The sequence below is a fragment of the Bos indicus x Bos taurus genome, chromosome 1 (assembly GCF_003369695.1).
Source record: "Bos indicus x Bos taurus breed Angus x Brahman F1 hybrid chromosome 1, Bos_hybrid_MaternalHap_v2.0, whole genome shotgun sequence".
NCBI classification, from domain to species: Eukaryota; Metazoa; Chordata; class Mammalia; order Artiodactyla; family Bovidae; genus Bos; species Bos indicus x Bos taurus.
Genome location: NC_040076.1, coordinates 6547338 through 6691516, shown reverse-complemented (window position 1 = coordinate 6691516; position 144179 = coordinate 6547338). Strand labels below are relative to the sequence as shown.

Below are 144179 nucleotides of genomic sequence, written 5' to 3'. Positions count from 1 at the left end.
TTATAGGCATAAGCTGAGGATCATTTTTCAACTGTGGGAAATGCAAATGTACGGTGGCTAGAACTCTTTGCTCCCAGTACAGGGGACCCAGGTTCCATCCCTAAATCCCGCAAGCTTCAACTATGAGTTCTCATGATGCTATGAATATTAAAGAGCCCACGTGCTGCAATTAAGACCCAGAGCAGCTCCCCACCCCGACTCCCACCCACCCCCCCCAAAAAAAAAACCACCTTGGTCTTATTCACTTTAAAATTTCAAATTTGGTGTAATGTTTATCCTCCCAGGAATGAATGATCATGTTTCCTTATGACTTAGAGAAAAAAATGAGGAAATACTCTTCTCCGCACATTTTTTTTTTTTAAATTCCTGCTGTTCCCTCTGGTATGGGCCAGCAGGAAGGGAGAGTGGAGGCTGGTCTCCCTACATGGGATGAGAGTAGGCTGCAGATTTCTTTTTGGTTAATTGCCACAGCACCTCTGGCCAACACTGACGGAGGAGCAATGTCTCCTGTGTAACCGGTTTCCATGTGTTACATCCCCCAAGAAGTGCCAAAGCCATCAGGAGGGCTTTGAGTCTCCACTCCTCCCCTCCGCCACCACCATTTACCTCCACTAGTGTTCTAGCCCAGACAGCCTCCACTTCGCAGGACATTAGAATCACATTAGGACATCAGACCTCCCCAGTGGCTCAGCTGGTAAAAAGTATATCTGCCGCTGCAGGAGACGCAAGAGATGAGTGTTCCATCCCTGGGTCAGGAAGATCCCCTGGAGAAGGAATTGGCAACCCACTCCAGTATTCTTGTTGGAGAAATCCCATGGACAGAGGAGCCTGGCAGGCTACAGTCCATGGGGTCACAAAGACACAACTGAGCTCACAGGCAGAATTGCATGGGGGACGTTGTCAAGATTTCAAGGCTCAGGCCTCATCTAATATCAACTAAATCAACCTTTCTTGAATGTGCATCAGGGGATCAATATTTTTTTAAACCACTGAGCCAGGCATCCACTTTTTAATAAAATTCTTTTTTCTTTTCTTTTTTTAAAAAAATTGTTGTTTGACTCAGGGAACTCAAAGGGAGGCTCTGTAAGAACGTAGAGGAATGGGAAAGGGTGGGTGGTGGGAGGGAGGTTCAAAAAGGAGGGACATATGTATACCTATGACTAATTCATGTTGATGTATGGCAGAAACCAAAGCATTATTTTAAAGCAATTATCTTTCAATTAAAAATAAATTAAAAAAATTTGAACTGTAGTTTCAATGTTGTTTTATAGCTGTATACCACATGACTCAGTTATACATATATAAACATCCTTTTTCATGTTCTTTTTCATTATGGTTTATCCCAGAGCATTGAATATAGTTCTCTGTGCCATATAGTAGGAACTTGTTGCCCATCCATTCTATATGTGTTTGTTCAGGCTGCCACTGTTTAAACTTGGCTGCACATTTGAATCACTTGCTATTAAAAAATAATGATATTCAACTTTTGCCTATAATTTATGAATATATAATATGCTGAGACTACGCTACGCTCTTTACTTCTATTATTTACTCTTCACAACAAACATGCAAAGAAGTTTCATTATCTACACCTTTCAGAACTGGACACTAATGGTCTAGGAATTTGAATAATTGGCCCATAGATATGGAGTTCATAAGTTGCAAAGTCAAGATTGCAGAATTTCTGTCTGACCACAAAACCTCTTGTCATTTTTCTGTACCACTGGCTCTGTTCAAGAATGCTAATATTCTTCCAATGGGTTATGGTGTTTTAAAAATACAGTTATGAATTCTTAGGGCTTCCCAGGTGGCGCTAGTGGTAAAGAACCTGCCTACCAATGCAGAAGATCTAAGAGATGCAAGTTCCGTCCTTGGCTTGGGAAGATTCCCTGGAGGAGAGCATGGCAACCTACTCCAATATTCTTGCCTGGAGAATCCCATGGACAGAGGAGCCTGGCGGGCTGCAGTCCATAGGGTCACAAAGAGTCAGACAACTGAGCATGTATGAATTCTTAATGAAAGTTTTAAAAACACCTTTTACCTAAATTGCAACATGAACAAAATGCAGAGTTTTGAAGATTTTTCAAAGGAAATAACTTTCATAAAAATATTTCATATTTCTTGGAGTTTATTTCTTTAAAGTTTTTCTTTAACCCTACTGCTGTCTTTGCAAAGTATGAAGGAAGAAAATATTCTTTTTTTCCCAGAGACTTTAGACTGAAGGACTTTAGAATGAGATGTAGCAGAAAAAAATGTAGACTTTGGAATTGGACTGAGACTTTACACTTGACTTTAATACTTCAAGTACTTTGGAGAAAGCTTCTAAATGATACCCTAAACTGTACAATGGAGATAATCCCATTTCCTTTGCAGGATATAAAAATTAAACCAGCAAGACACCATATGAAGAGTATCAATCTCAGAGCCTAGTGCATAGGAAATGTTCAGTAAATGTTGGTCCTTCCGCTGTGCTTCCTTTTGTGGCCACGCTTATCTCACTAACACAGATATTCCAGGGGGAATGAGGATGAAGCACAAAGGAAAGATGCTAAGAGTTAGTCCTGTTTTTAGACCTCTGATCAGGGAACTAAGATCCCACATGCTGCGCGGTGCGGCCAAAAAACAAACAAGAAGCAAAAACCACAATTAAATATTGTATAATACCACTTATATGTGGAATCTGGAAAAATAGTAGAGGTGAACTTATTTGCAAAGCAGAAATAGACTCACAGCTGTAGAAAACAAACTTACGGTTAGCAAGGGAGGAAGAGGGGGTGAGATGAATCGGGGGATTGGGATTGACACGTATAGACTACTACATATGAAAGAGACAACTAATGGGAACCTACGGTATAGAACGGGGAGCTCTGCTCAGTCCTCTGTGATGACCCAAATGGGAAGGAAACTTAAAAAGTGGGGGTACCTGTATATGTATCACTGATTCACTTTGCTGTACAGCAAGAAATTAACACAACATTGTAAAACAACTTCAGCAAAAATAACAACAATAATAGTTATAAAGAAGATATTATAAAAGATAAAAAAGAGCTAGTCCTGTTCTGACCATTTATACATAAAGTGATGCTGTGCAATGGTATTTACAAATGTGGAACATCTCAAACCAACTTAATTTACTAAGCATTTAAAATACAGTTCCAATCTAGAAGATGTTACTGATGAATTTATTTGCAGGGCAGCAATGGAGAAACAGACATAGAGAACAGACTTATGGACATGGTGAAAGGGGAGGGAAGGGAGGAAGAAGAGGGTGAAACGTATGGAGAGAGGTAACACAGAAACTTACATTGCCATATGTAAAATAGATACCAATGGGAATTTGCTGTATGACTCAGGGAACTCAAACAGGGGCTCTGTATCAACCTAGAGGGGTGGGATGGGGAGGGAGGTGGGAGGGAGATTCACGAGGGAGGGGACAAATGTATACCTATGGCTGATTCATGTTGATATTTGGCAGAAAACAACAAAATCCTGTAAAGCAATTATCCTTCAATTAAATTAAATAAATAAATTAAAAAAGATAAAATACAATTCCAAAAGTGTAGGAGGGAAGAGACATGAAGAGACATGGATGCTAGAGGCAAACCTAGGGCTTGTGACTGATTTCAGGAGTTCTGTTTTCTTCTGAAATGAGTCAATGGAAGGTGGAATTAAATTTATGTAATAGGAGTAGCTGGAATTTGGGTGCAGCCTCCTGGCACGTGTTTATCCTGCGCTTCAATTTCTGGAGGCTATGCCTACGTGATTTTGCCTGTTATAAACCTCAAATCATCTCTCTCTTTTTTAATTGAAGCAAATTGTGCAATCCTTTCTTGTTTGTTTTCGTTAGGGTTTCCTCTGCTTTATCCCTAGCAGGAAAAACTGATCCCTTGAGATTTCCCCTGGGATACGACTATTTGCAGCAACTACAGTTTGATGAATTCTTGATGATTTCCTCCGAATTTATCCTCTTTTTTTTTTTCCATTCTTGAATACAATCCCTTTGTTCTTGACTGCTTTTCTCTTAGATGCTTTTGAGTAATTAAATATATCCATGGCATGTATGTGCTACAAATATTGTTCATCATACATTTAGTATCTGTGGTTCATTATTTCTGTGTCCCCGTGTTATATCACAAAGTAATAATCTGCCACTTCTTGTTAAATCCAGCACAGTCAGTTCAGTTCAGACGGTTAAAATCTTTTGCTCCAATGACCAGATCGGCCTCTTAGCTGTTCTCGTTGGTCCTCACTTTCCAGTCTTTTAACACATATAAGCCAGAGCAATCTACTTTAGAAGAGAAAATGCTCTTATTTGCTTAGTATCTTTTAAGGGCATCTTCAGACTCGGGGAGCATGATCTGGCCTCTGCCTGGGCTTCCTGCCGCTCTCTTGCATCTTCACCTCTATTCTATGTCCTGGTTACCCCGTCCACTTAAGAATTACCTTTAGACATTTTATCTTTCTCTCTCACCTCCTGCTCTCTGCCCCTGTAATTCTCTCTGCCTTGGGAAGTTCACCTTTAGCCTGCAGCTTCTTTTTTTCCTGCTTGTTCAAAACCCCATGTCTCGCTGGGGACGTTATCTCATGTCCTCCAGAATGGGTTATGCAATTTTTCATCAGTCCCTTTGGCTGTGCCTGTCATGACACCATACTCCTTTCAAATTGTTTGACTGCCCCATCAAAGTAGAGTCCCTGCCTTAAGAGGTGCTTTCATGCTTAGTCGCTTCAGTTATGTCAGACTCTTCGTGACCCCATGGACTGTAGCCCGCCAGGCTCCTCTGTCCATGGGATTCTCCAGGCAAGACTATCAGAGTGGGGTGCCATTTCCTTCTTCAAGAGATCTTCTCTACCCAGGGATTGAACCTGAGTCTTCTGTGTTGCTGAGACACCGGGAAGCCAGCCTCATGAGGTAGGCACCAAATAAATATGTGCTACATGACTGAGTCAATGAATGAAGACAGTGCCTGGAAGCAGTGTGGACCAGTGGGTAAGGAAGAGGGTAAAGCCAGACTAGAGTCTGGCTCCTGGCTCCATCCTAACTAGGCGTGTGATCTCTAGCAAGTTAAGTCACCTAAGTTTCTTAGTGAGTGAAACAGGGATGAGAATAGGAAACATCTGGTCAGATTATTGTAACCATTAGATGTTAACAAGTGTAAACAGAATGGTAAGGGCCCAGGATGTTTTAAGTTAGTTTTATTTATTATTCCCTAGCTTTCTTCTCGGAGAAGGCAATGGCACCCCACTCCAGTTCTCTTGCCTGGAAAATCCCATGGACAGAGGAGCCTGGTAGGCTGCAGTCCATGGGGTCCCTAAGAGTTGGACACGACTGAGCGACTTCCCTTTCACTTTTCACTTTCATGCATTGGAGAAGGAAATGGCAACCCACTCCAGTGTTCTTGCCTGGAGAATCCCAGGGACGGTGGAGCCTGGTGGGCTGCTGTCTATGGGGTTGCACAGAGTCGGACACGACTGAAGCGACTTAGCAGAAGTAGCAGTAGCAGCAGCAGCTTTCTTTTGGCAACTTAGTAGCCAAAGTAGAAGACCCAGCTTCTCTGTGGTCTATTAGGAATTGTCTACTTAGCTCTGGAAGAGTTCATGAGAACTGATTTATAAAATGTTGGATTTCTGCAACATCAGTTCAGTTCAGTTCATTTCAGTCACTCAGTCGTGTCCGACTCTTTGTGACCCCATGAATCTCAGCATGCCAGGCCTCCCTGTCCATCACCAAATCCCATTCACTCAGACTCACGTCCATCAAGTCAGTGATGCCATCCAGCCATCTCATCCTCTGTCATCCCCTTCTCCTCCTGCCCCCAATCCCTCCCAGCATCGGAGTCTTTTCCAATGAGTCAACTCTTCGCATGAGGTGGCCAAAGTACTGGAGTTTCAGCTTTAGCATCATTCCTTCCAAAGAAATCCCAGGGCTGATCTCCTTCAGAATGGACTGGTTGGATCTCCTTGCAGTCCAAGGGACTCTCAAGAGTCTTCTCCAACACCACAGTTCAAAAGCATCAATTCTTCGGCGCTCAGCTTTCTTCACAGTCCAACTCTCACATCCGTAAATGACCACTGGAAAAACCATAGCCTGCTGCAAATGATTAACTGTAACCTATGATGTTGATGTTGTATATTATAATTTAATATTGTAATTATGGAGAAGGTATGTCATAAATTATGGAGAAGGTATGTCATATCTTTGCTTAAACCACAAGAATACTGGACTGGTTTGTCATCCCCTCCTCCAGGGGACTGCATTTTGTCAGAACTCTTCATTATGACCTGTCTTGGGTGGCCTGCATGGCATGGCTCATAACTTCATTGAGTTACTCAAGCCTTTTCAGCATGACAAGGCTGTGATCCATGAAGGGGAAGTTTTAACACATACTGGTTAAATATGCTGTAAGGAATTAGGATCTACCATAAGCCAAACTATAGTAATGCAGTCTTGATGGCAGAAAGAGTTATATATTAGGGGTCTTTCTCTACAAACTGTATTTGAGATACTGATCAAAACTTGGCTAGAGGAAGCTACAGAATTTTTCAGATGTGAAACACTGATGAAGTCTTAGAGGAAAACTGTCAGGGAGCTCATAAACTGGAGAGATATCATGTTTCACTGAAGTCAGTGGTGATGGTGTGACTAATATTTCTTGTTTCAGTGCATGGAGAAATGAGAGACAAAGGAGAGGGAGAGAGGCAGGGAAGGGAGGACAAAGGGAAGGAGAGAGGAAGAGAGACATGGAAAGAATATTTTCATCACAAAGTATAGAATCTAGCTACAAACCAGTGTTTTTAAGGTGATCAAAGGTTGGCTGAAACTGCTTGTTAAGTCTCTGAACACAAAGAAGCCGAGAAGACAGATAAGCTTTGGAAAACTAGTTCTCCAAATTAAGAGATTCAGCACAAATTTGAGTTGCTTAAACCAGGGTGGGGTTGAGGGGTGGGGGTGGAGAAAAGCAGAATTCAGTTCAGCAATGATTCAGAAATGTTAGAGGTTACTGAGATAACTATACCTAGGTAATAACATCCATGATATTGAATGGTTGAGTGTAATATTCTTTAAAATTTATATCTTGGTTATTTTGGAAAAAAACGTCAAGAAAATGAAAATAATATGCTATTACATTGTCTTGGGCTTAATTATGTCTGTCTTAGGAAACAGCTTTTTCAATGAGAAGGCCATGTTCAATAGAACACCAGCTCCATGAATGAACAAGTAAGAAATTCTGTACTTGCCTTGAGGCAGGGTCGGGCAGTGGTTAGATACACTGCAGTAGGATGTCCTGGGTTTGCATTTTACTGTAAGCCAATGAATTAAAAGGATGCTTCCAACTTCATTAATGATACATTTATAAAACTAAGCCCAAAAATATACTCAATTTTGTACATGTCATAATTGTGATGATCTCTAACAATAGAAACAGTGAGAGACTTTATTTTTTGGGGCTTCAAAATCACTACAGATGGTGACCACAGCCATGAAATTAAAAGACGCTTGTTCCTTGGAAGAAAAGCTATGACCAACCTAGACACCATACTAAAAAGCAGAGACATTACTTTACCAACAAAGGTCCGTCTAGTCAAAGCTGTGGTTTTTCCAGTGGTCATGTATGGATGTGAGAGTTGGACTGTGAAGAAAGCTGAGTGTCAAAGAATTGATGCTTTTGAACTGTGGTGTTGGAGAAGGCTCTTGAGATTCCCTTGGGCTGCAAGGAGATCCAACCAGTCAATCCTAAAGGAGATCAGTCCTGAATATTTATTGGAAGGACTGATGCTGAATCTGAAACTCCAATACTTTGGCCATCTGATACAAAGAGCTGACTCATTAGAAAAGAAACTGATGCTGGGAAAGATTGAGGGCAGCAGGAGAAGGGGACGACAGAGGAGGAGATGGTTGGATGGCATCAGTGGCTAGATGGACATGAGTTTGAGCAAGCTCTGGGAGTTGGTGATGACAGGGAAGCCTGGTGGGCTGCAGTCCATGGGTCACAAAGAGTTGGATATGGCTGAGTGATTGAACTGAGCTGAACTGCCTATTTAATAGAAATTTAAAGCATGTGTAGCTATTTAGGAATTGAGCAGGCATTTAAGCCAGATTGGTCCACACGTCGTAGCCACTCTCCCACTGATGTCTGCATTTCCAAAGGAGGCTATGCAGACTTTAGTATGGGGGTGCCATAGAAAACTATTCTTCTGTTCAACCTCTGGTTTCCAGTTTTGTATTTGGAGAACCTGGTTAATGAAATTCATGTTATATATAGTTATAGTTTTAGTGCTCAGTATGCAGTCTTGTCCGACTCTTTGAGACTCCATGGACTGTAGCCCACCAGGCTCCTCTGTCCATGGGCTTCCCCAGGCAAGGATACTGGAGTGGGTTGCCATTTCCATCTCCATGTCTCCTGCATCTCCTGCATTGGCAGTGCCACCTGGCAGGCATATATTCTGTACTTTGTCCCAAAGGCAAGTATATACTTTCATTAAAGTAAGTTTCATTAATCAAATTATGTCTTTCTTGGGATTTCATGATAATATCTGTTCATTAAATATTCTCACCACACAGTGTAATATACATCACATTCAAATACATTGGGCTTCCCTGACAGCGCAGACGGTAAAGAATCTGCTACCTGGTTTCAATCCCTGGGTTGAGAAGATCCTTGGAGGAGGGCATGGCAACCCCCTCCGGTATTCTTACCTGGAGAATCCCATGGACAGAGGAGCCTGGTGGACTACAGTCCATGGGGTCCCAAAGAGTCAGACACGACTCAGAGATCAAGCACAGCACATTCAAACAGACACAAAACTGTTAGCAACAACTATTTAAGAGGTAAATTGAATACATTTTAACAAGTCAAAAACTTATTGATGTAAATCCTAGACATTTTGGTTTGAAACAAAACTTAAAAGTCTAAAACAGTTTTCCAACAAAGTCTGAAACAATTCAAAAGTTAGGATTGCCTTAAGGAGCTCTGAGTTGGCAACAGCAACAAAACCCACCACGCCAACCCCAGACCCTCCTCTGAAGTTGTGTTTTACAATGGAAGAATAGGCATTGTTTGAAATTTCCCCAGGTAATTCTAATGGGCAGTCAGGGCTGAGACTCTAGTCTAAAGGGAAAGTAGAAGCTCATAATTGAACAGGACAATAAATATTTGCTGAAGTAAGTACACAGGGCTAAAAAACAAAATCAAAAGCCACATCTGTCAAGCATTCATTAGCATCCTCCTTTGATCTTGAATCCTCTTCAGATGCTATTTACTTCCTTCAGATACTTGTCTGTTAACAGCAGAGGCCACTCTGGTCTTATTAACTCACTTCTCAACCCCTCTCAAGTCAGCAACCATGATCTCCACCCTCCTGAACCTTAACTTACTGAGCCTCTGTCAATATATCATCAATACATTATACATAATAGCATAACCAAAGCATAATATATGATAATATCAATATATATTGCACACCTACCTGAAAACTTCCCAGGTGGCACAGTGTTAAGGAAGCAGCCTGCCAGGGCAAGGGACGCAGGAGACACACGTTCAGTCCCTAAGTCGGGAAGATCCCCTGGAGAAGGGAACGGCAACCCACTCCATTCTTGCCTGGGAAATCCCATAGACAGAGGAGCCCGAAGGGCTACAGTCCATGGGGTCTCAAAGAGTCAGATACGCCTGAGCAACTGAGCACATACTTGAAAACTGCTATGGGTCATAAGTTGTACTATTTTTTAAAAACAAAACTTTATACTCTATTCAGATTTCCTTACTTTTTTAAAAGAATTATTTGATTCTGGTTGTGCTGGGTCTTTGTTGCCGCGAGGGCTACTCTCTAGTTGGGTGTGTGGGTTTCTCACTTCAGTAGCTTCTCTTGCTGCAGAGCATGGGTTCTAGGGTTGTGGGCTCAGTAGTTGTGATGGGCTCTCGAGCACAGGCTCTATAGTGGTGGTGCACAGACTAAGTTGCTCCACAGCATGTGGGATCTTCCTGGGTCAAGCATCGAACCCGTGTCTCCTGCTTTAGCAGGTGAATTCTTTACCACTGAGCCACCAGGGAAGCCCAGCTGTGCCATTTTAATGATCGATAAGATTATAACACAGAATAAAGCTTTGGACACTATCTTATACTCCAGTTCTCGAGTTTTTTGGTTTTTGTTTTTTAGAGCAATACTTCTCTTTGAAATGTCAGTAGTGAAAGAGATGGTGGTGCTGCTTTGTTTGAGTGGTGGTGGTGATGGAAGGCTGATTGCTGTTTCTGCCCACCTTTCTGGCCACCTTCCCCTCAGAGATAGCTTTCTGAGAAGCACAGTTTAAAATCACTCATCTAGACCCCTTTCTGATAGAAAACAGGATATGCCTGCTGCCTTCAGGAAGCTGCTAGGTTTTGTAAATAAAAATACCTATCCGTGGTAGTTATATTATGTTTATTATGTGCCAGGCACTTTCTTAAGCATGTCGCAGGTAGCAACTTATTCAGTCCTCATGACAGTACTGTGAGAGTGGTTATTACTACTCCTGCTTTATGGATGAGGACATCTAAAGGAGACCTTATGTCACTTGCTGGTGTCACACAGCCAGGGATTGCAGATACAAGTCATGCTCTTAAACACCAATCCTCTGCCTGATGTATTCATGGTGTGTATCTGATAATCTATACAGCACATATGCCTTGTCTTTGTGCAAATGGATTTCCCAGGTTGCTCAAGTGGTAAAGAATCCGTCTGCCAGTGCAGGAGACATGAGTTTGATCCCTGGGTCAGGAAGATCTCCTGGAGAAGGAAATGGCAACCCATTCCAGTGTTCTTGCCCAGGAAATCCTGTGGACAGAGGAGCCTGGTGGGCTACAGTCCATGGGGTTGCAAAGAGTCGGACACAACTGAGCGACAGCACACATACACCGTGTGCAATACATTGTTTAACTAATAAATCTCTAGAAGTAATACCTTATCATGTTGTAGATGCTGGAGATACAGGAGTGAGGAATACTGAAAAGGTAACTGCCCTCAGGGACCCTCTGCAAATAAAAAGGAAATAAGATGATTTGGGTAGGGAATGACGCTACTAAACATGTACAGTAAAGGGACATCCCTGGTGGTCCAGGGGTTAAAAACCTGCCTTACAATGCAGGGGATGTGAGTTCCATCCCTGGTCGGGGAACTAAGATCCCGCAAGCCCGTGGAGCACCTAGTCCAGTGCACGGCCACTACTGAGTCCGCGCGTCACAACTAAGACAGTTTGTGCACTGCAGCAAAAGATCTTGCGTGATGCAACTAAGACCCAACATAGCCAAATAAACAAATAAATATTTATAAAAAAGAATGTACAGCAGGGTAAAACTAAGATCACTAGAACTCGCTGCTTCAGTGACTAGGACAGCAGCTGGGAGCATCAGTGTCATCTGAGAGTTGGCTGGAAAGACAGAAACTTGGCAAGCACCCAGACCTATCCCAGAACCAGAATCTGCGCGTCCACGCGACTACTCCCAGGTGGCTCGTGTGTGCAGTAAAGCTCGACAGCAGGTTTCTGTTACTTAGTGGCCACGATTCATTTCTCCCTCTTCCCTTTCTGATGTGTGCACACACTCTTATACACACACACAGACACACATATATAAAAGGATAATGTAGACTTTGCCTTTTGAAATATCATGTTATAAAATAAAAACATTCCTGCTTTATTTGCACTGTATTTTCAGAAACTTCATCCTTTAAAAGCAGTACTTTGTCATAGGTCTAATGATATAATTGGGGGTTACGTTGCTGATTCAACTTGAAATGACTCATAGCTCTGATTAAAAACATCATAAAAGAAAAGCTGTAAGTAAAATTTCTACAGGCCTCTTTAAAATATGCAATTTAATGCTCCAATTAAAATATACCATAACATTAATTATATAAAGAACTTCAATTTGCTGCAAAATATGTAGTGTATAGAAATGACTCCAATATAAATTTGCTCTAAATTAGTATGCCAATTATAAGCATTATTTAAGCATTTAATTAAACGACTGTTTGCATTTTGAAGGGAAGAGTCATAATTTTCCAGATCACTTTAAAAAAACACCCAATTTTATTTATGTTTATACAGTGTTATTTTTTTTTCCTGAGGAAAATTCCCTATAATAAATAATGTTCAGAGTCAAACCAATTACCTTAGGGTTATTAGAAACATTAGAGTTTCTAATGTTTAGAAATATAGAAGAATATAGAAGCATTGCTTCAGGAAAGATTTGTGGCTTGTTTCTTATCAAAATCATTTAGAAAATTGAAAACTACCCAACATCCCTCATCTTTGCATTGCCTACTCCCCAGTTTCCTCTGAGCTTTCATGTAAAAAAAGACAAAAACCATCGGGCAAAAAGTACCAAGGTACTATGTCATTTAAGAGCTAGCTAGACAGTCATCAGTGAGAGGAACCCCTTCAACCCAGTTTACCCAGGACTTTCCCTGACTGTCTAGCATGGACTATCCCAAATGCCAGGAACCCTCTCAGTCCCTGGAAAATTGAGATGATTGGTTGCTCAAAGTTATGACCAACCTAGACAGCACACAGAGTCGGACACGACTGATGCAACTTAGCAGCAGCAGCAGCAGCAGACAGCATATTAAGAAGCAGAGACATTACTTTGCCAACAAAGGTCCATCTAGTCAAAGCTATGATTTTTCCAGTAGTCCTGTGTGGATGTGAGAGTTGGACTATAAAGAAAGCTGAGTGCTGAAGAATTGATGCCTTTGAACTGTGGTGTTGGAGAAGACTCTTGAGATTCCCTTGGACTGCAAGGAGATCCAACCAGTCCATCCTAAAGGAGATCAGTCCTGGGTGTTCATTGGAAGGACTGATGCTGAAGCTGAAACTCTAATACTTTGGCCATCTGATGGCCATCTGATTAGTTTTACCCTGCTGTACATTCTTTTCCAATGATTAACTCATTGGAAAAGACCGTGATGCTGGGAAAGATTGAAGGCAGAAGGAGAAGGGAATGACAGAGGATGAGATGATTGGGTGGCATCATCAACTCAATGGACATGAGTTTGGGTAAACTCTGGGAGTTGGTGATGGACAGGGAGGCCTGGTGTGCTGCAGTCCACGGGGTCGCAAAGCCACTGAACTAAACTGAACTGAGGTCACTTAAAAATAAAACTAAAAATGAATTTCAACACTACAATTACAAAATTGTGAGCACAATATTGTATTTTATTTTGCTAATTTCAGTGAAAACCCCAAAAGAATTAAAATTCAATATCAAATAGTATAAATTATAATTTCATAGTATCAGATGAATAGAACAAATATTTTGGAAAAAAAATATAGAAATTGCCATCCCCTTCTTCCCTTTCTTAATACTGTGGTGTAGCCTGTTTGAGAGAAAGAGAAGAAAAAAAAAAGCAGAAAAATAAGCATAATATTAATTATTCACCAGACAACTGGGCTCCAAGCTAGAGGTAAATTAAGAAAATATTAGAGAGTCCAGTTTTATTTAGCTAGTTTGCCAAAAACTAAAAAAAAAATATAAACTCAGCTTTACTCATACGTAGTGGGCTTTCTTGGTGGCTCGGTGGTAAAGGACCCACCTGCCAATGCAGGAGACTTGGGTTTGATTCCTGGGTTAGGAAGATCCCCTGGAGAAGGGAATGGCAACCCACTCCAGTATTCTTGCCTGGCACATCCTATGGACAGAGGAGTCTGAAGGGCTACAGTCTATGGAGTCACAAGGAGTTGTACAAGACTAAGTATGACCATGAACAATATACAGATTAACACCACAGAAGTTCCTGGCTTAATTTTTGCCAGTAATTAATTAATTTTTTAAATTAAAGTAATTAAAAGATGTATTAAAATATGGCACACATAAAACAAACAATAGAGATTCACTGAGTTTTCCTGTAAAGATAAATGGCAGTTAGTATCATGCTATTTAGCAGACTTTTGACAAACACACACACTTAACTTGTCCCTTCAAAGTAAATATGACATTTCTACATTATGAAGGTGTTTTTTAAAAGAAATGTGTGATATGAAAAACAGTCTTTTGAAACAGTTTGAAAACATTTCCAATGTGAAATTATTTTATTCCCAAAATGGATATTGAGATCACACAAGAAAATCCAAGACACACCCAGCACTAAATAGTGCTTATTAAATGGAAGTACACGTACTTATGAATATGTTAGTAAGAACAGACTAACACAGAATAAATATATCACATAATTTTGTATTATCAATTGTGCTCAAAGATCAGTGATAAAAATATACTTTATATTGGAGCAAAATGGTTATATTTTTGGAGTGATGGCAAAAATTTACAACGAAATATCAAACTTCAAATGAAATTTGTACCATGTTCCCAGCCTTGATAAGAAGGGTTGGGAAGGAAGTGTAAGAGGGACTACTGCATGTCCAATTTCTTGTGACATCATGGGTACAATAAAAAAAAATGTTTGAGTGAGTTCTCTGGTGGTCCAGTGTTTAAGACTTCATGCTTGCTTCCATTGCAGGGGGCACCAGTTTGATCCCTGGTCAGTGCACTAAGATCCCACATGCCTCAAGGTGGCAAGACCAAAAAAATAAATAAAAAAAAAAGAAGTTTAAAATTAAAAAAAAAAATTTGAGTTTTACTGTTGCCCTGTAAGGAGTTATCATGACATTTATATATTAATAATATCTTAGAATTGCCTCTAATTGTTTTAGATATGATTTCTCTTCTCATTTAGATTGTATTCTTCTCCAAGACAGGGCCGTATTTCTCACTTGCTTTTAATGAAAATATCAAGGTCAGAGCAATTTCTAATTAAAAAAAAAGAAAGAAAGTCTTGACTAGCTGTTGAATGTTTTATGTGTTACTAGTGGGCATATATACAGATGTTATCACTTTGGAAAATAGACTGGCATTATCTATTAATGCTGAATTAATACACATATCAGGTAATCTGGCCATTTTACCTTCAGGAATATATCCAAGAGAAACTCTTGCCCATATATAATGAGCAAGGTAAGAATTCCCTGTAAGAATATTCCTGGCAGTATTGTTCACAATAGAGAAAGCCTGGAAACAGCCCCAGTGCTCAACAGGAGAGTGGATTAAAGAACTATTGTATAACCACACAATAGAATATTATACAGCATTTTTAACTAATAAAATGCTGCAACACTTACAACAGGATAAATACCACAAATGTAATATCAAGTGGAAAATACCAAGTGCCAAGAGATTATCTACAGCATGCTATCTTTTTTAAAAACAAAGGTGAAAACAAAATGAAGTATATATGTTTTAGAAATACATACAGATTAAAAGTTAAAAAATACTGTTGAATGTAACATAATTTTAAAACTGATTTTTTTCATGTAGTACTATATTAGCATTGGATTTTTTTGGTAAATTAATTTATGTATTTTAATTGCAGGCTAATTACTTTACAGTATTGTAGTGGTTTTTGCCATACACTGACATGAATCAGCCATGGGTGTACATGTGTTCCCTATCCTGAACCCCTCTCCCACCTCCCTCCCCATCCCGTCTCTCAGGGTCATCTCAGGGCACCGGTCTCATGCATCGAACATGGACTGGTGATCTATTTCACATATGGTAATATACATGTTTCAATCTCTCAAATCATCCCACCCTCACCTTCTCCCGAAGAGTCCAAAAGTCTGTTCTTTACATCTGTGGGAATGCAAACTAGTACAGCATTAGATTTTAATTAAAGTTCATGGTTGCCAGCCTCGAAGATGATACCTAATGACCCTCAACTCTTCATGTTCTTTTATAGTCTTCTCCCACTTTGATTAGGATGGTGTTGTGCAACCCACAGGATGTTGTGAAATAAGTGTGTGTGACTTCTGAGGCTAGATTATAAAAACAATGTGGCTTCTGTCCTGCTCTCTTGGATGGCTCACCTTTGGGGGAAGTAGCCCCCTAAATGCTATGTCATGAGACTATTCAAGCCATCCATGGAGAATTCCAGAATTGGAGTATGTGAAGCTTCTTGCCAAGAAATAGTAGTAGGTGAGTGAACCATCTTGGAAAGAATCCTAACCCCCATCCAAGCCTTTAAATGTGACTGTGACACTGGACAAAATCTGGACTACAGCTTCAAGAGAAATCATCTGCCAGAACCCCAACTAACTGCTCCCAAAGTCCTGACCTACAGAAACTGTGAGATAATAAATGTTTATTGCTATGATGAGCTGATGCGATTTACAGTAATTTGTTACACAACAATACATGCCTGATATGAAGTTAACTAGTTATTATTCTTTTAAGCCCTTGCTTCCAGTGTTGTTTTTTTTCATACCCAGCACCTGGTGTTCACATATTAATAATGAGTTGTTTCAAAATACCTCTTGCTTTGTTATGTTTATAAACATTATGTGCATAGTTTATAAACATTACTCAAATATTTAAATATGACAATGAGTTTAATTTCTATACAACAGATCAAGGAAACGAAAGGATTTAGATTAAATATCTGACTGTAACACAAGTACCTTTCCTTTAGCCATTTAAAACTTCTATTAAAAAGAACCAAAAGACTTCAACATTTTTGAGCTAGGATGGCTACAAATTATTGGATTTGTATTTTTAGTGAATACTCCTAAAGCATTTTCTATTTCTCATGTTTCAAACTGATTGCTTAATACCTCTAGATTATCTATGGTTCTGCCTTACCAGAAGTCTTGGTTTCTAGAAATTATTTATATAATGAATAAAAACTGGCATTTTTTGAGCACTCACCAGGGGTAAAGATTGTGCTAAGCCCTAAAGACTCATCTCTTCATTTAATTAGAAGAATGAGAAAAGCTAGACCTATAGAAAGGAAGACGCATTATCCAGAAGCCAGGATCAAATAGAAGATGTATATCAAATTACATTATTTATGTTTTCTTTATTTTTGATGGCTCCTTGAAGGGCATTTATACTGCTCCATCAAAATACATTTAATTTTATATTTCATTTTTCTTAATTGAAATACCTGGAAGCATTTTGTCACTTAGCAGGAAGTTCACTAAGTTTAAAATATATTTCACTATAACTAGTAATTTGTAGTTTACATTTTAAAAATTATCTTTACAATGCTATGTTTTCATATACTGTGAAAGTTCAAGTTTTGTTTTAGCATGGTAAAGAGTAAATTTCTTAAAGATTATTAATCAGCAGTGGATAGGGAAGCCTGGCGTGCTGCAGTCCATGGGGTCGCAAAGAGTCGGACATGACTGAGCAACTGAACTGAACTGAACTGAGTCAGCAAAGAAGAGATAAAGGACTGCCTTGAGGGTAATGCTATTTAGGGTGAGATAATAGTAGGTGAATCTGCCTGCAATGCAGGAGGCCTGAGTTGATTTCTGGGTCAGAAAGATCCCTGGAGGAGGAAATGGCAACCCACTCAAGTATTCTTTCCTGGAGAATCCCATGGACAGAGGAGCCTGGCAGGCTATATAGTCCATGGGGTCGCAAGAGCCGAACACAACTTAGCAACTACACCACCACCACCACCAATAGTAGGTGTAAAAGCACAGAGCTGATTGTCTCTATAGTAGCAATAAACTGAAAAATAAAATAAAAAATAATACCATTTATAATACCATCAAATATCATAACACAGGAAGAATAAATTTGACAAAATGTGTATGAGACATTTGATTTTTAGCTATTAATCCTGTATTCTGTGACCTCACTAAATTTATTACAAAATTTATTTATTTATGTATTTATTTTTGGCTGTGCTGTGTCTTCGTCGCTGCTCAGGTTTTTTCTAGTTGTGATGAGTGGAGGCTGCTCTCTAGTTGCGGTGTGTGGGCTTCTCATTGCAGTGGCTTCTCCTGTTGCGGAGCATGGGCTGTAGAGCGCGAGGGCTTCAGTAGTTGTGGCTCCCAGGCTCTAGAACACAGGCTCAACTGTTGTGGCACATGGGCTTAGTTGCTCCATGGCACGTGAGATCCTCCTGGACCAGGGATTGAACCTGTGTCTCCAGCATTGGCAGGCAGATTCTTTATCACTGAGCCACCAGGGAAGTCCTAAATTTATTCATTAATTTTGGTAAGCTAAATTTTTTTTCTTACCTTTCTCAATATAAAAAGAAAGTGAAATTGCTTAGTCGTGCCCAACTCTGTGTGACCCCACGGACTGTAGCCTGCCAGGCTCCTCTCTGTCCATGGGATTTTCCAGGCAAGAATACTGGAGTGGGTTGCCATTTCCTTTTCCAGGGGATCTTCTTCCTGACTCAGGGATCGAACTTGGGTGTCTTGCATTGCAGGGAAACTCTTTACTATCTGAGCCACCAGGGAAGGTCTTCTCTACATAAAAAGCATGTTAACTGTTAACATAACATTTTAAGTCTATCCATTTTTCATTCCTTTTGTTTATTTTTCTTGCTTTATCGAACTGGTATATTGTAAACTACAAACCATTGCAGAGAAATACTGAAATATATTTAAGTAAATATGAAATATGTCATGTTCATGTATTGCAAGATTCAAGATTAAGCTATCACTTATCCCCAGATGATCTATAGATGCTGCTGCTGCTGCTGCATCGCTTCAGTCGTGTCTGACTCTGTGCGACCCCATAGATGGCAGCTCCCTGGCTCCCGCGTCCCTGGGATTCTCCAGGCAAGAACACTGGAGTGGGTTGCCATTTCCTTCTCCAGTGCATGAAAGTGAAAAATGAAAGTGAAGTCACTCAGTCATGTCCGACTCTTAGCGACCCCATGGACTGCAGCCTACCAGGCTCCTCCGCCCATGGGATTTTCCAGGCGAGAGTACTGGAGTGGGGTGCCATTGCCTTCTCCTATTCAGAATAAAAATTCAGAATGCTTTAAACACTCTTCTTTTACATTCTAAAATTCTTATGTACTGTAAAGGACCAAGCATAGCCAAACAGTTCTGAAAAAGAAGAAAAGCATTGGAGAGTTTACATACCTGATTTTAAAGTGCACTTTAAAGCTACCATAATTGTCAAAGATAAGGTGTCCATAGGTGCGTGGATTTATCTCTGGGCTTTCTATTTTGTTCCACTGATCTATATTTCTGTCTTTGTGCCAGTACCATACTGTCTTGATGACTGTGGCTTTGTAGTAGAGCCTGAAGTCAGGCAGGTTGATACCTCCAGTTCCATTCTTCTTTCTCAAGATTGCTTTGGCTATTTGAGGTTTTTTTGTATTTCCATACAAATTGTGAAATTATTTGTTCTAGCTCTGTGAAAAATACCATTGGTAGCTTGATAGGGATTGCATTGAATCTATAGATTGCTTTGGGTAGTATACTCATTTTCACTATATTGATTCTCAGCCATTAAAAAGAGTACATTTGAATCAGTTCTAATGAGGTGGATGAAACTGGAGCCTATTATACAAAGTGAAGTAAGCCAGAAAGAAAAACACCAGTACAGTATATTAATGCATATATATGGAATTTTGAAAGATGGTAATGATAACCCTGTATGCGAGACAGCAAAAGAGACACAAATGTATAGAACAGTCTTTTGGACTTTGTGGGAGAGGGAGAGGGTGGGATGATTTGGGAGAATGGCATTGAAACATGTATAATATCATATAAGAAACAAATTGCCAGTCCAGGTTTGATGCAGGATACAGAATGCTTGGGGCTGGTGTGCTGGGATGACCCAGAGGGACGATACGGGGAGGGAGGTGGGAGGGGGTTCAGGATGGGGAACACATGTACACCTGTGGCAGATTCATGTTGATGTATGGCAAAACCAATACAATATTGTAAAGTAATTAGCCTCCAATTAAAATAAATAAAATTAAATTAAAAAGTAAAATAAAATAATGCTACCATTATTGAAATAGTATAATATCAGTGTAAGGATAGACCTAAAGAACTGAAGGAGAGAATAACCTAGAAATTGTTCCATTGTTATATGGTAATCAATTCTTGACAAAATGCCAAGCCAAATCAATGGGGGAAATAATTTCAATAATTGGTGTGGAAAATTTGGATATCTGTATGGGGGAAAAGGGTTTCCCTGGTGGCTCAGACAATAAAGAATCTGCCTGCAATGCAGGAGACTGAGATTCGATCCCTGGGTCAGGAAGATTCCCTGGAGAAAGGAATGGCAGCCCACGCCAGTATTCTTGCCTGGAGAATTCCATGGGCAGAGGAGCCCCCATGGGTTACAGTCCAAGGGGTTGCAAAGAGCTGGACACAACTGAGTGACTAACACACACACAGGGAAAAAATTAACCTTGATCTCTACCTCATGCCATCCACAAAAATCTATTTAAGATGGAAAATAGATCCCAATGTAAAAGCTAAGATGATAAAACTTCCAGAAGAGATAAAGGAGAAAACAACTTCATGATTTTGCGGTTGGCATAGATTTCCAAGATGAGAATCAAAAAACACTAATCATAAAAAGAAAAACTGATAGATTAGACTTCAGAGTAATACACCAATTAAAAACAAATTAAAAGGCAAACCACAGACAAGACTGGAATCAAATGTTCTCTCTGTTTAATAGATTGACAGTATTAAGTATTGGAGGGTATATGTGGCAAATGAAAGGTTCATACATTGCTGATGGAAGTATAAAATGTTGCAAAACTTTGAAAATGTTTGGCAAGTTTGGCAATTTCTTATAAAGTTTCAGATACACCTATCCTATCCCCAGCAATTCCATTTCTAGAGAATAAGGGAGCTAAAAATATATATCTACAAAAAAACCAAAAAACATGTACAGGAATATTTATAGGAGCTTTATCTACAGCCTCCCTGGTGGCTCAGATGGCAAAGAATCCGCCTGCAATGCGAGAGACCTGGGTTCAGTCCCTGGGTTGGGAAGATCCCCTTGAGAAGGGAACGGCTACCCACTCCAGTATACTGGCCTGGAGAATTCCATGGACAGAGGAACCTGGCAGGCTGCAGTCCATGGGATCGCAAAGAGTCGGACATGACTGAGCAATTTTCACTTCACTATCTACAACAGTCCAAAACTGAAGCAACCCAAAGGTCTTTCAACAGGTGAACAGATAAACAAATTGTGTTTCAGAAATACAAATGTACACTCAGCAATAAATTGAATGAGTTACTCACACACAATAACATCGTTGAATCTACTTTCTTATTCCTTTACATAAGGCTTAAGATCAGACAAAATTAAGCTGTGGTAACAGAAATCTTATCAGTGTTGCCTGGAAGAGGAGGGTAAGGTAAAAGAGCATGCAGGACTTTTTTGACATGCTGGAAATGTTCTAGACTGTTGGTATTACACATGTGCATACATTGTCAAAAATCATAGGACTGCACACTTAAAATCTGTGCCATGCATAAATTTTACCTTCTTAAAGTTGTTTGACCAAAACCAAACTCAATTAAGAGATTGAAAGGCAAGCCACAGGATGAAGGAAAAAAACAAAACAAAAAAAAACAGACAAAGACATATGCCCAGAATAACACACTTGAAAAAAAATCTTCTTAGGACTCCTTAAGAAAAATCCACACAATTCAATAGAAAATAACAAAAGACTAAAATGAAACTTTATAATAGGACTTTGAAGTGGTAAATATATTTATGAAATGGGATTAACATCATGAAAATGCAACTTAAAATCACAAAGAAATATTATTACAAGACTACCAGAATGGGCAAAACTTAAAAAATGGACAATGCCAAGTGTTTCGATGGATGTGAAGCAATTGAAACTCTTATGCATCACTAGTAGGAATGTGCATTAAACAACCACTTTGGAAAATTGTTAGGCAGTATCTACTAACACTGAACATTTGTATTCCCTTTGACCTAGCAGTTCTACTCTTAGTTGTACACTCAATACAAATGTGTTTATTCATTCACCAGAAAACTTTACAGTTGTTCATGGTAACTTTACTCATAATAGCCCCAAAGTAGAAACAACCCCCATGCCCACCAAGAGTAAAATTAATACATGGCAAATAGATGGGGAAACAATGGAAACAGTGACAGACTTTATTTTTGGGGGCTCCAAAATCACTGCAGATGGTGACTGCAGCCATGAAATTAAAAGACCCTTGCTCCTTGGAAGAAAAGCTTTGACCAACCTAGCCAGCATATTAAAAAGCAGAGACATTACTTTGCCAACAAAGGTCCATCTAGTCAAAGCTATAGTTTTACCAGTAGTCATGTATGGATGTGAGTTGGACTATAAAGAAAGCTGAGTGCCGAAGAATTGATGCTTTTGAACTGTGGGGTTGGAGAAGACTCTTGAGAGTCCCTTGGACTGCAAGGAGATCAAACCAGTCCATTCTCAAGGAAATCAGCCCTGAATATTCATCAGAAGGCCTGATGCTGAAGCTGAAACTCCAATACTTTGGCCACTTGATGTGAAGAACTGACTCATTTGAAAAGACCCTGATGCTGGGAAAGATTGAAGGCAGAGGAGAAGGGGATAACAGAGGATGAGATTGTTGGATGTCATCACCGACTCAGTGGACATGAGTTTGAGTGAACTCCGGGAGTTGGTGATGGACAGGGAGGCCTGGCATGCTGCAGTCCATGGGGTCGCAAAGAGTCAGACATGATTGAGTGATTGAACTGAACTGAAGAATGAAATACATACATTACAGCTATTTCTAATTACAGGGACAAATTTTGCAAAATAGCATACAGATAAAGAAGCCAGATACAAGATTGTATACCATACATTCTCGCCTATATGCGATTCAAAAAACAGGCAAAATTTATGGTGTTAGTTTAAGAAAGAGGTAATTATTGGGAGGTGACAACAAGGATTCATCTGGGGTCCTGGAAAAATTTGATATATTAATTTAGTTGTTGGTTATATACATGTATTCAGTTCGTCTGGTCTTTTCAAGTCTTGCTTTCAAGATTTGTTAAGTGAGACAAGAGCAGTCTTTGGCTTCCCTATTAGCTCAGTTGGTAAAGAATCTGGCTGCAGTGCAGGAGATCCTTGGGTTGGGAAGATGCCCTGGAGAAGGAAATGGCAACCCATTCTAATACCCTTGCCTGGAAAATCTCATGGACAGAGGAGCCTGGTGGGCTGCAGCCTATGGGGTCACAGAGAGTCGGGCACAACTGAGCAACTAACACTTACTTACTTACTTACTGAGGCAATAACTTCCTGAGTGCTCTACTCAAGGCCCCATGAATTATGAGATTTTCTCCTCCGGCCTGTAGAAAATTGAACTATTCTCAGTCCTGCATGAGGTTCACTATTTGTTCCTTTTGCTCCTTGTGGGTGGCTTTCCCCCATCCTCCAGCATTTTCCTCTCAGGCATGCCCCAACCATTACTAAGCTGAGGACTTGATGGTGACTCTATGTAGATCACTGGAGTTCTCTCTCTGTATAGCTCCCTGCCTTCAGCATTCTGCGCTATGAGTTACAGCTGCCTTGGTTTCTCCAGCCTACCTCCCTCCAGCTCCTTATCCACAACTCATGTTGACCATGAGGCTCCACCTACGCTGATGCTTTCTAGGTAGTAGTCTAGGCCTCATCTTGTGTGTTTCTCCTTTCTCAGCGAGCACTGTCCTATGTTGTCAGAATCCAACGTCTAAAAGCCATGGTTTCATACTGTTCTCAGGTTTCATGGTTGTTTCTGGTGGGAGGGTAATTCTTGTCTCTATTACTCCAACTCAGTCATAAGCAGAAATCCAGATGCCTTCTTTTGCAAATGTTTTTGTTTCCTTTCTGCTTTCCTTTGAAAGAATGTAGAGAGTAACTTGTCTCATCCTTTTCCCATTGGCAGTCTCATAAGCTTTACATATTTCTATTTAAGAATAAGCAGTAAACAGGCCACACCTATGTGACTTTCTTCCCTGGGGAACCAGAGGAGGTGTACCTTACATTTCTAGTATCTCGTATCATTGAATTCTATCTGTGTGACTGATACTACTTTTTGAAAGTATGTTGAGTTCTATGCTTCCTTTTTTGTTTTCAGTGCCTTTTCAGGTGCTCCCAATACTATCTGATTGAAATACTGAATTTACACTGATGGAGTAGCTAAGAGTGCAGATGCTGGCTTCAGTCAGGGTTGGATCTAAGTCCTGCCTCAATGATCCAATAACAGTAACATGCTTTGGTCTCTTAATACCTGGGCAAGCACCGGGTTGAGGGCTTTAACAGGAATTATTTCCCTTAATTCTCAAGACAGTGTTACCTAATACCAAAGTTGGTATTATAATTAGAAGTTGCAAAGTGGTGATCAGGAGTTGAAATGCCTGTGCTGAATCCTGGCATTATGCCTTACTAATTTTGTATTATTGGGGGAGGCATTTAACCTCATGGAGTTGCTCTGAGGAATATAAGAGAAAAAAATATATGAGGTGTTTAGCAAACTGTACACACAAGTGCTCAATAAAAGGTGACTAGTTGTATTATTTTTTTGTGAAATGCTGAAAATAAAAGGGATGTTACTTTATAATATTCAGTTATTATAAGTTATAAATTTAAGTTATAATTAATTAAACTTAATTTAAATTAAGTTATAAAGTTATAATTAATTAAACTTAAATTAAATTAAGTTATAAAGTTATAATTAAATATTATAACTTTATAATATTTTTTTGAAACTCAGTAAAGAGATCTCTTCAAGAAAATCAGAGATACCAAAGGAACATTTCATGCAAAGATGGGCTCAATAAAGGACAGAAACGGTATGGACCTAACAGAAGCAGAAGATATTAAGAAGAGATGGCAAGAATACACAGAAGAACTGTACAAAAGAGATCTTCATGACCAAGATAATCACGATGGTGTGATCACTGACCTAGAGCCAGACATCCTGGAATGTGAAGTCAAGTGGGCCTTAGAAAGCATCACTACAAACAAAGCTAGTGGAGGTGATAGAATTCCAGTTGAGCTATTCCAAATCCTGAAAGATGATGCTGTGAAAGTGCTGCACTCAATATGCCAGCAAATTTGGAAAACTCAGCAGTGGCCACAGGACTGGAAAAGGTCAGTTTTCATTCCAATCCCAAAGAAAGGCAATGCCAAAGAATGCTCAAACTACCACACAATTGCACTCATCTCACATGCTAGTAAAGTAATGCTCAAAATTCTTCAAGCCAGGCTTCAGCAATATGTGAACCGTGAACTTCCTGATGTTCAAGCTGGTTTTAGAAAAGGCAGAGGAACCAGAGACCAAATTGCTAACATCTGCTGGATCATGGAAAAAGCAAGAGAGTTCCAGAAAAGCATCTATTTCTGCTTTCTTAACTATGCCAAAGCCTTTGACTGTGTGGATCACAATAAACTGTGGAAAATTCTGAAAGAGATGGGAATACCAGACCACCTGATCTGCCTCTTAAGAAATCTGTATGCAGGTCAGGAAGTAACAGTTAGAACTGGACATGGAACAACAGACTGGTTCCAAATAGGAAAAGGAGTTCATCAAGGCTATATATTGTCACCCTGTTTATTTAACTTATATGCAGAATACATCATGAGAAATGCTGGGCTGGAAGAAGCACAAGCTGGAATCAAGATTGCCGGGAGGAATATCAATAACCTCAGATATGCAGATGACACCACCCTTATGGCAGAAAGTGAAGAGGAACTCAAAAGCCTCTTGATGAAAGTGAAAGTGGAGAGTGAAAAAGTTGGCTTAAAGCTCAACATTCAGAAAAATAAGATCATGGTATCCGGTCCCATCACTTCATGGGAAAGAGATGGGGAAACAGTGGAAACTGTCAGACTTTATTTTTCTGGGCTCCAAAATCACAGCAGATGGTGACTGCAGCCATGAAATTAAAAGACACTTACTCCTTGGAAGGAAAGTTATGACCACCCTAGATAGCATATTCAAAAGCAGAGACATTACTTTGCCAACAAAGGTTTGTCTAGTCAAGGCTATGGTTTTTCCTGTGGTCATGTATGGATGTGAGAGTTGGACTGTGAAGAAGGCTGAGTGCCAAAGAATTGATGCTTTTGAACTGTGGTGTTGGAGAAGACTCTTGAGAGTCCCTTGAACTGCAAGGAGATCCAACCAGTCCATTCTGAAGGAGATCAGCCCTGGATTTCTTTGGAAGGAATGATGCTAAAGCTGAAACTGCAATACTTTGGCTACCTCATGTGAAGAGTTGACTCATTGGAAAAGACTCTGATGCTGGGAGAGATTGGGGGCAGGAGGAGAAGGGGACAACAGAGGCTGAGATGGCTGGATGGCATCACTGACTCGATGGATGTGAGTCTGAGTGAACTCCGGGAGTTGGTGATGGACAGGGAGGCCTGGCATGCTGCAATTCATGGGGTCGAAAAGAGTCGGACACAACTGAGCAACTGATCTGATCTGATCTGAAAGTGGCCATGAGAATGTACTTCTTAGACCTTGAACTGCACAGCATTATCTGCAATGGCTCAAGGGCCTCATCTGTGAAGCTTTGAAATGCGAAGATACCTTTGTTCAAGACCATCCTTCCCATGGGCTGCTCCTGCCAGTGATAGAGTGTAGAAATACTAAGGTAAACCTATTTATGAAACCACCAGACTCCTACCAGTGTCAATTCAGGGATATCCTGATGGCTTCATTGAACCCTCATTAGACTGTACCACATTTCTAGAACACTTCCATGCGATTTTCTCTCCTGCTCTCCTTTGCTCAAGGTCAGACTTTTGAAGAGTTATGACTCTGCTAGTCTCTTCTGTTCATGGGGTTCTCAAGGGAAGAGTGGTTGCAAAATGCTGGTTGCAAAAGAGTGGTTCAGCAAAATGCTGAAGTTGTTTGCCATTGCCTTCTCCAGTGGACCATATTTTGTCAGAACTCTCCACCATGACCTGTCCATCTTGGGTGGCCTTACAAAGCATGGCTTATAGTTAATTGAGTTAGGCAAGGGTGTGATCCATCACAATCAGTTTGGTTAGTTTTCTGTGATTGCAGTTTTCGTTCTGTCTGCCCTCAGGTGGTTGAGGAAAAGAGGTCTGTGCAAGCTTCCTGATGGGAGGGAATGGCTGTGGGGAAACTGGGTCTTGTTTTCGTTGGCAAGGCCACACTCAATTCAGTTTAGGTCAGTCGCTCAGTTGTGTCAGACTCTTTGCCACCCCATGGACTGCAGCAAGCCCACTTGCTCAGTAAGGCCATTGGATTAAGTATTTAATCCAATTTTGTGCTGATAGATGGGGCTGTTTTCCCTCCTTATAGTTTGGATTGAGGTGAAAGGCAAAGGAGAAAAGGAAAGATACACCCACCTGAATGCAGAGTTCCAAAGAATAGCAAGGAGAGATAATAAAGCCTTTTTAAGTGAACAATGCAAAGAAGTAGAGGAAAACATTAGAATGGGGAAGACTGAGATCTCTTCAAGAAAATTAGAGATACCAAGGTAACATTGGTTGCAAAGAGTCAACACGACTGAGCGACTAAACTGACTGAAGGGAATACTTCATGCTAAGATAGACACAATAAAGGACAGAAAAGGTATGGACCTAACAGAAGCAGAAGATATTAAGAAGAGCTGGCAAGAATACACAGAAAAACTATGCAAAAAAGATCTTAATGACTCAGATAACCACAATGGTGTGGACCACTCACCTAGAGCCAGACATCCTGGAGCATGAAGTCAAGTGGACCTTAGGAAGCATCACTTCAAACAAGGCTAGTGAAGGTGATGGAATTCCAGCTGAGCTATTTCAAATCCCAAAAGATAATACTGTTCAAGTGCTGCACTCAATATGTCACCAAATTTGAAAAACTCAGCAGTGGCCATAGGAATGGAAAAGGTCAGTTTTCATTTCAATCCCCAAGAAGGGCAATATCAAAGAATGTTCAAGCTACCACACATGCTAGCAAAATAATGCTCAAAATCCTTCAAGCTAGGTTTCAGCAGTGAGTGAACTGAGAATTTCAAGATGTACAAACTGGATTTAGGAAAGGCAGAGGAACCAGAGATCAAATTGCCAACATCTGTTAGATCATTGAAAAAGCAAGAGAATTCCATAAAAACATCTACTTCTGCTTCACTGATGATGCTAAAGCCTTTGACTGTATGGATCACAACAAACGTGGAAAATTCTTAAAGTGATGGGAATACCAGGCCACCTGACTTGTCTCTTGAGAAATCTGTATGCAGGTCAAGAAGCAACAGTTAGAGCAGGACATGGAACAGATTGGTTCCAAACTGGGAAAGGAGTACGTCAAGACTGTATATTGTCACCCTGCTTATTTAACTTCTATGCAGAATATATCAAGTGAAATGCTGGGCTGGATGAAGCAGAAGCTGGAATCAAGATTGCCAGGAGAAATGTCAATAACTTCAGATATGCAGATGACACCACCCTTATGGCAGAAAGTGAAGAACTAAAGAGCCTCTTGATGAAGGTTAAAGGGGAGAATGAAACGCTGGCTTAAAACTTAACATTCAAAAAATGAAGATCATGGCATCTGGTTCCATCACTTAATGGCAAATAATGGGGAAACAAAGGAAACAGTGACAGACTTTATTTTCTTGGGCTCCAAAATCACTGGGGATGGTGACTGCAGCCATGAAATTAAAAGACCCTTGCTCCTTGGAAGAAAAGTTAGGACCAACCTAAACAGCATATTAAAAAGCAGAGATATTACTTTGCCCACAAAGGTCCATTTAGTCAAAAGAAAGTGAAAGTGAAGTTGCTCAGTTGTGTCTGACTCTTTGAGACCCCATGGACTATAGCCTACCAGATTCCTCCATCCATGGAATTTTCTAGGCAAGAGTACTGGAGTGGGTTGCATTTCCTCCTCCAGGGGATCTTCCCCACCCAGGGATTGAACCCGGGTCTCCCGCATTGCAGGCAGATTCTTTACTGTCTGAGCCAACAGGGAAGCCCTAAATAGTAGCACTTGTTTCCACTTGGTTTCAAACCAAGGACTTCTCACAAGTTAGGCAAGCATGATGACCACTACACAATGGAAACTCACAGAAGTTAAAGTGAAAGTCACTCAGTCGTGTCCAACTCTGTGACCCCATGGCCTATACAGTCCATGGAATTCTCCAGACCAGAATAATGGAGTGGGTAGCCTTTCCCTTCTCCAGGGGATCTATCTAACCCAGGGATTGAACCCAGGTCTCCCACATTGCATGGGGATTCTTTCCAGTAGTAACGTACGGATGTGAGAGCTGGACAATGAAAAGGCTGAGCTCCAAAGAATTGATGCCTTCAAACTGTGGTGCTGGAAAAGACTTGTAAGAGAGTCTTGGACAGCAAGGAGATCAAACCAATCAATCCTAAAGGAAATCAACCCTGAACATTTATTGGAAGGACTGATGCTGCAGCTGAAGGTTCAATACTTCGGCCACCTGATGTGAAGAACTGACTCATTGGAAAGGACCCTCATGCTGGGAAAGATTGAAGGGAGGAGGAGAAGGGGACAACAGAAGATGAGATGGTTGGATGGCATCACCAACTCAATGGACATGAGTTTAAGCAAGCTCTGGGAAATGATGAAGGACAGGGAACCCTGGAATGCTGCAGTCCATGGGGATGAAAAGAGTCAGACATGACTGAGCAAATGAACAAGTCTCTTCTGGATCTCTCCTTGCTCCTTTTCTCATAGGCATTCCTCCTGATTGAATATCTGCATGTTTAATCTCATCTTGGAGTCTGCTTTTTGGAGGGCCTGTATGGACTCACTTGAGTTCGTGTTTGATTTATCCTGGTAATTATTCTAATCACAACTTGCAGAGAGTTTTTCCTGACCCCAAATCTCAGGAAATGGTCTCTACTGTTCTCCTTAGAAGTTTCTCTCCATTCCTCCAATGGTTCCTTTGACTTCATTCATTAATTTCCCTCCATATTTTAACACTGAGATTCCCCTCCCCTCAAAATACATCTTTTTCTGATTTTTCTTCTTGCTAGTTATACTTAGTAGACCAGTCTCCATCCATTCCCTTTTCTCTCTCTCCTGGAAAGTTTTAATTGCCATCCTTTAGTAGACTGTTCAGTGGGGTCTGCTTCCTATACCTTTGTACCTTCTCAACTTAAAATAATTTTTTTTTGTAATTGAAGAATTTTATTTCTCAGCGTGTTTCTCTTCTACTGTCTCAAAGAGTTGAAAGGGTTTACACTTGGGAAAACAGGCACATTTATTTCTTCATCTTTACTATTTTTATCTAAAGACATACACACATATGTTAACATAATTGATTTCCACTTAAAGCTAACCAAAGCTTGTTTTCTAAAAAATACAGCAGACACATAATTGATAAAATAGAAAATTCCCATGGGAGGAAAATTATCTTAAAATAAGATAATTATTATGTGATTGAATACCCCAATTATGCTTTTCTTTGATAGCAGACAAATATATATATTTAAAAAAATTTTATTAAAGGATAATTGCTTTACAGAATTTTATTGTTTTCTGTCAAACCTCAACATGAATCAGCCATAGGTATACATATATCTGGAGAAGGCAATGGCAACCCACTCTAGTACTCTTGTCTGGAAAATCCCATGGACTGGTGGGCTGCAGTCCATGGGGTTGCTAAGAGTCGGATACGACTGAGCATCTTCACTTTTCACTTTTCACTTTCCTGCATTGGAGAAGGAAATGGCAACCCACTCCAGTGTTCTTGCCTGGAGAATCCCAGGGATAGGGGAGCCCCGTGGGCTGCCGTCTATGGGGTCACACAGAGTCTGACACGACTGACTCGACTTAGCAAGCAAGCAAGCAATACATATATCTCCTCCCTTTTGAACCTTCCTCCCATCTCCCTTCCCATCCCACCCCTCTAGGTTGATACAGAGCCCCTGTTTGAGTTTCCTGAGCCATGCAGCAAATTCCTGTTGGCTATCTATTTTGCATATGGTAATGTAAGTTTCCATGTTACACTTTTCCATACATCTCACCTTCTCCTCCCCTCTCCCCATGGCCATAAGTCTATTCTCTATGTCTGTTTCTCCATTGCTGCCCTGTAAATAAATTCTTCGGTACCATTTTTCTGGATTCTGTATATGTGCGTTAGAATATGATATTTATCTTTCTTTTTCTGACTCACTTCACTCTGTATAATAGGTTCTAGGTTCATCCACCTCATCAGAACTGACTCAAGTACATTCCTTTTTATGGCTGAGTAATATTCCATTATGTATATGTACCACAACTTTTTTATCCACTCATCTGTCGATGGACATCTAGGTTGCTTCCATGTTCTAGCTATTGTAAAAAGTGCTGCAATGAACAATGGGATATATGTGTCTTTTTCAACTTTGGTTTCCTCAGGGTTTATGCCTAGGAGTGGGATTGCTGGGTCATATGGTGATGAATTCCAGTTGAGCTATTCCAAATCCTGAAAGATGATGCTGTGAAAGTGCTGCACTCAATATGCCAGCAAATTTGGAAAACTCAGCAGTGGCCACAGGACTGGAAAAGGTCAGTTTTCATTCCAATCCCAAAGAAAGGCAATGCCAAAGAATGCTCAAACTACCGCACAATTGCACTCATCTCACACGCTAGTAAAGTAACGCTCAAAATTCTCCAAGCCAGGCTTCAGCAATACGTGAACCGTGAACTTCCTGATGTTCAAGCTGGTTTTAGAAAAGGCAGAGGAACCAGAGATCCAATTGCCAACATCTGCTGGATCATGGAAAAAGCAAGAGAGTTCCAGAAAAACATCTATTTCTGCTTTCTTGACTATGCCAAAGCCTTTGACTGTGTGGATCACAATAAACTGTGGAAAATTCTGAAAGAGATGGGAGTACCAGACCACCTGACCTGCCTCTTGAGAAATTTGTACGTAGGTCAGGAAGCAACAGTTAGAACTGGACATGGAATAACAGACTGGTTCCAAATAGGAAAAGGAGTTCGTCAAGGCTGTATATTGTCACCCTGCTTATTTAACTTATATGCAGAATACATCATGAGAAATGCTGGGCTGGAAGAAGCACAAGCTGGAATCAAGATTGCCGGGAGAAATATCAATCACCTCAGATATGCAGATGACACCATCCTTATGGCAGAAAGTGAAGAGAAACTCAAAAGCCTCTTGATGAAAGTGAAAGAGGGGAGTGAAAAAGTTGGCTTAAAGCTCAACATTCAGAAAACGAAGATCATGGCATCCGGTCCCATCACTTCATGGGAAATAGATGGGGAAACAGTGGAAACAGTGTCAGACTTTTTTTCTTTTGGGCTCCAAAATCACTGCACATGGTGACTGCAGCGATGAAATTAAAAGACGCTTACTCCTTGGAAGGAAAGTTATGACCAACCTGGATAGCATATTAAAAAGCAAAGACATTACTTTGCCAACAAAGATTGGTCTAGTCAAGGCTATGGTTTTTCCTGTGGTCATGTATGGATGTGAGAATTGGACTGTGAAGAAAGCTGAGCGCTGAAGAATTGATGCTTTTGAACTGTGGTGTTGGAGAAGACTCTTGAGAGTCCCTTGGACTGCAAGGAGATCCAACCAGTCCATTCTAAAGGAAATCAGTCCTGGGTGTTCATTGGAAGGAATGATGCTAAAGCAGTACTTCCAGTACTTTGGCCACCTCATGCGAAGACTTGACTCATTGGAAAAGACTCTGATGCTGGGAGGGATTGGGGGCAGGAGGAGAAGGGGACGACAGAGGATGAGTTGGCTGGATAGCATCACCGACTCAATGGACGTGAGTCTGAGTGAACTCCAGGAGTTGGTGATAGACAGGGAGGCCTTGTGTGCTGCAATTCATGCTATCGCAAAGAGTCGGACACGACTGAGTGACTGAAGTGATATGGCAATAAAATGGATAACCTGGAAGAAATGGACAGATCCTTAGAAAAGTTCAATCTTCCAAGACTGAACCAGGAAAAAATAGAAATTATTTCTAGAATAACCCAACTACAAGCACTGAAATTAAAGCTGTGACCAAAAATCTCCCAAAAATCAAACGTCTAGGACCAAATGGCTTCACTGGAGAATTCTATCAAACATTTAGAGAAGTGCTAATGCCTATCCTTCTAAAACTGTTGCAAAAAATTGCAGGGGAAGGAACACTTCCAAACTCATTTTACGAGGCCAACATCACCCTTATACCAAAACCAGAGAAAGGCAACACACAAATCAGGCCAATATCACTGGTAACCATAGATGCAAAAATCCTCAACAAAATTTTAGCAAACAGATTTCAGCAACACATCAAAAAGCTCATACATCATTATCAAGTTGGGTTTATTCCAGGCATTCAAGAATTCTTCAATACAAGCAAATAAATCAATGTTACACACCATGTTAACAAATTGAAAGATAAAAACCATAAGATAATCTCAATAGATGCAGAAAAAGCCTTTGACAAAATTCAGCACCCACTTATAATTAAAACTTCAAAATATGGACATAGAAGGAATCTACCTCAACATAGTAAAGGCTATATATGATAAGCCTACAACACAATTATTCTCAGTGGTGAAAAACTGAAAGCATTCCCCCTAAGACCATGGACAAGACAAGGGTGTCCACTTTCACCACTGTTATTCAGCATAATTCTGGAAGTCCTAGGTACAGCAATTAGAGAAGAAAAAGAAATAAAAGGCATCCAGATTGGAAAAGAAGAAGTAAAGCTCTCACTGTTTTCAGATGACATGATACTGTACATAGAGAACCCTAAAGATAGTATCATAAAATTATTAGAGCTAATCAGTGAATTTAGCAAAGTTGCAAGATACAAAATCAATACACAGAAATCACTTGCATTTCTATATACTAACAATGAAAAACCAGAAAGAGAAATTAAGGAATCAATCCCATTCATCACTGAAACAAAAAAATTAAATATCTAGGAATAAACTTACCTAAGGAGACAAAAGAACTGTACACATAAAATTATAAGACACTGATGAAAGAAATAAAAAATGACATAAACAGATGGAGAGATATTCAATGTTCCTGGGTAGGAAGAAGCAATATTGTGAAAATGACTATACTAGCAAATGCAATCTACAGATTCAATGCGATCCCTATCAAATTACCAATGGCATTTTTCACAGAACTAGAACAAAATGTTTCACACTTCATATGGAAACACAAAAGACCCCAAATAGCCAAAGCAGTCTTGAGAAAGAAGAATGGAGCTGGTGGAATCAACCTTCCTGACTTGAGATTATATTACAAAGTACAGTCATCAAGACAGTATGGTACTGACACAAAATCAGAAATATAGACCAATGGAACAAGACAGAAAGCCCAGAAATAAACCCATGCACCTATGGGTACCTTACTTTTGACATAGGAGGCAAGGATATACAATGGGGCAAAGACAGCCTCTTCAATAAATGGTGCTGGGAAACCTGGATAGCTACATGTAAAAGAATGAAAGTAGAACACCTCCTAACACCATACACAAAGACAAGCTCAAAATGGATTAAAAACCTAAATGTAATACCTGAAACTATAAAACTTAGAGGAAAACATAGGCAGAACACTCAATGACATAAATCAAAGCAAGATCCTCTATGACCCACCTCCTAGGGTAACGGAAATAAAAATAAAAGTAAACAAGTGGGGCTTGATTAAATTTAAAAGTTTTTACACAGCAAGGAAACTATAAGCAAGGTGAAAAGACAACCCTCAGAAGGGGAGAAAATAATAGCAAATTAAAAACTGACAAAGGATTGATTTCCAAAATATACAAGCAGCTCATAGAACTCAATACCAGACAAACAAACAACCCAATCAAAAAGTGGGGAAAAAACCTAAACAGACATTTCTCCAAAGAAGACATACAGATGGCTAACAAACACATGAAAAGATGCTCAATATCACTTATTATTAGAGAAATGCAAATCAAAACTACAATGAGGCATCACCTCACACCAGTCAGAATGGCCATCATCAAAAAGTCTACAAACAATAAATGCTGGAGAGGGTGTGGAGGAAAGGGAATGCTGTTGCACTGTTGGTGGGAGTGTAAATTGATACAGTCACTATGGAAGGCAGTATGGAGATTCCTTACAAAACTAGGAATGAAACCACCATCAGATCAGATCAGTCGCTCAGTCATGTCCGACTCTTTGCGACTCCATGAATCGCAGCACGCCAGGCCTCCCTGTCCATCACCAACTCCCGGAGTTCACTGAGACTCACGTCCATCGAGTCAGTGATGCCATCCAGCCATCTCATCCTCTGTCGTCCCCTCCTCCTCTTGCCCCCAATCCCTCCCAGCATCAGAGTCTTTTCCAATGAGTCAAGTCTTCGCATGAGGTGGCCAAAGTACTGCAGTTTCAGCTTTAGCATCATTCCTTCCAAAGAAATCCTAGGGCTGATCTCCTTCAGAATGGACTGGTTGGATCTCCTTGCAGTCCAAGGGACTCTCAAGAGTCTTCTCCAACACCACAGTTCAAGAGCATCAATTCTTCGGCACTCAGCCTTCTTCACAGTCCAACTCTCACATCCATACATGACCACAGGAAAAACCATAGCCTTGACTAGACGAACCTTTGTTGGCAAAGTAATGTCTCTACTTTTGAATATGCTACCTAGGTTGGTCATAACTTTCCTTCCAAGGAGTAAGCGTCTTTTAATTTCATGGCTGCAGTCACCATCTGCAGTGATTTTGGAGCCCAAAAAATAAAGTCTGACACTATTTCCACTGTTTCCCCATCTATTTCCCATGAAGTGATGGGACCGGATGCCATGCCATGATCTTTGTTTTCTGAATGTTGAGCTTTAAGCCAACTTTTTCACTCCCCTCTTTCACTTTCATCAAGAGGCTTTTGAGTTTCTCTTCACTTTCTGCCATAAGGATGGTGTCATCTGCATATCTGAGGTGATTGATATTTCTCCCGGCAATCTTGATTCCAGCTTGTGCTTCTTCCAGCCCAGCATTTCTCATGATGTATTCTGCATATAAGTTAAATAAGCAGGGTGACAATATACAGTGTAAAGTTAGGTTGTTTTCTTGTTTCTTGAGGTAGGATTGAATTGCTATAAACTTCCCTCTTAGAACTGCTTTTGCTGCATCCCATAGGTTTTGAGTTGTGCTTTCATTGTCATTTGTTTCTAGAGATTTTTTTATTTCCCTTTTGATTTCTACACTAACCTATTGGTTATTTTGAAATGTGTTTTTTAAACTCCACGTGTTTGTGTTTTGTCATAGTTTTTTTTTTTCTTGTAATTGATATCTAGTCTCATAGCATTGTGGTCAGAGAAGATGCTTGATACGGTTTCAATTTTCTTAAATTTGTTGAGGTTTGATTTGTGACCCAAGATGTGGTCTATCCTGGAGAATGTTCCATGTGCACTTGAGAAGAAGGTGTATTCTTCTGCATTTGGATGGAATGTCCTGAAGATATCAATGAGATCCATCTCATCTAATGCATAATTTAAGACTTGTGTTCCTTTATTAATTTTCTGTTTTGATGATCTGTCCATTGGTGTGCGTGGGGTGTTAAAGTCTCTTACTATTATTGTGTTACTGTCAATTTCTCCTTTTATGTCTGTTAGTGTTTGTCTTATGTATTGAGGTGCTCCTATGTTGGGGGCATAGATATTCACAATCGTTATGCCTTCCTCTTAGATTGATCCCTTGATCATTATGTAGTGTCCTTCCTTATCTTTTGTAATCTTCTTTAAAGTCTATTTTGTCTGATATGAAGATTGCTACTCCAGCTTTCTTTTGCTTCCCATTTGCATGGAATATATTTGTCCATCCTCTCACTTTCAGTTTATATGTGTCTTGAGGTCTGAAGTGGGTTTCTTGTAGACAACATATATATGGGTTTTGTTTTTCAGGCAAATAATAATTAAAATAATGGAATATACACATATACATATACACCCATGAGTAAAGTCAAAACAGTCCAACAAAAATAACATACAATAGATTCACCCAGCAAACAAAGGAAATCAAAAATTATATTTACAAGTTAAGAACAAAACTAACTAAAGCACAAACTGGAAAACAAAACTAAAGCAAGGTGCCAAGTGGGGAATAAAGCAATGAAAGCAAAACTAACAAATCTGCTGAGAGGAAATGAAAGAAAGAAAAGAAAGTAAGAATAGATATGTAAAGTTAAATAGAGGTAGATGAAGAAGATTTTTGTACATTAAAGATTAACTGCAAGGGGAAAAGAACAGTAGGAAAGGCAAACAAAGGAATAAATATAGAAAAAATATAAAAGGTTTAAAACAATTAAAAGTTAAAATTATGAAAAAGAGAAAAGAAGAAAAAAGTGAAAGAAAAAAGGAAAGCTTCACAGAATAGCAAAAGCCCAATGTAGATGCAGAGGTTTATAACAACAATAAAAAGTGTGACTAGCTATATACATACACCTATATACCCACAAGCTAAATCAAAACAGCCCAACAAAAATAGAGCACAATAGATTGGCCCAGTGAGCAAAGGAAACCAAAAAGTATATCTACCAGTATAAAACTAACTAAAGCACAAACTGGAAAACAAAATTAAAGCAAGGTGCCAATTGGGGAATAAAGCAATGAAAACAGAACTAACAAATACATTGAGAGGAAAGAAAAGAAAGAATAGATACGTAAAGTTAAATAGCGGTAGATGAAGAAGATTTATATATATTAAAGATTAACTGCAAGGGGGAAAGAACAGAAGGAAAGGCATACAAAGGAATAAATGTATAAAAAATAATAATAGAGTAAAAAAAATTAAAATTAAAAAAAGAGAAAAGAAAAAAAAGGCAAACTCCACAGAACTGCAGAAGTCCAATGTAGAGGCAGAAGTTTATAACAACAATAAAAAAATATGACTGAGACAAAAAAAAAGAAAAGGAAAAAAAAGCTCAAAAGCTTAATTATTTTTAAAGTGCCAATAAAATTGATAACTACAACAGAGGGTGGGGGGAAAAGGAAAAAAAAGAAAAGAAAAAAATCCAAAAGAATCTATAGAACAATCAAAACATAAGAATAATAAATGTTTTTCTTGAGTCGCTGCTGTCAGAGTCCTTTCCCTCACTGGGAGTCACAGTCCACCTCACCTCCCTAGGATGCCCTCCAACACTGTGCTGATCTCTGGGCCTGTTGTGTGGGCTGCTCAGATTCTAATCTGGTCCTACTCCTCTGTGTTCTTGCCTCCAATGTCCACTGCTATCTGAACTACTGTGTTTTCTTTTGTGGGAGCTCTCAATGACCTTTTATATATTCCATAGACACAGAGTCTGCCTCGTTGATCATGTGGATTTATTCTGCAGCTTATACAACTGGTGGGAGGGTTTTGGGTCTTCTTCCTTAGTCACAGCGCCCCTGGGTTTCAATTGTGGTTTTATTTCCACCTCTGCATGTGGGTCCTCCACTGAGGTTTGCTCCTGCAGCTGCCCTGGAGGACTTGGCTTTGCCCCTATGAGGGCCAGGTGTGGAGGTGGTGCAGCTGCTTGGGTCACAAGGGTTCTGGCAGCACCAGGTACTCAGGGGAGTTTGCAGCTAGGGCAGCAGGAAATATAGTGCTCTTGAAGGTTATGGCGAGCAGTATCAGCCAATATGCTCCAGCATTCTTGCCTGGAGAACCCCTCTCCCTGACAGAGCAGTCTGGCAGGCTACAGGCCACAGGGGTGCAAAGAGCCAGTCGGATACGACTGAAGCAACCCTGCACGCATAGATGCAAGACATTTTTTTGCCTGTAGCAGCTCTGCCCCAGTGAGAGCTGAGTGTGAAAGTGGTGCAGCTGCTTGGCTTTTGGGGACCCTGGCGGTGCCAAGTGCACAGGACATGGACTGCCTCCACCACAAGAGTTATGGCGCCATCAGAGTCTTTTTTCAAGCCTCTTGTTGCTGTCGATCAGAAGCCCTCTTTGGCCAGTCTTTCTCTGTAGCTCTGCCGGTTCAGGAGAGTTTCCTTGTCTGGGGTCCGTCTCTGTTTTTCGGCATGTCAGGCACACAAAGGGGCCCCCCTGCCTGGGGTCCTACTCTGTAGATGGGTGCATCAAGCACTTAAGGGAGCACCCTGGGTGGGGTCCTACTCTGTACTTCAGTGCATCAGGCATTTGTCGGGGCAGCCTCTCTATTGTTCAGCTACCAATGCTGGCGTGTGGGGAGAGAGTGGCTATGGTGATGATTCCACCCGCTACGGTGACTCAGCAGTATCGCCTTGCTTCCATGGCGGCCCGGCTTTCTTCCACAGGCATTTCCCACCACAATCTCCTCCCTCACATCCCTTCAATCCATCTCTCCGCAGTCAACAGCAGCCCTCACTCCACAGGAAGTAGGATTGCTCCACAATCCCTAAACTCCAGCTCCCAGCTGCTACACCTTCCAGGGGATCCGCGACTCTGTCCTGGATATGCATGGCTGTGGAAGGACTGATTCTCATCCCATTTAGGCTGCCACGGATCAGCTCTTTCACTCTCAGCCTTAAATGTTTCTCTTCTGACTCAGACAATTGCTCCCATGTGGGGATCGGACCCCTGGTTCAGTTCCCCCACCTGCCAAGGGTAGGTCCAGTCCTTCTAACACTCCTGTTTTTCCTTCTAGTTCCTTAGTCCTACTGAGTTTTGCATTGGTCTGTATATTCTCTTCCACTCGTCAGGTACTCCTGTCCGCTCTCAGCTGGTGTTCATTCACTTCTGTGTCTGAAGGTATATTCCTGATGTATCCATGGAGAGAGATGTACTCCATGTCCTCCTCCACCATCTTGCTCTCTCCTAGATATATTTTTTAAATTAACAAATGAAGTTTTTTGCTACAGCAGCAAGAAGGCCATCAGTTGAATTTTACAGTTCAGTAAAAGCTTTAGTATATGTGACCTCCTTGTTCTTTGTTGATTCATTCATATACTTATCCATTCAACAGTCATTATTTAGCTGCTGAGTGTATAGAGGTGTCGGGAAGTGCGGAGGTGAGACTGGGAGGGAGATCCTTGAAAGGGAAGTCAACTTTTGATTACAGTCTACTTTGGGGAATTTCCATTCAAATATCCTTAATGTGGTAGCTATGCATAATAGAGTTTTATCTTTTTATAAAAAACTCTACATTCTATATAAGTTTCTTTGTATTTAAATATTCATTCAGGGTAATACTGGAAATAAATTACTTCTCTGACCTTCAAATTCCTCATCATGAAATAGGGGTGGGCAAACAGATCCTGTGGGATTGTCATGAAGATTAAATGCAGTAACATATCAGTGTACTGTTTCCTAGCATTCAAAAACCATTGGTGTGTTCCTCTAACTAGGCAACTCAAAATCTAAGTTCTGATAGTGTTAAGAAGGAAGAAAATAGTACTAAAACTGAAAACGTTCAAAGATGGCAAGCAGGCACATAGAAGTCAGCACAGCTAAGTAGTAAGGCAAGATTTAAACTTGGAGCTTGCCCTAATTACCAAGCATTCATTACAGAATAAGACAGAAAGCTTCTTCACTTAGGTCCTAGGTCAGGTTTCCCAGAAGTAGACCTTGAAACAAGGATTCATGTTCAGTTCAGTTGCTCAGTCATGTCTGACTCATGTCTGGACACATGCCAGGCTTCCCTGTCCATCACCAAATCCCGGAGCTTGTTCACTCATGTCCATTGAGTCAGTGATGCCATCCAACCATCTCATCCTCTGTCATCCCCTTCTTCTCCTGCCTTCAATCTTTCCTAGCATCAGGGTTGTTTCCAAGTAGTCAGCTCTTCCCATCAGATGGCCACAGTCCTGGAGTTTCAGCTTCATTATCAGTCCTTCCAATGAATATTCAGGACTTATTTCCTTTAGGATGGACTGGTTTGATCTCCCTGCAGTCCAAGAGACTCTCAAGAGTCTTCTCCAACACCACAGTTCAAAAACACCAGTTCTTCAGCACTCAGCTTTCTTTATGGTCCAACTCTCACATCCATACAGGACTACTGGAAAAACCATAGCTTTGACTAGACAGACCTTTGTTGGCAAAGTAATGTCTCTGCTTTTTAATATGCTATCTAGGTTGGTCATAGCTTTTCTTTCAAGGAGCAAGTCTCTTTTAATTTCATGGCTGCAGGCACCATCTGCAGTGATTTTGGAGCCCCCCAAAATAAAGTCTGGCACTGTTTCCACTGTTCCCCATCTATTTGTCATGAAGTGATGGGACCAGATGCCTTGATCTTAGTTTTCTGAATGTTGAGTTTTAATCCAACTTTTTCACTCTCCTCTTTCACTTTCATCAAGATGCTCTTCACGTTCTGCCATAAGGGTGGTGTCATCTGCATATCTGAAGTTATTGATATTTCTCCCAGCAACCTTGATTCCATCTTGTGCTTCATCCAGCCCTGCATTTTGCATAATGTACTCAGCATGTAAGTTAAACAAGCAAGGTGACAATATACAGCCCTGATGTACTCTTTTACCCAGTTGGAACCAGTCTGTTGTTCTGTGTCCGGTTCTAACTGGTGCTTCCTGACCTGCATACACATTTCTCAGGAGGCAGGTCAGGTGGTCTGGTATTCCCATCTCTTGAAGAATTTTCCAGTTTGCTGTGATCCACAAAGTCAAAGTTTGGCACAGTTAATAAAGCAGAAGTAGATGTTTTTCTGGAACTCTCTTGCTTTTTTGATGGTCCAGTGGATGTTGGCAATTTGATCTCTGGTTCCTCTGCCTTTTCTAAATGCAGTTTGAACATCTGGGAGTTCACAGGTTCACATACTGTTGAAACCAGCTTGGAGAATTTTGAGCATTACTTTGCTAGTGTGTGAGATGAGTGCAACTGTGCAGTAGTTTGAGCGTTCTTTGGCATTGCCTGTCTTTGGGATTGGAATGAAAACTGACCTTTTCCAGTCCTGTGGCCACTGCTGAGTTTTCCATATTTGGTGGCATATTGAGTGCAGCACTTTCACAGCATCATCCTTTAGGATTTGAAATAGCTCAACTGGAATTCCACCACCTGCACTAGCTGTGTTCATAGTAACGCTTCCTAAGTTCCACTTGACTTCACATTCCAGGATGTCTGGCTCTAGGTGAGTGATCACATCACTATCGTGGTTATGTGGGTTGTGAAGATCTTTTTTGTGTAGTTCTGTGTATTCTTGCCATCTCTTCTTAATATCTTCTGCAGGTCTATACCATTTCTGTCCTTTATTGTGCTCCTCTTTGCATAAAATGTTCCCTTGGTATCTCTAATTTTCTTGAAGAGATCTCTAGTCTTTCCTATTCTATTGTTCCCCTCTATTTCTTTGCGTTGATCACTGAGGAAGGCTTTCTTACATGTCCTTGCTATTCTTTGGAACTCTGCATTCAAACAGGTATATCTTTCCTTTTCTCCTTTGCCTTTCACTTCTCTTCTTTTCTTAGCTATTTGTAAGGCCTCCTCAGACAACCATTTTGCCTTTTTGCATTTCTTTTTCTTTGGGGTGGTCTTGGTCACTGCCTCCTGTAGAATGTCATGAACCTCCATCCATAGTTCTTCCAGCACTCTGTCTATCAGATCCAATCCTTTGAATCTATTTGTCACTTCCACTGTGTAATCATAAGGGATTTGATTTAGGTCATACCTGAATGGTCTAATGGTTTTTCCCTACTTTCTTCAATTTAAGTCTAAATTTTGCAATAAGGAGTTCATGATCTGAGCCATAGTCAGCTCCCTGTCTTGTTTTTGCTGACTGCTATACAGCTTCTCCATCTTTGGCTGCAAAGAATATAATCAATCTGATTTTGGTATTGACCATCTGGTGATGTCCATGTGTAGAATCACCTCCTGTGTTATCGGCAGAGGGTGTTTGCTATGACCAGTGCATTCTCTTGGCAAAACTCTGTTCACTACCTATTTACTGAATAGGAAACATTAGTTCTCCAAAGCTGTGCCAGCTCCTGGCCATAATTCTGAATTGGTCTCTGTCAGTATCCTACTATTTTGCATTCACTGCCCCTCAATTGCTTTTCCTGACTGCATCACAGTTCTTTAAGTGGCATGGCTCCCAGGTATAGCTTCCAATTTTCTTCTACTTACTCCTACTTTCCTATCAAAATGCATTTCAACCCTATACACCATGAGTATTTTTATAAGTTTATTCTTTCTAGAGTTAATTGTGGTTGTCCTTGAAGGCAGCTTGATGTACTTGTCCTTTGAAGCAATTTTTATTTTAACAGAGAACTTCTGAATGTGCAAAACCTTTATCCTCCCCAAATTAATTTCCAAGGGATTTCAGACCCCAAATAGAGAAGTACAAAGGGCAAAACTTGATCTCTCTGGATCTGGTAACAGAAGTATGGATTTTGCCTATTAAAGATGATAAAAAAAAAAGTCTATGTTTATTTTTGCTTCCTTTCTATTGCACATCATGTGGTGCTTGCACATGGCTTTATGCTTGACTTCTCATTGCTAAGGATAAAGAATTAAACTATATTAGAGCTTGTTTTGGGAAACCCATGGGGCACATGTAGTTAATTAGAGATATGCCCTAGGTTTCCTTTCCTCATTTATCCTAAGGGATATAAAACATATCCCAATAGAGTTTCTTCTGGAAATCTTATTTAGCCAGGAGGCAATTTTTTTAATGTTCTCATCAGTTTAAATGGATGCTTTTAGAACTCTAAACTTAATATTAATTCTAAAGTCTCCTTTTACTTAGGAAAAAATTCTCAAATTATTAGTGTGAAAAGACATTTTGTTTGACTAAATGGATTCAACATCTCCCAATTCTTACAGCTTCATGGCATAGATGTGAATTTCTTTATTTTGGCTGCTATAAGTTGATATGCTTCTTTCAATTCGTGTAATCTAACTGCAATGCAGACTTTGATGGTTCAGTTATAAAATGCATATTAAAAGAGGAAGAGTTTCAATTATGAAGATAACTCCATACAATTCCTTATGCTTCCCAATGTTTTTGAGGAGCTAAAATCCATTGTTCTGAACAATTTTAACTTCCTTCTTACCCCTTTTTGGCAACCATCCCACGTTTTAGAAGAGCCATTTCCTGGAATTTTATCAGAGAACTTTTACTGACTTAACTGCATCTCTCTTTTCTTATTTGTGACCTAGTTATACCTAAGAGGATATGGCAATCCAGAAATCAATAATGATACTCTGCAATTTCATAATGAAATCAATTTTTTGTCCTTTTAGTACTCTCAACACAATCATACTACTCTTCACTGCTGTTTTTTTGCTAGTTAGGGGTCATATGTATAGTTTGCATATGATCATAACAACTTATTCATTCCCACATAACTTAGGATATGTGACTTCAGGGTTCTCAGGGTGTGCTTCAAACAGAATAATATGGGGGACCTGGCAAAGCCTGGAAATAAAAGTTATCCGTTAAGGCTGCCTTTGGCTTCATTGAATTGACACTCAACTCTACAAGCCTGACTGAATAGGGTTTTTGTTTTTGTTTTTTTTCTGGTATGATAAGAAGAGTGAACCCCACAACCAGGACTGGTCATGAGCAGCTGACTTGAGCTTTTTATTAGCTTCCTGGTCTGCTATCCTTAGAGTGTGGTTCTCATCTTCAGGGATGAAAGAAAAGAGCCCTACTTCCAGTCACGCAAGGCAGGGAGGGCACAAGGCAAAACTGCACGTTGGCTGATTTGGTCTTCTGTTATCAGAAAAGTAAGTGCTTTCCTGGAACTGCTACTGAGTGTATACACACTTATATCTGGTTGACCAAGACCTAGGTCACATGGCTATGGGAGTCTGGAGCGGTGTTTTCAAAGTGTTTTTAAGCACACATTCAATCAGAATTCCCTGGTGGCTCAGAGGGTAAAGTGTCTGCCTGCAATGAGGGAGATGTGGGTTCGATTCCTGGGTTGGGAAGATCCCCTGGAGAAGGAAATGGCAACCCACTCCAGTATTCTTGCCTGGAGAATCCCATGGATGGAGGATCCTGGTAGGTTACAGCCCATGGGGTTGCAAAGAGTCGGACAAGACTGAGCGACTTCATTTTCAATCAGTATAGAAAGAAGAAGGGGCGATGGATACTGAGTAGACAACTAGCCGTGCCTGCCAAACAGGGATCTAGGGAAAGAGAAGTGAATGGGTGGCATAGTGCCCCTGATCTAAAATTCACTAGCGATGAATACAAAGAGAGTTCCTGTGAAGTAGGGGACCTAGGACAGGTCACCCTGGGCTTTACCTTGTCACACTCAGTACTATTCTATACTTGTAGTCAGAATACTTGAACTCTACTCCTCTCAGTGACTCTGTCTTTTGAATACTCACTCACTCGAAGCTGTAGAGGCAGGAAGACAACCAGAAAGATGATTTATTAGTTTATGATGAGAATATTGCCAGCAAACATACCAACTGTTGATGCTCACTAATGAAATAATCTTTCCCCGTAGGCAGATGTATATGTGAAGCAAATCATTAGAATGAAATCAAATGGCGATGTAAATGGGGTGACCTTGGTGGCTAATCTAGTGGAACTAAGACACGGTAGCCCTCAGCTCCCATCCTCCCTGCAACCTGTATGTAACAGTACCTGGGAATAAAATACAGTTTTCCTCACCTTCTGAGAGAAAGTAGAGTGTTCCTATGAAAGCTTTCATAAGCTGAAATGGCATAAAGTTAAGACATAATTACCTTAGGATATATATTGCTAATGAATGCTCAAAATAAATTGAGATAAAACACAGATGCTCGGATACAATTCAGAGCTGTGGCAACTTAACACTGAGATGCTGAGTGCAGTTCTCAGGGGATGAGCTGGGTGGCGCCACTCTTGGCGAGCAGGATGTGCGCTGCCTCTATAAAATAGAAGTGTTAGTCGCTCAGTCGTGTCTGACTCTTTGCGACCTCATGGACTATACAGTCTGCCAGGTTCCTGTCCGTGGAATTCTCCAGGCAAGAACACTGGAGTGGGTAGCCATTCCCTTCTCCAGGGGATCTTCCGGACCCAGGGATCGAACCCGGAAATCCTGCATGGCAGGCAGAGTCTTTACTGTCTGAGGCACCAGGGCAGCCCTTCCTCTACGAAGGCTCACTGCAAAACCAAGTGTTAGTCACTCAGTCTTCGAGACCCCATGGACTGCAGCCTGCCAGGCTCCTCTGTACATGGCATTCTCCAGGCAAGAATACTGGAGTGGGTTGCCATGCCTCTCTCCCAGAAACAAAAGCTGAATGCTATTTTCACTTTTTTCCATAAAAATAAAAACCCTCTTCAGATTTCTTTTTGTTAGTAAAACTAAGTACTCATGCAGGTGTTCTGTAAAAATCAAAGTGGTATAAAGCGAACTTTTGAAAATCAGGAGATACCTGTTACCGCGCCCTCACCCTCACACCCCAGTGCCAGCATGTGTTGCCCGTGTTTGCGTCTCTGGCTCCCCTCTTCTCGGCTTCAGATTTTGATGAGTTCCTCTTTTTGATAGTTACATTCTTTCTTCATATGTGTTTAATATATTCACTCTGGTTATCCCCAAGACTGGACCTGGTGAATAAAGCTGGGGACTGGCAGGAAACAGACAGGAAATGGACAGCAGTGTGCCCTGAGGCTCAGAGAAGGCGATGGCACCCCACTCCAGCACTCTTGCCTGGGAAATCCCATGGGTGGAGGAGCCTGGTGGGCTGCAGTCCATGGGGCCGCTAAGAGTCGGACATGACTGAGTGACTTCACTTTCACTTTTCACTTTCATGCATTGGAGAAGGAAATGGCAACCCACTCCAGTGTTCTTGCCTGGAGAATCCCAGGGACGGGGGCGCCTGGTGGGTTGCTGTCTGTGGGGTAGCACAGAGTTGGACAGGACTGATGCGACTTAGCAGCAGCAGCAGCACCCTGAGGCAAGCCAAGGTGGAGGGTTAGCACCAGCCCTGGCATCATGTTGCTTTGGCAGTAGCTCCAGGTAAAGGCTGGGCTTCCCTGGTAGCTCTGGTAAAGAATCTGCCTGCCAGTGCAGGCGACAAGGGTTTGATTCCTGGGTCGGCAAGATATCCTGGAGTAGGAAACTGCAACCCACTCCAGTATTCTTGCCTGGGAAATCCCATGGACAGAGGAACCTGGTGGGCTACAGTCCATGGGGTCGCAAAGGGTCGGACACAACTGAGCCACTTTCACTTTCTTCACTTGATAGAGGCAGAGGGCATCCTGAGTGTCAAGAGTTGGACACGTCTTAGTGACTGAACAACAACAATATATGTACAGTATATATTTGTGAAGAACAATTTTTAGCATTAATTTCTGAGAGAATAAGGATTTCTCTACTTAATTCTATCAACACAGCAGACTGAAGGAATTTTGGGGCACAATTAATTTGTAATTGAGGAGAATCTCAAGGGTCATCTCAGATCAAGGAGACTGACACAGGTTTAAAATGAGTCTCTTCTACATATTTCCTGTTTTATTTATTTGAACTTTCCTCTCAGCCTTGACCACTCACCTTGTGAGTTTTCTCACAAATTTAAGTACATTTTCATGCTCTACTCCATTACCAGACAATTTCCTTAACCAAACCACTCCAAGACTTAGTGGCTTAAGACAGCAATCATTTTATTATCTTAGTTTTTATGAATTCATTGCACTCTATTAGGAGTTTTTTAGTTTTGTTTTTGGCTGGGGTTGGAGTCGTGTTTAAACTTGACTAGAACAGAACATCAAAGATGACTCACTCATGACACATTTGATACCAAATATTGGCTGGTTGAGAGACATGGACGGTAGCCTGCCTGGGAAAGACTGAGGGCAGGAGGAGAAGGGGGCAACGGAGGAGGAGATGGTTAGATAACATCACTGACTCATGAGTGATGAGTTTCAGAAAACTCCAGGAGACGGTGAAGGACAGGGAAGCCTGGTGTGCTGCAGTCCATGGGGTCACAAAGAGTCAAACACGACTGAGCAACTGAAAAACAACAAATTGCCTGGTTGTTCTGCTGGGGGCAGTTGACTAGAGAGGGTACACAAGTCCCATGCTGAGCTTGTCACAGCATGGTGACTTGTCTGAGAGGGAGGGTCCCAAGAAAGAGGAAGTGGGAGATGCCAATCCAAAGACTAAACCCAGAATTAACAGAGCATCATTTCTGCAGTGTTCTCCTGGCTCTGCAGTTATAGCATCAGTCCAGATTCAAATGGTTGGAAAACAAATTCCCCTCTTGATGGAGAGAGTGACAACAGAGTTTTTGCCATTTTTAATCCCCAACTGGTTTTTGGAGCCACAGGAATTTTTCCCTACTCAGACCCTACACTGAACCAATTAGGTTGTCATTAAATCTGGTATTCCAGTAGCACCTCTTTCACCAATTTGGCCCCTGTCACATTAAGTTCTTCTGCTCCAATATTGTCTTCTTTCTTTCTCTATTACTGCCTTTTAAAAAACTGAAGTATAGCTGATGTACAATATTATATGTTATATGTTACAGGTGTATAATATAGTGACTTAGAATTTTTAAAGTTATACTTCATTTATTGTCATCATAAAATAAATATGGCTGTGTTGTACAATATATCCTTATACTAATAGTTTATTTTTAAATTATTTTTGCCTTTTTTAAATCAGAAGTTGTGAACATCCCAAGTCAGAGACTACATTCCTTTCACCTTACTTACCATTTCAATATTAAATAAACACAAGGGTTTCCCAGATGGCGCTAGTAGTAGAGAACCCACCTGCCAATGCAGGAGACATAAAAGATGCAGGTTTGGTTCCTGGATTAGGAAGATCCCCTGGAGAAGAGGATGGCAACCCACTCCAGTATTCCTGCCTGGAGAATCCCATGGATGGAGGAGCCTGGCGGGCTACAGTCCATAGGGTGGCAAAGAGTCAGGGACTTAGCACACATGCATGCACAAACTCAGGCAGCCTGAAATGCCATCTGCCTTCTCCCTTTAGACTGTTGCATACAGTCTTCCCTCCTTAGCTTATGGGGGCCTATTCTTCAATGTAAATGTCACCTCCTGTCCAAATTCTAGGTTACAGTCAATCACTTCGCCCCTTGGACTCTGCACAATTTCACTCGTCATTTTCTCGTGTATTTTGGATATAACTCAAATGTCCCTCAGTCTCAGTCTGTGAGTACAAATGTAGTCACGAAAGTGACAATACCTGACTTTTGTTAACTTGGCAGCCTTTTTTGCACTGGGAGGTGCAGAGTTGTCTTCCTTCCTACCCCAGAATGAGCCTTCACCTCCTGGTGCTGCAAAAACACTGGAGTGGGTTGCCATTTCCTTCTCCAGTGCATAAGAGTGAAAAGTGAAAGTGAAGTCGCTCAGTCGTGTCCGACTCTCAGCGACCGCATGGACTGTAGCCCACCAGGCTCCTCCATCCATGGGATTTTCCAAGCAAGAGTACTGGAGTGGGGTGCCATTGCCTTCTCCGCCTGGCGCTGATGCTGTCCAACCATCAGTGACTTGTGTTTCAACAATCAAAAGCCGTTCGCAAAATCCCAAGATCCGGCCTCCAACCGATCGGCACAGTGAAAGGGACACTCGGGTCTCCCGTTAGATTGGTAAGTGTAGGCTTTTTGCCAGGTGGGCGTCTCTGCCCACAGTTAGTGCTTTGAACTGCAGAGATGCTTAAGTAGACTGGGAACTTAATTTTAAAGCCAACAACTGGATAAACACCAGAATAAACAGCAGAAGAGATGGATGTCTGACCTGGGACCGAGATGAGCTGGCTGACACCACTAGGACACTGAACCCGTTTCCAAGTTTCCTGGCAGCCACGGCGTAAAGGGGACACCTGCTAGCCGACGCTGTTGTTTTCACTGTCAGACACCAGGGCTGCCAGATGCTTTCTACAAAATCCTGGGTGCATTTGATGCGTCTTTATCAGAAAGCTCAAATACCTGCGAACCTGGGCCCCCTGCCACACCCAGGAGAAGGCAGAGGAGCGTGCTGCCAGAAGCTACCTCTGATGGGGTCTGGTCTGGGGAGAGGGACGTGGGCCGGCGCTCGTCTTCCCCTCCTGGTGTCCGCTGGCACTCGACTCCGGGTGTCCAGGCAACACTCCGAGCGAGCAGGCCATCAGGCTTTTCCTTTCCTCTTGAAGCAGGAAAGGAGGAGATGATGGTCCTCAGGTGTTTTTTTTTTTTTTTTCGTTCAGACAGCGGGCTGTGCCTGCAAAGGGGCGCCGTCCGCGGAGGTTGCAAAGACACCATCCCCTGCTAGACTACCCTGCCCTGCCCGGTACCCGCGTACGGTCCCTCCCTGCATTCCCGTCGGGTGGGCTTCTGGCAGCAGGGAGCGAGCTGCAGGCATCCGCAGAGTCGGGATTCCCGGCCGGCGTATAGGGCGGGCTTTTCGGGAGGGCGGGGTTTAGGCGCGCAGGAGCGGGAGGGGCGGGGCCTCTTGAGGTTGGCCTACGGGGCGGGGCCTCGTGAAATGGGTGGGCGGGGCTGCGGGACCGGGAAGGGGCGGGGCGGTGGCAGCCGCGGCTTAGGAGCGAAGGGAGGGGTGGGGCGCGGAGGGGGAGGCTGGCCGCCGGGAGGGAGTGAGTCACCTGATCGCTGCCCGCGCGGCCCGTCTGGCTCGCTCGCCGCCGTCAGTCGGGCCGCGCCGCGCCTCGGCTGTGGTGAGTGGCTCTCCCGTCCCGGGCGCCGTTCGCCGGGAGCGTTCGGCGCGGCGGTGGCGCGCGGTCGGGGCCGTCGGCGGTCTTCGGGCGGATCCAGGGGTGGCGGCGGAGGGGAGGACTAGGGGCGGCGGCTCACTGGGTCTGGGCGGCGGGCGCGGGGGGCCTCGGAGCAGGGCCCGCGCGGGGCGGCTCGGGCTCGGGCTCGGGTTCCTGGAAGGGGCCGCGTCCGCCGGAAGGGGCGAGCGGCCCCGCGCGCCGCCGCCAGCGCCGCTGTTTACGGGCCGGCTCTGTACTTTACCCGGCGCCGCGGGGCTGGGGGGGGCGGCCCTCCGCCGCCTCCCGGGCGCACCTCACCCCCGCCCTGATGCCGCGCGCGGTGTGCCCGGCTGTGACACCTCAGCAGCGCCCGCACGGCCGGCCTGGCTTCGTATTGTTCTCCCGCCCACCCTCGGCCGCTGCGGCCCGCGAGCTGTCGGCCTCCCGTCTGCCCAGGGGGAGAGCCGGGGGGTGTAGGTGGCGCGTGTGATCGCGGACTCAGAAAGGCCGAGTCGGTGGCTGGAGCACAACCACCACCTTGAGGAGCTGGCTGGGTTTCGCCAAGACTGGTTTGGGGGGAGCCCCCAGGGGATCCCAGGATCCCCTCCCCACCCACCCCACCCCCCACCCTCTTTGTTGGGAGTTTTGCTCAGCACGCTGTAATCAAAGGCTCCCACAGTCGGGTGAGAGTGGGAGTTGCTCGTAGAGACGCCAGCTTTGTGCGTGTTTCAGGCGAGTGCCGTCGCTCGCGCGTCTTTGCGCGGCAGTTTTGTGTCATTGAGTAGAATCGTGCAGAAAGGCTTTTGTGCAAAGTGAGCGTTGGGTTCGGGCTGATTCCGAGGTAGAGCGTAGTAGTCATTGTGGAAGAAATTGCGTGGGGGCGGGGGCGGGGGGAAACAAGCTGCGAGGTCACTCTCGGAGGAACAAAGGCTGTTTTGTAGGGACGCCTTGTCTTTTGGGCGAGAATTCTGTCAGTATCGGGTGTGGAGGGCTAGATCTTGGGTTCCTGTGTTTTGACACTCCTTGTAGCCAGGAGGGGTTTGCCTTTCCGGCTGCAGTTCCGAATGGTAAAGGGGGTGGAAACACCCGGGCGTGCGAGTGACGGAGCGCGGTTGAGCGCTTCACATGGTCAAGCAGAGAAGTGGGAAGAGGCCGGCTGGCTTCTTCCTGGTCTTGGGTAGTGGTGCAAGGGCTGCCTGGACTGGAAAAGGCTCCCTATTTCAGCCTTTGGAGTAAAGAAAGATGTTAGTCGTTCAGTCGTGTCTAACTCTCTTGTACCCCGTGGTCTGTAGCCCGCCAGACTCCTCTGTCCGTGGAATTCTCCAGGCAAGAATACTGGAGTGGGTTGCCATTCCCTTCTCCAGGGGAATCTTCCTCACCCAGGGATCGGACCTGGGTCTCCCACTTTACAGGCAGATTCTTTACCGTCTGAACCACTAGGGAAGCCTGGGGACGGGGCGGGGTGGGGGTGGGGGAGACACCTGGTGTCAGCCTGCTGTAGGACCGCCTTGGTTTAAGTGATAGCCTGGCATCGTGCGTGATTGTTGTTGTTTAACCTATAGCCGTGTCAAGTGCTTTACCATTGTTCCGTTTGTTGGTTGGCTCGCAAGGTAAATGACTCCTTAAAAAGAAAGTTGGGCTGCTGAGTCATTCGCCCCAGCCGGAGAGGTAATTAGGAACAGCTGGTGCCGGTACGCTCATCACATGCCTCCACTATAAAAGGCCAAGGAGCACTCCAGAAGGGTTGCCTCAGAGGCCTGAAGCTGGGGTTGTGTGTGAGTGGATGCAGGTAATCAGTGGGTGAGGTGCCAGCACTCTTAGGAAGCGGCCAACTAACGCTGAGGTGGTGTTTAAACACAGAGCAGCCTCGTGACCTACTGCCTAAGAAGTTTGTGCCAGTGAGAGCTAAAACAGAGGAAGAAATGTGCAGCTAGGAGTCACCTCCCAACAGTACTGTAACAGAAATATTCATTTCTCTTACTGCACTCAGGGTTTTTTTTGTTTCCCTGTGGTTTTGCTGTTGTGTGGTGTATACATCTCAGAAAACGCGCTTAATCTGTCCTTCATATTTAGGAGAACACCGAAGGAGCCTGCCTCTTGGTTTTTCATGGACCGTGGCTTTTCAGGCACACAGTAGTAGTTTCCGGTGGCGGAGAGGAGAACGTGGGTGGAATTAACAGGTCTCTTTGGGTCAAGTCTAGAAAGTGCTGACTGATGGAAGGCAAACCATATGGCTGTCTGTCTTATTGTCTGAGGAGTGATGACGCTGGTGTCTTTCCAAGTTGGATCATTACTTCTTGCTTTAAAAAACGCCCGAGACCCAAGCATACAGTCCCTGTTGTCTACAAAGTTTAGGGATGGGGAATGTGAACTGGGAGCAGCTGGCCCTTATCTGTGGTCACAAGAATGAATCTTTTTTCTTTTTGATGGGCTTTTATTTAAGATATTTTGTAGTGGAAAATGGTCCTTTACGTTTGCAACTAGAAGAGATTAGAAATCATGAATTTTTTAGGGATTTGGGCTTCTAAGGTGGGTGCCAGATGATTCATTTGGAAGAAAACAATAAGCCCTTGGTTTTTTTAAAACATCACTTCTATAAAATAAGAAAGACATTAATCTTCAAGGTACAGACTAACAGTAGTACATGCATGTTTTATAACGTAGATTTTTTGCATGCCCCCCCTCCCCTCCCCTGCAACCCCACCGTTGGGAACATAGTTTGTTAACCACTGCCAATAGTACTCTTTCAACAACAACTAGGGTTTATTTTTTTTTTTTAAACTTGTGATTTCCTCTTAAAAGCTATCATTCTTTCAGATGTTCTTAATTAATATAAATTATTTCACATGTGGTTTTTTTTAAAATCCTGTATATTAAAGATTTAGAAGCTTGAGGGTACATTTATTTCATCATTACACTGTTGATGTTGAGAATGGAAAGAACAAAAAATGCAGAGTTGCCCATTACCTATGATACCATGTATGTTGAATTTGGAGACAAGTCAGGAGGTTGGTTTGTTTCATGGATAGGATCTGAAGTGTAGTAATAAGTGAAAGAGTATAATGGGACCACCGGAAAAGAATCTGCACACTGCAGTATAATTTGTATGTAACATATTCTTTGAACAATTACTCTGTGCTGTTACACCTCAAAGTCTGCATTTTTAGGGGGCCAAGTTTACAAGGGGCCCCTTTAACAAGGATTAAGAAGACTACATATTGAGCAGATCACTTGGAAAGTGGCATTTCTCCCCTTAGGAGAATGTGATTTACTCAGAAAATCAGCCTTCTAGGCATGCTGGGGGATGGTGAGTATTTACCATTCAGTTAAAATCTTGTAGGCCATATGCCTTTTGCACTCCTGTACTGTGAGAAATGATGTTGAGAATAATGGTCACAAAACCCCTTAAAATGGCCAGTTGTCAGAGATTCTCATCACAATGCTTATCCTCTCCAAGACTTAGGTTTAAGGAATTATCTCTTCCTCCCAGCTTTCTGACCAATGTTCTGTTAATGGGAGAATCGTCCTAACCCTAAACTCGATTTCCTGAGGCTTCTACATAGGAGACATAAGAGACGCAGGTTTGATCCCTGGATTGGGAAGATTTCCTGGAGAGGGGAATCGCAACCCGCTCCAGTATTCTTGCCTAGAGAATCTGCATGAACAGAAGAGCTGTACAGTCCGTGGGTCACAAAGAGTTGGACATGACTTAGTACACGCATGCACTACTAAATGGTGTATTTTATGTGGTGGAATGGATGACTTATGAAACTATTTTAATTAAAAAAATATGCCAAATAAGGTAATCTGCCCAAGCCCAAGGTATGGGTAGTTTGAGCACTAATTGCCTGGATCCAGGCCCCTTGGAGAAAGCAAACGTTTCATGACTGCAGATAAAATAGAGCCGTACACCCACCGTGAAACCTGGGCTTCTGGCTGCCATAGTATTGACAGAACTGAAGTGGTGGGTCTGATCACTGTACAGTTGACAGAGAAGCAGTAAGCAGAGTTACTGACAGTGAGTCACCTAAAGCCAGACTGCTGAAGGTCAAGTTCTTGCTCTGTTACTTACCTGCCATGAAGCCTCAGACAGGTTACTTCATTTAGTCGTGTCTCCTTTTCTCATCTGTAAAATGGAATGATGATAATATAATCTGCGTCATAGAGGTGGTTGCAGATTAAGTACATTAATATGTGTTAAGTGGTTAGAACAGTGCTGGCTCCACATTAAACATCAATATGGTTGGTTGTGATCGTCTGTTCTTTAGTTCATTGAAATACTTGGTTACAGTCCTGTCTTGTCGCCTCCTTGAGCTGCTTTCAACCATTGATCAGAGGAGAGATTGAAGAGAAGCCCGTGGGTGTGCCACGCGTGGCTGTTACTGGGAAAACAGCTCAAGTGAACATCCTGACAAATCGCTAGCAGCATCTCAAACAGAGACCACTTCTGAGGGCAAGGAGCACAGGACATGGTTTTTTATTAAAGGGATCAGCCGATTAAACAGTCTCAGCCAAATGCTCTAGAGGCTGTTATTACAGTTAATTGGAATTGGCTTTTTAATAAATGAAAACACCTGCCATCCTGCATCTAATCTATTTATTCCTCCCCTTATGGTTGAGGACGCTGTGGTCTGGCAGGTTAGTAACCTGTCCGGTCTCTTCCTGCTTATTAACATCAAGACAGAACTGATTTATTAATATTGATTCTCCTTTACAGCTTGTATGTCGTGAACATTTGCAATGTAAATTTACCTGCCAGTTAGTTACATCTAGGTGGTGTACTTTTTAAAAAATGACGTCCCTGTATTAATATAGAGAGGTATCCATGATGAACAGTGGATGTATTTAGCACATAGCTTCTTGCATCTATTAGTAGTTCAGAAAGGTCATGTCAAAGGTTTTGAGCATCCTTTTGACTAGAATGTGTCAGTTTCTTACTGATAATGATATATGTCTTCTATTTGGTCTCCATGGAACATTTAATGTGGTTTGGCTGTGTGTGTTCAGTAAACTGTCAGATGCTGCATTGGTGGTATAATGTGGATTCATTTTAGTTCTGTGCTTTGGAAATTGGGAATTTTCGAAAGAGTGAAAGAAAAAAGTGTTTGCTAAACTCTTAAGTTACTTGAAATGTGTACCAAATTAAAACTCTTGATCATTGAGAATTCTGCTTTCTGTTTCCCTCATGGGTGTGAGGATTGAGGAAGCAGCTGGATTTAAATCATTCTTTTAGTTCATCTCCTAAGATAGAAAGAAAATTTATCTTGTGACTTCTTTGTCCTTGTAATTGACTTAGGATTAGATTGGGCAAAATATAATTTGGGTTGTCTGGCTACTATTCTCCTTTAATATGATCACTCCTCTAGAACCGATCCTTTGTGTTATTGAGGATCAGGGCCAGTTTAGAGAATATTAATAGCATCATAAAAATTGTCCCCAAGCAAATGTAAGGAACAAAGACAGAGCGGCTGCCAGGATCTTGGTTGTTAATGACTGTCCTAGAAGCACAGCGGGCATGCCATGGAGTCAGCGGGCTGCTGGCTCCTTTCTCAGTACTGACACTGTTTAGAGAATGTTACCTCCATGCAGCTGAAGCTCTGTGCAAGTCATGGCCTTTTAAAAAATAAACATAAGTCATTTTCTTCGGAGAAGGCAATGGCACCCCACTCCAGTACTCTTGCCTGGCAAATCCCATGGACGGAGGAGCCTGGTAGGCTGCAGTCCATGGGGTCCTAAGAGTCAGACACGACTGAGCGACTTCACTTTCACTTTTCACTTTCATGCATTGGAGAAGGAAACGGCAACCCACTCCAGTGTTCTTGCCTGGAGAATCCCAGGGACGGGGGAGCCTGGTGGGCTGCCGTCTATGGGGTCGCACAGAGTTGGACACGACTGAAGCGACTTAGCAGCAAGTCATTTTCTTAATGGCTTAGGAAACTTAGTAATCAAAGGATATTTTTGTAAGGAAATAACAGTCCCCCAGGTACTATCTGGTAAAGTCATTTTTACTTTGTCATTTCTTAGATTGGATCTTAGTCATCGTGGTCAGCTGCACTCCATTTCCCCATCCCCCATTAAAGTCAAATTACATTAAAAAGCACTTTATATGATGGGGTCATTTTTTCCATTTGTTTGTTGCCTGGACGTTGGCAGTATCCCACCTCTAAGGTTATAGACTAACCATGGTATGTGTATAGAGAATGTCTTGCCTTCTCCCTTCCTCTTCCCCAACACACACACTGATCTCTCTCTTTATTGACTGGTCAGCCTCTAGGATTCACAAGGGAGATGTTTTTGCCTAAGGAGGTGACCTCCTAGGACCCTGTTGGAATGATATGACCCATCCACTTCACTTCCTACTTGCTGCTATCTTCATATCCTTAATACCTTATTCTCCTCTAAAATGTGCCAGCGTCTTTTGGAATGTAGTTAAATCAGTGAGGAGACGTACTTGTCCTTCAGAGAGTTTGCTATAAAATGGGCAGCTATAAAAGATTTATTAGTCTTTCAATGAATTGATTAGGTTTCAATGATTAGGTTGTCTTTTTGGAGTAAGTGGGGTTTGGTAAGATCAGTAATTTCATTTGATCAGTAATTTCATCACTGATTTCATTAGCATTTTGCACTGAACTGTATTATAAACTGTGGTTGTCAGATCTTGGTCCAAGACACTTTTCATTTTCAAAGTATCTTGTTGTTCAGTCTCAGTTGTGTCCAGCTCTTTGTGACGCCATGGACTAGAGCACATCAGGCTTCCCTGTCCTTTACCATCTCCTGGAGCTTGCTCGTGTCCATTGAGTAGGTGATGCCATTCAACCATCTCATCCTCTGTCGTCCCCTTCTTCTTTTGCCTTCAGTCTTGCCCAGCATCAGGGTCTTTTCCAATGAGTTGGCTGTTCGCATCAGGTGGCCAAAGTATTGGAATTTCAGCTTTAGCATCAGTCCCTCCAATGAATATTCAGGATTGATTTCCTTTAGGATTGAGTGATTTGATCTCCTTGCAGTCCAAGGGACTCTCAAGAGTCTTCTCCAATATCACAGTTCAAAAGCATCAATTCTTCGGTGCTCAGCCTTCTTTATGGTCCAGCTCTCACATCCATACATGACTACTGAAAAATATCTAGTGTCTCTTTATTTACTGTTTTTCTGAGGAGTGTTCCCAGCATGGCCCAGGACTCTCCTCTGCTGCTGCTGCTGCTAAATCACTTCAGTCGTATCCGACTCTGTGTGACCCCATAGACGGCAGCCCACCAGGCTCCGCCGTCCCTGGGATTCTCCAGGCAAGGACACTGGAGTGGGTTGCCATTTCCTTCTCCAATGCATAAGAGTGAAAAGTGAAAGTGAAGTCGCTCAGTCGTGTCCAACCCTCAGTGACCCCATGGACTGCAGCCCACCAGGCTCCTCCATCCATAAGATTTTCCAGGCAAGAGTACCGGAGTGGGGTGCCACTGCCTTCTCTATATGCTACCACGTGTAATACAGATAGCTAGTGGGAAGCTGCCGTGTAACACAGGGAGCTCAGCTCGGTGCACTGTGGCCACCTAGAAGGGTGGACTGGTGGGGCTTGGGGGAGAGGGGAGGCTTAAGAGGTAAAGGATATATGTGTACATACAGCTGATTCACTTTGCTGTCCAGCAGAAATACACTCCAATTGTAAAGCAAATATACTCCAAAAAAAAAAAGTACCTGTCTGCCTGTAGGTTGGCAGCAGGGCTTCCTCCCTGGCGCAGGTTGGCAGCAGAGCTGACCAGTGGCAGAGTCACCCAGATCCTGGCACGCCTTCCCGCCATTGGTTCTGAGATACCAATGGTATCTCAGGGTGTGGAAACGCCCTCCCCTCTGCTACTGAGTTAACTCTGACCAGCCCTCTGATTCCTGGAGAGTAAAGAAGAATTGTGTCTTCAGGTTTCAAGGCACTTTGCTCTCTTGTTTTCCTGTGCATTTGTTGTTCTTCCCAGCTTAACACACACAAAGGCATATTCTGGTGCTTGTAGATTGTAGGGTTGCTACACTCATTTCAACATTCGGGATATGCCTGTCTGTTAGGCATTGGATTTCCATTTCATTTATGAAACACATATTTGTGCTTTATATGCCAGGAACTTTTCTAGATATTGGCAGTGTTTTCAGAGATTATAATTTGCAGGGCAAACCATTACTGTAGCGTGTGTTCATTGCCAAAATAGCAACATGTCAAATGTGCCTTAAAAATGTAGGGTAGAAGAAGCATAAGTTTTGGGAAATTTAAAAAGCCTAGGAATGTCAATGATGAGTGCATAGTTTAGGGGAGGAAACAGCTTGTTTTGATAGCTTTTTTGAGAAGAGTAGAGAAGAGAGAGCGGTTTTAGTAGGGGGAGGTTGGGTCAGAAAGATGTGTCTGTGTGTGTATGTTTTTAAAAGTAAGGTCAGTGAGAAAAAGTTGAAAATGCAGGATATATGTTTATTTTGCCCACGGCTAGTTCCTCTTAAGGTTGCAAGATGACTGCCACAAGTTCAAGTGTACACGTAAGTATGACTAAGTTTCTTGGAAGAAGCCTTTTTTTTTTCCTGTGATGTCTCTCTATCAGTGATAAAAGCCTTTCCCAAAGACCTCATAGTAGATGCCACCCCAGCCTCTCCTCTGTTGAGTCAGCATTGCATAAATTTATGTCTAAACAAGTCAGTGTCAAGGGAAGGGGACCACAGTGACTGGCTGAAACGGATTGTGATTCGTCTTAGGTTGGGACTAGGGTTTGTTACCCCCAGAAACGCACGCCCTCAGGTGGAGTAGACTTGTAGGCACAGTCAGGATTTGGTTAGAAAACGAGGGGGGCGAATGATAGCTGGATGGCCCGCAGGGTCGTGCTTGCCTGCTACTTATACCAACACTACAGGCAGACAGGTACTTTTTTTTTTTTTTATTGGAGTATATTTGCTTTACAATTGGAGTGTATTTCTGCTGGACAGCAAAGTGAATCAGCTGTATGTACACATATATCCTTTACCTCTTAAGCCTCCCCTCTCCCCCAAGCCCCACCAGTCCACCCTTCTAGGTGGCCACAGTGCACCGAGCTGAGCTCCCTGTGTTACACGGCAGCTTCCCACTAGCTATCTGTATTACACGTGGTAGCATATAGAGAAGGCAGTGGCACCCCACTCCGGTACTCTTGCCTGGAAAATCTTATGGATGGAGGAGCCTGGTGGGCTGCAGTCCATGGGGTCACTGAGGGTTGGACACGACTGAGCGACTTCACTTTCACTTTTCACTCTTATGCATTGGAGAAGGAAATGGCAACCCACTCCAGTGTCCTTGCCTGGAGAATCCCAGGGACGGCGGAGCCTGGTGGGCTGCCGTCTGTGGGGTCGCACAGAGTCGGACACGACTGAAGTGACTTAGCAGCAGCAGCATATAAATGTCATTGCTACTCTGTAGACACATACTTCTGAGTAGAGAGAGAATATGTGGTTGTCTTTGGATTTGGGGTTTTAGGTGATTTTTTTCCCCTCTTATTTCCTACTATGATCAAGTATTATTTTTACCATCAGATCACATAAATGTTTTATTTTTAAATGTTTAACTTTTAAAGTTGTGAAAATTTGCCCATTCTACCCCAAAAATTAGGTGTAGAAGGAATATATTTCTTTCGGTCCTCTGAACAGTTCTACAGTTCTCTGTGATCCTCCTCCTGCTTGCAGGGAAAGGAGAATACATAAGTGTGTCTTGTAGCTTCTGATTGTATCTAACCCAAGAGGAACCACTCTCTCTCGGCCTCTGTAGGGCACGCCCACCTGTGATGTCTGTGGCTGTCGTGAGTGGTGAGGCTAGTCCAGCTTGGGTAGTTGGTTCATTGCCTGAATCGGCCAGGACCCTTTGGAACCCACGTCCTTGAATCTGGTTACAAACAGATCCGTCAGTCCCTCTTTACACACTCATTCCTGTCGGAGGGAAAGCTGTCCTGTGGTTAGCTTGTTTGCCATACCTTTCAAACTTCAAAAATAATTCCCCTTCAGTTTTGCAGTGTTTCTGTTACACTCTGAACTGCTCCCAGCACTCTGATATATGTTCAGAGGACTTGGTTTCCTTCTTCTCAGTCCCGTTTTTGGTGCTTTGTTTGGGCTTCCCTGGTGGCTCAGATGGTAAAGAATCCGTCTGCAATGTGAGAGACCTGGGTTTGATCCTGGGTTAGGAAGATCCCCTGGAGAAGGAAATGGCAGCCCACTCCAGTACTCTTGCCTGGAGAATCCGCATGGACAGAGGAGCCTGGTGGGCTACAGTCTATGGGGTCGCAAAGAGACACGACTGAGCAACTAAGCACAGCGCACAGCACAGCCCTCCCCATAGGAAGGGCAAACAAGCAGCATAAGTAAAGAAACACTTAGTGTTGTGAATTCATCAAATAGAGAGTAACTATTAATAGGTTTTTTTTTTCCTAATCGAGAATAATGAATAGCTGTGATAGATGGTTAGGGGAGGCTTCTGAAATGGTATTACTTTTTTGGGTAGAATTTAGAAAGACAGTACTGCCGAAACACTTTCCATCTCAGATGAAAAACAATAGTATTTGCCTAGTCAGTTGTTCCTCAAATAATATTTGAACTGAGGAATATTTTAGCTTTTTTAAAAATAGGCCTCAAATTAATATTACTTAGCTGACTAAATCTTGGGATTATATGTTGGAAACTAGCTCTTTAAAGGCTAGATGGAAAGCCTACAGCTTGATGTTTTCCATTTTAGAGATGGTAATTTTGACTTCCAAGTTAACATCAATAATGAGAAACAGATTTTAAAATTTTAGTTGTAGCTATGTTTATTGAGATACCTAGCACTGTACTGCCTACCAGGGATTAGTGGATTAAGTTATCTTTAAATAAAGCGTTTCAATTTAGTACCTCTACTAAAATTAGAAAGTTTCGTATCTGTGATTCATATTGTAATTGCTCTACTGCAGCTGCAGTGGTGGTTGGTGGTGTTAGTTGCTAAGTTGTGTCGGACTCTTGTGACCCTGTGAACTGTAGCCTGCCAGGCTCCTCTGTCCATGGAATTTTCCAAGCAAGAGTGGGTAGCCATTCCCTTCTCCAAAGGATCTTCCCTACCCAGTGATTGAACCTGGGTCTCCTGCATTGCAGGCAGATTCTTTATGGACTGAGCCACCAGGGAAGACCTACTGTAACTGTTGCCTTATATAATTAACATTGTTACTTAATGTTTTTTTCTCTTAATCTGTTTTTTTTTTTGACTCAGGTTTATTAGGAGTCGGGATGAGAAGGTGTTTCTGGAGTGGTTGGGAATTTCAAGGGCCCCTTTTCCGTGGTTTGCTTGTGTTTTCAGTTGCTTTGCATACTATATTTGTCAAGTCTTAGACCTACAGAAGGTCATTCTGACCGAGGTCTAGTTTTAAGGTTTTCACTTCCTCTAGGCAATTAGAAATAATGTAAATCACGGCTATAATTTTTACAGCTTGAAAACAAATGCCGTGAATATTTCATTATGAGTGTAGGACAGGAACACTTATTATTCTGTATTGAAAGTAACTTTTGGTGAAATATCTCTAGCACTGTGTCCTTCTTTTAAATTTCTATGGATATTTCATTGGGTATAACTTGACTTTGGTTTAAGTTCAGCCTAGTTTAGTGTCAGATTCTTTTTAATGATCTATGAGATTTTTAATGATCTATGTAATTCAAGAAGTGTTGATCAGAAATTAATAAACCAAATATTGCATAATAAGGGGAAATGTCTACTCCCTAAATGTCCTTTTAATCTTTGTCTAACGTTCTCATTACACGCAGAGGACCCTTGAGGCATTTCCCTCTATTCTTTGTATTCTTCCTTCTCACTTTTACCCTTGTCCTCAACACAGCATCACTGTTTAGATCATGTAATATGAATTGAAATGTAATATTTCAATTACATTGAAGAAGACCTTTTTAACCTTAAGATACTACCGTCTCGGGACTTCAGTTTCCTCATCTGTAACGGAAGTGTGTTGTATTGGATGAATGTCATCTTTTAGTTGGGAATTCTTTGGGTCTATGAGATTATCCATTCTCTTGAGCAGACTTGTGTAATCTTAATACTTTGTTTTTATCTTGTTGAGATCACTAGTAGGCTTACTCATTCTTTCATTTTTAGAGGTTCCGGAATCTCTGTGTTTTGTAGCTTAACTTTTTGGGTTTGTAGAACCTTGGAAAATGTAGTTTTCTTTTGGTCACTTGCATAAAGTTGGGAATAATAATGATAAGTCTTATGCCAGGCACTGTGCTGTTAAAAGCAGCCAACCATTCAGTCCTTGACGTAAGTGTTGGTGTTGTTTTCCTTATGGGGAACCTGTAGGGTGAGGTTAAGATCTTAGAGATAACACTGTTGGAGATACCTGCATTACCTTAATTATATCCCACTACTTGTTCTTTCCAATATCATGCTGCTGGTGGTGCTAAAATTGATTTTCTTATGCATTTCATAATTCTTTGTATTTTGTGTGTAATACTTTATCTTTTTCAAAGACCTTTGGGACGCACAGAGGGCAGGGACTCCCCGCTTAAGTCACAAGGACGCACATTTGCCTGTATTCACAGAGCTAGACTGGACTTGATGGATCTTTTCTTCTTATTTTCCTGTAACAAGGTCTTTTCCCACATCAAAGCATCTTTTAAAATTTCTATGAAATTTAATTATTTTGTAATTACTGTGGAGATATCAATGGAGCCTGATTTAAAACAGTGTTTTAGAGTTACCCATGAATTTTCCGGTCAGTGATAAATCAGTATCTACTGATGACTGGAGAAAATATCCATTATAAAGGGGGAAAAAATAACTGACATTCCTTGGGAGCCCTAAAGACAACTGAAATGGAACTGCCTTTTTTTTCTGAAGGCACATATTTTTGTTTATAGTTTGTTGTCTGTTTGAACATTTTTCTGATTCTAAAGTAATATGTGTTTATAGTTAAGAATTTGAAGGCAGAAACAAGGAAAAATTACCTAAATGTAACCATTGTTAATATTTTGATGTATATCCTAGCTGGAGGTCGAGGAACCAAGGTTTGTGGACATGTTCAATGTGAGATGTCTGCTAGACACATACAGGTAGTAATTTGAGCATGCGGTTGGGTACGTGAGTACAGAGTTCGAGAATAGGTGAGATTAGACGAAATGTAAATATCAGAGTATACACCAAGTCCATCAGTGATCATGTCTGCTCTGTGGGTCTGGATGAATTCTCGTAGGGAGTGTTACAAAGAGAAGGAGCGATGGGAGGACCAAGTCCTGGTTCCCCAGCACTTAGAGCCCTGGAGGAGAGGGGGAATCCACCAGGTTGACAAGGGGGTGTTTGTGAGGCAGTAAATCAGAAGGCCGTGGTATTCAGGAAGCAAAGTGAAGAAAGGATTTCAGGGAGGGAATGATCAACCTGGTCAGTGTTGCTAAGATGCTATCTGAGAAGACTCAATATTTCCCATTTGGCGATGTGAAGGCCGCTGATCCTCACAGAGTAATTCCCAGGGAGTGGAGGGGAGAAGGCTTGATTTTAGTGGGCTCAAATGAAGAGAGAGAGGGAAGAGTTGGGAGACAGTGGGAATATAAATAGTTGTGTTTTTTTTTTTGAGTTTTACCATAAAGGCCTGCTCCCCAGGTGGTGCAGTGGTAAAGACTCCACCTGCTAATGCAGGAGATGCAAGAGACGCAGGTTTGATCTCTGGGTTGGGAAGATCCCCTGGAGAAGTAAATGACAACCCACTCGCATATGCTTACCAGAGAAATACCATAGACAGAGCAGCCTGGGGTGCTCTAGTCCGTGGAGTTGCAACGAGTCGGACACAAATGACCACAGCACAGCAGCACTATAAAGGAGAGCAGTAAATTTTACTGTGGTTCGAAGGATGTGTGGAGGGTCAAGAAATTTTAAGAGCCACTGCAGTATTTTTGTATAACAATGGAAATGTGTATTTTTCTTTTTCTCATAATTTTCCTTGGTGAGACTACAGAAGGTTGTCAATTTTATTGGTCTCCTTAAAGAAGCAGCTCGTGGTTTAGATCATCAGTGTTATCAAAAGCAGCTGCCAAATTTTGTTATGTGAGTGGTTTTCTTGGCAGAAATAAAACAGCTTTCAGAGAATCAGTGCTCTCAGTTCAGTCGCTCAGTCGTGTCCGACTCTTTGCGACCCATGGACTGCAGGACGCCAGGCTTCCCTGTCCATCACCGACTCCCAGAGCTCGCTCAAACTCATGTCTGTCGAGTCAGTGATGCCATCCAACCATCTCATCCTCTGTCGTCCCCTTCTTCTCCTGTCTTCAATCTTTCCCAGCATCAGGGTTTCTTCCAGTGAGTCAGTTAGGCAGTTTAACAGCTTGTTTCCCTGAAGGATACCCTTAAATTTTTAAAGAATCTATTTGAATTAATATCTTTGTCAATATGTAATATTAAACAGTATGTATAACATTGTTCCCAAACAAGAAGAAATCTTATTATATTTTTCTTCCCTGACTATCGCCTAGTTTTGTCAAAGTAATCTAAGATTTTGGTTAAAGATAGATTTTTCTCTTTATCAAATTCCTTTTCTGTTTGAGGAATCTTTAAAAAGTTGCAATAAGCCTTACAGCTAAGTTATCAGCAGTTTAGACTTTAACTGAGTTTCACTGTTTTTTTATTTTGTTTATTGTCTGTTTAAACATCTTTTAGGTTCATGTTTTTACAAAGTATTACATGTTTTTGATTTAAAAACAATAGATTTATCGTAAAGCAGTCTCGTCTATCGCACACCTAATTTGGCTTCAGAGATAATATTCGTCTTTACCCGTTTCTGCTATTTAATGTTCTTTGGTGGTTACCTCTGTTTTTTGTTTATGCCCTCATTATATTTATGAACCTAAGATGTTATCTGTTTGCAGATAACAGTATTTAAGGCAGTATCTTTTGACTCAGTATACGTCATAAAGAAATACTGCTTTTCCTTTGGGTTCTGTCTGATTCTATCTCTCACCCTGTCCCCTTTATTTGTCAAGGTTAATAATTACATTTCATTTAATAACCATGATTAAGTCTCCCATTATTCTGAAAAATGAAAACCAGTTAGCAGTGTTCATGTTATTATACCTGTGTCAATATTGAGCACTGGAAAGCTAAGTAACATGCTATTACGTTTCTCTCCTTACAGTTTCAAGGTCACTCGATGCCACTCAAAAACATTTATTTTTTTATTGAAATATAGTTGATTTACAATGTTGTGTTAGTTTCAGGTGTGTAGCAAAGTGATTCAGATACACACACATTCAGATTATTAAATTTTTTTTTATAGATTATTTGAGAATTTTGAGTACAGTACCCTGTGCTATATAGTATATCCTGGTTGGTTTTCTGTGTAGTAATGTGTATATGTTAATCTCAAACTCCTAAGTGATCCCTCTCCCTGCCCCTCCTTTCCCCTTTTGTAAGCATGCATGTTTTATATGTCTATGGGTCTGTTTCTATTTTAATGTAAATTTATGTGTATCTTTATTTTAAAATTCCACATATAAGTGATATCATATGACATTTGTCTGGCTTACTTAGTATGATACTATTTAGGTTCATACTTGTTGTTGTAAATGGTATTATTTCATTCACTTTTTAAGGCTGAGTAATATTCCATTGTGTGTGTGTGTGTATATGTGTGTATACACATACATAGACCACATCTTTATCCGTTTATCTGTCGATGGATATTTAGGTTGCTTCAGTGTCTTGGTTATTGAAAGTTGTGCTGCAGTGAACGTTGGGCTGCATATATCTCTCTAAATTATGGTTTTCTCTGGGAAAAAGATTGTCGGATTGTATGATAGCTCTGTTTTTAGTTTTTTAAGGAACCCCCATACTGTTCTCCACAGTGACTATATGAATTTACATTCCCACCAACACTGAAGGAGGGTTCCTTTTTCTCCACACTTTCTTCAGCATTTATTATTTGTAGATTTTTTTGATGATGGCCCTTCTGACTAGTGTGAGGTGATACCTATTATAGTTTTGATTTGCATTTCTCTTTAATCATTTGTGATGTTGAGCATCTTTTCATGTGCCTCTTGGCCATCTGTTTGTCTTCTTTGGAGAAATGTCTGTTAGGTCTTCTGCCTGTTTTTTTGATTGGGTTGTTCGTGTTTTTGATATTAAACTGTATGAACTGTTTGTGTGTTTTGGAGACTAATCCCGTGTTGGTTGCATCATTTGCAATGTTTTTTCCCATTCGTAGATTGTCTTTTCATTTTGTTTAATGTTTCCTTTGCAGTGCAAAAGCTTTTAACTTTCATTAGGTCTTATTATTATTTTTTTTTATTTCCGTTACTCTGGGAGATGAATTAAAAAAGATATGCTCTAATTTTTGTCAAAGGGTGTTCTGCTTGTGTTTTCCTCAGAGTTTTATAGTATCCATTCTTAAATTTAGGTCTTTAATCCGTTGTGCATTTATTTTTGTGTATGGTGTTAGAGAATGTTCTAAGTTAATTTTACATTGAGCTGTTCAGTTTCCCTAGCACCACTTACTGAAGAGACTCTTTCTTCTGTCTGCTTTGTCATAGATACTGAAGAGACTCTTTTCTTCTGTCTGCTTTGTCATAGGTTAATTGACCATAGGTGCATGGTTTATTTCTGTGTTTTCGCTCCTGTTCCATTGATCTATATTTCTTTTTTTGTGCCTGTACTGCACTGCATTGAATACTGTAGCTTTGTAGTGTAGTCTGAAGTCCGGGAGCCTGACTGCTCCAGCTCTGTTTTTCTTTTTCGAGGTTGCTTTGGCTATTCAGGATATTTTATGTTTACAAAAACATTTCTAACATCAAATTCAAATAATCACTGACAATTAGGGAACACTGGTATGTGTCAGGCGCTCCTAAGGGCATTAGGTATATTATTTCATTTGATCCTCCCAGCAGTCGGACAGGACTAAGCGACTGAAGAACAACAACGTGACGTACTATCCTTGTCCCTTCTCCCCCTCCCTCCAAAAAAAGGAATTGTTAGAGGTATGTAATTTGCCCACTGGCAGGGTTGTCCTCCAGTTTTAGAACACTGTTCCGTGCTGTCCGCCTCTGGTGATCTCTAGAGCAGACAGCGACCATATTTGCAAGGTTCTGAGAGAGTCAGTCTTAGGTGTGCCCTCTGATGACTGATCTCTAGTCCCTGATGGTGCAGTCTTATAGATGTCTGGGGCAAATACTTCGAAAGCGGTGTAGGAACGAAGCCCCTTGGAAGAGGCTGAGTGAATTTGGGAATTTTACTCCTCAGGGGGAACTGTTGGAAGTTTTCACTCTGCTTTTTCTTTTCATTTTCCCTTTGAGTATCTTACAGGAGTCCTAAGTTAACTGGCATAGTAACTACTGCACCTCCCTTTCTGCCCATCAGTTGCCTATCTTAGAACACCCATAGTTAATGTCATATTTCATGATGAAATACTGAACGCTTTCATTACAGGGGAATAAGGCAAGGATGCCCTTTCTCACTACTCTCACTACCAAATCATTGCAGTAAGGGCGAAAAAGTGTGAAGATGGAAAGAAGTAAAACTATCTCTATGCAGATGACATGACTGTGTACATAGAAAATACTAAGGAATCTACAAAGAAACAGATCTAATAAATGAAGTACGGTTGTGGAGAATTCAAGGTTAATATTTAAAAACATCAATTTTATGTCTATACTATCGAAGAGAACCAGAAAGTGAAGTTTAACAAGTCCGTTTATAGTAACTATAAAAAAAAAAAACTTAAGAATAAGTTTAACAAAAGAGTACAAGATCTCTTTCCTAAGAAACTTGAGAATAGTGCTGAGAGAATTAAGGAAGACCTAAGTAAATGGGGAGATATGCCATGTTCATGCCTCAGGAGACTCGGTTTGTTAGATGGCAGTTCTCCCAAAATTGTTGTTTAGATTCACTGCTATCTTGATCAAAATTCTGCTGGCCCTTTCAACTCGAGAAGAAGATAGTCCAGTTAAAAATGGACAGAATAATTGGACAGACATTTCACAGAAGAAGATATACAGATGGCTAACAAGCGTATATAGAGATGCTCAACATGATTAGCCATCAAGAAATGCAAACTAAAGCCACAGCGCTGCTGTTGAATTGTCCAGTCGTGTTCGACTCTTTGCAGCCCCATGGGCTGCAGCAGGCCAGGCTTCCCTGTCCTTCACCGTCTCCTGCTGTACCACTGTATATGTTAGGATAGCTAAGATTAAAAAGACTGACATGACCAAGGTTGGTGAGAATGTGGAGCACCTGGAGTTCTCCCACACACTGCTGGTAGCAAGAAAAGGATACAATTACTTTGGAACAGTGTTTAGCAGTTTCTAAGAAGTTAAACAGAAACTCACCATATCACTCAGGAGAAGGCAATGGCGACCCACTCCAGTACTCTTGCCTGGAGAATCCCATGGATGGAGGAGCCTGGTGGGCTGCAGTCCATGGGGTTGCTGAGTCAGATACGACTGAGCAACTTCACTTTCACTTTTCACTTTCATGCACTGGAGAAGGAAATGGCAACCCACTCCAGTGTTCTTGCCTGGAGAATCCCAGGGATGGGGGAGCCTGGTGGGCTGCCATCTATGGGGTCATGCAGAGTCAGACATGACTGAAGCGACTCAGCAGCAGCAGCACCATATCACTCAGCTTCTCCACTCATAGGTCTTTAGTTACCCAAGAGAAATAAAGTATACGTCTGTGAAGATGTTCCCTGAAGCTTTATTAGAGCAACCCCCAAACTGGAAACAGTACATCTTTATTACGGGCTTCCCAGGTGGCGCTAGTGGTAAAGAACTTGCTGGCCAGTGCAGGTAGATGTATGAGACACAGGTTCGATCCCTGGGTCGGGAAGATCCCAGGGAGGAGAGTAGGACAACCCACTCCAGTATTCTTGCCTGGAGAGTCCCATGGACAGAGGAGTCTGGTAGGCTACCGTCCGTGGGGTGGCAAAGAGTCAGCCACGACGGACGTGACTTAGCACACAAGCACACGTCTTTATTACAATAGTGCATCCACAGTTAAATGGATAAACATATGGTGGTGTGTACATATAATGGAATACTATTCAGCAATAAAGAACCCAAACATCGAATGTATGCATCCTGATTGTCATTAAACTGAGTGAAAGAAACCGAAGGCCAGAGTACATTCTGTTTACGTAAATAGTATGTGTTATTCTGTTTACACAAAAATCTTGGAAAATGCACACCGATCGACAGTGATGTAAAGCAAATCATTGGTTACCTGGGACCAGGGGACCAGGGAAGGAGAGACCTCAAAAAGGCATATGGAATTTTGAGAAGGATGGAAATTTATCCTGATGGTGGTGGTGGTTTCATCCACACATACAAGTATCAAAACTCACTGAATTCTGTATTTTAAATTTAAAACTCATTGAGTTCATTCAATGTAAATCCTGCCTCTAAGTTGGTAAATAAAATAGTGACAAGTGCATGGTAGACAATACATAATTCAGTAAATACGCCCTATTGGTATGAGCCAATTCTAGTTGCTAGTTCTTGTTTTCAAAACGCAGTTATACTCCATCGAGATATAACAGTCCCATTAACAATCGAATAGCTGCCACATATGTTACACACATCAGAGGCTTCATTGTTTCTTACATTTGCTGTAGTAAGAGGATATAACAGAAGAATCTGCTGCTCTTCTTTTGGTTCTGGAACTTGGATTTCCTATGTTCTTTCTTCCTTTGTTGTTGTCCTTGAGTCTCTAAGGCATGTCTGACTCTGTGACGCCAAGGACTGCAGCGTGCCAGGCTCCTCCTTCCTTCACTGTCTCCCAGAGTTTCCTCAAATTCATGACTTTGAGTCAGTGGTGCTATTTAAGCGTCTCATCCTTTGCTGCCTTCTTCTTCTATATTCCCCTTCCAATTAATTGAACATTATGGTTAAATGAGAATTGTCCAGAAAGTAGTTTTTATTTGAAGTCTTACTGCAGATACCTTTAGGAACTGCCCACATTCCTGTGTAAGTTGATTATAGTGATCATTGTCATATCTTTCACTCCAAGGTATCATTTTCAAACATTTCCAGGCTATATTCTTCTTTAATGTATGGACTGTCTTTTGTGTGTGTGTTTTCATGGCACCAGTCTGCTGTATGGCACAGGTAGGCACTTGTAGAAAGAACATTTGTCATCCTCAAGTGAAAGATGAAGGATGTGTGGATGATGGTCCTTCTCTCTTATGAGTCCTTGGTGTTAGGTTACTTCCCATGCCCTTCTACACTGAGACTTAGACAACCAAGTTGTGAGACTTCTCACTGAAGTGAATAAAGTCCAGCTCTTCTGTGCACAGGGGACTCCATCTTCATTCTGAATTTCTGTTCTGAAGCATTAAAGATCTGGTTCCATGATGGAGTATTCACCTCAGGATTTTAACAGTTTGTATACTTTTTTTAGATAAATTACCTTAAAGTTATTAAAATATGGTAAAGCCACAGGAATTTGTTTCATTAAAAAAATGACTTGGAAAGCAAAATATCAAGAGGTGACTTAAAATTTAAATTGTGTACTGAGCAGAGAGCAGAAGTTATTTCCAAATTGAGATGCAGGAAGCTTTAAAATGCCTGTTCATCCTTTATCAGCATTACAGAATGAATCAGCAATTTGCTCAGGTCAGTGAACCTTTGTTTTGAATTATAACAATGGTTTCTATTTCTAAGAACATAGAAAAATGCAGGTATAAGATAGGAATCTAAATTTGGAGTTAATAAATTCACAGAAATTTAGGCCCGGAAGACTCTGTGGGGATGTTATAGCTTACTGTTTATGTTTGAAAAATGTCAGAAGGTGACTGAGTGTGCCATTCTTGGCTAATTTAGTCATTCCTTAGTTAATGTCACTTGGTAAAAATAGATTACTGACCACCTAGATGGTTTTCAGAATGAGGAAAGTTGAATTTGAATTTCAGAATAACTTTATGTAGGGCTCCACGCTAGTGAGGCCAGGGTCCGGGTAATTGTATTTCTGACTCTGGAAAAGCTATCCAAGGACTTTTCTCTGAGTACTTGGCTCAGCGCATTGTTCCTCTGTGTGTTGGAGTGGCTGACTGTGCTGTGTCTGGAAGATGAAGTTAGACGATCTGCATTTTGGGTTTATACTAAAAATGCCGTCATTCATTCAGAAGCAGGTACCTGCATTGGGCCAGGTACTCTGTTACAAGCTTGAGCTGTGACAGAGAACAGGTCAGGCAAGGTGTTGACATTGAAGCTGAGACCTAACAGGTGAGGAGTTGGCCAGCTGAAGAGTAGAAGTCCAGGGGGTGGGGACAGCATGTGCAGAGGTCCTGAGGCTGGAAGGAGCTTGGTGCCTGTGGAGTGGGAAGGAAGGATGGTCAGGCTGGAGAACAGCGAGAGAGGGAGACGAAGGCTTTGAGGCAAGGCTGGATTAATGGGCAACCCGACCATGTAGGTCTGGAGGACATGCTAAGGATTTAGAATTGATCATAAGGAATTTGGAAGACATTGTGGGGTTTTTAGCAAGGGAGCTATAACTTTGATGGAGGGGAATAAATTGGAGGGGATCATGAGGGGATTCGGGGGACTGAGGCTTTTGTTATTTTTATTATTATCATCGTTAACAGCTGCTAATATTTAAAATTTGTTGGCTTTGGGCCAGACGCTGTGTGCTCAACCCTTTACCCTAATCGTCTTCATGTAAACCTCACAACAACCCTCACTAGGTGCTGTTGTTAATCTTGTTTGAAACCGAGACCCAACCCAGCAAGGCTAAGCAGGTTGCCAGGGCCACATAGCCAGTAAGGGGCAGGGCTGAGATCTGAACCCAGGTGCTGTATGATTCTAGACCCTGTTCTGATAGCCAGTGGTCTTATGTTTTCAGTGTGTGAGGTCATGGTCCATTATTGGTTCTTAAAATTTGAGTGGATCACAACTGGATTTTTTTTTCTAATAGAGTAGAAATTAGACTATGTTGCACTAGTAAGGATAAAATATTGCTCTGTGAACATTTGTGTCACTTTTTATTTTACATAATTATATTTGTACATGTGTGAGCTTGTGAGGCCTTGCAAGAGGATAAACAGCATTTGTCTAGGCAAGAGCCAGTGTGGCTTGGACTGGAGTTGTGGCAGGACAGATGGACACAGGTGGGTCTTAGCTGCAAGGGACAGAGGCACCAGGGCTTGGGAGGAGACTGGACCCCAGGGCCGAGCGTGGGAGGTCTCAGGGACGAGGCCCAGGTTTCTGGGAGGAGTCAGGTCAGTCCACTTAAAGGGAGACCTGACCCTTTTAAGAGGCATCATCCCAGGTGGCTGTTTGACTCCCTGATTTTCTAGCTTCTCTCAGCTGCAGCTGTTGGAACTTGGTGTTGGCATACGGCCCAAAGCTGTAAGCTGGGCATGAATTTATGAGGTAGCCTGTCAGCCAGAACTGCCTGAACAAGGGGACTGAGCCAAAAATAAACTCTCTCTTGAGGCGAGTAGTGAACAGACTAGTTGGAGCAACATGTAATGGTTGGATTACATGTGGGCTGACAGCAGCTCTGTGGGGATTGGGCCTCGCTTGTTTTAGGTCAAAGTCCCTCTCCGTTTATTCTGTGTTTGTCAGTGTCTTTCAGTATAGTTTTTTTTTTTTTTTTAATTCAGGTAAAATTGGTATATAAACATTATATACCAATTATATATATATAACCTTCAGGTGTTCACCATTACAATTCCACATCTGTATACATTACAAAGTAATAACCACCAAATGTTACCGTTCATCACCATACATACAGTTGACGCCTTTCATCTATTTTACTCATCCTGAACCCTGTTCCCTTCTAGTAAGTAAAAGTGAAAGTGTTAGTTGCTCAGTGGCGTTTGATTCTTTGTGACCGCATGCCCTGCAGCCCGCCTGGCTCCTCTGTTCATGGAATTCTCCAGGCAAGAATACAGGAATGAGTTGCCATTTCCTTCTCCAGAGGATCTTCCTGACCCCAGGGATTGAACCCGGGTCTCCTGCGCTGCAGGCTGATTCTTTACCGTCTGAGCCACCAGGGAAGCCCATTCCCCTCTAGTAACCAGCAGTCTAGTCTCTGTGTATATGAATTTTATTTTGTTTTGTTTGTTTTCTTTAGACTCCATATATGAGTGAGGATCACACAATAGTTATCTTTCTCCATCTGACTTATTTCACTTAACGTTATACTGTCAAAATTGGAAGATTTCATTTTTTTATGGCTGAGTAGTGTAAATGTACATCATATCTTTATCCATTCATCCGTTGATAGGCATTTATGTTATTTTCACATCTTGGCTATGATAAATAATGCTTCATTGAACATGAGGGTGTGTATGTTTTATAGTTGGTGTTTTCATATTCTTTGGATTAATACCCTGAAGTGGAATGGTTGGATTATACAGTAGTTCTGGTCTTCATTATTTTGAGGAATTTCCCCAGTTTTCCATGGTGGCCTCACAGAATATGAGGGTAGGATTTATGTAGTTTTATATCATCATCAGGGCAGATGATAGGACAGAATAAGAAGGCTGGGGACTTGTCCAGGACCACTGCAAGGCGCACGGTCACTGTTGAATCCGGCTTGGCTGGGGAGGTGGACAGTCTTGGATAAAGTGGAAGGCAGTGGTCCCTGCAGTACCACACACACCAGATACACAGTTTCATTGAATGATAGCTCCTCCCACTACTCTTAACAGTTCCTTATATTGATAACTGAAATACCAAGACCAGTTGCGAAAGGGCATTTACTACCCTTTCAACGTGGGCACAACCCGAAAGTCGAGTTAGTCCTTGGACGTGGTTTTTGAATTGCCATGATTTCATGCGGTATGCTGAATCAGTAAATAAATGATAGGTTGTGATCCTTGACCTTGGGAAAAGTTTAACCACATAGTGAGAGATTTTATTTTCATTGACTGTTTCTGAGGAACTTAATATTTCAGCTATAATGAGCACCTTAAAAATGAACACATAAGTAGAATAGAACTCATAGATGCATGTCTTGTGTGGTTACTGAGACATCGTGTCTTCGAGGTGGAATTCACCTATGATTGGAGCTTCCCAGGTGGCGCTGGTGGTAAAGAACCCGCCTGCCAATGCAGGAGATGTAAGAGACGCTGGTTTGATCCCTGGGTTGGGAAGATCCCCTGGAGGAAGAAATGGCAACCTACTCCAGTATTCTTGCTTGGAGAATCCCATGGACAGAGGAGCCTGACGGGCTACAGTCCATAGGATCGCAGAGACTGGGACACAACTTTGGGCCTAGTCTGTCTGGATTTAGTAGTTTTTATTTCTCCTTTCATTTTTGTTTGGCCTATAGCAACTGTGAAAACAGTAATGTTTATTCAGTCATGTAACATTTGAGGACCTTCATGTTTTGGGACATGAGTAAGGTTCAGAAGAGGAGCTTGTGGTACCTGGGTCAGGAAGGTCCCTTGGAGCAGGAAATTGCAGCCCAATCCAGTATTCTTGCCTGGGAAATTGCATGGACAGAAGAGCCAGGTGGGCTCCAGTGCCTGGGTCAGATAGTCAGACACAATGTAGCAACTAAACTGTCCTTTTTTTGGGGGGGGGTGGGGCTGGGTCAGTTCAGTTGCTCAGTCCTGTCCCACTTTTTGCAACCCAATGGACTATAGCCCACCAGGCTCCTCTGTCTATGGAATTCTCCAGGCAAGAATACTGGAGTGGGTTGCCATTCCCTTCTCCAGGGGACCTTCCTGACCCAGAGATGGAACCCAGGTCTCCTGCACTGCAGGCAGATGCTTTACCAACTGAGCCACCAGGGAGGCCCGTAGTTGTTCGTGTGTGTGTTGGGTATATATATGCTCAAAAGCTGTTTGGAGGCTACTCTGTATTAGTATGGGCCTCCCAGGTGGCACTAGTGGGAAAGAACCCGCCTGCCAATGCAGGAGACGTAAGAGACGTGGGTTCAATCCCTGGGTTGGGAAGATCCCCTGGAAAAGGGCATGGCAACCCACTCCAGTATTCTTGCCTGGAGAATCCCGTGGACAGAGAAGTCTGGTGAGTTACAGTCCATAGGGTCGCAAGGAGATGGACATGACTGAAGCAATTTAGCAGGCACGCATGCTCATATGTTAGTATGTGTTTTTAAAAACATACATTTTTGATAATCTTCCCTTTTGTTTTAGCATTTTGAGAAAACCAAGAGTTCCTCTGTGTGGTGAACCGTGTTGTTAATGATGGAGTAGTCCTATTTGTTATCTACATTTTATAGTGTTAAGTAAGACTTGTTATGTAAAAAGATTAATTACTAAGACTTGGCCTGGCAGACCTGAGTCTTTAAATCAAGGAAATCCTGCTCCTCTTCGTGTTGGGAGGAGCTTTGCCTTTTGTAGAACGCATCCCTTGTTCTGGAGCGCCACGCCCTCCTGCCTGCCGTCAAGTGTTGGGAAATGGGGGACGCAGAGCATGTGAAGTGCTGTCTGCCTGTTCCACCATTTAGCCCAGCCCAGAGTGGGACCTCTGGTGACCTACACGCACCCATTAATGTCTTAAAGCAACAGATTGGGATGCCCCCCAGAAACTTCTCAGCCTTCCCGGTTTGCTCATTGGAGCTGTTTTCTTTGTATTAAATGCCTCATTTCAGAGCCATAAAATCCTTGCTTCAAAAGGTCTTCCCCGCCTTCACCCCAAGAATATGTTTCCTATTATTATAAAAATTGCTTATCAAAAATCTCTATTAAATGAAGTGAAGTGAATAAATGCTTCCAGGCTCTCAGGAGCCTTTTTTCTTTTAAAAGATTTATTATGTGTAACATAGGCAAATCCCACTCCAGTACTCTTGCCTGGAAAACCCCATGGACGGGGGAGCCTGGAGGGCCCCAGTCCATGAGGTCGCAGAGAGTCGGACTCGACTGAGCGATTAAACAGCAGCCACGTGTTGATGGGTACCTGCTGGGGCCGCCAGGACAGACCTCTTTCCCAAGCCGTTCCATGAGTGACCGCAGCCTGTGTCTCAGCAGGGTTGACGACCGTCAGAAGCATGCTCTCTCGGACCCTCCCGACGCCGCCCCGGACGCAGAATGTGGCTGGGTGAGAACGCAGTGTTCGCCTACGAGTCGTCGGTGCACGGCGCGCACGTGCTGCGCTGCCTGGACGAGCAGCGGCGGAAGGACGAGCTGTGCGACGTGACGGTGCTGGTGGAGGGCCGGCCCTTCCGCGCGCACCGCGCTGTGCTGGCCGCCTGCAGTGCCTACTTCCACGCCCGGCTCGCCGGCGCGGCCGGCCCTGAGCCGCGCATCACGCTGCCCGCAGAGGTGGGAGAGCTCGCCCCGCGTTCATGCAACCAACTAAGTCTCCCCTGGTTGATCCCGTTAGGGCAAAACCCCGTCTTCCCCGTCATCCCTTGCCCGTGCTTCTGCAGCCGCACATTTAACTTGCTTTGTAGACATCCTGGCATTTTCTCTGTCAACTGGTTTACTTTTTTTTTTTGGCCGCACCTCAAGGCAGGCGGAATCATAATTCCCCCACCAGAGATCGAACCTCTGTCGCCGGCAGTGGAAGTGCAGAGTCTTACTTAACCCCTGGACTGCCAGGGAAGTCTCTGAAATGATAACTTTGGATGTTAGTATCTGTTGGGCTGTTGAATAGCTCGACCCTCTGTTACGTTTTAATGAAATGCCTCACCAGTGGATACGGGCATTCAGAGAGGTCGCACACCTGGGCGGGACTCCCCCTTTGGACCTTTTCCTGTGATGGACATCTGTGACAGGGATTAGGGTCCTCCCAAGCCTGAATTTGGCTATGACCGACCTGCCCTCATGGACGGGGCTGAAAGGGAATTACTGGGGACAGCCTCCCTGTGCTGCTCAGTTTTATTGTTTTAACTATGAGTCCGAGTTGCCAGATCTATTCGTTTTTCAAGCCGGATGTTTTAGAATTTGGAGGAAACCTAAAAGATTATGCATTCCAGCCTCCTCATTTTGTCCACACGTGGCTGTTAGGTACTTCAGAAGGGTTCTCTCCCTTTCTTCTTTCTTGAGATTGAGACGGTGCTTGGGTAGAAGAAAGATGATTTTGTGTCATATTTATAGAGCCTTGTTCTTACACACCTTTCCCCCCAAGCCTATTATGGAGCTCACACACCTAGACACTTAGGTTCTTGTTACCATCCTACCTCTAAGAGACGACTCTTAGGCAGGAGTGCTGGGTACACTGGCCGTTTTAACAGTTTGTTTGGCTTCATTAGTGACTACAACTAGAAGAGTGCTGAGCCTTGTGCATTGGGACACACATTTTGTTCATTGTTAAGTTGTATCTGACAATTTGTGACCCCATGGACTGCAGCAGGCCAGGCTTCCGGGTCCTTCACTGTCTCCCAGAGTTTGCTTAAACTCAAATGTCCATTGAGTTGGTGATGCCATCCAGCCATCTCATCCTCTGTCATCCCCTTCTCCTCCTGCCTTCAGTCTTTCCCAGCATCAGAGTCTTTTCCAATAAGTCAGTTCTTCACATCAGGTAGCCAAAGTACTAGAGTTTAAGCTTCAACATCAGTCCTTCCAATGAATATTCAGGACTGATTTCCTTTAGGATGGACAGGTTTGCTCTTCTTGCAGTCCAAGGCACTCTCAAGAGTCTTCTCCAGCACACATTAGAAGTTGTTAAAAGGAATTTGGACAAAGTATGTAGAACCTGTCTGTGTACAACAGGTTTGTGTGGGCTGTTCTGTGATGACACTGAGTCTACAGTTCAGCTTATTGCTGGCCATGCATACATAAATCCATGAAATGGTAGCTACAGGTTGTCAGTTCTGTGGCAGAAGTTGGAGCAAATAATATAATACTAAGGCAGTGGCAAGAAGGGCCAGCTATTGGTCAGCCGTTGTTCTTTAACAAGTAGCAACACATATCCTAATCGAGATATCCTCATTATGATCTGTAGTTTCAAATTACTTAAAAAGACTTTCCAAGCAGAAAAAAATTTGATTCCTGTATATGGAAGGAAAGGTATCTGCATGCACGTGTGTATGTATGCATTCATTCATTCTAATTTGAATATAAGATACACATTTTCAGATATTTGAAGTGTCTCATCATAATGACAGATTGAAAAGATCCTTGTGTAGCTGTCTTTAAAGCCTCTTGATTATTTTATTTAAAAATTCCCAGTTGAAACATTTATTGAGATCATTGTAAATTCACATGCAGCTGTAAGACATAAGGCAGAGAGCCCCTTTGCTGCACTCTGCTCAGTTTCTTCCAATGGTAGAGTGTTTTTGCGAAATTGTGTATCACAACCAGGATTTTGACAGTAATGCAATTCACCCGTCTCAGGCTTTCCTGGTTTTACTTGCACTAAATTGAGTATGCTGTGAAATTCTCTACAGTTTCATTTTCTGGATGGGTTCGTGTATCCATTGCCACGGTAAGGAAACTGAACAGTTTCAGCACCCACCCGAGAATCCCTTGTGTTGCCCTTTTATAATCCCACTCACTCCCTTCCTGGTTTCCGTCCGTACTCCCTCACCCCTCCCTCCATTCCTAATCCCTGACAACCACTAATCTGTCCTCCTTTCTTAAAGTTTTGTCATCTGAAAAATGTCACATAAATGGAATCATTCAGTAGGTGACCTTTTGGGATTGGCCTTTTTCCTCTTCCCATAATTTCTCTAAGATTTACCCAAGTCTTAGGCATCCTCAGTGTATTCTTTTTTATTGCTGACCTTTCCATACTGTGGGTGTACCGGTTTTTATTTAGCTGTACACCTATTGAAGGAAATCAGGCTAATTCCAATTTTGGGCTGTTACAAATAACATTGCAGTGAGCGCTTGTGCAAGATGAGTTTTCATTTTTCTGGCATAAAAGAATAGGAGTGCAGTTGCTGGGACATATGGTGGTTGCATGTTTATAAGAAACTGCCAAACTGGTTTGCAGAGCAGCTGCACCATTTTACTTTCCTACCAGCAATGTGTGAATTTTCCCGTTTCTCCACATCTTCACCAGTATTTGATGTTGCTATTTTTATTTTATTTTTTCAGCTATTTAAAAGCTACTTAAGTATGCCCAGTTTAGCAGGTGTTTAAGAGGATCACAGAAAAATTACATCTTGATCACTCTTGTTGGAATTCAGTGTTTTAAAATTAATTTTTGTATTTTGAGTCTAGAATGAAGCTTTCCATGCCCTCAGTAGGGGTCATCTCTCCCTCTCTCTGCAGAGGCAGGTTCAGTGTAAATGTACAATTTTGAGCTTAAAGGTTTTATTAGCTAGAGTCCTTGAATTCTTTGACTGTACTAGGCACAAGTTTTAGGTCTTCACGTAGATCACTTTGTAAATCTGAATCTTTAAAAATTTTATTAGAAACTCTAAGATAATTGATAGGTAGCCATTTACTGTCCACCATGGTTAGGAATACTTTCATTGCTTTAGCTATACTGTTCTCCAGCATTGAATATTCCACTTTAGTAGTTTATCACGGTTGAGGAGTTGTTTGGAATATGGTAACCACGCAGATCTAGGATGGCAGCAGACCCCAGCACTCGAAACAGGGTGTTGAACGTTTATCCATGTTGCTTTATTCCATAGATGCCTTCTTTCCACTAATGCAGAAAGTTGTGGTAATGTTTATATCTTTATCTCATATGAGTAAATCATACTCCACGGATCATCATGAGTGGATATCTATAAAGTGGAGGGTGTGGTCCCAGTGAACAGGATGTGAGAAGCAAGCTTTGCTAGATTCCCTTAGCTTTACATTTCTGAGAGGAATATTTTTTTCTCACCAAATTAAAATCCCTGTTTTATAAGTATCACTAAGAGGTTTTCATCTTGCCACCCTGCTACTTCTCTCGTCCTTATCTGCTAGACAGCTTTTTATGTGATGTGTTTGTTTTTGTTTTGTATATTAACAGGTGACAGTTAAAGGATTTGAACCTTTAATTCAGTTTGCCTACACTGCTAAACTGATACTCAGTAAGGACAATGTGGATGAGGTGTACAAGTGTGTGGAATTTTTAGGTGTACCTGATATTGAGGAATCCTGCTTTCAGTTTCTCAAATACAAGTTTCTGGACTCCACTGCAGACCAGCAGGAATGCCCCAGAAAAAAATGCTTCTCCTCGCCTTGCCAGAAACCAGATTTTAAGTTTTCTCTTTTGGACCAGAAGGATTTAGAAATTGATGAGGTGGAGGAATTTCTGGACAACAAAAATGTCCAAACCCCTCACTGTAAACTGCGTAGGTATCAAGGCAGTGCAAAAGCGACTCCTCCTCTGCAGGACAGTGCCAGCCAAACATGTGAATCCATGTGCTTAGAAAAGGATGCTGCCCTGGCTCTGCCGTCTTTATGCCCCAAATACCGAAAATTCCAGAAAGCGTTTGGAACTGACAGAGTCCGAACTGTGGAGTCCAGCGTCAAAGACATTCAGGCTGCTTCTGTTCAGCCTCACGAGCCGTCGGAAAATGAGTGTCTAGGAGGAATCCAGGACTGTGCAGACTTGCAGGTGATTTTAAAATGTGAAGAAAGAAAGTCAGCGATGGAACATGAAGAAGCCAAGAAGAAAGATCTCGCTTCCCAGGGCTCATCTGGAAAAACAGAAACAACTCCCTGCCCCCCCAATTCTGCAGACCCCCACAGGTTCTACTCTCTGTCTGTCTTACACACGTACGACCAGTACGGTGACTTGAATTTTGCTGGCACGCAGAACACGACAGTGTTAACGGAAAAGCCTTCGTCGGGTTCCGATGTGCGAGAAGAGAAGGCTTTCGGTGAGAGTCCAGATGTGAAATCAGACTCCGGCCCCAGGAAGGAGAGTGGCCTTGCTGCAAGTGATCTGAGCAGCGTGGAGCGAGAGGTGGCAGAGCACCTTGCAAAGGGCTTCTGGAGTGACATCTGCAACACGGACGCTCCCTGCCAAATGCAGTTGTCACCTGCCGTGGCCAAAGACGGCCCAGAGCAGAACTACCCCCAGAAGCGGTCTGAGTGTCCCTGGTTAGGCATCAGGATCAGCGAGAGCCCTGAACCGGGCCAGAGGACTTTCACGACCTTGAGTTCTGTCAGTTGCCCTTTTATAAGCACTCTGAGTCCTGAGGGCTGTTCCAGCAGCCTGGAAATCGGAACTGATGACTATGCTTCAGAGCCCCAGCAGGAGCCTTGTCCCTACGCTTGTGTGATCAGCTTGGGAGACGACTCGGAGACGGATACCGAAGGGGACAGTGAGCCCTGTTCAGCCAGAGAACAAGAGTGTGAGGTGAGCAGAAAAGGAGTGTGTGCTCAAGTCATTGACCACCGTTAACTGGGCTGACTGTGTCTGCTCCTGTTGGGAATGTGATCTGGCTCAGGGATGGAGGAGGAAACCCATACTCAGTTAATTATACCACGGTATGATACATACCAGGAGTGGGTGATGAAGTTGGAAGGACTGCTGTGTTCCTTTATTTCAAGTAGGTGTATTTTGTTCTGTTAAGCAGGGAGTGGATTCCCACACTGGCCATGTAACTGTTTAAATCAAGTGCCAGGTCCCGAGAGGAAAAAGAATAATGATTCTCTAATCATTTGATGATTAACTCCTGGTTAAATACAGCATATATTCAGTCTTATTCACTGCCACAAGGACGTCTAGACGTGGGACTTAGTCACTTAGCAATGACTTAGCAATGACCAGTTGCAGGAATGTGGCTTCCGGTCCAGAGTTTTCTTTATACTAGTTTCTCATAGCTATAAAATTTTTTCTTAGTCATTTCATCTATTAATTTAAAGAATGTCTTAATAATTTAGTATGAACTACATGTATCCAGTTTGTTATTAATCACACTAATCTTGATCTGTGAACTTTGTGTATAAATGTTGGTATTTGATAGATGCTTTTTTGTAAAACTTGACTATAGTTCCAGTAATAATAAAGGTTCGTTAGTTCTTTATCATACTCTTTGGTTTTATACCTGTTAAAACAGGTATAAAATAGTTTGAAACAATGAAGAGGTTTTTTTTTCCCCCTTGGCTTTGGAAGGAAGTGTTTCATTATTTAAGAAGTAATATGTAAGCATGAAGTTATATATATTGATTTTTGTATGACATTTGTAAATGCAGTGCTTGAAACTATGACAAAGTCTTTAAATGAAACATTTAAGAAATTTTAGAATATTTTATGTAACTAATTTCTGTAAGCTTGAAAGACTTAAGTAGAAACTGACAAATGTTTCATTTCTTTTTGATAATTAAACTTTCCCACAGTATTATTTTTTAAAGATTATCTTATTATTATTATTTGAAATTTAAATATGTTGAAAATGACTGTAAAATATTCATAAGGTTTTTCTAACCATTTCTGCATTGGCAAGTAAAATGAGTTATGTGAAACTGCCATTTTTCTGACAGAAAAATTTTCAGAAATGCTTTAGAAATTATTGGTGGTGTTATACACAATATTAAGTCGGTGCTACACAGTAATAGAAGTCAAAGAACAAAACAGAATTTTTTTGGTTTGTGTAAAAATACATTTAAAACACTTTAGAAAATGCCTTAAAGATCTCTATGGGGTATTGACATGCCCTAGTAAAATAATTTAAATTCTGTTTTTTCACCGTAAGTACATTAATATTTGTGTTTATGATGTTTGATTTGCGAAAAAAATCTGCTTCTCAATTTCTCTTCTAAACCCTCTCGAAAATAGAACAGAAATAATGAAGGAAAAAAAAAGAATGTATAGAGATTGGAGATGATAGAGGGTTTTTTTTTAAGTCTAAATAAAGTTCCCTGGAAAACATAGATGCATATTTTCCTCTTCCTAGATTTAAGTAAAACCAAAAAATGCAGCAATAATTGCTAATGTTTGTTTCACCTTCTAGGTAAAATTGCCATTTAATGCACAACGAATAATTTCACTCTCTCGAAATGATTTTCAATCTTTGTTGAAAATGCACAAACTGACTCCAGAACAGCTGGATTGCATCCATGATATTCGGAGAAGAAGTAAAAACAGAATTGCTGCACAGCGCTGTCGCAAGAGGAAGCTTGACTGTATACAGAATCTTGAATCAGAAATTGAGAAGCTGGTGAGTCTAGAAGTTTCTTCCTATTCTAATTCCAACAGTTCATTCTGTCTTTCTTTTTTATAAGGAAATAGCTGTTTCAATTCCTAAGTCAGATATAATGTTCAATTATTTTAAAATTTGCCAATTAATATTAAAAAAATAAACTATGTGACATTTTCAGAAAAATAAGGAGATGAAAAACAATGAGGATTTTCATAATTTTACCTAAGCAAGTATTTTGTGTATATAGTGGGATACTGTCATATGTAAGTTGAACTATTTCTATGTGTCTTTGTAAAAAGTGATTTATAGATTAAAGATAATTTCACTATCTAATTCTGGTGGTTGAATAAAAATGAAAGAAATGATAAAACACTTTAATCTCTTTGTGTAGTGCTTGGTGTCTGTAAATATGTTTCAGTTGTTGGTTTTAATGAACCAGTAACTTGTTTTGGTTGATAGCAAAGTGAACCAGCCAACTTGAATCTTTCATCTAAGGGAAAAATTCATATGCTAATATAAATAGAAAATTTTAATACCTAATGAGATCCTACTTTGTTACATCTTATTTTTTATTCTGACATCAAAACACAAATTAACTAAAAAATGGATTAATTTTCACCAATGTTTTCTTTGTACGGTAGTGGTTGGTACTAACAGAAGGAAGCGTTGTGTGAAGAAAGATAATAGTGCAGGCCAGCTAGAGCTAAAACCCTGGTTAGAGACGAGAGCAGAGAGAGTGTCTAGATGCGGTAAAAATGGTCATTGAATGTTCTGTTTTCTGTGTGTGCACGGTGTCACTAAGTTGTGTCTGACTCTTTTCGACGCCCTAAAATGTAGCCCACCAGGTTCCTCTCTCCATGGCGTGCTCTAGGCAAGAATACCGGAGTGGGTTGCCATGCCCTGCTCCAGGGGATCTTCCCCACCCAGGGGTCGAACCCACATCTCCTGCAGCTCCTGCATTGCAGGTAGATTCTTTCTGTCTGAGTTATCAGGGAAGCCCGTGTAACTCTGGGTAGGCTATGTCATATCTTTGTCCGTCAGTTTTCTCCTCTGTAAGATGGGATAATACCATTTCTTACTTTACAGAACTGAGTATTCATTTATGAAGGTTATTGTTGTTTAGTCTCTAAGTCGTGTCCAGCTCTTTTGTGACCCCCATGGACTGTATGTAGCCTGCCAGGCTTCTCTGTCCATAGGATTCCCTAGGCAAAAACACTGGAAGTGCAGTGAAGTGAAGTGTCTCAGTCGTGTCTGACTCTTTGCAACCCCATGGACTGTAGCCTGCCAGGCTCCTCCATCTGTGGGATTTTCCAGGCAAGAATACTGGAGTGGGTTGCATTTCCTTCTCCAGTTTATGAAGATTAAATGAGCTAATACATCCAAGTCTTTAGAAAAATGCCTGGCACATAGTACTCAATAAATATTACTTTCTTCTTCTTATTGCTGTACTATTATTTATCAATTTTCAGTTTTCTCTCCCTTGATTGTTCCTTTCATAATGTCTCTGCCTACTCTGTAGACTCCGGGTTTGGACCTCACTGTTTATATTGCCTCTCATTATAGAAAGATTCCTTTCATGTCATTGGTGGAATAACTCTTGGTTAATTTTCAGTAGAAGGGAATATTTGGTTTTCCCATGGTTCTTAGGAAACTTTTGTAGTTGCTTCTAAGAGTAATAGCCTAATAGACTGTGGATGGATCAGCATGTGAAAAAAAGTATTTTGATTACAAAACGAATAATGATTTGAAAATAGTATTTTTAAGGTGGGTCAGTGAGATGAAAACCATGTGTGAAGCATGCTTCTGCTCAGTTCAGTCGCTCAGTCACGTCTGGCTCTTTGTCTGACTCATGGACTGCAGCACTCCAGGCCTCCCTGTCCATTACCAACACCCGGAGCTTGCTCCAACTCAACGTACTTGGACTCGGTGATGCCATCCAGCCATCTCATCCTCTGTCGTCCCTTCTCCTCCCCCTTCAGTCTTTTCCCAGCATCAGGGTCTTTTCCAGTGAGTCAGTTCTTCATGTCAGGTGGCCAGAGTATTAGAGCTTCAGCTTCAGTATCAGTCCTTCCAGTGAATAATCAGGGTTGATTTCCTTTAGGATTGACTGGTTTGATCTCCTTGCAGTCCAAGGGACTCTTAAGAGTCTTCTCCAACACCACAGTTCAAAAGCATCAATTCTTTGGCACTCAGCTTTCTTTATCGTCCAACTCTCACATCCATACATGACCACTGGAAAAACTGTAGCTTTGACTAGACGGACCTTTGTCAGCAAAGTAATGTCTCTGCTTTTTAATACGCTGTCTAGGTTTGTAGCTTTTCTTCCAAGGAGTAAATGTCTTTTAAGCATGCTTCAGGTGGTCTTTATATGCTGGGAAAGCCAAAGGGAGATGTTAATTTGAATGTCCTGTTGGAATCTGTCAGTAACCTTTGAAGAAAAAAAAAGGTGGATATTTATTTGGTCGATAAATTGATGGTATTGACTTTTAATCTTAATTTAAAATTTGATAGTATGTTAAAGGTTAGGTATTAATTCAGTATTGCTTTTACTGTAAGAATTGAATATCTATAATTTACAAACAAAAATCATGACTTTCCTTTTGCCAATAAATAGAAGATCTTGAGCAAAGTTCAACAGTCATTCACCTTGTTAACGTGTTTGACTTACAAAGCTGTCATCTTTATAGGATTCTTCTCAAGGTCTATGTTTATTCTTTTCTGTAAGATGAAATCAGAAGTTAGACAATATGTGTCTCTGATACCACTGTGGTCTCAAACAAAGGTAACCTTGAAGTAAACTTTGCTTTTTAAAGAAAAATAATAAGTTGCTAAAGTGTAATTTCTCTTAGAAGAAATCAGATATTGATTGATATCATCTTATAAGTGATCAGAAATCACAGCATTCACAAAGTTCTGGAACTTGGGGTTGACATGATCACACATTGTTTCGTTTCACTGCCCTCGTCCAGGATGATGGTGTAGGAGTCAAATGACCTCACCTGTCTTTGTGAAGGGGATGTGTTAGTCGCTCAGTCATGTCCGACTGTATGCACTCCTGTGGCTTGTCTCCAGGCAAGAATACTGGAGTGGCTAGTAGCCTTTCCCTACTCCAGTGGATCTTCCCAACCCAGGGATCGAACCCAGAGCTCTCCGCATTGAAGGCATTCTGAGCCAGCAGGGAAGCCCAGTCTGTCTTTACTATTGTGAATTTGGTCGTGAAGATTATTGTATTAAAAACAACCCTTTTCTGGTCACAGTCTAACTACTGCTCTAGTCACATGGGCACTGCCATCTCCACACCCTGCTGTGGGCCCTCCGGGGCCTTCCCGCTGCCACTCTGTGAGGCCCTTGAGCAGCGTGTCTTGAAATGTGACCTGTGTACAATTGGCATCAGAGTTACCCAGGAGTCCGCCTTCAAAATGCTCCCTCTGGAGCCCCATCCCAGACCTGTGGGAGGGGCCCAGGAACATGCATTCTGCAAGTTTCCAGTGTGAGTCTTTATTATGCACACTAAGTTTCTAGAACCCGCTGCACTAGAACACAGACGTCAGATGGAGGCTTTGGAGTCAAACAGCTGAAAACTCTGTCTGGCCCCTTGATGGCTTTGGAGAGGTCGTTGCCTCTCCAAAACCCAATCCCCTTATCAATAACAAGGAGGTAAGAGTAGTATCTCCCTCAGGTCTGGTGCGAGGATGAGATTCAGCTAGAGATGGAAGGCTCTTTGTCCTGCCCCACACATGTTCAGGGCTCAGTAAAAATTAGTAGTTATGTTTTCTGCGAGTATCTGCTTTTCATTCATATTAAATGTACTGGGTACCAGGGGAATCAAAGATCAGTGAGACATAGCCCTTGCCAATAAAATGCTTGGAGTCTCATAGGGAGCCCGCTTAATGTGTTTTCATTTGTTCTTGAGAATCATCTTCCTCCTCCCCATTCTAAGCTTGCAGGAAAGTTAAACGAACAGTGCGGTAGACAACCACATACTTGCGGTGGATTCACAAGTCACTGACATTTTGCCATCTTTGCTTTCTGCCTCTTCCTGTGGGTCCTGGTCTCTGTCTCTCTGGCCAGGTCTGTGTCCCCTGCTCTGCTTGGTTGGTCTGTGGGTCTTTGTCCCTCTGTCCGTTAGCCAGTCTTGGATTCTTTGTAACTACAGTTGGGTGATCTTCTCGCTATACTCCCTGTCCGTCTTTATGGCTCTTGTTTTGTTTTCTGAATCATTTGAAACCTACCACATTATGACATTTCACCCCTAAATGCTTAAATATGAATCTTCTAAAATGACATTTTTTGATATCTTTATCAAATGTATTTACCAATATCTTTGTCATACCTGAGAAAATTAATAAATCTTAAGTAACATATGTAGTTCCTATTCAAATTACCCTTATTGTCCCTAGGCATACTTTATATACATTTTTTCTTTGCAAAGTAGGAGCCAATTCTCACATGTTTTTAGTTTTGTCTTTAGTCTCTCAGTCTAGAACAAATCTTCCCCCTTCTCCCTCCATTTTTTTTAATTTAAAAAAATCTTTGTTTTCTAGGAGAGTCTAGTTGATTAACAGTGTTGTGTTAGTTTTAAGTATAGCAGTGAGTACATGTCAATCGCTGCTCCCTCAGTTGTGTCTGACTCTTTTCGACCCCATGGACTAGAGCCCGCCAGGCTCCTCTGTGGGGATTCTCCAGGCAAGAATGCTGGAGTGGGCCGCCGTTTCCTCCTCCAGGACATGTCAGTATGGCTGAGTAATATTCTATTGTGTGTGTGTGTGTGTGTGTGTGTGTGTGTGTGTATATATATATATGTAAGAACTGAGTCAAATGCATTCCTTTTTATGGTGAGTAATATTCCATTGTGTGTGTGTGTGTGTATATATATATATGTATATATATAAGAACTGAGTCAAATGCACTCCTTTTTATGGTGAGTAGTAGTCCATTGTGTTCCATTCCACAACTTCTTTTATCCATTCATCTGTGGATGGACATCTAGGTTACTTCCATGTCCTAGCTATTGTAAATAGTGCTGTGATGAACATTGGGGTACCTGTATCCTTTTCAGTTATGGTTCCCTCAGGGTATATGCCCAGTACTGCCCCCCTTCTATTTTTTAACGATAATAAGTTTTTTAAGAGTCTAGGCCAGTGTTCTCGTGAAATGTCATACTTTTAATGTTTGTCTGATCATTTCCCCTTGGTTTTATGTAACTCCTTCCTTCACTGTTTGTATTTCATGTAAACTGTGAAAGTGTGTGTTCATAGATCGAGATTAAACATTCATACTGGGTCACCTGGGGAGACACCATCTCAGGATGTTGTTCCACTTGAGTGCACGGGGGCAGATCATCTCCAAATTTTTTTTTTTTTGCCTTTGTGATTGTTTTCTGTGGACTGTTAATTAGGCACTTTGTGAATATCTGGTTCCCCAACACTCCTTTGTCCTTTGGTTTTAAGCATGTGATGATGGCCTTTACAACGGGGACTGCAAAATCGGGATTTTTCCAATTTTGTTATTCCACTTACATTTATTGGTATTCCTCTTTAAAAAGAACTTTCCTTCCCTCCTCTTTTTCCTCCGTCTGACCACATCCTTTTAGTATCACAGTGGACTCATGGATTAATCTTTTTCTAGTTTAATTTCTTAGAACTCATAATAGTCGTTGGTCTTCTTGATGTCAGTGTTTTCCCGGGCTTGCCGGGGAGAGCCAGCCTCCTCAGCCAGCTGGTGCGTGCTGTTGACACGACCCCGTTGGTGTGCCTGTGCCATTTACAGCAGTGTCTCATAGGTTTGCCTTGCATCTGTGTGCGTGCTCAGCCATGGTTGACTCTTTGCCACCCTGTGAACTGTGGCCCACCAAGCTCCTCTGTCCATGAGACTCTCCAGGCAAGAAGACTGGAGTGGGTTGCCATGCTGTCCTCCCGGGGCTCTTCCCGACCCAGGGATCAAACCCAAGTCTCCTGTGTCTCCTGCGCTGACAGGCGGATTCTTTACCACCTGGGTAAAGCCTTCTCTTTACCTGGGATTCTGAGCCACCTGGGAAGCCGCCTCTTGTTTAGAGATGGGGAGCCACCCCTTTCTGTAAAAATCCCTAGTCTCTTATAGCAGGTATTAGACTCCAGAATGCATGCTTGCTGCTGGAGAGTTGCTCCTTCTGTGTGTGTGTGAAATATGTGTTCATTCAGGATATACATCATGCTTCAGTAAACAGGGGCTTTCCTGGTGGCTCAGATGGTAAAGCATCTTTCTACAATGCAGGAGACTGGGGTTTGATCCCTGGGTCAGAAGGATCCCCTGGAGAAGGAAATGGCAACCCACTCCAGTACTCTTGCCTGGAAAATCCCATGGACTGAGGAGCCTGGTAGGCTATAGTCCTTGGGGTCGCAAAGAGTCGGACACGACTAAGCGACTTCACTTTCACTTTCAGTAAATAGAAGTATGTACCTTGCAATAGAAAAATTTAGTGTTTCTTATTCAGTGCAACGTTTTTCAAAGTCTTAGATGGCCCTGAAATATTTAAAACCTGACTACCCATAGTTGGAGTCACCCGCAGTTTTGTAGGAAAACTTTATTTATTTATTTATTTTTTTAGGAAAACTTTAATATAAAACCACAGCAGTACTTTTGTGTAAAGCAGGTTTCTTTTTTAACCTTTTAACTATTTTAGTCCCGAAAGAGCATCTATTTAAAGGTTGGCCATTGCAGATGGCTACTGTGAAGCAACCTGTCTAAATGTTAACTGGCAACATTTAACAGCTCTGGCTCCCCTGAAGTTGCCAAAGAGCAGAAGCCAGGAGATTTATCATAGATTTCACAAGAGAAATCTTTGACCCTCTGTCAACACTTATTTTCTCTTACGTTATAACCAGCTTGATGATTTGGTTTTCTAGCTCATACTAGATTAGGCGCAGTGCAGTGGTAGAATCGGAAGGATGAGGTGGCACAATGATAGGAAAAAAGACACGCTGTCCGCAGTGACCAGTGATGGCGGACATGGTGGCTGGGAATGGGAAAACCTGACCAAAACTTCATGGTAGGCTTTCTTACAGGGATAATCATTTAACATGAAAATAATAACAGTACCAATAGGGGTAATAATTGTGCTCAGTCGTGTCTGACTCTCTGTGTCTGCACAGATTGTAGCCCACCAGGCTCCTCTGCCCATGGGATTTTCCAGGCAAGAATACTGGAGCGGGTTGCCATTTCCTCCTCCAAGGGATTTCCTGACCCAAGGATTGAACCCGAGTCTGTTGATGTCTCCTGCATTGTCAGGCGGATTCTTGACCACTAGCGCCACCTGGGAAACCATGGTGGCTCAGTGGTAAAGAACCCACCTGCAGTGTAAGAGATGTGGCAGGAGCCTTGGGTTCAGTTCCTGAGTCAGGAAGATCCCCTGGACAAGGAAATAGCAACCCACTCCAGTGTGTCTAGTAAGTCCTGTGGAAAGCCCACAGGGTCGCAAAAGAGTTGGACACGATTTAGCAACTAAATAGCAATAATAGTAATTAATAAACACAATTCCCCTCCCCCTCCATTCTTCACATGTCAATCACTCACGTACTAGCTTTCTGACTCTGGGCATGTTATAATCTGAACCCCATCTGTAAAATGTGTTTGATAGTCCTGAAATCAGCAGTCATCGTGAGGATTACGTAGTTGAAATGGTACGTTTGGAAACATCTAGCACAGTGTCTGGCATAGCTAGTGTCCAGTCGTGACTAGAATCTTTGGAGTTACGATCACTTCACTTGTGCTTTTGTGGAGGTTGTATTTCATCCCCAGAGTCTGCAGGGGTTTATCTGCAGTCCACAGATCCAAAAAACTCTGAAAACTGTGCAAGTCTGTTGCAACTATTTTGGCCAAAAAACTGACACAAGGCTAGATCAGGGTACCCAGTTGTTATGTATCCTCCTTTGTCTATTGATGCTTTCCTGTGTCTTATTTAGAAATGGGAAGGTGCCTGAGAGTGGGGTGCTGCTTCAGATGCTGCTGGAGGAATTATGTGTGCATGTATACTTTGTCTCTAGAATCTGAGTACTTCTGAACTCCAAGATATGTGTAGGCCTGTTAGGGATGAGGGCTTATGAGCCTCAGGATTGAGTATATTTTTGAATGGCATTGGCAGGAAAAATTCCCCATGACCTTACATGATGAGGAGGTGCCGTGGATATGAATGAATGCACACCCTAGCCATGTTGACGAGCTCATCAACACAGCTCACCGTACTCTCTTTCTCGCCTACAGCAAAACGAAAAGGAGAGCTTGTTGAAGGAGAGGGATCACATTTTGTCCACGTTGGGCGAGACCAAGCAGAACCTGACCGGGCTCTGCCAGCAAGTCTGTAAAGAAGCGGCTCTGAGTCAAGAACAGATACAGATCCTTGCCAAGTACTCAGCCTCCGACTGCCCGCTCTCCCTGTTAATTTCCGAGAAAGGCAAGAGCACTCCTGATAGTGAGCTCGCGTTACCCTCGATCCTGAGTCTGTCTGAAAGGCCTGCGGCGGGACTGCCTGCCGGGGAGCCCAGCCTATGTTACCCCAGCACCAAGGGCGGCGAGGCGGGCGGTGTGCGGGGCCAGGAGTCCCAGACGGCCACCAGCACCCTCTCAGAGACGAGGGAGCCCTGCCGCCAGAGCGGGGGCATCTCAGACTTCTGTCAACAGATGACCGACAAGTGTACTACTGATGAGTAAACGCACCTCCGGCTATTTCCTACTGACATCTTGACATTGTCTTAAAAGCCTGATAAGGCCACCTGTCTCTTGACAGTATGGTTTGTCTTCCCTCGTACTTTGCTGTTAAGGGAATTCCTTTGATATCAGCCTTGACTTTTCCTTCATTTCCACAGGAGGGGCAGAAATGATCTGCTACCTGGATGCTGAAAACTCCCACATGGAAATGCAGTAAGGCTTTGAAAGAAAGAAAGAAAGTGAAGTCGCTCAGTCATGTCTGACTTTTTGTGACCCCGTGGACTGTAGCATATACCAGGCTCCTCTGTCCATGGGATTTTCCAGCAAGGGTACTGAAAACTGCTCAGTTTTAAAGAATAACAGCTATTAGTAATGATTCTTCCCAGTGTTCAAAGTAAACAAGAAAGTGAAAAACTGTAGCGAATCAGACAACAGTTAAACAGGTTGAAACCTCTGCAGACACTTCCTGCTCTAAAGAAGTAGCCTGCAAAAGATTAATCATCCGGCCTTCTTACAACATACTGGTTTAAAAGAAAATGTTCTTCCAAGTAATGCTGACAGAGTTCCATGCTACTGAAAAGTGAGGTGTCACCACCTCGGGCACAGTGCTGTAGGCCTGAAGTGGGAACACATAGAGACCATCTTGCCTGAACCCTGGCGTGTTGCTCTTTCAGCTCTCGCTGAAAGTGGAAACTGGTTGGCCTGTAGCTGTGATTCTCGGCTACGTTGGAAACAGTTAGGAACCCCGGGCAGGAGGCTGGCCTCTGGCAGAGGCTCCTGATCCTCCTCAGTGTCGACTTTAAGAGTCGTGGCTGCATCAGCAGTAGATAAGTGTCATTTCCCTCTTTTCCTCTTCATCTCTTCTACATCTGGGTCCAGCATGATCTTTCTGTTTGCTCACATTCTCGTCCTTTTGAAGGAGAAATAAAACTCAGGACACAGTGGCGTGAGCTCCTGTGATGGCAGCCTTGTCTTAGCCTCCCTGGAATCCTGGAGTGCTCACCCGGGACAAGGCTGGGGGCCTGCCCGCCAGAGGCCACTCATACAAGGGAACCCGCTGTCGCAGGGAAAGATGGCCTGCATTTATCAGGAGTGGCAGTTCATTTCCCATCCTGTCTCTGAAGGTCTGTGGTTTCTTTGTAAAAAGCATTACGATAGATCAAAATGTGTCCACAACAACCATGTAGGTTTGTGAGATAGGCTAAAAACATAATTTTGTACCATTGTGTGAATTTGGAAGCCAGATTTAGTCTTGCTCTCCTCCCCAAATCTAGCGCATAAGGGCACACCCATCATTTTGGACTTGGGCATTTTAAAATCAGTCTTTGTGTTTATTCAATCCTGTTTTAAGATAGTTTTCTAATAATCTGAACCCTTATCCCATGCCATTATGCAATGGTTCTTAGGCATTCTGCTGTTATAGAAAGCTGTGGACCTGTCAGTGATGAAAGCAACATTGAATATTTGCATTCAGAGAAACGTTTGCAGAATCCAGTTTGAAAGGGTACAGAAAGTAATTTTTAGAGTTTGGATTGGAAAGTACTTCATTTCACTGAGGTTAGACACCTGACTTGTGTAGAGTGCATCTTGAGTCTGGCAGAGGGCTTGTGTAGTTAACGTGTAGGAATGGGTCTGAAGCCAGTAGGCCTGTGAGGCGACGTGGGGACCAGGCTTCCCATTTCAGAGTAATTCGTCTAATGTTACCCTTTTTCATGGGGGCCGGTGTTGCGGGAGCTATTGCCACTATCTTTTCAGTGGTTTGTATGTTATTTCTATTATCAGCTTAGCTGTTGTAGGAAAAAACTAGTTGGACTTGTTTATTTTCTAGAGGCTTTTATAAGTACACCTAAGAATTTGTCAGGGAGAATATAATTCTATGGTAATGAATCCCATACTACAAAACAGTGATCAATGGTGTATGCGTGTGTGTGTGTGTGTATTCTTCCATCTAGCTATTTCTTTGATACTTGTAATTTTAAATTCAAAATATAAAATAATATAAAACCTTTTCTGGTTTACAGTGTGTAAAATCTTACCCAAGCCGACGGACTCCTTCATTTCCTACCTCAGTGTGCACTCGGCTATTTTTCGCACCAGTCTGTGTATGTGCAAATGTCAGTCTCGTACTTTAATTGCTACTGTAAATAACTGCTTTGAAAGATTCCTTCCTATTTTATGATGAAACCTAGCTGTCTCCAGAGTTTAAATACAGTTTTTAAGGCACTTGGATTAAATTTCTCGCTACATATAAACAGTTTAGCATTAAGGTTTATTTTAATGATATTCTAATTATTGGCCAAGTGTATTATTTCATAAAATAGAGCATTACTTTTAATAACCAGCATGTAATACAAGTAACTACACTACCTCATACCTACATGATTTTCAAGTTGTAATCCAGAGGAACAGAGAGATAAAAATTTTTTTATCTTTGTCTTTTGGCCATAAAGTGGGGAAGTTTTTTATATATTGCATAGCATTACACATTTATGCCTATTTTAACATTAACTTCTAAAGACGTTTTTTCTAAGAAAATTTGTTTTAAATTGATTTTTTTTTGATGCTGCCGAAGACAAATGACAGGATTATGTGTATACAGTGTATATCTTTTCCTTCATGCAGAACTTTGCAAAGGTGATTTTCAGTTTGTATATGGTGTATTTACACGATTATGGTTCCTTATTTTATGAGTTAGCCTTCTCACTGCTTGAGGATTTTTAAAAGCTGTTAGGTCTAACTCAGTAAAATAACCATACCTTAAAGTGTTTCTCATTATTTGAATCCTGCAGCTGTAGCAAATAATTTGTTAAGTTGCTATATTCAGAACAAACATGGATATAGATCTAAGTACTACATCTGTACATCTTATAATTTACTATAGCTTAATGCTTAACTAATTTAAGGAATCAAATATATTTGACACAGTAGACGATACAGGTTGCATGTGGACACTCAGCCACATTAACAACTTGGAGAAAAAAAAATTAATGGCAATGTTATAATGAATTCTCAGGTGAACTTTTTTTTCAGTTATGAAACATCTATTTTGAATTTGTAAATATTTTAACTGTTTTATTAAAGCATGTAATAAACTATTCTTTGAAACCTGTTGGGCAGAATGAAAATTTAAAGCCATAATGGCAAAAGATGGCATACTGATTGTAAAATAAACAGAAATAATAACAGCTATTGATTTTTTTTGTATCTTTCATAATATAATTTTCTAACAATGCAATAAAACCACTAAATTTATATATCAATATCCTATCAAGATCATGTTTCATTAAAGGTGAACTTTCATAGTATTTAATTTACATTTTCTTCCTATTGTGCTTACCCAAATGTAGCAAAACTAGGAATGTTAAATGTTGGTAATAAAATGACAGTTCAATAAAAGTCTCGAAAACTGCTTCTGATGGACTAGATTTGTACATTCCATTTCCATTTTCTCACCTCATACGAATTTACTAGTTTTGGTCTTTTGGTCAGTAAACAGTATGGCTCTGGCATCTGTATGAAGGGGTCTTTTTCATTAGTTGATTATCATGCCTGAAAAGAAGGTTCTCAGCAATCACCAGGTATTTAAAGAAGCACAGGTTTTAACCTTGTTTCTGATTTAATTTTAGTCTTCGGCTAGAACTGTAGGGTTAAGGGGTATCTCTTTCAGTCCTCAGTTTTGAAAAATTTATCTGCAGGATCAAATCAACCATGTTACATTCAACTTCTAACCAGGCCTTTGTAATCATGCTTTGGGCAGCTGCTCAGAGTTACCAGCAATCCAGATCAAGGTCTGCTGGTCTAGTTATTTTGTGAGTCTCCTCTGCGTGTAATGTTGCGTGGTAGGTGGAGGCTTAGTTTTGACCTTAGACATTGACTGTTTCTGGGGGAGAGACTTCACCATTGCATAATACCTTCATGTGCTCTTATGCTTCCAAGGGGTTTCTGGCACCCAGGATGGATTGAGTGAGAGCTCCCCCTAGGGGCTTGGAGGCCACATCCCTATGTGAACAGGCATATTCAGATTGGAGCCTCAGAGATGAGTAGGCTGCCCCTTGCAAAGCAATGTTTAGAGCTAAGAAAGTTGCCTTCCCAAGGATGTTTTCTCCTTTACATGGATGTAAGCAATCCAGAGGCACCTAAAGACAAGCCACTTTGGATTATTGAGGGACCAGCCTTGGATCCTTGGTCCTGCATACAGACTGGAATTGGGTGGCAAGCGTAGGGTCAGTGACACTGGCCTGGCACTGCCAGTTAAAAGCTAGAACCTTACCAGCACACTGTAATGCATTGGGACCCAGCTGCCTTGAAAAAAGCAGGAAAGCAGTGCACATATTTCCCAGTTCTAACAGCCCTGTGAAGTCCTTTCTGGAAGTCGTGCCTTGAGGTTGCCTGCCCAGGCTGAGGGCTCATGCTGCTGGGCTGTGCTCGCAAGGCTGTTGTGCTCTTGGTGTTGCGCAGGGCCCCTACAATCGTGCTGCTGCAAGTTCATTTATTCCATGTTGCACACATTTTCTAAGGTCCTTTTGCTGTTTTGCAGTTGTTAAGTCGTGTCTAACTCTTTTCAACCCCGTAGACTGCAGCACGCCAGTCTTCCCTATCCTTCACCATCTCCCGGAGCTTGCTCAAACTCATGTCCATCAAGTCAGTGATGTTGTCTAACCATCTCATCTTCTGTTGCCCCCTTCTTCTCCCGCCTTCAATCTTTCCCAGCATCAGGGTCTTTTCTGATGAGTCGGCTCTTTGCATCAGGTGGCCAGAGTACTGGAGCTTCAGCTTCAGCGGCAGACCTTCCAATGAATATTCAGGACTGATTTCCTTTAGGATGGACTGGTTGGATCTCCTTGCAGTCCAAAGGAGTCTCAAGAGTCTTCTCCAACACCACAGTTCAGAAGCATCAATTCCTTGGCACTCAGCCTTTATGGTCCAACTCTCACATCCATATATAATCACTGGGAAAACAATAGCTTTGACTATACTGACCTATTTTGGCAAGGTAATGTCTCTAGTTTTTAATATGTTGTCTAGGTTTGTCATAGCTTTCCTTCCAAGAAGTAAGTGTCTTTTAATGCAGTCACCATCTGCAGTGATTTTGGAGCCCAAGAAAATAAAATCTGTCACTTTTTCTACTTTTCCCCTTTCTGTTTGCCATGAAGCGATGGGACCAGATACCATGATAATTCACTTTTTTGAATGTTGAGTTTTAAGAGAGCTTTTTCACTTTCTCTTTCACTTTCATCAAGAGGCTCTTTAGTTCCTCTTTGCTTTCTGCACTTGAGTGGTATCATCTGCATGTCTGAACTTGTTGCTATTTCTCCTGGCAATCTTGATTCCAGCTTGTGACTCATCCAGTCTGGCATTTTGCATTATGTGCTCTGCATATAAGTTAAACACGGTGACAGCCTTGACGTACTTCTTTCCCAATTTTGAACCAGTCCATTATTTCATGCCTGGTTCTACCTGTTGCTTATTGACCTGCATACCTGTGTCTTAGGAGCCAGGTAGGGTGGTCTGGTATTCCTATCTCTTTTAAGAATTTCCCACGGGTTTATTGTGATCCACACAGTCAGAGGCTTTAGCATAGCCAGTGAAGCAGAAGCAGATATTTTTCTGGAATTCCCTTGCTTTTTCTGTGGGCAGGGGTATTTCTGTCAGCTGAATTTAGGTCCGTAGGCAGTAGAATCTGGCAAGTGGGCACTGACGAGGAAACTCTCCGGGGTACTCGTCATCTGCCACAGCCTTTGGGCACACTGGGTATGTGTTCTGGGCATGTAGCTGTGCTAATGGTTGGATATTGGCTCAATTTCAAACCAAGTGGCACAAATATGTGCTACTGTTGTGTGTGTCATGATTAACTCTGAGTCACTTTAGAGTCTTGGCATGGAGCCATTACCACTTTTGAGTCTCCAAAGGAGTGCTGTTGATCCTGTGAAGGGTGACCCACACCTCTGCTGAGGTCCTGGCACCTATGGCTTAAAGATGCCCACTGAGCCTTTTCAAAAGCTCACAGAGGCAGTTAGAACCCCACAGAAAGTCATATTTTACAAGTAAAATATAAGCCACAATGACCGTCCAAATTCAAAAGGCTCACAGTCTGGTTTAAAAGCTCTTACCCAAGCCACTTGCGCTAGCTACTGTGAAAACCCACTGGGCCCAGTGCAAGCCCCCAGGCAACACCAAAGTTAGATCCCCTGGCCCCCACTGTGCGCCATGGTGCCGTGAGGTTCCAGATCACATGGGTCCTCACCACCCAATTCTATTCTGATTGTGGTTTCTCAGTATCTCTAAACACTGCCCTCTGCCCACCCCCCTGCCACGCCCCCACCAAATATTTGGTATCTGGGGAGGATTTCATAGTCCCTTCCTGGGTGATGAGCAAGTAGCGAAATAAAATGAAGGAATGGTGGGTGGAAAACCAAAAGGAAACAATAAACTGTAGTTGAAGATGTAGCTTAGAGAGAGATCTGGGTGTGAACTCCGGGATGAGGCACGTTTGTGTCATCAGTTTGTTCCCTGTTGGAGGAAATGAACGTTTCCCTGCTCCTGGTTTCCACGAAGAGAGATTCTGAGAGATTGTCCTCTAAGCAGCAGCACACCGCCCGCCCTGCCTCTGCTTCATCTGCATGGTTGTGCAGTGGGGCTGAGCGCAAGAGGTGCTGCATGCGTATCCCAAGAGGAAGAAGGTCCATGCCCAAGTGGAGAACAGCCAGTTATTTTTTCCAAATTCATGAATCAACTCCCAGCTCTCCAGAGATGGAAGGGGTAAAGAGGTTAACGGATGATCTCCCAGAAACCAGAGCGTAGGAGATTAAAGGGGAAATGTGGGAAGGAATTATCTGGAGGCAGTGACTCTGGTGACTTTGGAAAGCTTACACTATTACTGGGTGTGTACTCAGTCGTGTCGGAGTGTTTGTGACCTTATGGAGAGCTTACAAGAAGAGAAATAGCAAGGTATAGAGAGAAGCAGGCCTCAGTGAAGGTCATGAACTCACGTTTCCAGCCTCCCCACTTCCTCCTCTGCTTCTAGAGGCAGCTGTAGGTTCAGGGTTAAAAACAAAGTATTACCTTGTGCTTAAGCCCAAGCACTTCTTTTTCTCCCCTTCACCTCTGTTATCTACACTGTTCTAGGTTTTGGACGTTTATTTTCATTTTTAATTTACTTTTTATTCTGGCTGCACTGGGTCTTTTCGTGGTGGGCAGGGCCTTCTCTAGTTTTGGTCCAGGGGCTTAGTTTCCCCATCAGGGACTGAACCCACGGCCCCTGCACTGGGAGGTGGGGTCTCAACCACTGGACCACCAGGGAAGTCACTGTTCTAGAAGTGTAAGTGAAAAGAGAATGGAAAGGATTTTAAAAACTGATTGTCACATATCCTCTTTTCATTTAGAAAGAACTCAGACAGTAACAGAGAAGGCAGTGGCACCCCACTCCAGTACTCTTGCCTGGAAAATCCCATGGACGGAGGAGCCTGGAAGGCTGCAGTCCATCGGGTCTCTGAGGGTCGGACACGACTGAGCGACTTCACTTTCACTTTTCACTTGCATGCATTGGAGAAGGAAATAGCAACCCACTCCAGTGTTCTTGCCTGGAGAATCCCAGGGACAGGGGAGCTTGGTGGGCTGCCGTCTATGGGGTCGCACAGAGTCAGACACGACTGAACGACTTCACTTGTTCTTGGTCTTTTCAGCAGACACTGTTTCCCTTCTCCCCTTTTAGCTTCCATATACTCACTGTCTGGAAAGCCACTGTTTCCTAAACAGTTAACTTCCTTCTTTCTGGAGACTGGACCTAAATAATTTTCTAGATACTGTCTTGTTAGGCAGGTTTCTGGTGTGATATTAATCTCTTTCGAGGCAAGTCTTGCAAATAATACCCAGAGCACGATTAAATATGGAAATATTCACTGTAATTTAATCTTTCTAAAATAATACCTCTTTGATCCACCTCAGAAACTTTGAGTCTTTTTGCTTTGGACTATTAATTTCAAAGAATTATCTTTTGTGAAATCACTAAACTTCTGTTTGGTTTGCTTTGATTTAAACGATAACAACCTTAAATGAACAGGACCACTACCAGTACCTTTGAAATAAATTTTTCTTTAAAAAAAAAAAAAAAAAGAATTTTTTTTTAACATTGTGTTTCAGGCTTCTTTGAGATTTTTATTTGCTTTTTTTTTTTAGAAGACCTCATCTACTGTGCTCAACATCTGATATTTGAGGTGTCTGTTGTGGTAAATTTAGTCTGCCAAGAAATCCTTCGTACCATGCCTAGAAATTTGGGTATCTGCTCAGACAGCCCTGTTTTGGCCCACCAGATAAATTAGTATAACCTGAGAGGGCAGCTTGGTGTGGAATCAAAAATGGAGTTTGAAACTGACAAGAATGAGGAGTGGAGCGTGTATAAATTAAAAGAGTTCAAGCTGCTAAGATAAAGTAGGGGAATTTGGCTAGTCAAAGCACTTCGTAGACGGGCCTTGTGTTTGCTAGGGTCTGGCAGACCTGACAGCTGCAAATGTGTTTTAAATAGGCTAAAAAGGAAGTATGCACTTAAGGACTAAAGGAATTGCACAGATTTAAGTAATGACTCAGGCAAAAGTCCAGATCTTTTCAGAAAGAAGACGATGGGGACTGAAGGAACGTGGGCCTGGAGTGAAGACACTGAGTTTTTAAGCCAGGTTCTGACACTTCATTACTGAACAGCTGTAGGAGAGTCCACTTGATTTCTCCTGTAGCTTCTTTATCTGTACATATGCCATACTGGGTCTTCTGGCCCTTGAGACCGAAGTCAGATTGACTCAAACTTTCATTCATATTCTTTTAAAGTCCTAGTCAGCTATTTGACACATAGTGAGTGAATACTGTCCTTAAATTGGGAAGGAAGGGTGGATTTCTGGAGAGTGAACGTGGATATTTGTGGTGCGATTGGCTTAGAGTCTCATGGTGACTCTGAATTAGGTACTTCAGTTCAGTTCATTTCAGCTGCTCAGTCGCATCCCATGTTTTGTGACCCTATGGACCACAGCACACCAGGCTTCCTGGTCCATCAGCAACTCCTGGAGCTTGCTCAAACTCACGTCCATCGAGTCGGTGACGCCATCCAACCATCTCATCCTCTGTTGTCCCCTTCTCCTCCTGCCCTCAGTCTTTCCCAGCATCAGGGTCTTTTCTGATGAGTCAGTTCTTTGCATCAGCTGGCCAGAGTATTGCAGCTTCAGCTTCAGCATCAGTCCTTCCAATGAATATTCAAGGTTGATTTCCTTTAAGATTGACTGGTTTGATCTCCTTGCTGTCTTAGGCAGTTTCTTCCATCCAAATAGTTCACCTTATTGTTTCTTGTGCTATATTTTAGACATTGTTGATAAAGTCATTAAAGTCAATAGCTTCCTTTAATTTCACCCAAATGAATAAGTAAGCAGGTAAGTTAAGTAAGCAAACAAAATACTCCCTGGGTACGGGATTAAGAGGTACAAACTATTATATATTAAAATAAACTACAAGGATATATTGTACAGCAGAGGAAGTATGGCCAGTATTTTATAATAACTGTAAATAGAGAATAACCTTTAAAATTGTGTCACTCTATTATATACCTATAAAATATAATATTGTACATCAACTATACTTCAGTAAAGAACTGCCTCTGGCACTAGAGCTGAATGGGTAGAGTAGGCTTTATTGCAATTTGGGGGAATATATTTATTTCAGCTTAATATAGACAGCTTCAGTGTGAACACTGTGATAGCTCCATCTTGAGGTCTCCCCCTCCCCTGGGGGATTTTCACAGCCTGCCCAGCTTCATGTGGGGTCTCGGCCTCATAACAGCTCACCGACTCTTGCCTCTTCCCTTCTTCCCCCGATTGCCCTGGGGAGCCCACATGCAGCTCTCTCCTCTCTCAGTCTCCGAGGATGGCTTTGGACCATCTCACTTGCAAACTCCGACAAGGGCTCAGCAGAACAGTGGGGATTTCGTGAAGCAGGACTGTCTCTTCTAGAAGGCAGCTCATTCATTCATTCAACAAAATCCTAGTAAGCTCCAGGAGGAACCACCAAACACTGTTTTGGCTCCAGGGACCCATGAGAGAGAGAGATGAAAATCTGTATCCTCACCAAGTTTACATTCTAGTCCAGACAAAGGGACCAGAAGCAGAAATATAAAGCATTGAGTATATTAGAAGGTGAAAAAGGCCTTGAGAAAAATAAGCACAGAAGCAGAGGAGCAGAGTGGGAGCTTTGTACAAGCTGGCAAAGGAAAGTCATCTAAGATGCTATTTGAATAAAGAACTGAGGGAAGTTAAATGAGCTTTAGTTGGTTATACTTTGAAGATTATTTTTTGACTTAAGTTATGAAGTAAAAAATGGAGAAGAGATCAATCTTGCATGGCTATAGTAAGAATCAAATAAAACAATGTTTGGAATAATTCCTTTTAGAAAACCAGTTAGTACATAAAATGAAAGTTTCTCAGTTGTGTCCGACTCTTTGCCACCCCATGGACTGTAGCCCACCAGGCTTCTCTGTCCAAGGAATTCTCCAGGCAAGAATTCTGGAGTGGGTAGCTGTTCCCTCCTCCAGGGAATCTTCCCAACCCAGGGCTTGAACCCAGGTCTCCCACCTTGCAAGTGGATTCTTTACTGTCTGAGTCACCAGGGAAGCCCAATTAGTACATAGCTAGCATATAATAAATTTTAGTCTTATTATTACATAGAGTGGTGCCCTCTAATACAGTACCTGCTAGCCACAATAAGCTGTTTAAACTTATGTGAATTCAAATGAAGTAGTAATAAAAATTCAATTTCTCAGCCTCACTAGTGACATTTCAAGTTCTCAACAGCCACATGTTGCTGCTGGCTGCCACTTTGCACAGTGTAGACACGGACCATTTCTATCCCTGTAGAAAGTTCTATTGCATACTGCTAAATATAGAGTCTAACGTTGATACATCAAGGAAAATGCAGTCTCATATGTAACAGGAGTGTCATGGGACATTGTTGTCTTAGAATTTCAGCTCAAGCCTCATAGCTGAGGACAGTGGGAGACATTGATCCCACATATTAAAGAGAGATGTCAGCATAGACGCATTTGTACAGGGCTTACTGCTCGCATGTGTGTGCTCAGTTGTGTCTGACACCTTGCGACTCTGTGGACTGTAGCCCATCAGGCTCCTCTGTCCATGAAGTTCCCGGGCAAGAATACTGGAGTGGGTAGCCATTTCCTCCTCCAGGGGATCATCCCGACGCAGGCATCGAACCTGCATCTTCTGCATCTCCTGCATTGGTAAGCAGATTCTTTACCATAGAATCGCTTGGGAAGTACCTCCAGGGTTTACTAGCAGAGGCCGGATGAGAATTTTGGCCAATCTCTGGTTTCCAGTCTAGATAAGAGAAGCCTCAAGGTCCATTGAGAGACTAGATTCTTTCAGGTGAATTCATCAGAATGGAGGCTGCTGTGGGGCACGGAAGGGGAGTTTCTGATCCTCCCAGTTCAGTGAAAGGGGGCCTACCAGGAGAACCTCACCCAGATGGGGTGTCTCTGGAAGGGGAGGCCAACACTTGCTCCCGGCTGGATGCGTCTGACCCGAGATACTGGTGTGTTTCCCCCTGGGTTGCTCTCCGAGGCAAGTAAGAAAGGGTTCTTAAGGAACCTTGTGGTGCCCAGAGGCCAAAAGTATGAGATGAGCTCAAGGGGCCGTAGACACAGGAACATAAAGTACCAGATCCTCGTCACCCTTCCTGCCATGTTGGAACCGTTGCGGAATTTTTGAGCGGTCCCCGGCACCTGGCTCGTCCCCTTCCTGTCCCATGTTAGAAAGCATGTTCTCCTCCTTCCCTGTATAAGGAAATGACACGTATCCCACCCAATGAGCAAATGACTCACAAGCTTCCTACTCCATTCCTTTGTTCCCTGGCTACCAAAACAGGCAGGTGATCCATATTTGTCATGGGCTTCCAGGTGGCGCTACTGATGAAGAACCCATGTGCCAAATGCAAGAAACATGAAATGTGGGTTCGATCCCTGGGTCTGAAAGATCCTCTGGAGAAAGGCATGACAACCCACTCCAGTATCCTTGCCTGGGAAATCTCATGGATGGAGGAGTTCATGGGATCACAAAGGGTCAGACACAACCGAAGTGACTTAGCACACGCACTCCCTCACCACTGGAAAAGCTGGCCTGCTCACAGTGTCTCCTGGTCTAATAAACTCTGTTCTCCTTTCATTCTGTCTTGTGTCTGGAAGTTCTTTTCTGACCTGTGCACAGAACATAAAAACCTGATGTGTGCTCTTAATAATTTGCAGTGGGGAGCCGGCCATCTGTGTGATGGGAGAGGCCCCATGTCCTCAGTGGAGAGGTCTAATGATGGGGAGGCCGGCTGAGCTGCAGGAGAGGATGGGCTGGGCAGAGAGAGCAGAGCAGCCTGCCCTGTTACCACAGCGGGGCCCGCCTTGCTGCCAAGTGTGTGCCATGGCAGGTAAGTAGGCTGAAGCCCTGTAAGGACGTGCCTTCATCCTTCATTCAGTCGCTCAGTCGTGTCCAACTCTTTGTGACCCCATGGACTGCAGCACGCCAAGCCTCCCTGTCCATCACCAACTCCCGGAGTTTACTCAAACTCATGTCCATTGAATTGGTGAGGCCATCCAGCCATCTCATCCTCTGTTGTCCCCTTCAAAAAAAAGAAAGAAATGTCGTCCCTCATAAGGGACAAGACGTTTGTACAGTGAAGGCGAGTGTCAGATGGAGCAGTAATCGTCAGATGTCACGTGGAAGGTGCCTCACCCATGTTCCTGTGGGAGATCCCTGAGGGGACCATAGAGATGCATCCCCCCCACCCCCAGGGGAAAGCTGCTGTCTGGTTGCCTCCCTGGATGAAACAGATCAACAGTATAGAGAAAACTAAAAACAGGGGCCAAGGAGGAGGAACGGGAGCCAGGGAGTAAAGAAGACGCCATGTGTCCATTCTGGGGCGAGTCCCAGAGCCGGGAGGCAATTCACAGAACCGGACGAGCAGGGCTGTGGCATTCCCCTTGTCCGAAAGGGGCAAGCGCTCCTCTGCGCCTGCCGTTTGTTGCAGGGCAGGTCAGCTGTTACCAGATCTTCAGGTTTTCTTTTCTTTCTTTTTTTTGATGTAAATCATTTTGAAACTCTTTACTGAATTCATTACCGTGTGGCTTCCTTTTTATGCTTTGTTCTTTTGGCCGCAAGGCACGTGGGGTCTCAGCTCCCCGACCAGAGATTCAGCTCACACTTCATGTGCTGGAAGGTGGTCTCAACCACTGGACTGTCAGGAAGTCCCCAGGTTTTCAAAAGAAGCCAGACTGCTGGATTTTGGTGTGAAGCTATGCCATTTTTGAAACACAATGTACATTTTGAATAGATTCTGTTCCGGGTTTTTGAACACCTGAAAATAAAACTATTCTTTGAGTCAAAAACGATGGTACAGTTTTGAGATTTGCCCGAGCTGCCACCAGGGGGTAGGGAAGAGACGTCGCAGAGTATCACAAGTGGTGGAAGAAGAGCAGACGTTACAGGACTGTCTTTTCTAAATCTGGCCCATTTAATGCACCAGGTATGTACAATATTTAACTAAAAGATTTAGTTTTTATTTCCACGTCCGGGATATATCATTGCACAGAGGCATTTGCTAGTAAAGCGTGCAGATTTTCTTCTCTGTTCCCTGATTGAAGTCTTGCGGTCTGACTTTTCTCTCCATCTACCCTTCATGGAGCTGGTTTCTGGGAGTCACTCTTAAATGATCTGTTCTTGCTTGCTCTTCTAGCCTCCACCATCCAGCAGGGACTCGGGCTGCCCACAGATTCTCTGACACTCCTCCATTGACAAATGGGATCTGTGTCATGGCCCCTCTTCTTGAACCTGGGTAGACTTGTGGGTGCATTCACCAGTAGTTCGTGTCAGTTGCTCAGTCGTGCCCTTTGTGACCCCATGAACTGTGTAGCCCCGCCAGGCTCCTCTGTCCATGGAATTCTCCAGGCAAGAATACTGGAGTGGGTTGCCATTTCCTTTTGCAGGGGATCTTCCCAACCCAGGGATCGAATCCTGGTCTCCTGCATTGTGGGTGCATTCTTTACCATCTGAGCTACCAGGGAAGTCCAATAGAACTCATTCTATGAGACTTCTGGAACCTAGCTCTCAAAAGGACATGCAGCTCCTAATTTCTTTTTTTTTTTTAATATACCAGAATACTTGTTTTTGGAACCCTTGGTCACCATGAACAAGCCCAGATATTCAAGGCCCTCAGGCTGTGAGGAGGCCCAGGTCACACAGAAAGACCCTATGTTAGGCATGTCCATTGATGGTACTGGCTGGATCCAGGCTCAGAGCCACAGTAAAGAAGCCTCCAGATGACCCTAATCCCCAGTCATTCAAGCCATATCCAGCTGTTTGAGTCTCCCCAACTGAGATCTCAGATACCATGGAACAGAGACAAACCATCTTTGTCCATGACTCACAGATTCCATAGGATTTCCCAGGTGGCACTAGTGGTAAAGAACCTGCCTGCCAATGCAGGAATCATAAGAGGGTTCGATTCCTCAGTTGGGAAGATCCCCTAGAGAAGGGCATGGCAACCCACTCCAGTATTCTTGCCTGGAAAATCCCATGGACAGAGGGACCTGGTGGGCTACAGTCCATGGGGTCACAAAGAGTCAGACTCGACTGAAGCAACTGGGCAGGCACAGATTCCATGAACACAAAGAAAAATTATAGTTATGTCACAAAGTTTAGGGGGTGGTTACATAGCAATAGATAACTGGAATGAATGCTAGAATATCTGGACTCTAGACTCCAGCTGCCTTCCTGAGATTTACCCTCAGGTACAGAAACTGGGGATCCCACGTGGTGCTAGTGATAAAGAACCCACCTGCCAATGCAGGAGACATGTAAGAGATGCGGTTTGATCCCTGGGCCTGGAAGATCCCCTGGAGAAGGAAATGACAACCCATTCCGGTATTCTTGCCTGGAGAATCCCATGGACAGAGGAGCTTGGCGGGCTACAGTCTATAGGTGTCACAAAGTGTCAGACATGACTGAGCATCCATGCACACACAGACACTGAGGAGGGATTGCAAGGAGCCAACCAGTGAAGTTCTGGAAGGTGAACAGGAAACTGTTTTAAGGGGGCTGGAGAGGAGTGTTCTGAGCCTAGATGACCACGCCTGGGAAAGCTGAGGGGCGAGAGAGCACCTGGTTTGTTTGTAGACCTGAAATGTGTGTCTAGCATGACTGAATGCTGTGTGTGTGGTCCCTGTGATGAGGATTCCAGATTGGAGGAGGGGCGGGCAATGAGCCAGGAGAGGGCTGAGAAGAGTCCAGGCTGTGATAAGTACGTGATGGACCTGGAATTTATCTTAAAGACGACAGGAAACTTCTGAAAGACGTGATATGATCAGTCCTGTGTTTTAGGAAGTTTGCTTTGGCCATTGTGAGGAGAGCTGATTGTGGAGAGAAAGAATGGAATGGAGGAGATGGATAAGAGACCATGGCTATAGTCAGACAAGGGATGATGGTGGGCTGGACTAAGAAAGTCTGGGTTGGCAAGTAAGCAGGAGCCAGATGCATAAAACAGGTAGGGAGATGAATAAGAGACCAGGGCTATAGTCAGAGGAGGGATCATGGTGGGCTCTACTAAGAAAGTGCTGGAAGGCAAGTGAGCAGGAGCCAGATGCATGAAACAGGTAGGAAAAGGGAGACTGCTGTTAGGTGGGAAGGAGGATTGGTAAAAAAGGACAGAAGAATCGTGGACTATTCCCAGATTTCCTTCTTGAATGATGAGTAGAAGTGGTTGCTAGTCAGTGAGGCTGTTCAGAAAGATGAAAGCGGGTTTGAGGAAGGCTTCAGTGATGACTGGGCAGTGTGCAAGGCACAGCGTGTGCTTCCGTGTGGAGAGGTCTAGTGCGTGGTTGATACGTAAGGCTTGGGTCAAGGAGGAAGATTTGCACCAAAGCTTTACATTTCTGCCTTTAACATACGATCCACTTTTGAAGTCGTGTTTGTGGAGATCCCAAGGTGAGTTCTGGGAAACAGAAACAGTGTCCTACTTGGGAAGTGATTATAGTAGACCGCACACTGTTTGATGTATCAGAATTGCACCAGCCCCACCAAGAATAATTGGGTTAAGGCTTTGCAGTTGTGATATTATATGACCTGCTTCATCGAGGCTTTCTTTTGCTGGAAGTCAATGTTTTACAATGATTTTAACATGGGAAAGGTCCATGAGAAAGGTCCAAAAAATACATTTATTTTTAATTGAAGGGTAATTGCTTCACAGTATTGCCTTAGTTTCTGCCATACATCAACATGAATCTGTCATAGGTACACATATGGCCCCTCCCTCTTGAAGTTGTATATTTTTTAACGCATTTTGTTCTAACCTTTTTTTTCCCCCCACTCTAACTCTTTTCAATACTGTGACTTTGGCAGGACTCCACACAGGATCCTTTTTATTTTCCAGCCGTAGGTGGCAGCACACCACTGCCTACGATTAGAGCAACCGCGTTTGTTAAGTCAGAGCTGCTGGTCAGGAGAGAGCAGCTAATGAGTAATCAGTCCAAGCTGCATGGCAAATTAATGTCTTTATTAAGTGAACTAACCGGTTCCCTTTATAAACAAGGTCAGAGTATTTACAACCCAGTGCATTTCATAAAGCAAAATCCATCTGCATTGATGTGACTCCACTAAGGAACCCATGATTTATCGGCAAGGAGCACATGCAAAAACTCACTTGGAAAACCGTCTTTTATAATGACTGGTACCATTCTGAGGTAATCATTAATAAAAGGCACCCTTGCTAGGTAGCCTCATTTTTCTCATACGAGGTAAATGAAAAAGTGATTACCTTAAACAGGAACCACTATTATAAGATGGTATTGGGTGGCCTGTTCCAAATTAAGTTCTTAGTAATAAAAATAAGGTGTGATCCTTATTGATCAAATGTATCTTCTGTCACTTTTGTTGTTGAGTCTCTCAGTTGTGTCTGACTCTTTGCGACCCCATGGACTGCAGCATGCCAGGCTTTCCTGTCCTTTACCATCTCCCAGAACTTGCTCAAAGTCATGTCCAGGATGATGCCATCCAAACATCTGATCCTCTTTCACCCCCTTCTCCTCTTGCCTTCAATCTTCCCCAGCATCAGAGTCTTTTCCAATGAGTCAGCTTTTTGCGTCAGGTGGCCAAAGGACTGGAGCTTCAGTTTCAGCATCAGCCCTTCCAGTGAATGTTCAGGATTGATTGGTTTGATCTCCTTGCCGTCCAAAGGCCTCTCAAGAGTCTTCTCCAACAACACAGTTCGAAAGCATCAATTCTTCGATGCTCAGCCTTCTTTATGGTCCAACTCTCACATCCATACATGACCACTGGAGAAACCATCGCTTTGACTATATGAACCTTTGTTGGCAAAGTGATGTCTCTGCTTTTTAGTATGCTAAGCTTGTCATAGCTTTTCTTCCGAGGAGCAAGCATCTTTTAATTTCATGGCTGCAGTCACCATCTGCAGTGATTCTGGAGCCCAGAAAATAAAGTGCGTCACTGTTTCCACTGTTTCCCCATCTATCTGCCATGAAGTGATGGGATTGGATGCCATGATCTTAGTTTTTTGAATATTGAGTTTTAAGCCAGGTTTTTTACTCTCCTCTATCACTTTCATCAAAAGGCTCTTTAGTTCCTCTTCCCTTTCTTAGCTTTTCTTCGCCATAAGGGTGGTGCTATCTGCATATCTGAGGTTATTGCTGTTTTTCCCAGCATTCTTAATTCCAGCTTATGCTTCATCCAACCTGGCATTTTGCATGATGTACTCTGCATATACGGAGAAGGCAATGGCACCCCACTCCAGTACTCTTGCCTGGAAAATCCCATGGATGGAGGAGCCTGGAAGGCTGCAGTCCATGGGGTCGCTGAGGGTTGGACACGACTGAGCGACTTCACTTTCACTTTTCACTTTCATGCATTGGAGAAGGAAATGGCAACCCACTCCAGTGTTCTTGCCTGGAGAATCCCAGGGACAGGGGAGCCTGGTGGGCTGCCGTCTATGGGGTCGCACAGAGTCGGACACGACTGAAGCAACTTAGCAATAGCAACTCTGCATATAAGTTAAATAAGCAGGGTGACAATATACAGCCTTTGTCACTTAGATTAGACAAAGCCTTATTTCACATTTAGAGTAGGTTGCACAGGTATAATGTTTAATGTTTACCATCTACTTCATGTCACATTTTAAGTGAATCAAATGCTTAATTTTGCCTTCATTGTCAGAGAACTGTATGAGAAACTCAGAATATCTTCTCACTAAGTGTCCAGGTGTCAGGGACCTGGTGAATTTCAGGTTCTAGAATAGTGCTGTGCAATAGAAATCTAAGGCAAGCCACACGTGCAAAGTGCATGTGCAATTTTAAATTTTCTTGATGCCGCATAGATTGAAAAATGTAAAAATAAAGAGAGGAAATTAATCTTCATTCTGTGTTATAGTGTATTTAACCCAATATGTCAAAAGTATTTAGCAGGTAATCAGTATAAAGATTATGGAGGTATCCTACATTTTTTTTTTTCACTCTGCGTATTTGAACTCTTGTGTCTTTTTTACATTCACAGCTCATCTCTGTTCCATCTAGCCACATTTCAAATGCTCAATATTCACCTGTGGTCGGTGGGCTCAGCTCTAAACACCTAGTATCTGTTACGGATTGAAACATGTTTCCTCAAAAATTCAGATGTTGAAGACCTAAACCCCAGTACCTCAAAAAGTGACCTGATTTGGAGCTGAAGTCTTTACAGAAGTAATCAAGTTAAAATGAAGCCTTTAGGATGCATCTGAGCAAAGGTCCATCTAGTCAAGGCTATGGTTTTTCCAGTGGTCATGTATGTATGTGAGTTGTACTATAAAGAAAGCTGAGTGCCGAAGAACTGATGCTTTTGAACTGTGGTGTTGGAGAAGACTCTTGAGAGTCTCTTGGACTGCAAGGAGATCCTACCAGTCCATCCTAAAGGAGATCAGTCCTGAGTGTTCATTGGAAGGACTGATGCTAAAGCTGAAACTCCAATACTTTGGCCACCTGATGCGAAGAGCTGATTCATTGGAAAAGACCCTGATGCTGGGAAAGATTGAAGGTAGAAGGAGAAGGGAATGACAGAGGGTGAGATGGTTGGATGGCATCACCGACTCAATGGACATGAGTTTGGGTAAACTCCGGGAGTTGGTGATGGACAGGGAGGCCTGGTGTGCTGTGGTTCATGGGGTTGCAAAGAGTCAGACACAACTGAACGACTGAGCTGAACTGATCTGAACTGAACCTCCTCAATGGCTGCTTGGTAAAGAACCTGCCTGCAATGCAGGAGACACAGGAGACACAAGTTTGATCCCTGAGTCGAGGAGATCCCCTGGAGGAGGAAATGGTAACCCAGTGCAGTCTTCTTGACTGGATAATCCTATGGACAGAGAAGCCTGGTGGGCTACAGTCTCTGGGGTCGTAAAGATTGGCTACGACCAGGCACACAAGCACACAGCAGTGCAGAATGCATCCTAATCCAGCATGACTGATGTGCTTACGCAACGAGGACCTCTGGAGGAGACAGACTCACATGCAGGGAGAGCGCCATGTAAAGATGAAGACAGAGATGACTGATGTGCCTACAAGCCAAGGAGCACCAAAGATTGCCTGCAAGCAGAAGCTAGAAAGGGTGGACTCTTCCTCACACTCCTCAGAAGGAACTAACCCTGCCATCACCTTGATCATGGACTTTTAGCTTCTAGATATGCGAGACAATCCATTTCTGTTTGTTCGTCACCCAGTTGGGAAAACGAATTCCACTCGTGCTGTTGGCAGTGGGCACTTTGTTCTGAGCTTTCCTTTTCTTGCCTTGAACCTCTTCTTCTCTTTCTGCACCTCCTCCTCTGCTCTCACTCAGCCTCTGAGCACCCTCTCATGGAACCTCCGAGAATCTCCCTCCCAGCAGACATGTAGGCTGGGAGTTTCCTGTTCAGTAAGCACAAGAGGGACACACCCTGAGCGGTGGCACAGAAGCCTGGTTCACGTCAGGTGTCCAGCGGGGGTCCTATTACCCACTAGATGGTGCCCCCGTTGTTGTTTAGTTGCTAAGTCGTGTCTGACTCTTTGGCGACCCCATGAACTGTAGCCCACCAGGCCCCTTGTCTGGGGCCTGGGGATGGAACCTGCCTCCCCCATGTCTCCTGCTTTGGCAGGCAGATTCTTTACCACTGAGCCATCTGGGAAGCCTCTAGAGCTCCAGGTGGCCCCCTAGAGCTGCTGTTATGCAAGTCAAAGTACTGACCCACAAAGTACTTTCGAAAACCATAAATAACTGTATAGATGAGACTGAGTATTTTGTAGATGGGATGAATGGTTTTCAAATTATTTTAATTTCTTCTCCCTGTAATTATGTGAGCTCCCTACTTTACAGGAGGAAAATGAATTCATGGGGAAAAGGCCCTGACACTTTCTTGCCATCTGGCAGGGGTGGTCTTCTACTGGTTGTCTCTCTAGCCTGTAAGGTACCTGTCTCCAGCCAGCGCAGAAGCACCCCCCTCCCCCAGAAGCATCCCCTCTCCCACTCACAGACCAGGTGCTGTGGGTGACATGGATCCCACCCTATCTGTAGGAACGGGTCCCAGTGTGTGTGGATGTACATGTGCACACACACACTTATTCTTTTAGTCTATCTCTCTTTCTCTGGAGAACCCTGACTGATACAACCATTGTTCTGGTTAATTCTTGGCAAGTGCTCATAAATACTTAAAAAGATAAAAGACAAGGGAGGAGACCTTTCGCATTTAGCCTGATTTCCTGCTGCAGATATCAAAAGTTGGATCAACATATGTCCATAGTTGTAAAGATGTTATTGTTGTTTAATCGCTAAGTTATGTCTGACTCTTCGTGACCCCACGGACAGTATCCCACCAGGTGCTTCTGTCCATAGGATTCCCCAGGCAAGAATACTGGAGTAGGTTGCCATTTCCTTCTCCAGGGGATCTTCTTGATGGGATTGAGCCTACATCTTGTCTCCTGCATCTGTAGGCAGATTCTTTACCTCTGAGCCACCAGGGACGCCCTATAGAGATGTTAAAGTGAAGTGAAATTGTCAGTCGCTAAGTCATGTCTGACTCTTTGAGATCCTGTGGACAGTATCCCACTAGGCCCCTCTGTCCGTGGGATTTTCTAGGTAAGAATACTGGAGTGGGTTGACATTTCCTCCTCCAGAGGATCTTCAAGACCCTAAGATTGAAACTTCATCCCCTGCAGGTGGATTCTTTTACCATGGAAGCTTCTCAGGTGACACCTAACTGGTCTCTCTTTGGATTAAAGACGGCATGGACAGGTTTATGGGAACTACAAAGTTATTTCAAGGTATTTTGAGCCCAACCAAGAAAAGAGAGGTGCTTTCTGTCATAAATCTCCTCCTTTTCTAATACAAATTCCCCTTTCAGTCTCTTATCATCCTTAAACCCTTCCAAGAGGAAGTTAAGAAAAAAGGTATACATTCTCAAATGTCTGAAAATGATTCGAGAGAGGAAAGTTTACCTTTTAACTCTCCCCATATTAACCTATTTTCTACTGCCCAGCGTTGAAGTTAATCAACTACAGGAAAAACCTTCCTGTATGAAAAGAACCACTCCTCCCAGTTACAGATTTTTTTCCTCCAGTTCAAATGACTATGTCATTTGATAAAGATGTTACATGATCTTTAAAGTCTTTAGTGGAACAGTCCTGAAGGGTGCCCAGTTTTCAGTCTCTGCTTTGCTCTTGCCCATCCCAGCTATTTCTACTCTGTACTCTATTTCTGCAGGCCGTTTGCAGTTCATCATGGATCTCGGGAGAGGCATGGGGAAGCATATCAATAGAACTATCTTTGGAAATAATGGCATTTGGAAATAATTTTTGTCTGCTTCATAACTGAAAGCGATCACTCCCCGGAATGCCCTTCGCAAGGAGGCGAGGCTGCTTACCCAGCCTGTTTCGGCTTGGTTCTCTTAGATGCTTGGGTGTCAAGCCCTGTGTGTAATTTCCCTAGACAGAAGCTGGCATTGCCTCCCCTCCTGCGAACTTCATTCCTCTGGATCCTGCTCTTGTTGATCCTGCTTCGCTTTTGGTTGGATTTCTTCAGAAACAGCTGTCTGGTGTTCCAGGGTTCTCTGCTCTGCTGTGGTCTGCCTTGCTCACCGAAGATCGCCGCTGTGGTCGCTCCTGGGCCCTGGGAACCAGGGTGCGTGTGCAGCTCTCCTCTGTGCTCTCTCTGGCCGTGAATCTCAGCCCTTGTTCTGTTTAATCCTGGTACTATTTCTGTCTCCTTTGCCTCGCTTTTCTAGCTGGTTCCTTCTGCATCTTCTTCCACTAGGTTAGCTCACCTGCACAGTTATGTGTGTTCAGCCGCTCAGTTGGTCACCTGCATTTGGCACCAAATAGTTTACTCTGAACCTTTGCTGGGAGCTGATGCTGGTGGCCAGATGGCAACAAAAAGACGTTAAAGGCAGCCTTTTAACCTGTGACTTGAGAGACAATACTCTTTACTTCCCTGTGAAAACAGTTCCTATTTTTCCTCAGTTATGGTAAATGATGTTTTAAAAGACTACTTCTTTTTCACTTGGATTTTACAATATGTTTATTACCAAATACACATTTTAAGATTTTTTTTAATCTAAAGAAACATTGCTGTTTCTGACTTTTGGTAAGTATTGCATTTTGTTTCTTCTTTTCCTTTTTCTTTCTTTAGAATTGCTGGCCATAATGGAGATTCCAATTACATATAGTTTTATTATTTGGGGCTTCCCCTGGTGGCTCAGCTGGTAAAGAACCCTTTTGTCAATGCAGGAGACTCGAGAGATTCAGGTTCAATCCCTTGGTCAGGGAGATCCCCTGGGGAAGGAAATGGCAGTCCACTCCAGTATTGTTGCCTGGAAAATTCCATGGATAGAGGAGCCTGGTGGTCTACAGGTATTTATTATTTACTGTATTAACTAGTAATTAGCTCACTTTTTATGTTAGTTTAAAAAAAATGGATTACTGTAATATTTAAAATATAACTCAAAAAATAAAAGTACATGCAGCTGGGGTATCTCTAGTTCACATTTCAGGTTTCCACATCTGTTGCATGTGTCTCTTTAACTTCCAGCAGACTAGTGGGGAATGTTCCACAAAAGAGCAAGCAAGAACATACAAAGTATCAGAGATGTCATCTCAGAAGTGGCACGCTGTCATCTCCACCCATTTGTTATTGGCCAAAGCAAGTCACGTGCACCAGCCCAAAGCCAGGGCAGACAGATATACTGCCTGCAATCAGGTCGTGGCTAATATGTGGCTGCATTGAGGGATGAAGAATTGGAAGCAGTCTTTCAATATGCAACAAACAGCTCGTTTTCTCTTTGGGAGTAGAACTGTTGGGAATGGCTCCAGGTGCAGACATCTGTCTCCAGTAGGAGAAGATGAAGCAAGGTCTAGACAGAAGGAGATGGAAGAGAGTTTTAATAATATTCTAATTCTTTTTTTTAATTTTAAAATTTATTTTTAATTGGAGGATAATTGCTTTACAGTATTGTGTTGGTTTCTGATTCTTGCATAAATTCGTGTAAGTTTGATTTCTGTTACTTGCAATCAAAAGGTTATCATACACATATAATTTGTGTATATCAGAAGGCCTTTATATAAAAAGAAGCTTCCTTTATCCCAGTGCAAATATTTATAGGCTAATTCTGGAGGGGTTAACATTTCTTCTTCTTCTTTTTTTTTTAAATTTCTTCATATTAGAAGTAAACTATGTGTATTTCATTGAGTTTATTAGTTGATCAAATTAAACTGAGCTAACACAAGTTTCAAATAAAGATATTATCTAATACTGCAGTAAAATTATTCATAATCAATGTAAATTGAGGAAGGCATATAAAACTAGGACAAAGTAATAATATTTATATTATTAAGTCAGGAATGTTATAGTTTTTAACCATGTTAATTAAGGCAGTTATGTGAAATATTGAATTTATGCCTGGAAATTTACCTCAGTAAAATAATCTCACAGAAGCAAACATTCATAAGCATGAAGCAGTTTATGACAAGCTCATTCATAATACTAAATAAAGCAAACTAAAGCAAACTATCTAAATTAAGAGAATGCTTTATTAAATTATGTCAGTTTTTCAAGATGGAATATTGTATAGATGGAATATTATATTGTATCAGGATGGAATATTGTGTAGTTTTTAACCATGTTAATTAAGAGAATTATATAAAATATTGAAACATGTTTATGACCTAAGTGAAAATGCAAAACATAAAATATTATTTACATGAATATTCAAACTATGTATATATGAACACCCAGGAAGTACTCTGGAGCTAATGCATGGGGGCTGGGAAAGACCCTGCCTGTGGGTCTCTGGCACCCCATTGACATCAGAGCACCGAGTGGAGGGTTGCAGACTGCGGGGCATCCAAAGGACCCAAGACAGGTTGGCTCTCCCCACAGTGCTTCTTCATACCATGTGGACTCCTACGAGGACAATGAGCATCACAACTTCCTTTGAATTTGATCTGGACAGGCCTGATAATCTATGTGAGCCTGCTTCTGCTGACTCCAAAAGTCCTGAGTCTGCCGTTTGATCCTCAAGACAATGCCTTCCTGTCCTGGGCTCATTCCTATGCTGCCTTCCACAATCAGTCTAACTGCTGGGTCTGCAGAGTGCTTCCCTTTTCATCGGAGGGCTTCCCTATGGTGGGCGTCTCCACTTCAAGGAAAGGACTTCCTCCAAGTCTGTGAATACCTTCGACAACAACAATCATATGTGATGCCTCTTCTTAATCTGATGACATCTAACAATCCTAAAATGGACTGGTGCAACACTCTGTACCTTAACTGTGGACATAATGTGACTTCTAACTTTGCTGATTGTTCTGCTTTTGCTGTTTGCTCCCTGCATCTGTAACTGTGTAACTGGATTTGTTTCTAGCTGCATGAAGGCTTTTAAGTTACAAATGGTTGCTCACACTCTTGCGACTTCAGCAGCTTCCTCGAACTACTACTTGGGGCCCCTGGATCAGAGATCCTCAATATGAGGGTTATGAGAACATGTTGCATCACCAGTTTAGGGAAGATGCCCCTTCTCAGCTCAGAAGCAGTTACAGAATGAGAACAATGCCCCTTTCCCTAGGCAACATAATTCTCCTAAAAGAAAAGGGGAGAATGAGAGGGTAACAGGCAGGAAAGCTAGGGGCGTCCAAACAGAGGAAATAGGCTGCAACTGTCAGACATTTTTTATCTCTCTGTTAAGCGGCAGGAGGAAACAAATTACGAGTGTGAGATTTTTGGCTTCCCTGGTGGCTCAGTTGGTAAAGAATCCCCCTGCAATGCGGAAGACCTGGGTTTGATCTCTGGGTTGGGGACATCCCCTGGAGAAGGGAATGGCTACCCACTCCAGTATTCTGGCCTGGAGAATTCCACGGACTGTATAGTCCATGGAGTCTCAAAGAGTTGGACACGACTGAGCGACTTTAAATGTAAAATGTAAAAGAAGTACTCGCTTTACACATGCATATCTATGTCCACAATAAGCACAACACACACACACACACAGTGTCATTATCTTTTGGAGTACAATGGACACAAATTGTATTATGAATCTAGCTGTAATTTCCTCTTACCCAGGTAGAAGATACTCATCATCTTTGAGTAAAATTACTCTTCTATGGGCTCATTGTTCATGCAAAAGTCAAAATTCTATCTTAGAATCAACAAATTGAAACTGTAGATGCTAAACAACTCTGAATAAAATCATCAGAGCTGAATTTTGTGAGCAGAATCGAATCTCTGTGGGGTTATGGTGGGGTTTGAGTGAGGATATGATGAATGATGTCTTTCAGTGAGAAAAAGCGGGGTCAGGACTATTCCCTGGGGACTGAGAGCTCAAGGTGACAGGTGGGCTTGGGGAGCCCACAGAGAAGGAAAACTAGTGGAGGGCATATGGCTGAGGGACTCAATTCAAGGACCAGTGTATATTTCCTATCCAGGATTATTGTTTTCTTTCGTTTTTCTCCTTTATAATGTCCTTGTTATCTTTCAGTTCAGTTCAGTCGCTCAGTCATGTCTGACTCTTTGCGACCCCATGAATCGCAGCACGCCAGGCCTCCCTGTCCATCACCAACTCCTGGAGTACACCCAAACTCATGTCCATCGAGTCAGTGATGCCATCCAGCCATCTCATCCTCTGTCGTCCCCTTCTCCTCCTGCCCCCAATCCCTCCCAGCATCAGAGTCTTTTCCAATGAGTCAACTCTTCACATGAGGTGGCCAAAGTATTGGAGTTTCAGCTTTAGCATCAGTCCTTCCAAAGAACACCCAGGACTGATCTCCTTTAGCATGGACTGGTTGGATCTCCTTGCAGTCCAAGGGACTCTCAAGAGTCTTCTCCAGCACCACAGTTCAAAAGCATCAATTCTTCAGTGCTCAGCTTTCTTCACAGTCCAACTCTCACATCCATACATAACTGCTGGAAAAACCATAGCCTTGACTAGACGGACCTTTGTTGGCAAAGTAATGTCTCTGCTTTTGAATATGCTATCTAGGTTGGTTATAACTTTCCTTCCAAGGAGTAAGTGTCTTTTAATTTCATGGCTGGAATCACCATCTGCAGTGATTTTGAAGCCCAGAAAAATAAAGTCTGATACTGTTTCCCCATCTATTTCTCATGAAGTGATAGGACCAGATGCCGTGATCTTAATTTTCTGAATGTTGAGCTTTAAGCCAACTTTTTCACTCTCCTCTTTCACTTTCATCAAGAGGCATTTTAGTTCCTCTTCACTTTCTGCTATAAGGGTGGTGTCATATGCATATCTGAGGTTACTGATATTTCTCCCAGCAATCTTGATTCCAGCTTGTGCTTCTTCCAGTCCAGCGTTTCTCATGAAGTACTCTGCATATAAGTTAAATAAGCAGGGTGATAATATACAGCCTTGACATACTCCTTTTCCTATTTGGAACCAGTCTGCTGTTCCATGTCCAGTTCTAACTGTTGCTTCCTGACCTGAATATAGGTTTCTCGAGGCAGGTCAGGTGGTCTGGTATTCCCACCTCTTTCAGAATTTTTCACAGTTTATTGTGATCCACACAGTCAAAGGCTTTGGCATAGTTAAGAAAGCAGAAATAGATGTTTTTCTGGAACTCTCTTGCTTTTTCCATGATCCAGCGGATGTTGGCAATTTGATTTCTGGTTCCTCTGCCTTTTCTAAAACCAGCTTGAACATCTGGAAGTTCATAGTTCACGTATTGCTGAAGCGTGGCTTAGAGAATTTTGAGCATTACTTTACTAGCGTGTGAGATGAGTGCAACTGTGCAGTAGTTTGAGCATTCTTTGGCATTGCCTTTCTTTGGGATTGGAATGAAAACTGACCTTTTCCAGTCCTGTGGCCACTGCTGAGTTTTCCAAATTTGCTGGCATATTGAGTGCAGCACTTTCACAGCATCATCTTTCAGGATTTGAAATAGCTCCACTGGAATTCCATCACCTCCACTAGCTTTGTTCATAGTGGTGCTTTCTTTTTTTTTTTTTTTGACTGACTATTTTGATTTTCTTTTTTTTCTTTTTTTAATTTTATTTTTAAACTTTACAATATTGTATTAGTTTTGCCAAACATCAAAATGAATCCACCACAGGTATACCCATGCTCCCCACCCTGAACCCTCCTCCCTCCTCCCTCCACATACCCTCCCTCTGGGTCGTCCCAGTGCACCAGCCCCAAGCATCCAGTATCGTGCATCGAACCTGGACTGCCAACTCGTTTCATACATGATATTATACATGTTTCAATGCCATTCTCCCAAATCTCCCCACCCTCTCCCTCTCCCACAGAGTCCATAAGACTGATCTATACATCAGTGTCTCTTTTGCTGTCTCGTACACAGGGTTATTGTTACCATCTTTCTAAATTCCATATATATGTGTTAGTATACTGTATTGGTGTTTTTCTTTCTGGCTTACTTCACTCTCTATAATAGGTTCCAGTTTCATCCACCTCATTAGAACTGATTCAAATGTATTCTTTTTAATGGCTGAGTAATACTCCATTGTGTATATGTACCACAGCTTTCTTATCCATTCATCTGCTGATGGGCATCTAGGTTGCTTCCATGTCCTGGCTATTATAAACAGTGCTGTGATGAACATTGGGGTACACGTGTCTTGTTCCCTTCTGGTTTCCTCAGTGTGTATGCCCAGCAGTGGGATTGCTGGATCATAAGGCAGTTCTATTTCCAGTTTTTTAAGCAATCTCCACACTGTTCTCCATAGTGGCTGTACTAGTTTGCATTCCCACCAATAGTGTAAGAGGGTTCTAAGGCCCACTTGACTTCACATTCCAGGATATCTGGCTCTAGGTCAGTGATCACACCATCGTGATTATCTTGGTCATGAGGATCTTTTTTGTACAGTTCTTCTTGCCACCTATTCTTAATATCTTCTGCTTCTGTTAGGTCCATCCCATTTCTGTCCTTTATTGAGCCCATCTTTGCATGAAATGTTCCCTTGGTATCTCTAATTTCTTGAAGAGATCTCTAGTTCTTCCCATTCTGTTGTTTTCCTCTATTTCTTTGCATTGATCGCTGAGGAAGGCTTTCTTATCTCTCCTTGCTATTCTTTGGAACTCTGCATTCAGATGCTTATATCTTTCCTTTTCTCCTTTGCTTTTCACTCCTCCTCTTTTCACAGCTATTTGTAAGGCCTCCCCAGACAGCCATTTTGCTTTTTTTGCATTTCTTTTCCATGGGGATGGTCTTGATCCCTGTCTCCTGTACAATGTCACAAACCTCCATCCATAGTTCATCAGGCACTCTATCTATCAGATTCCTTGAATTTATTTCTCACTTCCACTGTATAATCATAAGGGATTTGATTTAGGTCATACCTGAATGATTTAGTGGTTTTCCCTACTTTCTTCAATTTAGGTCTGAATTTGGCAATAAGGAGTTCATGGTCTGAGCCACAGTCAGCTCCTGGTCTTGTTTTTGCTGACTGTATAGAGCTTCTCCATATTTGGCTGCAAAGAATATAATCAAGCCTTCAATAAATTGTCTTAAATGCTCATCCAGGCATTTGCTGCACTTTTAGGGACTGAAGGAGGGGCTTGCAACTCTCCTCGAGTACAGCAGAAGCCTGGCTTGCATGGAGTAGTGGTAAGAAGTGCAGTGGGGCACTGAGGGGAAGTCTATGGAGTATGGTCTAGAAGGAGCATTTATTTGGGGACCCCATCAGAATTCCGTTAGTATGTTAGAGTGAGAAACATCTTTTTCTGTTTGCCTAATACCTCATTTTCCCCTCCATCTTTTGCTGTGGAAGGATTTTACTTTCCCACCATGCTGAACTCAGGAGAGCGCATTTGACTTGCTGCAGCCAGTGAGGTATGTGCGCAAGGATCATGCATCACTTCCAGGCAGAAGCACTAAGAATCAGTGCATATTTCTCCCATGTCTCCCTTCCCTCAGTCTGTCCCAACTGGTCCTGGAATGTTGCTCGTCCTCCTTACTGAGGTTCACTGAGTGAAGGTGAGTGGGTCAAAGCCACAGCCAACTTTTGTTTGACATGTTACATTGGTGTGATGGTTAATTTTACATGTCAGCTTGAGTGGATCACAGGGTGCCCAGATATCAACTAAACATTTTTCCCAGATGTGCCTGTGAGAGGGTTTCCACATGATATTAGCATTCGAATGATGGGACTCAGTAAATTTACCTCCTCCGTGTAGGTGGGTATGATCCAACCTGTTGAGAGCATGAACAGAACCAGAGGAGGAAGAATTCTTGATTTTCTCTGTTTCAGCTCTTGAGCTGGGACATCTCATTTTATCTTCTGTGCTTGAGCTGGGATTTCTACCATGAGCTCCCCTGGTTCTCAAGCTTTCGGACTGGGACTGAACTACACAACCAGTTTTCCTAGGTCTCCAGGTTGCAGATTTTGGGGATGTCTTAGACTCCATAATCGCATGAGCCAATTTCTCATTATCTATCTACAATTTGTTCTGTTTTTCTGGAAAATCCTGACCAACAAAGCAGGCAATAGGTAAACATTTGTAGCAATAACTTATTGAGACTTGGGGTTATTTGTTACGGCAGCATAGCCTGGCCTATCCTGACTCATACAATGGGCCTTTTCACAAACACAGAGAAGTAGCATAAGCAAGACTAAACCTCCTGTGTCATCCGGGAGGGACAGCTGATCTGTGTCACTCGGCATCTGCAATTCAAGTCCTGTGTCTTTGAGTGAAACTTTGACTTGTGCTTCACTTGGCCTACCATGTTCAGGCCAAGAAGGATGTTTTGGTGCCTCTGAAAAATGTCTTTTCTTCACCATAAGTGGTGTATTTGCTAACTCTCTCACCAGCTCCAATCTCAACTTTGGCTTCTAATGTTTACCTTTTATCTTACATTCAGGAAATCCAGTGATAACTATCTAGTGAGCTCTGTACTCTCATTCAGAGACAGTGTTTGATGAGTGTTGGTTTGATTTGTACAGATTTGTAAAAAATGACATTTAAGAAAACGACTGCTGCCTTGATGAGACCTGATTGTTTCTGTCTTGACTCCTTCGCAAATTTGTATGTATATTATCAAATTGATCTGAGTATTATGTTTTCCAATGAAATGATTTGATTTTAGGCAGATAATTTCATGTACATTAAAAAAAGGACAAACCATGTAATTCTGCCAGAGCAGGGACCCAGATTAATTAGAAAGGCCTCATTAGTTCTGGTGCGGGGGGCGGGAGGAGTTGATAGGCGTGTCCCACTGACAATGGAGAAGTCACCACACCAAGATGGGCAGCCTGAAGCTGCACTCAGCAGGCAGCCCCGTAAACACTCAAACTGCTCACTCTTCTGCCCAGGTGTCTCTTGGTAAAGGCAGATAGAGTACGCAAAGCAATTACCCAGATAATTAAGGAAAAACAAACCTGTGTGTGGCAGGTGACTTGGGGAACTTTTACTCAATTTTCTAGGCAACCATTGAAATTCTTTGCCTCCCTGTTGTCAGCAGGAATATGATCTGGTTCATAACAGCTACTTTAACAATTATAATGCTCTCAGTTGGTAAATATCACTTCCTAGGAACTCCTGTACTCATCAATCTAGAGTTTGAAATAGCTCGTGGGATCTCAGGGCCGTATTGTTCCCACTGATTCATGGCAAAACCCCCAATAACTGCTGTGAAAATGTTAGGCTATTTTGTGAAACTTTGGAAACAGCTTCTGGCAACTCTTGTTTTGTGATTCTGAGTAAGATGAGACCTGCACCCTCACAGGCTGGGCAAATGAGATTCCAGCTGTGATGGAGGCCAAGGAAGAGGATTCACTGTCAATCTCTGTATGAGGCATTTGCTACATTTTACCTCCAACACATTCCTAGGAGGCAGGTCCTACTATCATCACTTCAGAGGTGAGAAAATGCAGCCTTATCCAGGAACACACTGGTGAGTGATAAAACTAAAATTTCCACCCAGATCTTTTTGATTCCAAAGTTATTTTTACTCTCCCAGTGGCCCGGAGAGAATCCAGGGCACCTATAGACAGTGTAACAAAAAGCAGAGACATCACTTTGCTGACAAAGGCCTGTATAGTCAAAGCTATGGTTTTTCCAGTAGTCATGCATGGATATGAGAGTTGGACTATAAAGAAGGTCGAGCACTGAGGAACTGATGTTTTCGAATTGTGGTGTCTGAAAGAATCTCTTAGACTCAAGGAGATCAAACCAGTCAATTCTAAAGGAAATCAACCCTGAATATTCACTTGGGGGACTGATGCTGAAACTGAAGCTCCAATACTTTGGCCACCTGATGCAAAGAGCTGACTCACTGGAAAAGACCCTGATGCTGGGAAAGATTGAGGGCAGGAGGAGAAGGGGACAACAGAGGATGAGATGGTTGGATGGCATCACCAACTCAATGGACATGAGTTTGAGCTGACTTCAGGAGATGGTAAAGGACAGGGGCGTGCTGCAGTCCTTGGGGTTGCAAAGAGTCAGACCTGACTTAGTGACTGAATGACAACAGCAATGTAGTTTAAAAAACCTCATGGGTGTTTCTGGTGTCAGTGGAATTGGAAATTATATGTTAAGGCAATAGTTCTCAAAGTTTAGCATGCGTCAGAATCATCTGTAAGACTAGAAAACACACTGATGTCTGGGTTAGGGCCCAAGTATTTGCACTTCTGACAAGTTCCCAAGTGGTGCTGCTGCTGACACCCAGGGACCATACTATGAGAACCGGCACTACATTCAGGAACTCAGAGAACTCAGAGAATTTTATGTGACAATCAGCATAATGGGAATGAAATCAGATACCTGCAAAATCACCTTAGAAAGAATGGTTGAGAATAAGTCCTGACCAATAGGGAAACTAACACATTCTAGAGAGAATATGGGGGAATTTGTAATTTCATCGGTTCTGTCTTGTTGCAACAAAAATTCAAAGCGATGGACGGACCAGTGTTACAGCCCTCGGATGGACCAGTGTTACAGCTCCATGTTCCAGCTCAGTTTATTTGGAAAGCAAAGGAAAACACATCCTGGAGGTGTGAGGGTGGGCTGACCTAAAAGATGTGAAGAGAAGGGAAACCCCCGGCCCAATTTTGGCTCCTCTTTTTATGTGTCTTTTTCTCCCCCTGGGCCTGCCCTGTGTAAACTGGGCCAGTCAGAAATGCTGTTTGTTCTACCTGAGGTCCTCACTCTGGTCCTCAGACCTTCCTTTGTTCTATTTTGGCGGGCTTTTCCCTTCTTTGTCTTTTAGCCACCACCATTCTGGACTTTTTTCCCCTATTCTAACTACCTAACAGTTGGAAGAGAGGCATTAATTATTAATAACAGAACAGACAGTTTCCCTCTGAAAGGAATAAGTGATGAAATGATCTGTTTCTACCTTTCCTACCTATTCTCTGGACACTAAGCAACCTTGGTGGTTCTTTAGTCACTAAGTCATGTCTGACTCTTGCGGACTCATGGACTGTAGCCTACCAGGCTCCTCTGTCCATGGGTTTTTCCAGGCAAGAATACTAGAGTGGTTTGCCATTTCCTTCTCCACGGGATCTTCCAGACCCAGGAATCGAACCTGGGTCTTCTGCATTGCAGGCAGATTCTTTACCGACTGAGCTACAAGGGAAGCGAGCAACCTTATGAACATTAATTCAATTAACTCATTTGATTAATTTATTTTATTTTTCCAGGTGTCTGATATCTGAAGAGGTTTCAAGCAGAACGATTTTTCAGGAGTACCACTCTGCCTAATCCCCGCGGGTGCCATTTGTATTGAATTCTATGTAAATGGTGCCCCCTGGAGGAGTGGAAAGGAATATCATCCTAAGTGAAGGATCTAGCGTTGTTAAACATGATTTGTATGCCCCTAGATTCTGCTGTCACATTGAACTAGAAAACTGAGGACCTATGAGCACAGTCACTCTGAGGAACTTTCCCTTGAGAAAGACTTTTCTAGGCAATATTCCAAGTAACGCAGGATCTACAATTCTTCAAACAAGTGAAAATGGTAGGAAAAGATGGTTAACACATCCAAATGCTATCAGGATGTGTATCTCGCTTCTCTGTTTTGTGGGGATAAAATTATTGCAAGATTTGACTTTACAAAGTAGAAATTTTGACTGAAACTGAAACAAATGTGTGTCTTTTTGAGAGAGCAAGAAGTCTCTTGGTTGGAACCCTTTGGTACAGAAGGGTTATTCTATGCCATGAGCCATGAGCGTAAAACCTGGAAGAGGCTCTGCATAAGACCCACTGATGTTCCTTGTCTCATGACCCTCTTCCCCCCATCAGAAGATCAAACTTATTCTTTGTGTCATGCTTTTCTATGACCTGCTAATTTTCCAAGATCCCTTGTATTCAAAGTATATACTTAACAGCTATGTGTCCTTACTTATCCTTCCCGGGTCTGTCTTTCCTTATTTATGGGATGACTACAAAGATGACCAGTACAGAGATATAGATTGATAAAGCTGAGGACAGTGGTTGACACACCCTGGCATCTATAAATGTTACTTGTTACTGTTATTATTCAGACATGCTTATGAAGAAGGTCCTGTGGATGACTTGTACATACTGGATATTTAAGGGATTGGCTTCCCTTGTAGCTCTGTCGGTAAAGAAACCACCTGCAGTGCAGGAATCCACCTTCAATGCAGGGGACCTGGGTTCGATTTGTGGGTCGGGAAGATACCCTGGAAAAGGAAATGGCAACCTACTCCAGTATTCTTGCCAGAAAAAAATCCCATGGTCAGAGGAGCCTGGTGGGCTACAGTCCATGGGATAGCAAAGAGTCGGACACGATGTAGTGACTAACCCACCAAGGGATTGGAAAGTGTTTAATTAGTGGAGATAATATTGGGTGGGCTTCCCTTGTGGCTCAGCTCATAAAGAATCCGCCTGCAGTGTGAGAGACCTGGGTTTGAACGCTGGCTATGGAACATCTCCTGGAGAAGGGAAAGGCTACCCACTCCAGTATTCTGGCCTAGAGAATTCCATGGACTGTATAGTTCATGGGGTTGCAAAGAGTTGGACACGACTGAGTGACTTTCATTTTCACTTTCAATTTTGGGTAGTCTAATCCATGTCTACAAGGGGGAGAGCTAGAAAGGCATGGAAGATAGTTAGATAAGAGAACCAGTAGAGAGATGTAACCTTGAACTCATCTGGAAAGCAGGTTATCAGGAGTAAGTGATTCCAGGGATTTTCCTGGTGTTTCAGCAGTTACCACTCCATGCTCCCAGTGCAGGGGGCCCAGGTTCGATCCCTGGTCAGGGAATTAGATCCCACGTGCCCCATGCCACAGCTAAGACCTGGCACAGCCAAATAATTAAAAATAAGCATTTTTAAAAGGAATACATGATTCCAATCTGATGACATTAGAGGGGGCTGTGGACATGGGAATCATATTTGGGAGAGAAGAAACAAACGGTGTCCATGGTGTGTGACCCAAATTCCCTCTTAAGAGTCATCTGGCCCTAATGAGAGTTGTTCATACTGCCACTGGTAGGCTACTAGGATCTGGAAATCAATTTATATGAGCTGTGACCAGCATTTAAAAAAAAGAGAACAGAATGTAAAAGACCAGAGTCCCTTCATTGCACATAGCGAGTAAATCCTGTTTCACGAATCTTAGTGATGCATGTCCAGGTGGCCAGGGTCCTGGTCACACTGTGTGTTATTCTTATCATGGATTTTGGTACTAGGAGTGTGAAAGTCACTGCTCTAGTGTATTCACTAGGGTAGGGAGTTTTCTCTGCTTTTGCAAAGTCTTCTTTATCTATTCTTCAGGCTGCTTTTTTTCTCCCCAGCCTTTTCTAAGCCAAAGCAAGTACCTACTTCTTGCCCTTCTAGTCGGGGAGCCTGGCCTCAGGGTACCTTCTAAAGTGATCTCCTCACCTCTGCAAAATCCCAGAGGTGATGGCGAGCCTGCTGGGGATCAGTTCCTCTCTTTTTTTTTTTTGTTTTTATGACCCAGTTGCTCACATATTTCAAATCTTTCATTGAAGTTTTGATGAAATACTTTAAACTTTGCTGCTTACCTTTAGTTCTCCTGAAGTCTAAGAAAACAGTGGCCTGGAATTGAAATCCTGTGCAGGGGTCACTTCTGCCATGCTCCTGCTTCATCATTGTGATTCCCTGACCTCAGGGCTACATCCCTCTCGGCTGGAGAGCTCTTCTTGCAATTTACTACCTGCAAATGTTTATTCATTTGAGGAGGAAAATGCTGCCTCATACAGAGTTCCATGCATTTTTTATTTACTTATGAATATTTTAAAATGGCGGGTCAAGTTTAAAATATCTATTTTAGATCCATCTGTCTCCTCTCCTCCTCCTGACCCTGGCCATGCTTTTCCAAGGGGTCTTAGAGGAAGAAGAAGGCTTGGCCTGCTTTTTTACTCCTTATCTCTCATTTCTTGGGGCACTTTTCTTCTTGATTACAGAGGGGAGATGGAAAGGGATGGATCTGTCATTCCCGGTGTGCATTGGCCATCCCTTGGCTATTGCTTCCTGTTTTAAACATGTGTTTATTTATCTATGGCTGCGCCACGGCATGTGGGATCTTAGTTCCCTGACCGAGCATCAAACCCATGTCCCCTGCAGTGGAAGCATGGAGTCCTAACCACTGGACCTCCAGATAATTCCATTGGCTATTCCTTCTTAGGTTGAGATGGACCAAGTACAGATACCCCCTGAGGGTGGACATCCCATGCTGCTTCCTTCTTGGGGTGCACGTGTGAGTTCTTTACGTACCTCTTAATATGAACCCAGAGCTCCATCTCTTGTTTCCATCAAGTTTCCTACCAAGGGAGACTAACTAGCTCAAGTTCTTTGAATCCCACTGCAGCTTTCACTACCAGTGATACACCCTGCCATTCTTTTTCCATCACTGGGGACACCCACCCTGTGCATGGACCTCTTGTTTGGAGTACAGTAAGCATGGCTTTAGCCCAGCTATCTTCTGCAGTCAACCATGAGTCACTGCAGACTCAGGTTTCCTGGAAACGCCAGGTAGCAGGAGGGCTGGTTTTCCCACTTCTAGTCTCTCTCTCTCTGCCCTCTGAGTCCTCCTCTCCCCTGCTCAGAGAGGCTCTGAGATTGAGCAGCTCAGCATGACTGCCCCATCGGCCTGTGTCCCCTGGGGATCAAGATGCCCACCCCCTCTTGTTTCTGACACCCCAATATCTGTGAGTATTCCCCTTTTTTATTCCTCCATGGAAAGTACTGAGGCTCTCACCTTTTCACTGATGACTCATGACAGGCAGTCTCTCCTCCCTCTCCTCTTCGTGGTCTTGTGCTTGCTTAGGGCAGGGAAATGGTTGAGATCAGTACAGCTTGTTGACTCTGGTCTATTAAAATGTTCTGCAGGGGTTCACGCCTCCAGCTGTCGGCAGCTGTCCTTAGAGTGGGAGGTGCTTGGTGTGTCTCTGCCTTCTGCTTCAGGTCTCAGTCAACGATTCTGAGACAACAGAATTACTATCATCAGCACCCCACTGTGTGCGAGATGAGGGATCTGTATCATCTACTCTATTCATATTTTAAAGAGTTAAGTTGGTTGTTCACTTTGGCAGCACTTGCACTAAAATTAGGGCTTCCCAGGTGGCTCAGCAGTAAAGAATCCACCTGCAATGCAGGAGACACAGGTTCGATCCCTGGGTCAGGAAAATGCCCTGGAGAAGGAAATGGCAACCCACTTCAGTATTCTTGCCTGGAAAGCCCACAGAGGAGCCTGGGGTGGTATATAGTATGTGGGGTCTTGAAACAGTTGGACATGACTTAGCGACTAAAACAACAACAACAAATACTAAAATTGGAAGGATACAGAGAAGATTAGCATGACCCCTGCACAAGGATGACATGCAAATTTGTAAAGCATTTCATATATATATTTTTTTACAGTGGAATATGACTCAGCCATAAAAACGAATGAAATAGTGCCATTTGCAGAGGCATGGACCTAGAGACACTCATACAGAGTGAACTAAATTAGAAAGAGAAAAACAAATATCATATAATATCCCTTATGTGTGAAATCCAGAAAGGTGGTATAGATGAACTTACTGACAAAGCAGAAGTAGAGACAAAGATGTAGGGAGGAAACTTATGGACACCGAGGTGGGGGAAGAGGGGTATGGGATCACTTGGGAGACTGGGATTGACACATATACACCATTGATACTGGGCATAAAACAAATAGCTAACGAGAACTTACTGTTTAGCACCGGGAACCTTACCCCATGATCTGTGGGGATCTAAATGGGAAGGAAATCTGAAGAAGAGTGGATATATGTATACGTAAAAGCGACTCACTTTGCTGTATGCCTGAAACTAACACAGCATTGTAAAGAAACTACACTCCAATAAAAGTTAATTAAAAGGAAGAAATAAGTAAATTGGGCCTTTAAAAAAAAAGAGTTAAGTTGCAAGGCTCTGAAACTGAAATTTTGAAATGTCTATAAACATCCCCGAACATATTGCCAAGAGATGGTGTCTTTTCTTGAGAGAAAAGCTGTTCTGATTGGAAAGGCTTGTGGACTTGGGATTGGACCTGGTTCACATAGCAGCTGCAACACTGTCCCCGAGCAGATATACTGTGCTTAGTCGCTCACTGGTGTCTGACTCTTTGCAACCCCATGGACTGCAGCCTGCCAGGCTCCTCCGTCCATGAAGATTCTCTAGGCAAGAATACTGGAGTGGGTTGCCATGCCCTCCTCCAGGGGGTCTTCCCAACCCAAGGATTGAACTCAGGTCTCCCGCATTGTAGGCACATTCTTTACCATCTGAACCACCAGGGAAGCCCAAGAATACCGGAGTGGGTAGCCTATCCCTTCTCCAGTGGATCTTCCCAACCCAGGAATTGAATCAGGGTTTCCTGCATAGCAGGTGGATTTTTTACCAGCTGAGCTACTAGGGAAACCTGCTCCCCACCCCACCCCCCCAGCAGATCCTTCTCGAAATTAAACGGCAGAAACTAAAAATGCACAAAAGAAGGGGAGGAATTCCCCTTTCCCAGAATAAGCAAATCTATTTTGGTCTGTAATGCATATCCATTAAATAGAAGTAACTAGAAAAAAATAACATCATAATTATACTCAGTACAGTTTTATTTTCAGGAATCATAGAATTTGTGGGATTTCAAATATTGACCTGAAAAAAAAGGTATTTTAAAAACTACCTTTACATTATTTGGCTATTTTAGTAACTAGTTTACCATCCTTGTGGCATGTCATGTGTGAATTTTGGATATTTTCCCCCAAATAGCATCTGTTCATTTACTGCCATAGCAATGGACTTAACTATTATGAAACATTCAAATGGTAAAAAATGTTTGTTAAATGTCCACCCCTCTTTTTTTTTTAACCTAAGGTGGATGCTAACCTGGGAGGATGCAGGGGCAAATTAACATATGAGGTGGGAAGACAGTGTCTCTGCTCTGAACACACACTCAGAAATACCCCTGCAGTGTCCGTCACCGTGACTTCCTGACGGAGGCACATTATCAATGAAGTGAAGTGAAGTCGCTCAGTCATGTCTAACTCTTTGTGACCCCATGGACTGTAGCCTACCAGGCTCCTCCGTCCATGGGATCCAGGGGGGACTGGCAATTCTCTTGCTGAAACTCTCAGAATTAATGCTCTTCTTTATCCTCTTCATTCTCTGCTCTGACTTGGCCTCCCATCTTTCTTTTTTTTTCCATGCAGGATCTTAATTCCCCAACAAAGGATTGAACTTGTGCCCCCTGCAGTGGTAACATGGAGTCTTAACCACTGGACCACCAAGGATGTCCCTGGGCTTCCATTTCGGAAGCTTCTGCAATGACCTCAGTTGCAGCATTGACATAATCCCTTCCATGGCCACAGATCCCAAGGAGTTGTCCTTCAACCTGCCCTGGTGACATGAGTGTGTGATTTCAAACTTCAAGGTTTCCTATGGCCCTCACTCAATAAGGAAAGTGTACCCTCTTCTTATCAGGGTACTTTTCTTTGATTCCTTCTTTTAGCTTCTCATACCTTCTGAGCTCAGATCAAGCTTGAGACAATTTACACAACATCTAGATTGAAAGGACATGAGTCTGAGCAAACTCTGGGACATAGTGAAGGACAAGGAAGCATGGCATGCTGCTGTCCATGTGGTTGCAGAGTTGGACATGCCTTAGCGACTAAAGAACAAGATTGAAAGGAAACAGTATATTTACAAAACTACATCCAAATAGTTTATTCTTGGTAACCATTGGTTGAGGCTACATTCTGGCTGTCACTTTGAAGTGGGGGTAATATTAAAATGCATACTTAATGACCAGTTGTCTTGGCACCATGATGGAATGGGGAACTGACTAATTGCTAGGTCAAACCAGTGTACACAGGCTGAATATCAGATTGGACAGGCGTCCCAGATGGGCAGGACTCTGGGCCATGTTGCCAATGGATGAGTTTTGTTAGGTATGCAGAGTGGTTTTGGACTCTGTTTCTGAGCCTTTAGGATGCATGTCCTCTCACATTTCCAGCCATGAAATTAAAAGACACTTGCTCCTTGGAAGAAAAGTTATGACCAACCTAGACAGCATATTAAAAAGCAGAGATGTTACTTTGCCAACAAAGGTCCATCTAGTCAAAGCTATGGTTTTTCCAGTAGTCATGTATGGATGTGGAACTGGATTATGAAGAAAGCTGAGGCCCAAAGAATTGATGCTTTTGAACTGTGGTGGTGGAGAAGACTCTTGAGAGTCCCTTGGACTGCAAGGAGATCCAACCAGTCCATCCTAAAGGAAACCAGTCATGCATATTCATTGGAAGGACTGATGCTGAGGCTGAAACTCCAATACTTAGGCCACCTGATGTGAAGAACTGACTCACTGGAAAAGACCCTGATGCTGGGGAAGATTGAAGGCAGGAGGAAAAGGGGATGACAGGATGAGATGGTTGGATGGCATCACCGACCCAGTGAACATGAGTTTGAGTAAACCTCGGGAGTTGGTGATGGACAGGGAGGCTTGGCGTGCTGCAGTAAGGAGTTGGACACGACTGAGCAACTGAACTGAACTGATCTTGTCTCATGTCTTAGAGCTTACTGGCTTTTCTGATTTGTCTTACCTCTGCTTTCTGGAAACCATCTGCCTGTGCCAGACATTTTTTCAAACCTTTCTTTGTGGCCCCATCTTTGTCCCGGGGTGGTTCACTTCGATTTGTCTCTCCAAAGATCCCAAATTATTATCACTTGGATAGGTCCTCATACACATGGGAATTGTACGACACCTCCTCTGATTGCTGGGCCAAAATTTCCACAGAGGTAGGTGTCCTATTCTGAACCTGAGCTACATCAGTATTGCAGCTACTCATTAAATTATAATTGACTTGGAAAGGAGAAACTAAACATAGAAGCAGACAATGGCCAGGCCCTATATAAAAATAGAACTCTGACCCACAACCTACAACAAACTTGCCCAGGAAACCAGCCCCTTTACTGACAATAAACTGTCCAGGAAGCCAGCCTGTCATATGTCAGACTGCTGACTTGTTAGAGGTCAGACTACTATTTCTAATAACAATCTAGGGAGCATTGGCTACACAGTAATTTTTGTAACAGTCGACCCCAAATGCCCAGAACTTGATTAAAAATAGCTTCCCAATTTTTTGTCCCGCTTCCAACTGAGGGTCAACCAGAAAAAGCCAAATATGTAGCCTTAACCGCTCACAGAAGACGCCCTGCTATGATTTAGCCCTCCTCCAGCTTTCCTGAGCCCACAGCCTCCTCTCAGAGCACACCTGAAGCCTCTCTGTTTTGATCCATCAAGTTTTCTACTTCCCTGCCTGCCTTTGCATCTTTGCCAAGATGCCAGGGACAGTGGCCGACTCACTTCTTATCCAAGTTCTGAATAAATAGCCCTTCATTATTCTCATTTGATTGGTCTTTGTCTATTTCCACAGAAATACATTCAATTCTAACTCTTTAGATGTCATAATGATAATAAAAGCCTTCAGTAAAATTTAGGCAAATTATTTTAGAAAGGAAAAATAAGATTTTTTTTTTTTGCATTATGTAAAAGTTTAAGGAGGGTGGTATGGAGGGAGGAAAATGACCCCTTTAGCATTTTTTTAAAATTTATATTTACATTTATTTTAATTGGAGGATAATTGCTTTACAATATTGTTCTGGTTTCTGCCATACTTTAACATCTTTTGAATCTCCTGATTCAATTTTCTGATTTTTCCTACTACCACATAAATTTGCAATAAAACAGCCGACTATAAAATGTTGAACTTTGCTACTTTTAAGCTGAAAACTTTTTTGAAGCTTAAGGCAGTCATTTCTGCAAAAGATGGCTTTTGGGTTTATTAATTAAAAAGAAGGCAGGGAGTATTTGAAATATTATCATCTGGGTGACTTTATTCTACATTTATAAATACAGCCTCACCACCATGAAGAGAAATGGAAAAGAGTTTGGAATACGGTGATAGCTTAAAACTGAAAATAATTCTTTTTAACATGAATAATTACCCCACCAGTTTTATAACCTAATAAAAATCAAAGAAAAACCCTGGGCATTTTAATTATGAGAAATCACATGTATTCTGGGAAATTAGAGACATAACCCACATACTTGTACTTCAGAATCCTCATTTCAGAAATTCTCTCCCTGGAGATTTTCCAAAAAAGTGGATTTCATGAACTGGCTTCTTGGCAGGATCCAATAAACACAAAGTTCAGTAAGAGACATACTGGTTTTGAGTTCGAATTTAGCAACAATTTACTTCACATTAAAAAAAAAAAAATTAAAAGTTTTTTGGGCTTCCCTAGTGGCTCCGATGGTAAAGAATCTGCCTCCAATGCAGAGGACCCAGGTTCAATCTGGAAGATCCCCTGGAGAAGGGAATGGCAACCCACTTCAGTATTCTTGCCTGGGAAATCTCTTGGACTGAGGGGCCTGGTGGGCTATATGTAGTCCATGCTGTCGAGAAGAGTCCAACATGACTCAGCAACTAAACAACAAGTGTTTTATTGGAGTATTATTGCTTTATGATGTTGTGTTAGTTTCTACTGTACAACGAAGTGTATCCGGTATACATATGTCCTGTTCCCGCTTGGGATTTCCTCCTAACCCCCGCACCCCAATCCCACCCATCTAGGTCATCACAGAACACTGAACGGAACACTCTGTGCTGTATATCAGGTTCCCACTGGCTATTTCACACATGGTGGTATATATATGTCAATCCTATCTCCCAATTCATCCCACCCTCCCTTTCCCCCACTGTGTTCACCCATCTGTTCTCTGTCTGTGTCTATGTCTGCCCTGCAAACAGGCTTATCTGTACCATTTTTCTAGATTCCGTATATATTTGTCAATATATATAGAGTGAAATAAGTCAGAAGGAGGAAAACTTCACATTGAACTGAGATGTGGAGTAGATGTCTTTGGACACTGTTTCCATTATATTTGTTCCTTTTAAAATAATAGATTTTTTTCTTTCTTCTATATACTAGACAGAGACAGAGAAGAGAATACCCCAATAATTTTCTCACTTTCTAATAATCCCTTTAAAGTTTACTCTAATGTCTCTTATACACATTACTCATATTATGATGTAATTCCTACATCCTTCAGGGAATTCCACAAAGACTCTCTTTCTGGGTGTCTCTATTGGTGGTTGTGCTTTGAAGAAAAGGACATCACAGGTGTTCAATTAGCACTTGTTGACAAATGGATTCAACACAAACTGCTGTTACGCTAACCTCAGTTTGGAAGATACGCTGAAACAATAACAGTCATTTAGCACTTATTTTGTTAACACTGGTTTTGGATTATCTGGCCTGTTTTCACCCACCTCTGTGATTTCTCTAATGAATTCACATTGACCATGTGTCTTTTGATTTCTTAATTATTCATTTTTGTTCTTGTGTAAAATGAGAATGTCTTGTACTCACTCTGCCCTGCTGCTGCTGCTACTGCTAAGTCACCTCAGTCGTGTCCGACTCTGTGCGACCCCATAGACGGCAGCCCACCAGGCTCTCCCGTCCCTGGGATTCTCCAGGCAAGAACACTGGAGTGGGTTGCCATTTCCTTCTCCAATGCATGAAAGTGAAAAGTGAAAGTGAAGTTGCTCAGTCATGCCCGACTGTTAGCGACCCCATAGACTGCAGCCTACCAGGCTCCTCCATCCATGGGATTCTCCGGGCAAGAGTACTGGAGTGGGGTGCCATTGCCTTCTCCCACTCTGCCCTAGATTTATTTATTTACTTATCTGTGGCTGCGCTGAGTCTTCACTGCGGTCCTCTGGCTTTCTAAAGTTGCAGTGAGTGGGGTGTCACTGCCGTGCATGGGCTTCTCATTGCAGTGGCTTCTTCTCATCTCACAGCATGATCTCTAGGCACCCTCGTGCTTAGTTGCCCCCAGGGCATGTGGAATCTTCCAGGACCAAGGACCGAACCCATATACCCTGAATTGGCAGGTGGAGTCTTATCCACTGTCCCACCAGGGAATTCCCAGCCTGAGATTTTTAAGGATTAAAAAGACTTTCAGTGTTAACCTCCCAGCTTACCCTTCATTTTACGGGCATGACCCTTCTCTACTTTCCCCAAGCTTCACCGTGCCTAGAAAGCACCTGGAGGATTTATTAAAACTTGGGGTGTTAGCCCCCAGCCCAGAGCTTCTGGTTCCCTAGGTCTGGGGTAGGGGGAGTCCAAGAATTTTGCAAATTTCAGGAGTTTCCAGGTGATGCTGCAAATCTCAGCACCACACGTTGAGATCTATTTCTACTGTATCCTGTGCTAGAAAGAGGAATTCCTGTGTGTGTGTGTATGTGTGTGTGTGTGTGTGTGTGTGTGTGTGTGTGTGTGAGTGGTGATGGAAATGGCGGTGGTGGTGATACAGAGGTACAGTTTAACCAGGGCCACGTGGGGACATAGATCATTGTGAGGAAACTGCAGGGCTTTTGGAATGAGTCCAGGTCCCAAAGGTGTTCGGGAGAGGGGAAAAGAGGAAGAGAAAGCCTGATGTATTCCGCACAGCTGGATGCTTCTCGCATTTGGATTTCATTGGAATGAAACTCCTAAATGGTGTAAGCACCCCAGAGGGGCTGCTACATTGTCATATCTCAGACACACATACAATATTGGTGTCTGCCATTTATGCTGTCAGACTACATCATTAAAACTCTCTGCAGTGGTGGAGTAGCTAGATAAATATTTGTACATCTGGCTGCACACAGCCACTATTTATGTTTCCTTATTCTCCTGTTTTGTCTCAAGAAATCTGAGTCAGATGGGGTAATTGGCTGTGAAGTTGAATCCCACCATCATAGTCATTCACCTGCTTAAAGACGGAAGTGGATGGATGATTTAGCGAGACTTGTAACCTGTTTATTGTCTGCCAAATGCTAAAGACAAGGAGCTCTTCGCAGATTACTGGATGTCTCCAGCTATGATGGATTCTTATAAAGACACTGCAAACAGGTGAATGTCAGTTCAGCAGAATAACAGTACACATTGGTATTTGGATCATTCTTGCGTACTATAAAATTGCAAGTGATTTCAGATTCTGAAAGGACTTTATAAGCTTCAGGTCTCAAGGCTCAGATTTTAACGGCACATTGTCTTTTCCATTTCAACTTTGTTTAAAGTATTTTATTATGGAAAATTGCAAGCGTATCCGGAATTAGAGAGAAGAGTATAATAAACTTTGATGGTGCTATCACCCAGATGCAATAATTATCATTATTTTGCCAACTGTGTTTAACCATTCTGCACTCTTGGGCCGCAGTAACTTTACTAGTAAATACCTCATTTCTGGGGCTTCTCGGGTGGCGCTAGTGGTAAAGAACCTGCCTGCCAATGCAAGACACATAAGACACATAGGTTTGATTCCTGGGTCAGGAAGATCCCCTGGAGGAGGACTTGGCAACCCACTCCAGTATTCTTGCCTAGAGAATCCCATGGACAGAGGAGACTGTTGGGCTACAGTTGGTAGGGGGGTCTCGAAGAGTTGGACACAGCTGAAGAGGCAGCATGCATACACGCATCTCATTTCTAACACATAAAGACTTTAAAACAACATACCCACAATAGTATTATCACATCTAACAAAATTATTATTTGAAATATTATTCCAATACATGCTGAAAGTTTTTCAATTGTCTCAAAATTTGTTAATTGTCCTATTTGTTCCATCAGGACTCAAACAAGTTTTTTTTTTTTTTAATAGAGTTTGGTTGATTTATCTTTTATGCTTTTATTATTGTTTAACAGTTTCCACCTCTCCCACCTCTTTGTTTTTAAACAAGCCATTAATTTGTTGAAGAGATGAGTCATTTTTCCTGTCGATTTCCTGCATTCTGTATTTGTTTGATTATTCTCTGTGGTCCAGTAGTCATGTATAGATGAGAGAGTTGGACCATAAAAAAAGGCTGAGCACCAAAGAACTGATGCTTTCGAATTAGCGTGCTGGACAAGACTCTTGAGAGTCTCTTGGACTGCAAGGAGATCAAACCAGTCAATCCTAAGGGAAATCAACCCTGAATATTCATCGGAAGGACTGATGCTGAAGCTGAAGCTCCAATATTTTGGTCACCTGATGAGAAGAGCTGACTCATTGGAAAAGACTCTGATGCTGGGAAAGACTGAGGACAGGAGAAGGGGACGACAGAGGATGAGATGGTTGGATGGCATCACTTACTCAATGGGCATGAGTTTGAGCAAACTCCAGGAGATGGTGAAGGACAAGGAAGTCTGGTGTGCTGCAGTCCATGGGTTGCAAAGAGTCAGACACGACTGATGACTAACAACAACAGCCCTCATAAGGCGCTGCTGCTGCTGCTAAGTCGCTTCAGTCGTGTCCGACTCTGTGTGGCCCCACAGGCAGCAGCCCACCAGGCTCCCCCGTCCCTGAGATTCTCCAGGCAAGAACACTGGAGTGGGTCCCCATTTCCTTCTCCAATGCATGAAAATGAAAAGTGAAAGTGAAGTCACTCAGTCGTGTCTGACTCTTCGTGACCCCACGGACTGCAGCCCACCAGGCTCCTCCGTCCATGGGATTTTCCAGGCAAGAGTGCTGGAGTCGCTAACTTCACCTTTTCCCTCCCTTCATGATGGGGGCACTTTGTTCATCTGGGCCAGTTACAGGTCTTGCCTTTATCGTCTGGATCCAGTGCTCTTTGACTTCTAAAACATTTCACTTTGGTTTCCCACTTTTATGAAATTTTCCATCTTTCCCAGATCAGGTTTAGGAAAAAAAAAATATATGTATTTCTTTGGCTGCACTGCGTCTTAGCTGTGACATGTGAGCTTTTAGTGGAGGCATGTGAAGTTTCAGCTGCAGCATGTGGGATTTAGTTCCCTGACCAGGGACTGGACCCAGGTCCCCTGCACTGGGAGCATGGAGTCTTAGCCACTGGACCCACCAGGGAAGTTCCTTTACCAGATCAGTTTTGTAACCATAATCTAATTTTCCATCTTTATCTTAGAAACAAACAAACCTTGGTTCCATAGCTCCTTGAAGATTGATTTCACTCATTTTCCATTATTCTGTATAACCCAAATTCTGAAGGATTGTTAACTGTATTGATTCCACCTCCTGAACTTTTCTTTAATATATTCCAATATGGCTCCTACACTGCCTCACCACTGTACTGAAATTTCTTGTCTCAGCATCACTGACAATCCTCACACAGCCGATTGCAATGTCTCCTTCTCTGTCCTCTTATCCACCCCTTGGGTATGTGATGGGGCTGGCCATTTGCTTCTTGAAACACTCTCTTCTCTTGGCTCTCATTGCACTATTGTTTTCTAGTTTTCCAAATGCACTGGCTTCCTCAGTCAGTTTTCTTCTCAGCTGGCTCCTATTCCTCCCTGAAGTATTGGCATTCCTCTGGTTTAAGCTGTGGATCCTCTTTTACTCTTTCTCCCTGAGTGATCCTATTAATTCTCTGTCTTTAAAAATCATTATGACTCAAGACTCCAAAGTTTATATCTCCAACCTAGATGATTTCTTTTTTTCTGAGCACCGTATGCAACGCTGCTTACCTGATGGCTCTGTATGTCTTACAGACACTTCGAATCATATACACCTAAGATTGTTGCTGTTCCGTCGCTAAGTTGTGTCTGGCTCTGTGACCCCATGGACCAAAGCATGTCAGGTTCCTCTGTCCTTCAATATTTCTTGGACTTTGCTCACATTCATGTCCATTGAGTCAGTGATGCAATCTAACCATCTCATCCTCTGCCTCTCCCTTCTCCTTTTGCCTTCAATCTTTCTGAGCACCAGGGTCTTTCCAATTGTGTCGGCTCTTTGAGTCAGGTGGCCAAAGTATTGGAGCTTCAGTTTCAACATTAGTCCTTCCAATGAATACATCTAAGATAGAACTTCTCATTTCTTTTCTATAAGTGAACCCCTCCCTCCGTCTGTTCTATACCAATAAACGGCACAATTATCCTTTAGTTAATCCAGGGGCTTCCCTGGTGGTTCAATGGTAAAGAATCTGCATGTAATGCAGGAGGCCCAGGTTCAATCCCTGTGTTGGGAAGATCCCCTGGAGGAGAACATGGCAACCCACTCCAGTATTCTTGCCTGGAGAATCCCATGGACTGAGGAGCCTGGCAGACTATAGTCCACAGGGTCATAAAGTGTCAGACATGACTGAAGTGACTGAGCATGCACATACTCAATCCAGAAATGTGAATCAGTCCTGATTTCCTTTTCCCATAACCCTATCCAAAGCCCTGGCAACTTCAACTGACTCTACTCTGCAACCTGTCTAGACTCTCTCTTTTCTCCCTCTTTTTGATTCTTGGTCACAGCCCATCCTTCATAGACTATGTTGATATCTCCTTGATGGTCTCTCTGATTCCACATTTGCTCCTCTATAATCCATTTCCACATCACAGGCAAAAGTAATCATCTTCCAGAACATAAAGCTTCTGGTGGCTTTTTATTTTATTTGTAACAAATCCGACCTCCTTGCAAGTCTTCTTGGCCCTGTGGCTCTACCTGATCTGTCTCTGCTGATCTCTCCAAACTTAGGTTGCACTACGCCATCACTACACCAGAGTCACTCTTTTTCAAACACACCCAAATCTTTCCTACTTCAAGATGTTCACACATGCTGCTCCTTCTGTTCTTTTCTCTCCACTGTTGACTCATGTGACTTGTCTATTGGAAATCAGCTTAAATATTGTCTTTGACATGGATGGCTTTTCTGATCAATCAGACTAAAGTAGGTAGCAATTCTGTTCCATCTATCTGTGAGTGATCTAAATATCTTTCAAATGACAATTGCTTATTTTCAATCTATTCTCAGAAAACAATTTCTTTCCCTAACAGTGATATAAATCCCAGTGATCTATTCTTGGAAAAGCCAGTTTAAATATAAAATACTGACTGTGATATGATAACAGTTTCATGACAATGGATTTGGATTAAAATTTGAGCTTAAACTTGTTGCTTTAAAATCAGCTCTTCCTTCGTCTGTTTCTTAATTAGCAGATAGATGATAAATCAAACAGAATGAAATAAAGGAGAGAGAGAATACAACTGCTGAATGATAAGACAGCCTCGTAAGACTTCCTGCATTCAGGAACAGAGGAATCACGAGGAAAGGGTCAAACATTGCTTAGATGCTTGCTCTGTATTGGGCATTATGCGTGCTGCATGCTCAGTTGCTCCAGTCCTGTCTGATTCTGTGACTCTATGGACTGTAGCCCACCAGGCTCCTCTGTTCATGGGATTCTCCAGGAAAGATTACTGGAGTGGGTTGCCATGCCCTCCTCTAGGGGAACTTCTCAACCCAGGGATTGAACTAGGTCTCCTGCACTGCAGGTAGATTCTTTACCGATGAGCCACTGGGGAAGCCCCGTTAGGTACTATCAGATCAGATCAGATCAGTCGCTCAGTCGTGTCTGACTCTGTGCGACCCCATGAATCGCAGCACGCCAGGCCTCCCTGTCCATCACCAACTCCTGGAGTTCACTCAGACTCACGTCCATTGAGTCAGTGATGCCATCCAGCCATCTCATCCTCTGTCGTCCCCTTCTCCTCTTGCCCCTAATCCCTCCCAGCATCAGAGTCTTTTCCAATGAGTCAAGTCTTCACATGAGGTGGCCAAAGTACTGGAGTTTCAGCTTTAGCATCATTCCTTCCAAAGAAATCCCAGGGCTGATCTCCTTCAAAAATGGACTGGTTGGATCTCCTTGCAGTCCAAGGGACTCTTAAGAGTCTTCTCCAACACCACAGTTCAAAAGCATCAATTCTTCGGTGCTCAGCCTTCTTCACAGTCCAGCTTTCACATCCATACATGACCACAGGAAAAACCATAGCCTGACTAGATGAACCTTTGTTGGCAAAGTAATGTCTTTGCTTTTGAATATGCTTTCTAGGTTGGTCGTAACTTTCCTTCCAAGGAGTAAGTGTCTTTTAATTTCATGGCTGCAGTCACCATCTGCAGTGATTTTGGAGCCCAGAAAAATAAAGTCTAACACTGTTTCCACTGTTTCCCCATCTATTTCCCATGAAGTGATGGGACCGGATGCCATGATCTTCATTTTCTGAATGTTGAGCTTTAAGCCAACTTTTTCACTCTCCTCTTTCACTTTCATCAAGAGGCTTTTTAGTTCCTCTTCACTTTCTGCCATAACGGTGGTGTCATATGCATATCTGAGGTTATTGATATTTCTCCTGGCAATCTTGATTTCAGCTTGTGCTTCTTCCAGTCCAGCATTTCTCATGATGTACTCTGCATATAAGTTAAATAAACAGGGTGACAATATACAGCCTTGACATACTCCTTTTCCTATTTGGAATCAGTCTGTTGTTCCATGTCTAGTTCTAACTGTTGCTTCCTGTGTGTCAGGTGGTCTGGTATTGCCATCTCTTTCAGAATTTTCTACAGTTTCTTGTGATCCACACAGTCAAAGGCTTTGGCATAGTCAATAAAGCAGAATAGATGTTTTTCTGGAACTCTCTTGCTTTTTCCATGATCCAGCGGATGTTGGCAATTTGATCTCTGGTTCCTCTGCCTTTTCTAAAACCAGCTTGAACATCAGGAAGTTCACGGTTCACATATTGCTGAAGCCTGGCTTGGAGAATTTTGAGCATTACTTTACTAGCATGTGAGATGAGTGCAATTGTGCAGTAGTTTAGCATTCCTTGGCATTGTCTTTCTTTGGGATTGGAATGAAAACTGACCTTTTCCAGTCCTGTGGCCACTGCTGAGTTTTCCAAATTTGCTGGCATATTGAGTGTAGCACTTTCACAGCATCATCTTTCAGGATTTGGAATAGCTCAACTGGAATTCTATCACCTCCACTAGCTTTGTTCATAGAGATGCTTTCTAAGGCCCACTTGACTTCACATTCCAGGATGTCTGGCTCTAGGTCAGTGATCACACCATCGTGATTATCTGGGTCATGAAGATCTTTTTTGTACAGTTCTTCTGTGTATTCTTGCCATCTCTTCTTGATATCTTCTGCTTCTGTTAGGTCCATCCCATTTCTGTCCTTTATCGAGCCCATCTTTGCATGAAATGTTCCTTTGGTATCTCTGATTTTCTTGAAGAGATCTCTAGTCTTTCCCATTCCGTTGTTTTCCTCTATTTCTTTGCATTGATCGCTGAGGAAGGCTTTCTTATCTCTTCTTGCTATTCTTTGGAACTCTGCAATCAGATGTTTATATCTTTCCTTTTCTCCTTTGCTTTTCGCTTCTTTTCTTTTCACAGCTATTTGTAAGGCCTCCCCAGACAGCCATTTTGCTTTTTTGCATTTCTTTTTCATGGGGATGGTCTTGATCCCTGTTTCCTGTACAATGTCACGAACCTCATTCCATAGTTCATCAGGCACTCTATCTATCAGATCTAGTTCCTTAAATCTATTTCTCACTTCCACTGTATAATCATAAAGGATTTGATTTAGGTCATACCTGAATGGTCTAGTGGTTTTCCCTACTTTCTTCAATTTAAGTCTGAATTTGGCAATAAGGAGTTCATGGTCTGAGCCACAGTCAGCTCCTGGTCTTGTTTTTGTTGACTGTATAGAGCTTCTCCATCTTTGGCTGCAAAGAATATAATCAATCTGATTTCGGTGTTGACCATCTGGTGATGTCCATGTAAAGAGTCTTCTCTTGTGTTGTTGGAAGAGGGTGTTTGTTATGACCAGTGCATTTTCTTGGCAAAACTCTATTAGTCTTTGCCCTGCTTCATTCTGTATTCCAAGACCAAATTTGCCTGTTACTCCAGGTGTTTCTTGACTTCCTACTTTTGCATTCCAGTCCCCTATAATGAAAAGGACATCTTTTTTGGGTGTTAGTTCTAAAAGGTCTTGTAGGTCTTCATAGAACCATTCAACTTCAGCTTCTTCAGTGTTACTGGTTGGGGCATAGACTTGGATTACTGTGATATTGAATAGTTTGCCTTGGAAACGAACAGAGATCATTCTGTCCTTTTTGAGATTGCATCCAGGTACTGCATTTCAGACTCTTTTGTTGACCATGATGGCTACTCCATTTCTTCTGAGGGATTCCTGCCTGCAGTAGTAGATATAATGGTCATCTGAGTTAAATTCACCCATTCCAGTCCATTTCAATTCACTGATTCCTAGAATGTTGACATTCACTCTTGCCATCTCTTGTTTGACCACTTCCAATTTGCCTTGATTCATGGACCTGATGTTCCAGGTTCCTATGCAATATTGCTCTTTACAGCATCGGACCTTGCTTCTATCACCAGTCACATCCACAGCTGGGTATTGTTTTTGCTTTGGCTCCATCCCTTCATTCTTTCTGGAGTTATTTCTCCATTGATCTCCAGTAG

General features: G+C 42.5%; 1 protein-coding gene and 1 non-coding gene across 6 annotated transcripts; both read left to right on the top strand.

Annotated features, from left to right (window-relative positions):
* The first annotated feature begins 50130 nt into the window (after positions 1 to 50130).
* BACH1 (BTB domain and CNC homolog 1) lies at positions 50131 to 110704 on the top strand. 5 transcript variants are annotated; one of them, XM_027540301.1, is made up of 5 exons: positions 50131 to 50231; positions 76196 to 76489; positions 80082 to 81419; positions 83017 to 83223; positions 91444 to 95298. In XM_027540301.1, exons 2-5 carry the CDS (start codon positions 76256 to 76258, stop codon positions 91888 to 91890), a joined length of 2226 nt encoding a protein of 741 aa, XP_027396102.1. In that variant the 5' UTR covers positions 50131 to 50231; positions 76196 to 76255; the 3' UTR covers positions 91891 to 95298. The 5 variants fall into 5 exon arrangements, with proteins under 5 accessions (XP_027396102.1, XP_027396291.1, XP_027396205.1 ...); XM_027540490.1 differs by lacking the exon at positions 91444 to 95298 and adding an exon at positions 110475 to 110704 and having other exon boundaries at positions 50132 to 50231; XM_027540404.1 differs by lacking the exon at positions 91444 to 95298 and adding an exon at positions 103829 to 104324 and having other exon boundaries at positions 50132 to 50231.
* Positions 110705 to 129168: 18464 nt separating this feature from the next.
* LOC113899319 lies at positions 129169 to 129276 on the top strand. Its single transcript, XR_003512897.1, has one exon. It is a non-coding gene; the product is annotated as a U6 spliceosomal RNA (small nuclear RNA).
* The last annotated feature ends 14903 nt before the right edge of the window (positions 129277 to 144179 follow it).

What these genes read in the sequence shown, in the direction of transcription:
- BACH1 (XM_027540301.1), top strand. Translation starts at nt 76,256, where the DNA reads ATGTGGCTGGGTGAGAACGCAGTGTTCGCCTACGAGTCGTCGGTGCAC. An exon ending in CCAGAGAACAAGAGTGTGAG is followed by an intron (nt 81,420 to 83,016) that starts GTGAGCAGAAAA and finishes TTCACCTTCTAG; the next exon opens with GTAAAATTGCCATTTAATGC. An exon ending in AATCAGAAATTGAGAAGCTG is followed by an intron (nt 83,224 to 91,443) that starts GTGAGTCTAGAA and finishes TCTCGCCTACAG; the next exon opens with CAAAACGAAAAGGAGAGCTT.